We start from the raw sequence: 144,179 nt of genomic DNA, 5'->3' as shown, positions 1-144,179 counted from the left end.
AATAAATTCAAATAGAATGACAAAATTTGTACCATTGCTTGCAAAGTCTATGAGGTAAACTGTCAAATTGTGTGACACTATTGGGTTAAAAAGACTGAAGAAACAAACAAAATTAATATAACTACTAGATAAATCATGTAACCAAATGAAAATGTAAGAGGAAGTTCAAAACAAGTAATAATTTAATTTAGATTTTCTCTCCATGTCTATGAGCCAAATTTCCCCTTTTTTCTATTTCTTAATTTTTAGTAAGTTTTTATTGTCTTTTATTTAAACAAATGTAAAATGTTTAATGCAATTTTTTTCTATCTCTGGTTTCAAATGAATTAGAGCTGAGGAGGGAATAAGTTACCTATAAGCATGGGCTAAGCTGAGGTGGAGGCAGGCTCATTCCCCACACCCTGGGTCCTGTGGTGGCCTTCATTGGAGTCTTTGAAGGATATCTCAGATCCAAACTATAGCAATCATTTAATCCAAATCCCCCCTCCCCCTTCTCTCTCTCTCTCACACACACCAAACAAACAAACTAAAACTAAAAACAAAAACCCTGAGGCTCAAAGAGGTTAAGTAACTTGGCTGACACCAAACTGCAAATCAGAGGCTGGATCAGGCCACAAATATCAGTGTCAGTTTTGCCTTCCAATGTGGAGGTGAGCATAAGTGTGTGGTCTCCTGTAGGGGCCAGAAAAGGGCATTTGATCCCATGAAGTTGGGACTACAGGTGGCCGTGAACCTTCCAATGTGGGCATTGAAAGCCAAACCCATGTTCTCCAAAGAGAAACAGGTGTTCTTAACTGCTGAGCCAAAGAAATGGTAAGGACTTTTCATCTTTGGATCCTTGATGTGACCTCACTAAAAGGATCATGCCATCTTTTCCCACCCCACTCTGAGTGGACAGGGGCCAGCATTCCCCAACATCAGGAAGCCATGGACCCCAAGTGATAAGGGAAATTAAAAGAGGAGCATGGGATAATTAGTTGATTGGCAACTTGATTGTGTGACAGAATGCTTAGGGCATGACTGAGGCACTTTTGGGTATATCTATGAGTGTGTTTCCAGACAGGATTAACTGATAGAAACCCCACACTGAACATGGGCCGTGCTGTTTCCTGGGATAGAGGCAATGACTGAATAAAAAGGGGAAAGGGGCCTGTGGCCTAAACTTCTTCATCCATCTCCCTCTGCTTCCTGCTTCACCCAAAGGTGAGCAGGCTCCTTTTGCCATGCCTTACCCACTATGTTGGACTGTTGTCTTGCAAACTATGATCGAGGATAATCTACATCTTGTTGGGCATCTGGTCACAGCAATGAGAAAATTACCAAAACAGACCACAAGTTTGCAGGGGGATTAAAGGAAGACCTCCGGGAGCAGGGGACCTAGCAAGACAACATTCGGGGTTTGTGTCACCAGGTTTTAGCTTGAGTGTCTGCTTAATCCAGACTTGAGGATGTGCCCACATGGTCAGCACTAACTAGACTGGAAAAACGCAGAGTGAGGTCTACCTAATAAGCACAGCTAGCTATGAAACTAGATTCATTTAGGGAATAACTATTAAAAAGAACTCCACGGCACAGAAAACTCAGCTATAAACATAAATTGAAACTAAGCCAAGATTATTTGCTGTAACACAGGATCTACTTTGGGCTATGTTTAAACAACAAATTCCCCAGTGCCCTTAAAGCAGAATTTTTGCTGAAAGGGGGAAAAAAGCCATCAATTCCCATACAAAATTTAAGAAGAAATGATTAGGCAAAGTGAACTATGTCTCCAGACATTATGACATAGATTTTATTTTATATGAAATAATCAGAAACAGATGTGTGTCCTCCTCCACTTGCCTTGCTGATTCTATTCTCACATAGCCTAGATTTATAGGTTTCTAATTCTGAGCCACCCTTTTGTAACCTCCTGGCTCTAATCTCAACTGTGGAGGCCACTAATAGGCTGGGAAGAATGGGACCTTTGGGATGAGCTTCACCTCCACGTTGTGCCCAGATTGCTCACTGCCTGTTTGAGTTGGGCCACTTCCCCCACTAGACAGGTGCTTGTTCAGCTCCAAGCATGTGCTTAGTAGAGGTACAGACATGGGGGAGGGTAGTGATGGGAAGACACAGGGATTGTGTCAGGGAATGGATTCTAGTGTGAGGAACAGAAAGCGAACAAGTAAATGAACAAAACCTTTTCAGATTGCTCAAAGACCTGTACAAACGTAGAACATTTGAAAGAGGCTGACAAAAGATGCATGTTTCCTTGTGGGGCTTAGAAACAGTCCCCATGGAGAGGGAATCTATGAGCCAGAAGGAAGGAGCCAGCCCTGGGTCAGGGAAGTGTTTGTGCTCCATAAAGAGGGGATAGCAAGTGCAGAAGGCCTGGGGTGAGCTGAGCTTGGTGGGAAACAACCAGTGTGACTATTCTAAATGGAGATTCAAAGCTAGCATCCACAAACGAAACATTTGACATTTGTCTTTCTGGTCTGGGTTATGTCACTCTGGATGACTATTCCAGCCCCATCCATTCACTTGTGAACTTCATAATTCCATTTTTCTTAACAGTGGAATAATTACTATTCCATTATGTAAATGTTCCCCATTTTCATTATTCATTCGCCAGTTGATGGACATCTAGAGTGTTCCCACTTCAGGGCTCTTGTGACTAGGGTGCTAATGAATATAGATGAACAGGTATTTCTACCAGAAGATATGGAATCCTTTGGGTATATGACCAAGAGTGATATGACTGGATCCTGTGGTAGATCTAGTTCTAGCTTTCTGAAGATTCGCCACACTAACTTCCACTACTAACTAACCAACTACTTGGGAATTTTGTCTTACCCCAGTCAGAATGGGTATGATTTTAAAAAAAGAAGAAGAAGATAAATGATGGAGTGGATCTGGGGAAAAGTAACACTTGTTTCTTTTGTTTTTTGAAAGAAAATATCTGCCAAGTAGCTAAGTCCAAGTAACTATAATTCACTTACTTCTCAATAGTTCTCTCAAGCAAAAATGATGTTCGAATGAAAAGTGGGCTCCCAAGGCTGTAGCATCAGTGCCTTTCCTGAAGGTGGCTGTCACTGCCACAACAGTGCCTGTCCTGAGGGTGCCTGTGACACTCTGTGTGCAGCTGAAATGTTTATGTACCCGTATGTCTTCCATTTCATCCTACACCATGTTCCCAAGATACACACAAAGCACCTCAGCTTAACAAAATGGATAGTTTTTCTGCCTCCACCAGAAAAATGTGCACAGGAATCAGCCCCCCCCCCCCCCACTCCACTGCACACATAGCATAATGCAACGAAAAGAATGTGAGGGAAGAACACGTTTGCTTGGTCCCCCTAAATGATTCATGATGGGCATCGGCAGCTTTACCCACACTCATGCAATTGGGCCATTGACTCAAATACCAGCCAGTGAAAAGGGCAAGTAATGTTTCATTTTGCCAAGAAGTCATTTTACCTTACAGGTCTCTAAGATCACCTGAGAGGCATGCAGGGACACCAGAGGCCACACTTGTAAAGCTACTGCTTTGATAGTCAGCATCTTTTTCAGTGTATCAGGTCAGGTGGCACATCGACAGTGGCTGGCGGAGGACTGGGTACCACAACCTCCTCCTCTAATCTTATTGTTGTAAAAAGAAATGAAGAAACAGTGAGATTAGCCCAAGTCAGCCAGCAAGAGTGTGGTGGGGTCAGAGCTAACTCCCAGATGGCTGGAGCACTTTCTGACTCTCACAGTGAGGATATGAACCTCTGTTGATTTGTATCTTTTATCGAAACTTCTGAGACTGAGATGGCCCTGTAGCTCATTGGGTAGAGTGCTTGCCCAGCATGCAGAAAGCCCTGGGTTCCATGTCTAGCACCACATAAACTAGGCAGGGTGGCACATATTTATATCCTATTACTCAGGATGGGTGTGGCAGGAGTCAACACCTGTACCATACATTGCTGGTGGGCAACTGTCCTGAGACTGAGCTACATGGACCAATGCTCAACCTCACTTGATGTATCTTTCAGGGTGTCTGCAGAAGTGCAAGATGCCTTCATGACCTACACCGTGTATGATGACATCATCACCATTAAGCTCATCCAAGAAGCCTGTAAGGTTCTGGGTAAGTCCAAAAAGGCTTGTTTGGGTTTCTTAAGACTGTTATAGAAACAAAACGCCATAGTTGATTTTCCTCACAGTTGTTCTGCTGTGAACACGATACTGACAATGAAGTAGTAAATACTGACTTTGGGCTCCTTGGGGAAATACAGAGCTGTTCTGAGTCTCTAGTCACAATCTCTGAGAAGCAATCGATGTGTGATGTTGTTTATGCAGGCTTCTATTTAAACACACACACACACAGATACATACACGCACAGGTACACACATAGACACACACTGGCACACACAGACACGCCCCCATTCACACACAGACACATATCTACAGACACACACACACACACACACACACACACACACACACACACACACACACACAGAGACACATGATTCATTGACATTGGTTTAGCCATTAAGAGTACATAGTGTTCTTGCTAAGAAACCAAGTTCAGTCCCCACATTCACACTGGGGGCTCATAATCCCGGCTCTGGGGTTCTAATTCCAGTGTCCACATTGGGGCCACAATTCTTAACACCCTCTTTAGGCCCCCTTTTGTAATGAGCGCATGTGTATATAGCCACACAGCTATACACATATACACACAATTAAAAAATCTAAAGAAACCCGCTAAATTCACAACCAATTCCATTATGACATTATGTCTGAAAGAACGTAAATTATCTGTAAATCAGCACATCACAACTTTCTGGTGCTCAAAGAGAGCTCTTTGACAGTGCACTTTCATTTTAAGCAACAGAATCACCAACAAAAATCAGAAACATGTGAGCCTGGACTACGGTGGGGTTATGTATTCAGGAGAGCTGAGACAAGCACTTAGCACAGCGCCTTGTTTATCTTACCTAGGAACTTGGAAAGGAAGAGTTTATTTGTCTTACACACCCCAATCAGGGAGGCTTACTAGCTTGTTCCTAATGTTTTGCTCATGCTGCTTTCTTAAACAACCCAGGATCCTCTGCCCAGGAGTGACACTATCTACAGTAGGCTGGATCCTCCTCCCTCATCAGTCAGCAATCAAGAAAATGCCCCACAGACATACCCATAGGCTGATCTGATAGGGGCAATTTCTCAACTGAGGGGGCTCCCTTTTCAGAGACACTAGCATGTGTCAAGTTGAAGAAAGCCTGACCAGGACAGGATGTTGCAAAATTCTCATCACTCTTCTCAGGTCTTTTGATGACCTTGATGCCTCTAGGCTGAGTTTAGCTCTGCCTCTCTCAGCAGGTAGTAAAAGTAGCGAATATTGGGGCCAACATGGCCTCATAAACTGTGAGGTTGTAAACAATAGCAAATTGTTCTGCCATGGTACCGGGAAAGAGATTGAAAACCAAGTTACTGGTAGCACAGAACTGTGTCTGGAGACATAAGGGGAGAACACTTTCTCCTCTTTCAGTTTCTGGTAGCCCCAGGAGTTTGTGGCCTGTAGCAATGTAACTCCAGTCTCTGTCTTCAGATGGCCACCTCCTCTCTATGTCTTAATTTCTCTTTCTCATAAGGACACCACCAATAAGATTAGATTTAGGACCACTCCTAAATGACCCTCATTTATTACCTTAAGTAAGTCTGCGGCAACTCATTTTCTAAATAAGGTTAATATTCACAGGTTCCCTGTGGACGTGAGTTTTCAGGGTACCGTTCAACCTAGATGTCCCCCAAGTGATCTTTCCAATATAGGTAGCCTTAGATTTCCTACTTGGATTTTGTGAGTTTTACTTTTATCATCCACACGATCAATATGTTTGACCTTGATGTTGGTTTTGTCAGGTGTTGTGATACCTTTGAAAAGCGGTTCATAACTGCAACCACCACTGGATGTCTAGAAGCAACATTGAGAACCCCTTGTGCCGACTCCACCTGTGTTTATCTGGGAGTTATCAAAGTGTGGTGTAATATGCTGGTGGCCATCCTCTGCTCTGCCTGGATCGATTTGTCCATTTGCCTGCACATGGCAGGATTATGCTATGATCTTATGTGGAGTATCTCATGTGGACAGTCCCGCCTACATGGCACATACCTTGTTGCAGGATGATTTACAGCAGCAGGGGACTTTTTATTTTAATTACCTGTGTGCTCCACCTCCTGTCTCTGAGGAAGAGTACAGGACAAAAGAAAATTTTAGCTTTGCCTCTAATTTAAAGGTGTAAAGCAGCAAGGTGGTGGTGCACAGCTTTCATCTCAGCACTCAGGAAACAGAGGCAGGTAGATCTCAGACTTTGGTCTACAGAGCGAGTTTCAGGACAGTCAGGGCTACACAGAGAAACCCTGTCTGGAAAAGACAAAAATAAAGATGTAAAACAAGTTAATTAAGCAGCCACAATTTTCTAGTCATCAAAGAAAAAGAGCACCATCTCCCCTCTAGTTTTGTTTCAAGGTGTGAGGTAGTGCCTTTGAAAATATCCAGCACAGAACGACTCACAAAGAGTCCTTTCTCTCCTCTGTCCACACTGTGGGTCCTCACACTGTGGATCCCTGTGAGGATGCAAAGTGGCATGTAGAGTCATCTATGGGCAGAAACGTCGGCATCTGTGCCCAGTATCTGACTACCCACCAAGGACAGAATTGCCACAAGTGTCAGGTTATGTAAGTCTTGCTACTCAGAGCCTTCAAACTGGTTCCTGTATAGTCTCCACAAGGCTGGGCCTGTCACCAGCCAAGCCTGCATCTGGGAAGGACACATGGGACTCATACCTCACCTTGTATAACTGTTGGCTACTGAGAGATTCTGAGGGAGAGGCCACAGGGGAAGCCCACTAGGGTAGTTCAAAACCCACAGGAGGCCTGTGTGAAACTTGTAGGACACAAGACAAAACACAAAAATGCATGAATGTCAGGAAGGGACCCAGGAGGGTGGTTGACGAGTGTGGGAGGGAGATAAGAGGTGGGGGTGACAATAACCATATCACTGCGTCTCCATGGATAAATTTGTCAAGGAAAAAACACTAATAAGATTATTTTTTAAAAATCTTTCCCTAAAAACACAAGGTATATGAAAAACTTAAAGCAGACTTTGAACAAATATGAAATGAACCTTACAGATAAAGCCAGGCTGACAACATGAGCCCTGCACCTAGAACTGACTTGACTTGCACATGACAATTTGATTGGCATCCATATCGTCCCATGTTCATGAGCATCTCCTGGGCACAGATCCTTCTGGGGATCTGCATCCAGGAGAGGCTGACATCCTGTCAGGCCAAGAGAGGGAAGGATGTGTGTGTGTGAGGCCTGGTCCCCTTCTGTCCCTGTCAGCTCTGGGTCACCTGCTACACTGGTTCATCACACTGTCTGGTCTGTGTTGGAGTCACAGAGATACACAGGGACCTTTCTACATGGAGTCCCGGTTCAGGGCGGGTACTCTTTTCTGTGAGGCTGGGACACTCGGAACCTGACCTCTGGCCTCTGTTCTGCTTCCCATAGCTCCTTGCTTGACACACAACAGTAAGACTGTTCCTCTCCGCCACCTAGGATACACCTGCTAAGAAGAGTTTCTAGATTCTTGTCATTGTGTTGTTTATTTTAAGATGGGGGGTTGGTCTCACCCTGTTGCCCAGGCTGGCCTTGAACTTATGGTGATCCTCCTAGCTTAGCCTCTGAAGTACTAAGACTATAGGCATTATCTATCATGTCCAGCTTAGACATTGCTTCCTTAAGGGTTCTGGGAATAAGAGTGAGGGGAAACCCCCTAAAACATGGGAAAATGTCATAGCATGTCTTCTGTGTTAATCTAAAAACATGAAAGCTGTTTTATATACCTCCCTAATGCTGGGATTAAAGACATGTGATCCAAGTGCTGAGATCATCTTTGTGTGAGCTGTTTCTTTTAGGACTGGATCAATTTCATGTAGTCAGTGTGGGCTTCAACTAACAGAGATCTGTCTACCTCTTAATCCTGAGTCCTGGGATTAAAGGTATGTACCACCACTGCCTGACCTCTATAGCTTGAGGCTGGCTTTGCTCTCTGAATCCTCAGGCAAGCTTTAATAAATCATAAATAATATATCACCACAGAGTCCTTTGGCCAGTGGACAGTAAACTGTCTGCAATGTAGCTCATGGGCCAGATCCGGGCCCCTAACTCATTTTGTGAATAATGTTTTATTGAAGCACAGCCATGCCCATTTGCTTATATATTATCCATTTGTCTTTTGGGCTATATTGTTAGAATTGAGTCGTCCCAATGGAATCCATATGGGTTGTGACACTTAAGGCATGCCACAAGTTCCTTTTAGAGAAAAAGTCTGTCATTTCATAGTCTAGAGAATGGATTTCTGACAAATTGCTTGTTTTTGTTTTTGATGGTTAAAAAAAAATCTGATTTTAGCTAAGAGCTGCTGTGGATTGAATTGTGTCCTGACAAAATTCCTATCTTGAGGTGTTGTCCGCCATGACGATGGCTTTGGGATTTAGAAAATAACTAAGTTTAGATGTAAAGTGTCCCACTAAGAATTGACACCAGAGGCTCACCTGTCTCTTTTATCCTGTGAGGACAGAGCAGGAAATCAGCCATTCATGAGCCTGGAAGAGCTCTCACAGAAATCATCTTGAGCTGCACAGTCAAAAAATAAAGTTCTGTGGGTTAAAGGCATGCCTATGGCATGTTGATACAGGTGCCCTCCTGGATTAAAAACTCTAGCAAGTTTTCAGATATTCAGAAATGAATACTCTGGACATCTGTTCTCACCCTTGTGTATTTTTGAAACAATTCTGTAGCACACTCAGGCTGTGTCTTTGGTAATGATTTTGTTGCACACTCAGGCTGTGTATCTGGTAATGATGCTGTAGCACACTCAGGCTGTGTATCTGGTAATGATGTTATAGCACACTCAGGCTGTGTATCTGGTAATGATGCTGTAGCACACTCAGGCTGTGTATCTGGTAATGATGCTATAGCACACTCAGCCTGTGTATCTGGTAATGATGCCGTAGCACACTCAGCCTGTGTCTTTGGTAATGATGCTGTAGTATACTTTTAATATGGCAGCAGTTTCAATGGGGAGATGCAGTCACACATCTGTCTTGGTCCTGTTTCCAACCCAACTTACACATTTAGAGACAGCAACAAGTTTGTAGGCCCATGTGTGGACACTACCATGTCTTTTCCAACCCAAAGTCAGTCTCTACCACATGGTTTCGCTTTGACTCACTTCTACTATTAAAAATTTGGTTTCCTTGTTATCTCTAGAAAATTCATTGGTTTGTATTTCAAAAGAAAGATAAGTATGAAGGGTGCATTACACAGAATGTTAGAATCATAAAATCCCAATCCGTAGGGGCTGGGAAATAAAATGCTTTCTGTACAATGGTGAACGCTTGACTCTGGATCCCTAGGACCTGAGTAAAGGCTGGCATGGCCACATGAGGCTACAATACCAGTGGCGACTAAGATGTCTCATTCCAAGGACTCACTGACCAGTTTGACTGGCCTAACCAAGGATATTCAGGTTCACTGAGAGACCTCTGGCCTTAAGATGCTTGGATGCGCGCGCGCGCGCGCACACACACACACACACACACACACACACACACACACACACACACACACACACCTCTGTCTCCAAAACAAACCCAAGTGATTTGGAATCGTGATGCGGTGGGAAACTTGCAGCCTCTCTCTACTTGCACAACTGCCATGAGTTAGAGAGAGTGAGGCCCAGCCAGGACAGGCATTTTCACATTTAAGAAAATATGCTGGGCAGTTGAGACTGACTCCCTCCTTTGACAAAGAAAAAAGCATGTTTCATCACCACTAACCAGAGCTTTGCCTTCCAAGTGGCCTCTAGTGTGCCATCCGCCTGCCTTGATTATTGGAACTCTTCCATAACTCTCTGAACTGCATAACTCTGCTGTCTAATTAGAGTAGTTGGGAAGGGACCAGATGGCAGGTTAAGCAGGACAAGGAATCACTGCATAAGAGTAAGTGCCTACTTAGTGTATACATAGGTTATTAGTGACCTGAAGTAAAAACATGCAAAACAACGCCCACCAGTCACTTGGCACAGCTGTGCCTGTCTAGACATTGCCTGCTAAGAAAGCCAGAGTAAAATGCATTTAAAGTTAGCTATCAGCAAATGTCAACAGCCCTTCCCTGAACTCACTTCAAAATAAGAGTACCAATGCAAAACTTAAGATTAAGAATGGATAAAGCCAGAAGCCAGACATGCAGCCCAGGGTGCACAGCCAACAGGGTGCACAGCCTGAACTAGGGTCTCAATATCCCAAGACCAGTGAAGAATCTTTTAGGCTAGAGGAGACATATAGACTGCCCTGGTGTGCATTTAGGAGTCAAAGGTGGGCTGGCCTTTGGCTCTGTTTCTCCTCAGGATGAACCTAGTATCAATTCCTCTTTGGTAAAATAACAGTGACATATCCCTGATGTCAGAGACTGTCCAAGAGATGAATTCAAATAATGAAGCAAAGTTGGTACTTGGCAGACTACATCCTTTTCCCCCACCTTCACCATCACTCAGGAGCCACTTGTCCTGTGCTTGGGGTCCTGGTTAGTCTCGCAGTTCTACTTGCCAAGGGCAGAGGAGGAACAGGCAGGGATGTATCTTCCAGAATTAGCCCAACTTCTTCCTCCCTGCAGAGCTGTCCACCTGGGCTACCTTCAACTGCTTCTCAGCTGCTTCTTTTTTTCCATGCCCAAATAAATTTCCTGCCACATCTGTAAACCAGCCCTCCCCACAGAGTACATTTCAGTGTGCATAGCTGTGTCTCATTCTCCTGTGCACCAAACTCTTCCCCCACATTCTAGTCCAGGCCTGACCTAAATGACAGGGTTCCAGAAGAATATATTCTTTAAAAATGTTTTTATTAACTCTCTAAGAATTCCATGCCCCTATTCTTTCCCCCAACTCCAGACCTACCTTCACCTCCCTACCAATCCCCAGATTCATTTTCATGTGCTTTGTTTTTAAACCAAGCCATTAAACCCCATGTGTGCCACCCACATACTCCTGGGTGTGTGGCCATCCTCTGGAACATGGTGGAGCTACTAGGAGCCACAGGCCTAAAGAAGACTGATTCTTTCTCCTTCACAAACCATCAACTGTCCACAGTTCCTCAGTTGGGTTCAGGGACTAATAAACTCTTTTCCCTCTTCATCCTTGACCAGCTTGATTTGTGCTGGCAAGCACTTAATGGGCACAGCAGTCCTGTCATGTCCAGAAGGTGCTGTTTTGTCCTGGTCTTCCCCAAACTCTGGCTATCTTCCCAATAATCCTGAGCCTTGTCTATGGGAGAATGATACAGATGTCTAATTTTGGGCTTGAGCACTCTAATGACACTCTCCTGCACTTTGGTGAGTTATGAGTTTCTTTTAACCACTGTCCACTGAGAAACAAGACAGCTGATGCCTCACACTGTAAACAAAAGCTCTTGTCTTGAATGGAGACTTTTGCAAGTTGTAGAGCAAATCCCTGTCTTGTGGATCCCTACATGTTTCTCTGGGACATCCTTGGGGACATCTATAAATAATAGGTCCTGATGCCTCTATCTTGGATGATGAGGTGTGGGCATGGGTCAAGAGAAATCCAGTCCCAAGTCTGTCCTTTGTTGAGGAGTTGAAGTCCAGGTGGTAGTGGCTTCATTGTAGCTCTCACCCAGACTTCAGCAGGTGGCCTCTCTCCCCTAGCCCTGGACAGTCCACCTCTGCTTTTCAATTCCCACAGCTGTAACCCCACAAGAAGTAAATACTTCTGGGTAGCACAGAAGAGCTAAGCTTGTTAAGTCAGCTCTCCTAAGTTCATGCAGCATCCAAACTAAGATCCCCTTTAAAGACTCCACACCTCTCCAGGGAGGCCAAGCATAGATGCTTCATAGCAGCTATTTTCATGCTAACAAAGAAATCTTTCATCCTTATCTGGGCATGGTGGCACACACCTATAATCCAAGCACTCAGGAGGCAGAGGCAGGTGGATCTCTGTGAGTTTGAGGCCAGCCTGGTCTACAGAGCTAGTTCCAGAACAGCCAGAGCTGTTACACAGAGAAACCATGTCTTAAAAAGAAAAAAAAACAGAAATCTTTCATCCAAACCAAAACACTTTTTAATAGATATTTAATACATCCACAAAAGCAGAGGTACTCATAGACTGAAGTCTACGTGTCTTTTACCCAATTTCTCTAATTAAATGTTTTGCCAATCTTGTTTCATGTCCGGATCCCTCCACTGTTTTGGTTTTTTTTTGTTTTGTTTTTGCTGGAATGTCCCCCAAACAAGTCTCAGGTTTCCTATAATTTCAGCCATAAATATTTCAGCAAGGTAAAGATATTTTAAAATGTATTGACAACATTCTGACCATAGATAGGAAACCCCAAAGAGCATGGCTCTAGTCACATCCGACACATGTTCCTTGTGGTCTTCTTGCATATAATCTCCTCAGGTCTTTTCAGGGCTATCAGCTAAACTTTTCCACATTGACAAAATACAACCCAATTACAAGTTTATCAGAACAGTACCAAAAACATTTCATTTACATGCCTGCTCCCTCCCCACATGTGAACATCTCCACCCTTCTCTGAGCTTGGATCTGCATATCCTCTGGATTGCTAGCGAGTCACCATAAAAATGACCTCTTTGTCCCTAAGAATTCTCTTAGGAAAGTACAAGTATCAAATTCAGGAAGTGAGTGCTGAGACAGTTTGGTCATCTGTCCTGTAGACATTAACAAAAATATTTCAACTGACTTACAATGTCCTTAAAAAAAGAAGAAGAAAAGAAAATCTTTAAGAGTGTCCTGTTGTTTCATGCTTCTCTAGTCTGGAAGATTTCCAGTGTCTGTTACAGTTCATAACATGGATGTCTTCGCAAAAGTTGTCATCAGAAGCTTGGTAGTGTCCACTACTGGGTGATCATTAGTAGTTCTTCATAATGTCCTGCAGGCAATGCCTCCTGCCAGGGAGACTACAGAGTGATCTCTTGTCTTTCCCAGTTGGTTCTGCTAGGAGGAGCAGGTGTTCTGCATCCCTGCTGTGGGCGTGTGAACTTTGATCACTTGGTGAAGCTGGCATCTGCTAGGTTTCTCTACTCTAAAGCCACTGACTTCTCTATAATTAGGACCTCATGAGAAGCTGCTCTCAGATCATGCTGGTGTCTGGTAGCTTCTCAAACTCCCTCTTGTATGATTTTAGTTCTCATGGACACTGTGTCCTACGATCTCTGTAAATTGGTACTTGAGATTCTCTGTGTGTGTGTTATTCCTTTTCATTTATTATTTTAGACTCCCATGAGGAAAGATGTCGTCCCTTCCCTACTTTTCTGTTTATACCAATGTGGTCTTGATTCTCATTTTTAAAAACAGGTCACACTGCTTTCAGTATTTCTGTTGATGTTCAAATTCAAGACCTAACGAATGGAGGCAAGCCCCTGCCCCCACTGCCCATGGATGCCTTCTTGTCTCTACCATTCTTTTTTTTTTTTTCTTGAGACAGGGTTTCTCTGTGTAGCTTTGGAGCCTATCCTGTTGCAACCTGGGGATATTCTGTTTCTCAAAGAAGCTCTGCTTCTGTTCAGTAGAGGATAGCTTCTAAAAAAAATCCATAATCTGGACACTAGGTGAGCTAAGTGCTCCTATAGAGAGTCCTCTGTTAGACCCTCCCAGTGGGCAGACATGTACACACTATCTATCTATCTATCTATCTATCTATCTATCTATCTATCTATCTATCCATCCATCCATCATCTATCTCTCTATCCATCCATTATCTATCCTCAGTCGTTTAGCTATCTATATCCTATGATGGGTTCCATGGTCTTATGCCATATCTTTGTGTGTGTGTGTGTGTGTGTGTGTGTGTGTTGTGTGTGTGTACAGTGTATGTGAAAGTGTCTTGTCTATCATTTTTTATGTGTTTCTAATGTTTTACATTATTTATACTGTGTTGTGAACCTGCCATGGCTTGTGTGTAGGGGTCAGAGGACAACTTTGGGGAGTCTGTTTTTTTCTTCCACCATGCAGTCCTCACCAAACTCAGACGACCAGGTTGCAGTCAAGCACCTTTGCCCATTGAGCCTGTCTTGCCTAACCTATGCTTTCTTCCTTTTATACACTATTGTCTAATGAACCTGGAGCTAGACTGGTAGCTAGTAAGCCCCAGTGACTCCTGCCTCTGGCTTCCCACAATGCTAGCATTGCAGATGTACACAGGACCATAACATGCTTTTTACCTGGGTGCTGACATGAGAACTCAGGTCTCATGCTTACTCACAGAGCCTCTCTTCAGCCCATTATTATGGCACATTTGTCTAAACCAATGGTACAGTATTCATTCTTTTCTTCCTTTTTTCTGTAATTTTAGCCTTCTTCTTGGATCGTGAGAAACCTGGCTCTACTTATTGTCAATACCTTTGCTTATTCGTGCAGCTCTTGTGTGTTTAGAAAGTATTTTCAAAATTGCTAACACATTTATGAGATATCAAGGCCTTCAGATTACAGCCAGATATTTGCTTAACCGTATGTCTTTAGCCTTAGGACAAAGCAGTCTAAAGACTGTTTAAATGCTACTGGATTTTCTTAAGGATTAAAAAGAATTTTTAAAATCATGTTTATGTCTGTGTTTGGATATGTGCATGTGAGTGCTGGTGCCTAAGAGGCCAAAAGAGACATCAAATCCCTTAAAGCTGGTTCTGAGCCATTTGGCATGGGTACTGGCAACTAAACTCGGGTCCTCTGCAAGATCTGTACATGTCCTTAACCACTGAACCATCTCTGCCCAGATAGGTGAATTTTTTTCCCTGAGTAATTATGTTATCCAAATATTTCTATTGAAATATTATTCTGATGACTTCTTTGTTTCTTTCTTTGTGTATGTCTGCACCTCTCTATTTCTCCCTCTCCATCTCCTCTGTGTGTGTGTGTGTGTGTGTGTGTGTGTGTGTGTGTGTGTGTGTGTGTGTGATGTCCTTCTCTCCTTGTATTAGGGATTGAATCTAGATCATCTCACTTGTTAGGTAAGTGCTCTATTACTGAGTCATGTCCCCAGCCCTCTATCTTTTATTTTATGATAAGGTCTCATTAAGTTTCCTAGGGTGGCTTTGAACTAACTAATTTTATAGTTCAATTGAGCCCTGAACTGGTGATTCTCCTGCCTCAGTCCTCTGAATAGCTGAGATTATTTCCCGAATGTTAATTTGGTTTGGTTTTCTGCCTTGAAGCTCTCCTTTATCATTGTCTTACTTAGCGCAAGCAAGCACATGAATCAGTGACATGGTTCATAATTCTGCAGCTGTTCCTGGGGCTCTGCTCTCAGAAGTGCTAACCCTCCATCCTTCACAGCTTTTCTCTCTGCCCCATTCCCACCAAGGTCCCTTAGGTAGCCGGCTTCAACAGTCCCTGCTTTATACAGCTGGGGTTTACTTTTGTACAGATAAACAGAGAGATGCCTCCTTTTTATTCCCTCTCATGAACAAAAGATGTAAAAGTTCACATACTAGAGATTTTTCTTCGCACTGCTAAATAACATTTTAAAGCCGGCTTGTGTTTGGGGCTCTCTTCCTTTTCCCTCCCATTTTCCATATGTCCCTGGTGTCCTGTGAATCAGAGGGCTCTCAGGGTCCTCAATTCACAGAGGTGAAACTGAATAAAAAAAAAAAGTATGACAGCTGTTGATTTTAAAAAGAGGCCTTTGTCCCCCGTCAGGCAGGCATTCTGCACCAAGAGTCCCAGAAGCAGCTCGAGGCCAGCACAGATGGCAGCTCCCCACGCAAGCCCAGGCTGTGGTCTAAGGAAGTCAGCCTCAGATGGAAGTCCTTTTCTGTTGACAGTACTGGGTACCAGGAGACAAAGCAGCTGGGGCTGAATCAGCCAATACCGTGGGTTCCCCCTTCCTCAGGTTTGCAGCTCTAAGTCAAGTCAGACAGATGGTTCCCCGGGGAGAAGGGAGCCCTTCATGTTTCCTGGCAGGTAACAGGATGCACCTGCACAGAGCTCCTGGCTTCGGCTGCACAGCTGTTTCATCCTGCCTTGAATGGGTAGGATTCATGCAGCAGGGAGGGGTGGGGGAGAGCGGAAAGCCGCAGCCCCACACCTGTCTGCATGCTTCCTGGGCTGGGAATAGAATGTGTTTCAGTTCACTTAGGATTTAGCAGGTGGCTCCTGAATTCTGGCATAGACAAGCCTGTTGTCAGCTAGGAGGGACAAAAGAGACAATTCACGTAGGCCACGGCTTTCTTCCACCCTTCCATCCGGACCATTGCCTAGACTCAGAAGACCTGGCTAGCAGTTTTGGCAAACTATGTTTGATTTATCTATGCAAGCTCAGATTCCTATCTTCCCAGAAGTCTGGCTATAGACAGAGAGCTGTAAGGAATCTGTTGTTCTGGTGTGTGTGTGTGTGTGTGTGTGTTGTGTACACTCATACATGCACATGTTATTAAAGATTGAGTCTAACATGAGGTAGGGCCTAGGCCTGGCCCAGGATGATGTGGTAGACTTTGGGGAGTCCCTTTTGAAGGCCTTACCCTGCCTGGGGAGTAGAGGGGGGATGGCTAGGGGCAGGTGGGATGTTGGGGGGAGAGGTGGGAGAGGGAGAAGGGATTGACATCTGAAGCAAGCTTGTTCCTAATTTGAACTAATAAAATAAAAAAAAGATAATGGAAAATAAGTGTTTTTAATTTAAATAAAAATTAATTTAAAATATAAACATGAATAAATATGTAATATATTGCAATAAAAAAAAGATTGAGTCTAGGGGCTCATGTGTGTTAAGTGACTCCCTACTACTGAGCTGTATCTCCATCCTTCTTTTTATTTTCCAATTTGAGACAGGGTCTCACTAGATTGTCCAGGCGAGCCTTGAATTGAATCTGTAGCCCAGACATGCCAGAAGTTTGTGATCCTCCTGCCTCAGATTCCTGAGTATCTTATAGCTACATACAAGATTGTACCATAAGGCCTCACTGTCCTGGTCATCTTAAATGAGAGGAGCCTTGGAAGTAAGGACCACTTTGCCTGCCTGCCACTCTGTAGTACCCTGTACTGAAGTGCTTGGTGGGCAGAGAGCTTCTCACTGTGACGTCAGGTCCATCGGGGGAAGCAGTCTTTAAAGGATGCAGTCAGGAACTGTGACTCTGGTAGGACTTGCAGGGACTTTCTTCAGCCCCACCAGGAGTCAGAGCTCTACCCCAAGTGGAAGAATGGTCTCAGGGAGCTCCAGGCTGGCCACGGCAATGAGATCTTAGGTCCACAATGACAGTGAGGGCAGCCTTCGCCTTGTTTGGCTGTGGGATGTAGCACAGAGGACATGGAATTCATTAAGAGACACAGCAGCAAATCTGGCCTCTAGCTTGTTGCATTGATCTCCTAGACAATGAGAGACACACTAACAGGATCACCTATTCCAAGATCATAGCATGCTTGGAGAAGAATAATTGATTATTAAACATTGCAGGACCTCCAGACTACAGTTAAAAAATGCTCCCTGTCCCCACCATGCAGATGAGAAAACGGAAGACATGGGCCATGCCCCCACCTCATACTGTAGATTTACCTCAGGGATTTGTCATCACTTAGTTTGTATTTAGCAACAAACAAACAAACAAAGTAGAACTCAGTTGTTGCCTACACGAATTCCCTGATCTTTAGAAAGATGGAAATGCAGCATGACGGGAGAGCACAGTTAGTTTCGCCTGGAGATTGGCAGGGGAATCATTATGGAGCATTTCATATGAAAACAACCATGAAGGGAGACAGAGACCTGGTGAAGCTGAGAGAGAAAGGTGTCAACATCTCAGGTTTCTGCTCTCATCTTTTGAGTGAATTTTGGGCAAAATCACTTTGCATTTCAGTGTTAGTTCTGAGAGTCAGCCTTCAATTCCACAGCCGGCTCTTGTGTGAAGGTGTGCATGGTGGTGGGAGAGATTGGAGGGAGCGACTGAGCTCCACCCTGCCCTGAGTTAACCTGGATCTGGGCACAGGATCAGTGGTCAAGGGAGTCCACCAGCTCTACAGTTCTTCTCTCTTCAATCACTGGGAAGATCTGTCTTAGATGTTACTGAAAAGAGTGAGAGAGCTTGGGAGGGACTCATGGTTAACCAGAACTGCTCCTAGCTCTTTATGATGCCTTGTGACATTGAGGTGATTCCTGATGTGTCACTGATATGACGGTGAAAGACTAGACAATAACTGTCACAGCAGCATGACTTGAGTCCTTCGGATATGGATAAAAACTACTCACGGGATAACAACACCTTCTAGGGATCTTACTGGGGTTCATATTCTACAGATGTATCCATGGAAGCCATTCTGAAGCTCTTTGGAGAATACTTCTTCAAGTTCTGTAAGATGTCTGGCTATGACAGGATGCTGCGGACACTGGGAGGAAATCTCACAGAGTTTATTGAAAACCTAGATGCCCTCCACAGTTACCTGGCATTGTCTTATCAGGTAAGGCCATCTGGGCTTTGTCTTCGTGGTCCTGAGAAGTTAAAAAAAAAAAAAGAAAGCTCCCCCCACCCCCACCCCTCCCTGGAGTCCCCAGCAGAGGAGCTGCACAATTCATGGCCTCCGGCATTAGTGGGCCCAGTAGCTCTCTAGGAGGACAACAGGGGGATAAATACCCACTGGCTTCCTTTATAAATGGGTCAACAAAAAATCAGACTTCTAGGCTTGTGGTTGGGGGTGGGGTACTTCAGAAGGTTGGACACAGACTTGGAAGAAACAGGGAAGTCAAACCCAATGGGAACAAGGGCTGGAAAACAGGTTGGGGTGGATTTTCACTCTCCAGGTCTCTTGGCCTGGGTGGAGCTGATAATAGGGTATGCAGCCAGATTAGGCCTGTGCAAGTATCAGAGGGAAAAGCTTGGCAGGGCCAGAACTGGGAGCCATCCAACACTGATTAACCCATTGGGGTGATGGACTGGGGTGTTAGAAAACTAAATTCCCAACTGGGGTATGTCCTTCTGGAGTTCATGCCTTGATAGAGTTTATTGAAAATTAAAATGCCTAGATTTTCTTATTATACATCAAAATGCCTTATTGTAAAGATGTGTTATTCAGCCATAGCATAAATAATAATTTATTAACTGTATAAAACAGTTTATTTACTTATTCTCTCATACATTACATTCCAACTCCAGTTTCCCCTCCTTTCACTCCTCCCAGCTCTTCCCTTCCTCTCCCCACCCCTCCAGATCCACTCTTCCTCCATTTTCCTTCAAAATACAGCAGGCCTCCCAAGGACATCCACTGAACATGGCATCACAAGTTACAATAAGACTAGGCACAAACCCTCATATCAAGGCTAGACAAGGTAATCCAGTAAGAGGAAAAGGGTCCTGGGGCAGGCAAAAGACTCAGAGATTCTCCTACTCCCACTGTTAGGAGTCCCACAAGAACACCAAACTATACAACCATAACATATATGCAAAGGACCTAGCTCAGACCCATACAGGATCTGTGAATGTCACGACAGTCTCTGTGAGCCCCTAGGAGCCTCACTTAGTTGATTCAAACATTGTATTTTTATGGATCTTTATAACTGACCAAGATCTTTCATTAATTTCTATATTTTGTATTCATAAGCACTCTTGGAGGGTGGTCATAAGGATACGATGGGACTGTGCTCACTAAGGTGCCCCCTCAACTGTTATGATGGTAAAGGGGGACATGCTTTTGTTCGTCTTCCAGATCAAGACAGTATAAAAGCATTGTGTGTGTGTGTGTGTGTGTGTGTGTGTGTGTGTGTGTGTGAGAGAGAGAGAGAGAGAGAGAGAGAGAGAGAGAGAGAGAGAGAGAGAAAGAGAGGGGTATATGTGTTTGTATGTGTGGTGTGTGTGTGTGTGTGTGTGTGTGTGTGTGTGCGTGTGTGTGTATGTGTTTGTGTGTATTTTGTGTGTTGTGTGTATGCACTGGGGCATCAGCCTGTGGAGATCAGATAACCTCAGGTGTCAGTTCCCACTTTCCATTTTGATTGACACAAGGCCTCTTGTGCTTTACAGTTGCATAGGCCAGCTAGCTGGACCTGGATTATCCTGTCTTGTCCTCTCATGTTGCCATAGGAATCCTGGGATTACTATAACAAGAGCACTCCTGGTTTTAAGAGGATTTTAGGGATTTGAACTCAGGTCCTCATACTTTCACAGCAAGGTTTTTTTTTTTTTTTTTTCATTGAGTTATCAGCTCCTAAATAGTTTTTGAGTGCCTATGATGTAAGCGCTTTTTAAAGAGGCATGTGACACAGACAAAAATAGAAACCAAGTATCCCACCTCACTGTGATATGTAGATCAAAAGAGGCAAATAAAGGTCTGTAGCGTTAGAGTAGACACATAAAAGGCATTTTGTAAGCAATCACTTCTCCTTGCACTTCCTTCTCTCTGTTCAACTGAGATGTCTAGTTCCAACATCATAAGAGCTTACATGGCAACAGTGGTCAAATTGCTTCACCAAAGTACACCTAGGAGGGTGTGAATAGTTAGACCCTATCCTCCTAACCCCACATGGGCACATACATACACCACATATAACACACACAAAGAGAGATGTAAACACACATTCATACCAACATCACATATACTGTTGTTGTGTGGCAAAACCTTTCCTGGGGAGATGCAACACATGTCTACTTAGCCCAGGTTGGGAGCCCATGACAGAACAAAGCATGGGTACCAACAAAGTTCGACTTGGTGAACCAATGAGTTTTATCAGGGTTTCTTATAGGAGCTGAAATAACACACAGACCGACACATCACCAAAGCCCACCCCAGCATGGGTGACAGCTCACAAAGGTTAGGAATCTGGAACACACTGCACAGACTGCAGGAACCTCAAAAGGTGGATTATGTCCCTCCCAAGTGACTCAGTTATTCTAAACCTCTTCCAGGCAGCTGGGCTGGACACAGTCTTCTTTGTAGTAGGACTTGTCTGAGAATGACCTTCAGCCATCTTTATGGCTTACTCTGGTAGGGAGGAGCCTAGTGAGTCTGGTCAGTTTCAGGAACTTCCTAAAGCTATTTTGAGTTGTTTACTTACTGGCTTAAAAAGCTTCCCTGAAGGATGGAATCTTTCAATATGGGAGGAAACATAATCTACATACACCAATATACTTTTAGAAATAAAAAACAAGTATTTGAAATTCAAGAAGAAACCCATTTTCTCTAGTAGCCCTGCACAGTGAAGGACTGTAGTCCCTTTGCTGAGAGCCTTCGACTTCTCCCCTAGTTTAGACCAAAGCCCAGTGTCTTGGGTGCTGAATTGCTGCTGAAAAAGCAGTAGGGGACCACCCCCTGCCCAGCCCCGTTCACTCCTTCAGAGAACCTCCCAGTGACCTTTTCCTCACCTATCCTAAGAGGGTGGTGTTGGTGCTGAAGTTTCTACAGTTATTTCTGGACAAATAATGTTTCTTTTTGTATGTTCTTGAGGGTTTTAGTTTTCAAGTGGAACTAACGCTCAGAACAAAAATGAGTTGATTATTTCCAGTTGTGAGGTCTCTGAGCCACTAGTCTTCCCAAGTGAAAAGGCTCACATGGCTTGGTCATAGGCCAAGTATGGTGACAAACAACCCTTGAGGGTATATAAGAGCAGCATGGCATGGTGCTAAGGATCATGGAGGCTTAGCAATAATTTTCTCATTAATCTCCCATTTAACTTGCCTGGGTGAGGCCCAGTTGCCAAATGGAATAGGAGGGGCCAGGGGACAGGGTATGCTTCCTCAACAGGAGCTGAAATGGTGGTGTTATGTGACTGGAGAGATGATGGGGACATAGTTCTATGTGTGTGACTGTATAAATACTGTTGTAGTTCTGTGTGTATAGTAAAGGATGCATACTATTGTTCTGTGTGTGCTAATGGGTACATACTATTGCTTCACACCACTTTAAAAATAGTAGTTTATGTGGGTCATGATTGTGTGTGTGTGTGTGTGTGTGTGTGTGTGTGTGTGTGTGTGTGTATGTGTGTGTGTGTGTGTAGGTTCACATATGTGTAAAAGTGCACATAAAAATGGATTGTAGAGTAGACATTTGGCTATTGTTCCTCAAGTGCCATATAATTTGGGGTCTCCTATATTTGTTTGTTTGTTTGTTTATTTGAGATGGAGTTTTCTATTGGCCTGGAACTTTTCTAGTAGGCTATGCTGGCAGGCCAGAAAATCCCAGGGATTTGCCTGGCTCTGGCTCTGAATGATTTCGTTACATAGGGTCTTGTTTTGGCATGGTGGCTATTTTACCAACTGTGCCATTTCCCTAGTGTCTAGTTGTGATTTTCTATTCTCAAATTATAACCTACGATTATTATCAGTATTAATAAAACAATGGCCCCAAACAAAAAAAATAGTAGTTTATGACACAGCTAAATCATTCTTGAGCATATACCCCAGGACTCTAAATCATCTAGAGAGATATTTACATATCCATGTTTATTGTTGTACTATGCAAACAGTCAAGACATGGAACCAGCCTAGATGCCCATCAATGGACAAAGAAAGTAGGTACATATATACAGCTGAGTTTTTTGCAGCTGTATAGAAAAATAACATCATGACATTTTTAGGAAAATGAATGCAACTGGAAATGATTATGTTAAGTGAAATAAGCCAGACTCAGAAAGACAAATACTATGTGTTTTCTCCCATTTGTATACTTGGATTTAAAATTACACACATACAGACCATGTGTGGTGGTGTGCTTCTTTAATCTCAGCGTTCAAGAGGCAGAGGTAGGAGGATTTCTGTGAGTTTGAGATCAGCCTGATCTATACCATGAATACTTGACCAGCCTTGGTTACACAGTGAGACTCTGCCTCAAAAATAAAATTTACGAGGAGGGGCTGGAGAGATGTCACAGTGATTAAGGAAGCATACTGCTCTTTCAGAGGATCTGGGCTCACTTCCCTGCACTGACATGGCAGCTCACAACCATCTGTAACTCTAATTCCAGAGGATCAAATACCCTTTCTGACCTCCACAGGCACCAGGCACACATGTGGTGCACACACACACACAAAAACAAACAAACAAACAAACAAAAAACAAAAAAAACCACTCATACACGTAAAGCAAACGTTAGTAACAAATAATTTTAAATTATGTATGTGTGCACATGCACACACACACACATATATTAATGTGTATATGTGTCAGCATCACGGGCTAGAAAGGGGATCATGAGAGGAACAAGAGATCTTAAGGGAGGTGGGAAGTCGAGCTGATGGACTACATGTAACAATTAATTAAGGGTATAAATGAGGTAGAAAGGGAGCCAGCTGAAGGGAGTGTAGGGCCAGTCTGGGAGGGGACTGAATAAGAATAAAACATGGTATATAAAGATGCTATGGTTAAACTCATTCTTTTGTATGTTAACCTAGAAAAATAAAAATGATTATGAGCCTATAAAATCATAACATAAACAATGCGTTTTCCCTGTTGGGGAAATGTGCTTTGTCTATTCGTTAGGAAATGAACGCACCATCCTTTCGCGTAGAGGGAGGAGCTGACGGGGCAATGCTTCTCCATTACTACTCGGACAGAAGCGGCCTGTGCCACATTGTACCAGGTAGGAAAGGGATCAGCCCATCCCAGAGCTCTCTCGGGTGGCTAGACACCCGCTGTGAGGCGGGCACGCCATCTTATAGTGCCCAGCTTCTTTGCCATTACCTTGAGGATCTGGAGATTTTTAGAATAATTTCCCGAATACCAGAAGAAGGTATGATCTTTACCACTCTGCACAGTTGTTGGCATAGCTGTGATAATTCTGTGCAGATTTTGTATCTATTGAATCTTTTAAAGAATTCAGCGATGTAGAAAAGTCTTGGTATTTAGTCTGCTTTTGTTGTTTTACTTTGCACCCGGGGCCTCCTGTACTCGAAGGGCACACACTCCTCCATGGAAGTACATCTCCTGCCCTAAAACCCAGCATCGGCAGGTGGCTGTTTCATGCCATTCTCCCCTTAACCGCCCCCACCGCTGAGTCGGTAGCTGTTGCTGACCCTTTGCTAATGGAGATACTGTGGTGGGCAGCTTCATGTTTGCTTTCTTCATATTGCATATTTCACTCCCAGGAAGATTCCCAGAACAATAGCTTTGAACACATGAGCTTTAATGTATTTCCAGTGAATTTTTCTTCCACTTACAGAGTTTGTCTAATAAGTTAGATGTCTTCCTGGAATGAAAACATGAATAAATGTTGAAGCAGAAACTATATGACAGGGACACATTTAGCATTCAGACCCTCAAAACTTAAATTTGTGCATACTCCTCCCCCTGAGCCATCATAGGATGCCTATCATGAGGCGAGACACGGGTGTAGTGAACTGAAGAAAAACCACGAAGTTGTACAACTGGGTGTGTTAGTGATGCTTGGCAGTGTGCTGCCTTCTGCTATTCCTCACCCGCAGGTGTCATTCTGCTGCAGGTATCATTGAAGCTGTGGCCAAGGACTTTTTTGACACTGATGTGGCCATGAGTATCCTTGACATGAATGAAGAGGTGGAGAGGACAGGGAAAAAAGAACACGTCGTGTTTCTGGTTGTGCAGAAGGCTCGCAGACAGATGAGAAGGACAAAGGCAAACAGGCCACTGGACACTAAGGACATTCAGACAGATGAAGAGGTACTGGATTTGCTGTGTCTTCAGAGAGCATAGTTTCCCCAGGACAGGCTACCTGTTCTGGAACAGTCCATGCAAACAACACAAATAATTGGTCCTTGAGCAGTGAAATTGAAGGCAAGCTTTCCCAGGCCTGGTCTTATTGACACCATTGACCAGATTATTCTGGGTTGTGATGGACTGCACTTTGTAGGATCCTTCACCACACCACACATCTCTATCTATCCAATGTGACTAGAACCTTGCCCTTTAGTTGTGGCAATCAAAATTGTTTCCAGGCATCACCAATGTCCCTAGACTAGAGGTGGGAGTAAAAATCACTTCTAGTGAGAGCCAGAAATCAATGTTAAATTAATGTAGACTTTCTAGGTTGGGCCTTAACCTGTAGAAATGTTCACATATAAAATTGTTAAAGTTGGATATAGGGATACTGAGGCAGGAGGATTGCTATGAGTTTGGGGCCAGTCTGGGATGAAGAATAAGAACCCTCTCTTAAAACCTCAACAACAACAACAAACTAAGACAAAGAATTTGAAGTTGGAATTTGGTACCTTCCTTTGCAATCCTCTTGCAATGAGTGAACTTTTTAGGACCTTAGCGCCCACTTAGCAGGTGGAACCAGTTATAGTTTCAGTGTGCAATCAAGAGCCCATCCTTGACCACCACAGCTGCCACACATTAGGTGATCATTGGCAGTTTAGATGCCACACGTGTTAGATTAAAATCTCTCTGAATCCATGTAGACTGTTCAAACACACAGTTAGGATGGTGATTGCTGGAGTTGTGTCTTAGAATGTGCAAAGCTTTTCAGGGCCCACTCACAAGAGTATCCAACCCTAGGAAGCATGCTGTGGGTTCTTTAAACGTGATAGAGATTTTCTTTATTTTTGGTGCGCTTGCTTAGGATCACAGATGAATGACAGCCACCAATAAACCAGTAGCTTCTGAGTTTGTTATCTCACATCCGAGAAGACGGAAACTGGGATAAGGGGAAAACAGAATGAACACGGGTTTATTGACGAAACATGAGAAAGAGCCCCTCCAATTGTGGAGGGGCTCCATGAGAGAAGTACTGACAGGATGCCTGCCTACTAGATCTTATGGTGGGAACTGGATGGATGCTGGGATTATCTTTATTGGGCCTGGTCATTTTTAAATGCATCAACCAATCTGAAACAGTAAGGAGTCTATAACCCTCTGCACAATCCCTTGGCGCAAGCTGAGAGTGACTCACCAGTCTAGGGGAGGGTTATGTGTGCTGTGTGATCAGCTCACAAGAGCCGTGCATTTATTGACTAGGGAGAGCCATCTCCTGTCTCAAGCGGCTGCTCATTCTGTGTGATCACATCTCCCCCTGGGAAACATTTCTTGTCATAGTTAACTAGCCCACGGCTGTGCCTCTTTGGTTGCTACAATTCTTTTGCTGCATAAAGGGACACTGTGGTGAGCATCCCTCTGCCTGCTTTCACTGTATTTTTAGTCTCAAACACTTAGGAAATCACGACCCTCTAAGCATTCCCCAGAGATCTTGTAAAAATATCTTGCTTCCTTTGATAGAGAAATGGCTTGAGGATTAACTAACAGGTACACCTTGGAGCTCCAGGCTCTTGATAGAATTGATCTTGCAAGCCTGCACACTGTCCCTCAGGCCACCAACACTCGTCAGTACACAAATATGGGGCCAGCAACAGCTGTCAGGGCTTGTTCTTCTCCAGTCCTGTGACCAGGTGCCTGTGTTTCCTTTCCTGTCCCTCTGTAGGCTCTCAAGACAACGCTCCTTAGGATGAAGGAGCAAGACTTGAGCAGCTCTGTTTGCCCTGGGGGGAAATCTCACTGGGATGTGAGGGCATCAGTTATGTTTGGGAAAGGTAAGTGTGATGTTCTCCTGGACCCAGCTTTTAGATAAGAACAACTGCCCTGCTGGCAGGGGAAGAGCCCTGATACACAAATAGGGCAAAGCTCCCTATGATTTAGAGGCCTTTGATTCCCTTGGAGCTTGGATTTGGCATTTGTGGTTTTTAACTTTAAAAATCGGTCTCTAACTTGTCATACAGCAGTTCTTTTGTTGGTGCTGGGTAGCATGGAGACGCCATCATCTCTGTAATCAGGAAAGCCACTGTCTTGGACTCAGTCCCAGGAGGTGACCGTGAAGAGGAGGCTGGGCACAGATGTCCCAGGCACAGTGAATTCTTCATCCCTTCTGGACCCAGGCCTTGTTTACTGGGGTGTGTTTCTGGACTGGTAATCTGTGGTTAACCACAGCCAGCCAGCAGAGGGCAAGAATCAAGAAAGTACATTTCTGTCTCTGTCCTTGAGGAGCTGTGACATGGGACAATGCTGTTCAGCTTTCCATTCACAAGACTCAACACATTGGGTCTTTGGGTACTGAGTTAGTCTGGCTCCCAGCACCTGACACTCAGATGGGAGTCAGAGCCCTGACCCAGTGGAAGAAGGGAGCTAGATGCTCCTTGTCATGGCCTGGTAGGTCAAATGACAGGCATTTGGGAGAGGGTCTGCAGGGCTCAAAGAGCTGCATTCTGAGTCCTTCAAGCTGTGGCAAACACAATTGACATCCTTTGTCCGGGAGATTTTCATATCAAAAAGGCTCCATTGAGGATCTGCACCCCCTGCCAAATAGACTGTTGGTTAAATTTTCACATGCCACCCTAAACTGTCAGTCTAAAAAGCTCCATGGCAAATGTCCCTGATGCCGGGCTGGGCACACACTCACTCCTCTGCTGGCTCATTGTCTGCTTGTCACCATTTCAATGCCAGTTCTGTTTTCATGGTGAGACATACTCAATTGGCCCAGAAACTAACTCTTCAGCAGCGGGCAGAAACTTGGCAGGGGGCAGGAGGGCTTCTCAACCTGGTCACAAATTTTCTGTTTGTTTTAATTTGGAGGATAATTGCTGTGGCCATCTGGAGATGCTGAGAGAGCCTGTGTTAAGGAGTGGGAATCACACTTTGCTTGTGACACACTTAAGATTCTAACCCTGTCTAAGTGGCTCTGTGAGGGCCTCTCACTAGGGCTTTCTTTCTGTGTGTCTAGGGCCCCTCAGGAACACATTCCAGCCTGTCTATCCAGAGAGACTATGGGTTCAAGAGGAGGTGTTCTGCAATGCATTTCCTTTCCACCTTGTTTTTGATGAAACAGTAAGAGCTCCGTTCCCTCAGAAGCTTTGGCTTGGGGCTAAGACGGGGATAGGGAGCTCAATTCGTTTTGCTTGGTAAGGATTTAGATCCCTGAGTCCCCGGGGCTTAAGAGACTAGACTTTGCCCTGGAGGGTCCACTGACTTCATTTCATGTTCTAGACTCTTCTGAAACGCATGCTTGTCTTTGGGTAAATATAGCAAGGAAGTTGAATAAATGGGAAGGAAGTGAATAAATGGGAAAGTTTATGATCAGAAAGAAAGGCTAGAGGAAGACTTCAAACTTCACTCCAGAAAGGGGCATTGGAATACACCCTGTAGCCATGGTCCTACATGTGACCTGCTAACCACTGCAGGCACAGCTCATTCTCAACCCCATCCTGTTTCACTTCCTGCATCTTAGTAGCACTCCCTGCTGTGTTCTGTGGGGGCGGGGGCTGTGAGCACCACCATTTAAATTTGATTGCTGTCGGTTTCCCAGGATAAAATAACTTTCAGCTGGAGCTTGGGTACGATGGCACACATCTATAATCACAGCACTCAGGAGGCTGAGGCAAGAGTTAAGTTCAAGGTCAGCCTGAGCAGCATAGAGAAACACCTCAAAAACAAAAACAGATGTAGATAGAGATGACACGGACATGTGAACTGAGTTGATTTTTCTTATTCACTTAAAGGGCACAGAGGCAAGATGAATTTAGACACAAATATCTGTTAAAATGGTCAGCCATTATAATTTCCTCTCGTGTTTACTGGAATTCATATACATGTCACCTGGCAGCTGACTGCTCAGCATGAACTCTATAACCTGAGTATAGTATCTGCCTTCAGAGATGTGACAGCATCATGACAGTAAATAAACAACCATAAGTGGAAACAGAATTACAAGCCAATGAATGCCAACATTTTCCCAATGCCACAGCATTATTGCTACTCATGCCACTGTTTCCAACCCAATCTGCTCTAACTCCTCCCTTCCCTTTCAGCTTTTGGGTATAGAATAACAAATGGAATGGTACGTGAAGTTGATTTCTGTAGCTTACCTGAGTTCTTACGGTTAGAAAGGCTCCCGGACACTGTACTGGGATCAGACATGGGATGTTAAGGTTCCCATTTCATTCTCCATCTTTGCATTGTCTGGAGAGAGCAGAGAAACATTGCCCCAATCCCAGGATGAACTGGTGACAGGTCCAGAATTTTGCTAGTTTGTGACAGGGGCAGGGGTGATGTGAGGGATGGAGAGAGATAGCACAGAGTGACTAGTGGCCATGTTGAGAGCCTTAATGCCTCTTGGCAGTCAGAATATGCTTTTGGGTAGCCCCGTGCTATTTCATTCCTCTTCCGACATCAGCTGCAGATTTGACTATTTAAGAAAATAATAGTTTTGTTATGTTTACTCCATTACTGACCCTCCTTCTCCCTAGTGTGTCACAAAGCAAAGCCCAAATGTCATATCTAAAGGGAAGTCAATGGTGCAAGTTGCTTTCTGATCCCCAGACAGCCTTGTGTTCTCTGTGGATAGCTAAGGGTCAAGCAAGCTGGAGTGAATATTCAGAAGTATGTCCCCGGACTCCTAACCCAGAAGTTTGGCATGAATGAGTATTTCTCCATTGTCCACCCTCAAGTTACCTTCAGCATCTCCAGCATCTGCAAGTTCATTAACAGTCAATTTGTCTTGAAGACACGGAGAGAAATGATGCCTAAAGCATGGAAGAGCCAGCCAACACTCAAGCTCCGAGGTTAGAGCCCATGCCTTTCCCTTCTGCCTGTTAGAGCAGCAAGAATGGGAGGGCAGCTTTTCAACTTCCCCCAAGCCAGCAAAGGGACTACATTGAGAACAAGGTCTTTTTGTTTCTCTGTTTGTTTTTTTATTTTCTGATATTTTTACTTGGCCTGATCAGTAAGTAACATTTTATATCTTCAATCATTTCTGGTTTAGACATAAAAAGACTATATATACCTATAAGCATACTATATAGAAATACATATAAATTCCAACACTATATGCTTTGAGTTTCTGTTTAAGTTGATGCTGGCCGTGAACTTGCTATAAACTGCCTTTATTATGTTGAAGTATGTCCCTTGGATCCCTAGTCTCTCCAGGACTTTTATCATTAAAGGATGTTGGATTTTTTCAAAGGCCTTTTCTGTGTTGAATCAGATTATAATGTGGTTTTTGCTTTTCAGTATGTTATATGGTGAGTTACATTTATTGATTTGTACATGTTGAATCATCCCTGCATCTCTGGGATGAAACCAACTTGATCATGGTAGATATATTTTTGACATGTTTAGGGGTTTAATCTGCAAGTGTTTTATTAAGAAAATTTGCATCTATATTCTTAAGGGAAATTAGCCCATAATATATGTTGACTCTTTGTGAGGCTTTGCTTTTAGGTATTAGTGACCTTGCAAAAAGAATTAATAAAAATGTTCCTTCAGTTTCTATTTTGTGGAATAATTTGAGGGGTATTGGTGTTAATTCTTCTGTGATGATCTCATAGATCCATGAATCCATCTAGCCCTGTGCTTTTGTTGTTGTTGGGAGACTTGTAGTGGCTGCTTCTTTTTCACTAGGGCTTAATTCACAGACTTTTAAATTGCGTATTTGATCTTGTTTTGATTTTGGTAGGTCACATATCTAAAAAGATTTGTCCATTTCTAGGTGGAATACAGATTTTAAAATATGTCATTATGATTCTCTGAATTTCCTCAATGTCTATTATAGTTCCTTCTTTTTGCATCTAATTTTGTTAATTTGGAGCTTTTTTCTCTGTCTTTTATTTAATTTGGATAAAGGCTTGTCAATCTTGTCTTTTTTTTTCCACAAAGGACCAAGTCTTTATTTAATTTTTTCTATTTTTAACTGTTTCTATTCCATTGGCTTCAGTTCTGAATTTGGTTTTTTGTTTGTTTTTTGGTTTCGGTTTTTTGCATCTACTATTTGTGTGTTGTTTCTTCTTGTTCTGGAGCTTTCAGATGCATCACTAAGTTAGTAATATGAGATCTCTCCAATTTTTTATTTAACTATTTTATGTACATTGGTATGAAAGTGTCAGATCCCCTGGAACTGAAGTTACAGATAGCTGTAAGTTGCAATGTAAGTGCTGAGAATTGAACCCAGGTCTTCTGGAAGAGCAGCCAATGCTCTTCATCCCTGAGCCATCTCCCTAGCCGGAGTTCTCTCTGATTTTTTGAAGTATGCACTTAATGCTATGAATTTGTAGATAGAAATTGTATAAATTTGGCTTTATTATAGAATTTTTTCTTTATCTGTCTACTGAGATTGATAGTTTTGCTGGGTATAGTAGTCTGGGCTGCCATCTATGGTCTCTCAGAGTTTGTAGAACAGTCCCTTGTGGCTTTCAGAGTCTCCATTGAGAAATTGGTTTTTATTTTAATGGGCCTGCCTTTAAATGCTACTTAGTATTTTTCCCTTTCAACTTTTAATATTCTTTATCTGTTTTGTACATTTGTTGTTTTGATTATTATATGTCATGGCAAATTTCTTTTCTTGTCCTATCTATTTGGTGTTCTGTATACTTCTTGTACATTGATAGGCACATCTTTCATTAGATTAGAGAAATTCTCTTCTATGATTTTGTTAAATATATTTCCTGTGCTTTTGACATGGGTTTATTTTCCCTCCTCTCCCCCTGTTATTCTCTTATCCATAAATTTGGTCTTTGCATAATGAACCAGCCTTCCTGGATGATTTGTGTCTGGATGTTTTTAGATTTAACATTTTCTTTGGCTGAGCTGTCTGTTTCTTCTACCTTGTCTTTAATAGCCAAAATACTCTCTTTCATGTCTTGCACTCTGTTGGTGATGCTTACCTCTGAAGTTTTTGTTGGACATCTTAAGTTTTTCATTCCAGTTTTATTTCAGTTGAGTTTTTCCCCCGTGATTCTATTTCTTTGTCAAATACTACTTTTATGTCTTAAGTTGTTTTCATTATTTCATTCCCCTCTTTGTTTGTGTTTTCATGAACTTCATTGAGGGATTTATTTATATCCTATCTAAGGCTCTTGATCATGTTAATAATTTCTATTTTGAAGTCCTTGGCTTCTGCTTGAGCTATACTACATTTCTCAGAACCTATTGCAATAAGGTTACTGACTTCTAATGGAGGAATAGTTTTTGCGTTTTTGTGCAGGGATCTAGGCATCTAGAAGTATTACATTTTGAGGTGTTTCTTGGTGTTGATATTGGTCTTGTCTTTGTTGTGGGGGTGTTCCATTCTTTGGTTGCTGTTGCTCTTTCTGTATCCCAGGCAAGTGTGGTGGCTATGGTCCCTGATAGATAGTTTTCGCAGGTCAGTGGGTGATAAACAGTCTAAGAGGAAAGGCTGGAACAGACCACAGAAAGTTCTAAGGGGACAGGGTGGGTACCAAGAGATGGAGTTCTCAGGGAATGAAGATGATGTGGGAGAAGGGGATCTTGCAAGGAGGATTCAGTAGAAGAAAGAATAACTCTAAAATTAATGTGGTTTTTTTTTTTTTTTTTTTTTTTAGGAACTTCAACATTTTTTAAAGTTGCTATAATATTTTACCTTCCTAGTAATAAGGCACGAAGATTTAAATTTTTCCACATACAAATACTTATTACATTCTATGTGTTTAAAAATAACAGCCACTGGACGGTGGTGGAACACGCTTTTAATTCTAGCACTTGCGAGGCAGAGGCAGGCAGATCTCTGTGAGTTCGAGGCCAGCCTGGTGGTCTACAGTGCGAGTGCCAGGATAGGCTCCAAAGCTACACAGAGAAACCCTGTCTCTAAAAACAAAACAAAAGAAAAGCAAAAAACAAAAAACAGCAAACCTAATGACTGAGAATTATCTTGTGGTTTTGATTTATTTGTATTTTTCTAGTGACTGGTGACTTTAAGTATTTCCTCAACTTCCTTCCTTCCTTTCTCTCTTTCTTTCTTTTTGACATTACATCTTTAAACTCATGATGATCCTCCTGCCTCTTCCTTTCAAGTTCTGAGATTACAGGCATATATCAGTACCATCACTTCTAGGCCATTTCTTCACGTATTTGCTAAAATGGTTACTGTGTGTGTGAGAGAGGTGGGTCTTTATCTAGTCATTAACTCCTTAAGAGAGAAATGATTTACACATATGTTCTCTTATCCTATGGGTTGCCCCTGGTTTATTGTTTGTGCTCTTTGATGCTAGAATTTTTAAATTTTAATGTAGTCTAATTCATCTATATTTTTCTTTCTGGCCATGTTCTTGGTGTCACCGCCACAAAATCATTGATATGACCAAAGCCATTTTCCTCTGTTTTCTTCTAAGTATTTCATATTTTTGCTATTATCCTTAGGCTTTCAACCAGTGTGAGTACATTTTTGTACCTGCTGTGAGGGACACCTTGAGCTGCCCGTTAGACTGATGATCATTCTGTATATATGTTAAACACATATATAAATTGAGCTGAGGAAAAATCCTCAGGAAAAGATATTCTGAAAGCTCAAGTTAATTGTAAAGTATAGTGATAAGAGACATAGTTATCTGAAAGGGTCTGACTCAGATAGTAAGACTCAAATAGTATGTAAAAGTAAAAAGGGTTTATTATAGCAGCATATGTAGGGTTATTCACTTGTACAAAATGACAACCCCGAGAGGAGCATGTAAGCTCCTTTTAAGCACTGATAAGGGGAGTTTCAGGGACAGTTAGGTAATCTCATGTATAACTGGTTAAGCAAGCAGCAGTTATATTAGTATCCTTTTTATTGACTGAGATTTAGTCTTATCAGCTTTGGTTGTATTTGCTCAAGCTTGGGTAAGTCCGGACATGTCTCAGAAGGGGGCTGCTGGATTTGTCTTTGAAACACTGTGGAGCTGACCTGACTTAGACCTGTGTTTATTTTCTCCTTTGTCCTGAATGCAAGGATATTTTGGATAAATGGCCTTTTGTGGGAAAGACACCTGTTTTTCCCTTCCCAGAGAACTGAAACCCCTAAACTCAGTTGGGAGAGTTTAACCCTCATAGCCAGATGAAGACCTGAACTCTGCCTTGCATTTGGAAACATTTTAAAAGGTCTCTTGTGGATACTATTTGAGGTTTGAATGGCAAGACTAGAAGTGTGTCAAAGAATGGATCATGGTTTAGAGAAATTGAGTCTGGCGGGTCGGGATGGTTATTGCTGGGGTGCAGGTGAGGTTTAGGTGTGAAATTAGTTTAGGCAGGAGTCCGGGGGTGAGAGTCAGAACAAACTCACAGTATAACAAGTCAGGACATGGTTATTAGATGTTATGAGACAATATTTAGGACAATTACTACCATTCTTGCTTGGGAATTGTTAAGGAATGTATGATGAACTGAGAAAAGACAAACTAAAATCCCTGAGGGCAAGAATTTAGTCAGTTCACATCACCACGTATTCTGATGCCTAAAGTGTGCCAGGTCAATGGTTGGTACTTAATACTTAAGTGACAAAAGAATCCATGATAGAGAGCATTTGTAGAGATGATGGAAAGTGAGATGCAGACATCCACAAACAAGCATCTAACGGGGAGCAGAGGAAACAACTAACATGGCTGCCATATCATCATGGAGTGCGATTGGGAAACGAGTATCAAGAGCTTAAAGAAGTAGCATATTTTTGTCTAAGCAATACCATATGCATGAGTGTATCCTTTAACAAAACAGCCACAGATATACATAAAGAAGTGTCAAGCTTGTTCATAGCAATATTGTTTATAGAAAGATACACTAGACATAATGTAATCAATGCTGGCTTATAATTTAAATAAAACACCACAACCAATATAGCCAGCAAAAGTTGTGCTCTGTATATCTGTACTAAATACTGCAGGGAAATATATTTTATTTGAGAAATTCAAATTGCAAATTGATACCAGATAGTCCTTCTTTGGGGAATACAGAATATTAAGAGTCATTATATGTCTGAAGTATTATTTTCAATGATTTTCACTATTTTCTTGTGCTTATAGTCCCTCTTTGAGTAATACAGATTATTAAGAATCAATATGTATCTGCAATATGATTATTATAGATGACATTCACTCTTCTCTTATGCTTTTTCCTTTTCTCTAATGAATGGGCACTGCTTTTATGATACATTAATAATCATATATATTCTTGAAGAAACACACAGTTTGAGCCTGGGAAACAAGATCTCTTAGGAGACTCAGATTTATTGTCATTGTGGTATAGGACACAGCTGGATAATGTTAAAAGAAAAAACCCAGACATGTGTGGTGGCTCATATCTATAATACAAGCACTTGGGAGGTTGAGACAGGGGGATTGCCATGAGTGAAAGACCAGCCTAGGCTACAGAGTGATATCCTGACATAATAAATAAATAAATAAATAAATAAATAAATAAATGGGCTGGAGGGATAACTCAGAGGCTAAGAGCACTTTGTCTTACAGAGGACCTGAGTTCAGTTCCCAGTACACACATCAGATGGTCCACAACTGGCTGTAGCTCTAGTTCCAGGGCATCTAACACATCAACACTCAAGTTGGGAACACAAACACACATACCTACATGCAAATAAAAAAATTTAAAGAAATAAACATACACACACACACACAGAGAGAGAGAGAGAGAGAGAGACAGTGAGACAGAGAGAGAGAGGCAGAGAGAGAGAGAGAGGGAAAGGGAGAGAGAGAGAGAGAGAGAGAGAGAGAGAGAGAGAGAGAGAGATAGAGAGACTGAGACAGACACAGAGAGAGAACCTGAACTCAAAGTCTTAGACAACACAACAGTTAAGAAAGTAAGAAAAGGGGAGAAGGTGGACACAGACCAAAGAAAAACTTCAAATAAGTAGGGCAAGTCCAGAGAGAAATCAGTGGTAGAAAGCCTCAGGAAGCAACATTTCCCATGGGAAGGTTAGGTTGACACCTAAGACAGTAGAAGAACAAAGAAAAGAGAAGACGTAGCAGCTGGTGTTGGCACCTCAAGCTCAGACAGAACCACAGACACAGAAGAGTCGCTGTGCACAGAGTGGCAGATGAGTGAGTGGAGACAGCAATATAGATGCTTCTTATGACACATGGCTGAGAAGAAGAGAGCAGGCTGTGCAGAGGCCAAAGGGCATGTGGTGATGCTTGCCTCTTGTTCCATGTTGGACGTTCTATGTAATCACATCCCTCCCTGTGATGGACAGGCCAGATGATCTGGATGGACTCTCTGCAGTGCATGATCTTCATGTGTTCTCCAAAGCTCCGCAGCCTGCAAGAGCTGGAAGAGAGCAAGCTGCATCTTTCTGACATCGCTCCCCACGATACCACCAGGGATCTCATCCTCCTCAACCAGCAGAGGCTGGCAGAGATGGAGCTGTCCCGCCAGCTGGAGATGAAGAAGGAGGAGTTGCGCATCCTCTCCAAGCACCTGGCCATCGAAAAGAAGAAGACAGAGACTTTGCTGTATGCCATGCTGCCTGAACACGTGGCCAACCAGCTCAAGGAGGGCAAAAAGGTGGCTGCAGGTAAGGTACCCTTCTTTCTACAGTGACCTTGGAGTATAGGGAGGATCACGCTCATGCTAAGGGGTGTGGACTTTGAACCTAGGCAGATCTGGGCTTGGAGCTTGATTTACGGCTTTATCATTTAGAAGTGGTGTCACCTTGGGCTAAGTGGTTAACCCTCATCTCTTTCATTTCTCTTCTCTATACTGAAGATAATAAAAATAACCGAGTGGACTGTGGATTATTTCCAGAGCAGGAGAAGGATAAGGAGGCTCTGGGGGTAGTGATGATTCTGGGTTCTTATAGAAAATGAAAGTGTTTGTTATTTTATAGAGAGTGAGGATTGTCTGAAGTGTGTGTGTGTGTGTGTGTGTGTGTGTGTGTGGTGGATGGGCATGTGTGCATGGTGGTACATGTGTCTGTATACATGGAGGTCAGAGATCACTGTCTCTTTCTAGTTCTTTCCATCTTATTCCTTTGAGACATGGCCTCTCGCTGATACTAGAGCTATGCTAGAGGCCAGCATGCCTCAGAAATCTTCTAGTATCTACCCCTCACCACACTCAGGTATTTGGACAGCTGTTTATGTTTTTTTTATGTGGGTGTTGGGTTTGAACTTGGGTCCCTATGCCCTCACAGTAATCAGTCTCTCAGCCATCTCCTCCTAGCTATCTCCCTACTCCCAAATGCATTTTCCTTATAGCAGAGGTGGCATGACCAGTTTAACATATGCCAGTTTGGTTGTGATGCAGTGAAGAAGAGGAGGGAAGGCTTGGAGCCCATCACACAGCAGCTGAACTCTCACACATATGCAACACACACACACACACACACACACACACACACACACACACACACACACACACACACACACACACCAGAAAGAAGATCAGGGCCTGAGGCAATGGCAGTCATCATGTCAGTTTAGAAATGTTGAGAGCGTCAGATATCTGCAGGACTTGTAGGCAGACCTGAAGGGAAGAGTGCTAGCATAGAACTATACAGGTCTAGAATCTGTTGAACTGTGGGTGATAGCTAATCATAGGCTCTGTGTATGATGTAGGATTATCTGGTTAGTTTTTGTCAAGGTTGACATAAGCCAGAGTCACCTGGGATGAAAGAACCTCAGCTGAGGAATTGTTTCCATCAGATTGGCTTGTAGCGTGCCTGAGGTGTTATTTCTTGGTTGATGGAGGGTGGCCTAGCTCACTGTGGGTGGTGCCACCTCTGAACATGTGGCCCTAGGTTGTGTCAGAAAGTTTGCTTGGAAGTGAATCTGGAGGCAAGCAGGTAAACAGTGTTCATCCATGGTCTCTGCTTCAGTTCCTGCCCACCTTTCCTCAGTGATAGATGGCTAACTGGGAATTGTAAGAGGAAACAACCCTTTTCTTCCCACATTGGTTTTAGTTGGTGTTTCATGACAGCAAAAGGGAAGCAAACCAAGACTATAAGGTAAGAGGAGAAGATGATAGGGAATAACTAACATTTAAGAATGAGTAAACCAGACAAAGACATAAAGCAAAATGAACTCAGTGCTATTTTTAGAGTTGTTTTGTCTCACGTTGCTTTCTTTGGACTTTTTTGTTTTTAACCCTATTGGTCTTTTGCTTATATAATATGGTTTCTAATTTTGTGTTTTTATGAGTGTATGACTGTGTCACTGTGTATGTTTCCTGGGCTTTTTCTTTGTTTTTTAAAATAAGTTTGTTTGTTTTGTTTTATTCTGGTTCATTTGCTTTTCATTTGTGTTCTAAAGAAGGCGTGGAGTTGGATGGGGGTGGGAAGGATCTGGGAGGAGACGAGGGAGGGGAAACTGTGATCAGTGTGTATTGTATGAAAAAACTTACTTTCAATGTAAGAAATGGCCATAATGAACAAGAAAAAAATTAAAATATAAACAAGGCTGATACCGGAAGCACAGATGGTAGAGTCACAAGAAGGGAGGTCAGTGCCAGACGGATAAACAGTCCAGGAGGCACCCCACTATGTCCCAGGTTTCAGCACTCACTTAGTCAATATACATTTACTAAGAATCTGCCCGTGCCAAGGCCTGTTCTATATGTTAGCATGCAGCAGATATCAGTACTGATAGTCTCCCACCTTCGTTCTTACTGAAATGAAAAGTGCATCAGGCGGAGAGACAGCAGGTGTGCAGGCTCTGAGGCAGGAGGCTGGAGTAACCCCAAGAAAGACAGCATGGCTGGATTAGAGCATGCCAAAGGGAGTCCTGGAGACAAAAGGTCAGAGGAGGCATGGACAGAGCAGGGTCCCATTTGTAGGGTAAGCTAAAGATTAAAAAGTGAGTATTTGCAAGACTGTTGTCTGCCATGTAGAAATCAGTGTAATTGGGGACCATGGTAGAAGAGGGAAAGAAATAGGAGAATGTGGGAGCTATGCCATTCTACCAGGACAGACTCTTCCAGAACCTATGCTGGCGTTTCTGTAGTTCAGGTTTTGCTTTTGGACCAAAGGAACCGTTTCGCTCAACCCACAGCACTTGCCACTTCTCAATGAGTAAGCATTTGCTTGCTCACTCCCGCCCCCGCCGCTAGCTGGGGAGCTGCTTAAGGCCCGGAGCTCCTGCTGCATATTTCATGCAATATGATTCCTGTGGAATGATGACTATCTCACAGCAGGGACTCAACGTATGCACTCATATCTGCTTACTAGATGAGGAGCAGTGGATGACATCAGCGCCTTTCCCCCAGCATGCAGGCAGCCTTGGTCTTCAAAAGGCACCGGATTAAAAATTCATAGAATTATGATTTGGTATCCTTGGTGACTACTGACATCATTTCTGTTGCAGGAGAATTTGAAACGTGTACAATCCTTTTCAGTGATGTGGTGACATTTACCAACATCTGTGCCGCCTGTGAACCTATCCAAATAGTGAATATGCTCAATGCCATGTACTCCAAGTTTGACAGGCTAACCAATGTTCACGAGGTCTACAAAGTAAGTGTGTGTGTGTGTTGGGGGTGTGTGGCCTGCTTCTGGAATCAGGCCAGGAAGAAAGTACTTGAACCTGTCTTCCTTTACTGCATCTGCACCAGTCTGAAAAGGAGAGGTTCACAGGGAATGAGAAGTGCTTAGGAATCCTTTTAGAATACCCATGCTCAGATGGTGCTTTGGTACCCAGGAGCAGCAATTACCACTTCCCCAGGCATCAGTCTCCTGCTCAGCAGTGTTTCAGTCACATATTTCGTTATCTAATACAGGACATCATATGGCTACCCAGTAACTTCAACTTCTCTGGGACTCATTTTCACTAAAAGCAGAAAGGAGGCTAGGGGTATGGCTCAGAGATAAGGTGTTTGCCTAGCTATGTGAGACCCTGAGTTCCATCCCTGATACCAAAAGAAAAACAAAACAAAATCAGAAAGACCTCTTGGTTGTCTTGTGTTCATTTTTTTATGTTCCTTCCTGCTCTCATTTTCTCAGCAAAGAATCAGTAGCTTTAAAAGCTCTTGTTGTCAAAGTATGGAAAACGGCAGGCATATGTAGGTGTTTGGTTGAAGGAAACTCAAAACACTTTTTTTTTTCTTTTTCTTTTTTCCCCTGGCAGGTGGAAACAATAGGTGACGCTTACATGGTGGTAGGCGGAATACCAGTGCCTGTTGAGAGCCATGCCCAGAGAGTTGCTAATTTTGCCTTGGGGATGAGAATTTCTGCAGAAGAAGTGATGAATCCTGTCACTGGAGAGCCCATCCAGGTAGGGAGGGAACAAAGCAGCGCTTCTCTTGAGACCAAATATAACACCCAAGTGTAAAGCTTTAGTCAGCTTGGGTCAGGTTTGGGCTATGCTACACCATGTACATTGCATCATCCATCAATGTTTATGCTCCATGGCAGGAAAGCTATGAAGAAGACTCAGCTTTCTTGGGCTCCAGAGCAGGCTGTTTGCTCTTGAGATTTCCCTGTGACTCCTGGATACTCCTCTTCTTTGTAATAGGACAGTGCTGAGTGTACCTCATTCATGATTCCGGCTTTTTTGTTCAGGCATCACTGCAGGTGGCTTGGCTTAACTGAGCAACCAGAGAGTCCTGCTTGGGGAAATGAATGCCCAGCATGTTCCTGATAGCTCAGAGCTCTACTGAGGCGTGTACCATTACTGATATGAATGGGGCACTGGAGAATCAACCTTGGACAATTTGGGGAAGTTTGGGTTTGGTAAAAATTAAAGATGTATTTATTTGATAACACAAGGTAGCACTTACACCTTTAGGTATTTTACCTGGAAGGAATGAAAACATGTTCACAAATGTGTCTTTACATACTGTTTATAGCTGCCATACTTATCATAGCTCTAAACTGGGAATAACCTAAGCACCCACAAAGAGGAGAATGGATGAATGAATCATGATGCATTCTTCCTAGGGCAATAAAAATTATGACTATGGATATACAGGACACTGTGAAGGAATCTGAAAACAATACATTGTATGAATGAAACAAGCATTCTGATTTCATTCATGTGATGTCCTAGAAGGGCAAATTAATATTTGCTATAAGGAAGAAATCAATAATCTCTTCTGGACAGAGGGTGAGGTTGTGGAACCTTTCCTAAGAGGCTTGATTAAATATTCATCTCATGTGGGGCACCAGCAACAAACCAAATAAACAACTGAGTCTAAGATGAGCTTCGTGAACCAGTGAGATTACTGGGGTTACTTACAGGGTCCTCAAATGCAGCTGGAGCACTAAGAAGCCCAGCTCTGCATTAGTGACAGCTCATGGGGGCCACCTTCCAGAATCCGACCCCAGGCAGCTCCTGCAAAAACAGTTTCCCTTCCCTGCAGAGTTTACCACCTTTGTGTGGGGGGTGCCTTTTGAACCTCAGCACTTCTTGAGGTTCACCATCTTTTTATGCTGCTTTAGCTTTCTCACACTTGGGATTTTCCTGTCTCCCCCAGAAAGCAATGCTGTAACCCTCCATGCTGCAGGTTGGGGGAAATTAACTAGAAAAGGGCACAAGATAAGTTTGCAGAGTAATGGGCTATTCTACATTTCATTTGTGATGGTGGTCACAGTGACATGTGCACTTGTCAAGCCTCACAGAGCAAACTACTTTAATAGGCATATTTTCATTTTAGCTAAACCAGGCCTTTAAAGCAAAGGCAAGAATAGTCAATATCCTCTTTTCAGTGACATTCTCTCTGTACAGATTAGAGTGGGAATCCACACTGGACCAGTCTTAGCAGGAGTTGTGGGAGACAAGATGCCCCGGTACTGCCTGTTTGGTGACACTGTAAACACAGCCTCAAGGATGGAAAGTCACGGGCTTCCCGACAAAGTACATCTGAGCCCCACAGCCTACAGGTTGGCCATCCGTTTACCCCTATCTTCGTTGTCCTTCCAGCTTCCCTAAGCTATCTTACTGCCCAGCAGCTTGGGGAAGGACAGGAAAAGAAGCTTTTGTTTCTTCCCCTGTGCTTTACTGACTTACAGTCAGTAAATAGTGTGGGGCTTCTACCATAATTTGTCTTTTCCTGTAACCCCCAGGCCAAATCCAATCCGTCACTTGTTTTTCCAAATAGTTTTATTGGGACAAGACTGTGAGACTTAGAAGAAAAAAAATTTTGTTTGTGGTACCCAAAACAGAAGCTAGAATTCAGCAGTGAAGTCCCTATGACATCAGGCACACACTTTTATTTACACATTATGTATAGCTGATGTCTCTGTGAGTGGCAGAGTCAGGCAATCATGACAGCAGAGACTGTGGCTCACAATGCCTGGAACATCCTCTCCCTGATCTTTCACAGAAAAATCTTGTTGGCTTGCTCTAGTAAAGGAAGAAAGAGAATTCATAGTTGGTTTTGAAGTAGAACAAATATAAAGATGCCCACCAAAACGGCACTATTTCCCGAGTGGTTAGGAAAGGCCCCACTCAGGTTGGGTTCCTTCATATTGGTTAGCTCTTTCGCTGTTAAACTGCTCCATGAATAAAAAGCCACTGCCACTCTTATTTACATGAAACCCAATTTTAAAAATTCCAGTGAGGTTTTGCTGTTGGTTTGTTGTTGTTTTTAATTTTCCTGTTTTCTAAAGAAAGAGAGAAGTCATAGAGTTGGATGGGTGGGGAGGATTTTGTAGGAGATGAGGGAGGAGAACACTTGATTAGAATATATTGTAGAAAAAATATTTTCAATAAAAGAAGAACAAAGGAAAAAATCTGATATTGAGTCTTGCCTCAGCTCTGAGAAGGCCAGGAAGAACTGTGTGAGGTTCAGACTCCCACAGTAACCATTCTACCCTCCTACCAGTAGAATCAGACTGTGGGATATGGGAGGTTGAGAGGGGTCCATATTCAGAAAGGAAAGCTTTATGGAGATGCCCGAGCTGAATCTTGAACAAGGATTTAGACAAAACTAGGGTGCTAGGGAATAAAGACCAAGCAGTAGGGGTAGAAGCAAGGTGTGGGGGTCCCCTATGGCCACTCCCAGCCCACTCGGAACAATGGTCCATCATGCCTCCCTCCTTCCCCATTGAGTCCCTCCCCAAGTCCTCCTAATGGGCTCTCGATGTCACTCCAGATCCTCCCTCCTCTGCTGTGGGTCCAGGACTTGTCTTGATATTTGGCACTTTTGGTTTTCCTCTATATAGAGCCCTGGAAAACAAAGGATTTGAAATTGTCAAGAGAGGTGAGATTGAAGTGAAAGGGAAAGGAAAAATGACCACATACTTTCTGATCCAGAACCTGAATGCCACCAAGGATGAAATCATGGGACGATCTACAGCTCTCACCCATCAGAAGGGTAAGCAAAGTCACAAGACTTGTCCTCAGTGTCAGGTGTTCCTCACTGAGCTCTTCAAAGGTGTCTAACGTGGTCCTTGGGTCAGACAGGTAGCATCCCACCCTCCAGGATGCTGCTACCATCCAGGCAATGGAAACCTACAATGACCAGCTCAGCAATCTTTCTCTGGACACTCACATCCTGGGGCAAGGTCTCACCTGCATCAGTTTCCATGGTGCTTGTCTATCCAAGAGAAGAGTTTTCCCATAGATGCTTCTATGCTAGGAAATTACTCTGAGTGCTTCCCATGCTGGCTGCAGTTCAGTTGAGCATCCCTGGGAGAAGAGCTTGGTTTAGACTGTTTTCTAGGAGGAGACACTGAGATGGAAGGGTCTAACAAAACAAACAAACAAACAAACAAACAAAAACTACAAAAAAAAAAATCCCGGCTTAAATCACTGGGACCAACACTAGTAGTTGTTTGGGGCCCCATTTTTAGGCTCTGTGCCTTCCCACCAACATTGCCCTCCCCTTTCATCATGCCGTTCTCATAGTACAGAGAATATTTTTGCCTTTCTTCTTTGTTGTTGTGTTTGAATAGAGTGAAGTGAATGGAACAGGGGGTGTGAGGCTGTGTCATGGTGGGAGGCACAAGGGCAGGGCAGAAGCCTTCCGGGGGATGGCCCAGCTTAAACTCTGCACAGGTCTGTGCCACTCATCTGCAGAGGCCCCTAGTGCTTTCCTGAAAGAAACTGGGGTATGTTTACTTAGGTATGTAAGCAACTGCCTTTCGATATTGATTAAAAAGTTTCCTTTCTAGCTCTCTCTGCTGGCAGGCTCTTCGGGCACATCACTTCCTCTGGGCAAAGACCAGCTTCCTCCCTGAGCCCCTTGGTTAGGTAGCATCAAGCAGATAGAGAACACATCCCTGTGCAGGGTCCCCTAATGGGATCCATCTCTTCTTTTTTCACACACTGCCCTTACATGGTCTCTTCCCTCCCAGCAGTCTTGAATTGCCTGCCATAAACCCTCTCTTAGGCTCTAGGTCAAGGCATTTCTGTCTCTTGGGTTGCTTCAAGGTCTATGAAGTACAGTGTTAAGGCCTCTGAAAATCTTGGAGCTCTCAGGAGACATCTAGGATTCATAAGGGACATGGTAACCTCGGGGGCCTGGGCATTTTTTCCTAGTGATCATTGCCATCTGCTTACAGTTAGATTCTCAAAGCCAGTTATGGAAGACAGGACTGTATGACTATTATTCTTCCCAAGACCATTTCTTTCTTCACGTTTCCATGGTACACACATGCTGATTTGGAAGGTGGGGGGTGCTAAGGAGGGTGGTGGTGGACGATTTTCAGGTAGCTCTAAGGTGTGTGCAATCCAACCCCCTTGAGGTTCAGAGCCAGGAAAGAACAATCCAGAGTGGAAAATGAACCAGAAGGCAAATAGCCTGTCACCTATCCTTCTGCCAAAGCCGGTTAATAACTCACTGGGCAAATTAGACAGAGGTCCAGGAGTTCAGCCAGCTATATGCCTCATGCTGACTACCAGAATGGGCAAAGCTTCTGTTAGGGTCAGGCTGAAGTGGGAAAAGGCTTGCAGAGGGTCAAGGTTGAAGCCAAGTGAGACCTTCCATGTTTTATTATCTGTCTAAGTGGTAGGGCACTCTCAGAGCCCTGCCCCCAATACCTAGCAGTGGTCCAAATCCAACTTCTATTCCCCAAGGCAACAGCATTTCCCCCAAATCAATGCTATTGTCCTTGCAGACACTACAGCACCACACCGAACCCCCCACAACTGGCAGTATAATGCACACAACTACACAACGGATGTCTGTCCAATGGGAGTGCATCATCTATAGCCATCGTTGCCATTTCTGTCAGTTTATTTCCAAATGTTTTTGTGCTGCTTCTAGTATTGGGTTATGTGGTTTGTCTAACCAAAGATTATTTCTTTATTAGTTCATATTTGAGAAGAGACACCTATTTTTTAAACCAGAAAATTTCATAAACCAAAAGAAAAAAAGAACTCCCCTGAGATTCATCACCCAGAGAGAGACTATTGTTTTAAAAATTGGGGTGGGGGGTGCATCTTCTCAGAGTTGTGTGCATAAAGGTATATGTGTGTATGCTTTCTCTTAGAAAATGGGAGCATTACATACACACATATATGTATCTTTTACTGCTTTGTACTTTGCTTTAGAGCTTGCAATAATTTTTTTACTCAGTTTTCATTTTATATTTTATGTGTATAGGTATTTTGCCTGCATGTATGTTTGTGCACCATGCGTGTACAGTGCCTATGGAGGCTGTAATAGGATGTCAGGTCCCCTGGGAGTGGAGTTAGAGTGACGTGAACTGCCATATGGGTTCTGGGAATTGACGCGTGCTCCTCTGGAAAGACACATGTTGCTCTTAACTGCTGAGCCATCTCTTCAGCCCCTGCAATAGATTTTAAAATTAAGTATGGAAATTCAACCGAAGGACAGCGTGCTTGACAGGGCACCTTAATTCCCATATGACTTGTGTGGTTACATACCCAAGCTCACATTTCTATACTAGCAAAAGGAAGTCCCAGTGGTCATGTGTCTCTGCATATCTACAGTATAACTTCAGTGACCTTGACGTTTTTAAAAATCATGAGGTTTCCTCTAAAATCTTCAGGAAAGATTAAGTTCATTCAATTTAGGTTTTTCTTTAGTTTATCTCAGGTGTGTGGATACAATTAATCCATAGAAGACAAACCTTATAATGAATCAGGAAAGGTAACTAATCAGAATGTTATGTTGTGCGTTCGAACACATATGCATGTGTGTGTGTTTGTGCTCTCGTGTGTGTGTGTGTGTGTGTGTGTGTGTGTGTGTGTGTGTGTGTGTGTGTGTTAGTGGAAGCCAAAGGCTGAAGTTCCCCCCTTATTTTTTGAGAAAAGGTCTCTCACTGAACCTGGAGTTCACTGGGTGGCTAGTGAATCTGCCTCTCTCCCCTTCCTCCCCGCCTAATCCCCGTCCAGTTTTGGGGTTACAGGTGTATGCCTCCTTGGCAGTCTTTTATGTGGATGCTGGGGATTGGCAAGCTCCTTGCTGACTGAGTCATCTTCTAGGCTCTCTTGCAGCATTATGCATCTGTGAATTTAGAAGACAGCAGAATGCAGATGAGGTCCAGACGGCTTTGGTTGACAGAATTCAGTTACTATTTAGTGCTGATAGTGGCAGAGAACCTGGAGACAGGTAGCCAGGTATGTTTTGGCTTTAAATGTATATGTGTGTGGTATGCTTGCCTGTGTACGTGTGTTCACCTGTGTGTGTGTGTGTGTGTGTGTGTGTGTGTGTGTGTGTGTGTGTGTGTGTGTTTGTGTGTGTTGTAGGCTGAGGCTGGCATCAGTGTCTTTATTTTAAACTGGGTAGGATCTCTCATGAAATGTGAAGCTAGGTGTCTTCCTTCTATGTGGCTTGTGGGGATTTGAATTCTAGTCCTTACACTTAAGCAACGTTCCCCCACTGAGCCATCTTCTAAACCCCAAGCATTTTCAATAGAAAACAAACAGACAAAACACTGAGTTTGTGTTCTGCATTTCTGCTTTGTGATACTAGCATAAAAGTGAATCCAAACCCTTTGAGACACACTCTCTAATTCAATGTGCACAGTCCATCTCTGAGAAATTTAATCACTTTTAAAATTATAATAATTATCAGATTTCCAAGAAACCTAGTAGTGTAATAAACTCCATAATTAAAAATGAAAAAATAAAGGATTTTTAAGAAGATTACAATTAGCAAAACAAAAGAAAAAACAACCCTAATACTTGAATAGATAACAGTGGCTGGCTGGACACGATTCAGTATTTGCTTTTAGGTATGATGAGTGATGGCAGAGAGGGGAAAGGATAGATTGTCAGACGAACCCTTAACTAGTGGAATCTATACTTAGCCACTCCACTTGGACCACGCTCTATAAGAATACCATATTTGAAAAAAAATGTGTACATTTGAGAGTTCTATGGACCTTGATTCCTTGTTCCTTTTAGACCCATTTTAAATTCTGCACACAACTTGTCTACTTGAGTTGCCCCAGGCCGGCTCTGCCTGTCCAGATCTCCTTCTTTGCTTCTGGGTCTGAGGACACAAGACTGGAGACAGGTCCAGAAGCCCCACTCACCTCGTAGTCAGTAAATACTTTATCAAACAGGGCTTGTGATAGTCTGGTCCTGCAGGAAACTGCCTAATGCTCTTCAGATCTTAAAGAGAAACTGATCATGAGGCAGATTTGTGGAGGACCCTGAGGCACTACCAGCCCCACCCTGCGCCACAGAAGCCGACTCACGAATTTGGGGAGGGAGAGCAGATTTGATTGACTGCTTTCAAGGATTCTAGATATATGTGAGCCTCTATCCAACACAGGAGCCTTTCTAAACTTAAGTGTGTCTGGAACAATGATTACCATAGGGAAGAAAATGGACATGACATGTGACCAAATTCTCAGATGCTGCAGGGTGGGCAGGCAGCGGGGTAAGGACAGCCTCTGCCAGCTAGCATCCAATAGCCAGAGTTCTCTAACCCCACTCCCTCTTCCTCTCCTGGCTCACATCCCAGAGGCAGCTGTGTTGCTGAACCTGCTCTCTGGCCTCCCACAGGTAGACAAATTGGCTATTAGGATTTTTCTCTCCATGTGGGGCATTGCGTTAATCACTTGATATAAGTCATCAATTTACTTTAATTATTAGTTTCTCCCATTTTAGAGATGAGGAATCATGAGACCCAGAGAGTAAGTAACATGGCAGTCACAGGCAAGCAGTGCCACACACTCCAGTGCATGGCACCAGGTCTAAACCTCATCTCCTGTGGCCTTGCTGTTCAGGGCACATAGACAGTGACATGCTAACAAAGGCATGTGAGTTGTGCAGAGGTAGAGATTTGTGGTGACATTGTAGTACAGCATAGCAGAACAAAACTACAGAGAGGAGTGGGGGGTGTGGGTGTGTCTTTGCAACTGGGAAGATCTTATTGTAAGGAGTGGCCACATTGTGTTTCCAGGAACCTGGCTCCAACAGGGCACCCTTGCAGAGAAAGCAGCCCGAAGCTTTATCCACTGACACTTCTGTCTTGTTTCAGTTTCTGATGAAGCCACACCTGCTGGGAGCCCTGTGGCAGGACAAGACTCCACGGATGTCATCAATGGCCAGCCATCACCAGATCCAACCAAGACAAGTTTCCATGCTAGTGACCCTGTACCATCTGTCTTCTGTGTTGTATTGTAATCAAGAGAAAAAGTGAACCCATGGGATTCATTTCTTTTAATCAATGGCAGCAAGGACAGTTAACTTAGGATAATTTGGAAGTTCAAATTGTTTTCAATTGCATATCTTTTTCAGCATCCCTTTGAGAATAAAAGGATAGAAATCAAGCACAAGCCTGTGAGGTTTCGAAAATGCTTTGTAGTCATGGATCATTGCCAGCCTTCAACTAACTTGGGCTGTATTTGTTCTACATGGTGACTTTGCCTGTGGGTCTCTTTCTGTTTGCTTGCTTTTAGCTCCATAGCTTCCCAATCCTTGCTTCTGGACAGGTGCCCTAGGGTCCAATTTCACAGGACACCCTGACCTTGGGCTCCAGTATGCCACTTAACTGGTAGTGGGAGGACAAAAGAAGAGAAGTTGGAGTAAAGAGACCCAGACTCTGAAGTTTATAAGTTACCCACAAAGACAGCTGGACTGCACTGTGGGATAAAAGGAAGCCATTTTCCTTTCCATACTCTCCATATATCACCCTAGAGCTGCCATTTGTTCTATTAAACACTGCTACTTTCCTATTGCTTTGCTAAAACACCATGACCAAGGTGACTTGCAGAAGGGAGGGTTTGTTTGGGGCTTAGGGCACCAGAGAGGTAAGAGACCATCACCATCACATGGGGACGGAGGGCCATTCTCATCCAAACCGACACACTCGAGAAGCTATGCCAGGCTGATAAAATGCTCACAGGGCCCGTCATACCTCAAATGCACATTTATTTGGTCTGGAATCATCTGTGAATTGAGGCCCCAGAGCCCAGGAACAGTGTATGAACTCTTACTGAACCAATTAGCTCATGGAATGTCTACACCCTGGCACGTACCTGTGCATGCTGTGTTCCCATGAAGTATCTGGTGGTCTACCTCATGGCTACCAGCAGACCTGGGCTGTCCCTCCAATAAAAGACTTGCTCATAAACAGTGAATGTTTGCTTGGGGGACAGCATGACACTAGGTAGAGCCTTTCCCAGAGCAGGACATTCCAGGGACCAGCCCTCTACAGCTACAGCTTGGCAGGCTCATTTTACCCCATAATCCTGCCTTGGTCCAGTTCCTCTTAGCTTTTTCCACTTCAGGGCACCTGTCCCAGGCATGGCCTATCCAGATGGTGGCAGATGGCTGGTCCTCAGACTGATGACTGACAGACTCATTGGCCTCTAGCCACAGAGGGAGGGGACAGTTTCCTAAATAAGAAGTTGAATACACTCGCTACTGCCCTGTCTCAGGGGCGCAGAGCTCAAACCTGGGCTTCTAAGAGCCACACCACTCCTGCTCCTGCTGTCCCACATACTATTGCAATCCTGGATGGTGGAGGCAGAGTTCTCGGGCACCGAGGAGGAGAGGGTAGTCTGCTGGGGCCCTTGTCTGCTGCTTTCTCCTCCACAACCCTCTGTGCCCAGTTGATGCCAATTCCTGATGATGCTCCATTCAGGCTTGGTGTCTTATCCGTCTCCTGGGCTAAGACTTATTCATTCTTCACAGATGTCTGGCTCTCCCCTGTCCCTTCTTAGTGTCTTTCTTTCACTTCCAACTTTCCTTCAGCTCAAGTTGTGCGAGAACGAAAAAGAGCAACTCGCTGTTTGCCTGGCAGAGGGGTGAGGTCATGTCGTCCCCAGAGAGTGGGTGTATGCACTAGCCTGGAGACTAAGAAAGCAAGCATAGGAGCTTGCTCTCTGCAGAGGACCATCTGGCTTCGACAGACTCATGCTTAATCTGTAGCTTTCTTTTTCTTTATTCTTTTTGGTTTCTTCCCCAGGAGCACTTCATCTGCAGCTGTAAATTCAGACATGGCCCCTACGAAGGCAAATGTTCATTTGGGGAACATGCTTATTCTGTCCACTCCCATCCCTCTTGTAGGTGTCAGGAAGCCATTGTTAGCCATGGCGGGTCTCTGCGGCTTCAATGTCAGAGCTGCACTTTCAAATGGAAATCAGGCAATTATGTGCCACATAGAGAACCTGACAGATGCAGAGGTTTTACACAACTGGCCCTGCTGCGCGACAAAAGCACCTGGTGCTCCCCGAGGGACCATTAAATACATAGAATCTGTTTTGAGGGCAGAGAAAAGTTCAAGAATAATTAACTGTGTGATGAGCATTCATAGATTCGGTGGCTGTTTAATTTGCAAACGTGATAATGATATGTCAACCAACTGCCTGAGTCATGCTTTAAGGTGGCATGAGAAAAATCCGACTCCATGCGTATTGAAACAGAGGCCCGAGGCGCTGCTCTGGACGTCTGCATGGTGCAGTTCGAAAAGTTTTGGAGGATTTTGAATCATTGTATTTCCCTTCAGGGGGCTTTCACGTGATGTGACTCTCTTCTTTCTCTCTGTCTCTGTCTCTGTCTCTCTCTGTGCGCGGGCGTGCATGCGCGCGCGCGCGCGCACACACACACACACACACACACACACACACACACGACATACCCATAAAACAAATAAAAATCAAAACAAATACAAAAACCAGGAAGAAAAAGAAAAAAAGCAACCCTCTCCCCCCCACACACTCACAACACACACACCATATGGTGTGGGCATGGACCTGCTCTGGAGTATGGTTGATGCCCAGTGAAACTCCACTGGAGAAAACTGATTTTTCTTCTTTGTCAGTGGATATCAGCACCACACTCCTTATCTTTGTAACTAAAACAGCAAATTTCATTGAGATTGCAAAGATATTTCTAGTAGTCCTTGTTTTAAACTCTTTCCTGAATATTTGTCCTAATTTATTTTCTCCTACTTTTATTTATGCTATGAACTTTTAGTATCAACTTTTTGCATTTCAAATATCCTGGTAGTGTCTTTTAATTGGTATTAGAGAAATACACCTAAAATTCCCATTCAAAACCTTGGTTCCTAAAGGAAATGCCTGCTATGCTGAGATGTGATGACAAATACTCAGTTTAACATACACTCAATCTGCCTTCATGGTGAGAGATCACCGAGAGCCAACCCAAGCTAGTTCAAATATAAAGGAACTGAAATAAGAAAAACATTCAGGAAAGGGAAATAGTAGATAAACCATCAAAGAGCAGATGAAAAGAGTAAAGAATATTTAACTGCATACATGATTTAAGGGTTTGCCAAAAAGTGTTTTTCTGTTGCCATGGAGACATGACTTTTATCACTGTAGATCTGGTAAGTGTGTGTGCTTTACTCTAGTGTGTGTCTGTGTGTACTTTTCTCTAAAGTGTGTATGTGTGTCTGTGTGTGTGTGTGCTTTTCTTTCGAGTGTATGTGCATGCATGAGTTTATGTGCACGTGAATGCACGTGTGTGTGTGTGTGTGTGTGTGTGTGTGTGTGTGTGTGTGTTCATGTGTGCTTGTTGCATAGCAGGGGTCTGGAGATCAGAAGGCATCTTGCAGTAGTTGGTTCTCTCCTTCTATCAAGTGGTTTCAAGGAATCCAACTCAAGTAGTCAGGCTTGCTGATTTTCACTAAGCTACCTTACTAGCCTGTTTCAAAAAAAAAGAAGGAAGGACGGAGGGTTAGGGAGGATTGAAGGAAAGAAAGAAAACCTAACCTTATATAAGAGATTTCCCACAGGTTAATTAATTTAATTGGGTGTGGCACTGTAATGAGATTACACGTGTGCACCGAGGAGGTTGTGGCAAGAGGACAGTTTTAGTGAGAATAAGTGAGGTGCTCATATCCAGGCTTCTGGATACACATCTGTGATTTTAGAGCCTGGATGCCAGAGTTAGCGCCAGGTGCTTGGTGATAGTACCACCTCTGAATACCTGCTTTGTCAGAATATCTTACCTGGCTTGCTTCTGTCTCAAAGAATGTTAAAGATAAAGTTTGTTACAGAATCTGCAAGGCGTGCAAGTAGACTGTGAAGGAACTTCTTGTGGCTTTTAAAGTCCTTGAGACAGTGCTATCTCAGATAGGCAGGCATGAGCTCTCCTATGAATTCTTGGCTCCAATTTTGTCTGGGTCTGACAAGAAAGGTTTTGTCTCATCATCAGCAAGTTTTACAACCTTGTCACCTTTGCTTTCCACAAGCAAGTTGGTGTGGAAGAGCTCTTGCTGCTCTGGTCCATACTTTGTCTCTACTGGTGTCAACGTGGATGTAGACCCAGCTCCTTACCTCCCGTGTTGTAGGCTGTTGCTATTGACATGGTCTGACTTCTGCAGCCAGATGTCTGTCCTTCCTTCCTCTTTTACGATGCTATCCTGTTTTGTGTAGCCACTGCTTCTGTTTGTTGTTTGTGTTTTTATTTTCTAGTTTTGTTGAAATAAAATTGAGAATTTTTTTTTAAAGACTTCCTCTCATTGTGAGTCATTTCAAGGTAGGAAAAAAGTAAAGACTTTCCAAGGCAAGAGAAACAGTGAGCTGGTCACACAGTCTGCTGGATACTTCCTAGCTCTGTGTAAGGAAGAATCGAGGACATAAAGACTTTAAACTTCTCATAGGAGTTGCTAGACAGCTAAAGGGGATGATGCTTAAAGTGCATGGTCATACAGACTTTGAAGATCTCCATGGAAGGCCTCACCCTCCCTGGGGAGCAGAAAGGGGATGAGATTAGGGGGTTGGTGGGGGGGTAGGGAAGGAGGGGAGAGAGAGGCAACTGGGATTGACATGTAAAACAAGATTGTTTCTAATTTGAATAAAAATGTATTTAAAAAGTGTGTGGTCATAAAGATACAGTAAAGTGTTAGAGAAGGTTTTCGGCATTGAAGGCATTGTCTTGCTTATCACTTGTGCCAACTCTTTTTTTTTTTTTTTCAGATTTGTTTTTTGTATTTGAATTAGAAACAAGATTGTTTTACATGTCAATCCCAGTTCCCTCTCCCTTTCTACCAACCCCCCCAACTAAAACCCTACCTATCACATATCCTTTCTGCTCCCCAGGGAGGGTGAGGCCTTCCATAGGGTGTCATCAGAGTCCATCGTATCCTTTGGGATAGGGCCTAGGCCCACCCCCGTGGGTCTTGGCTCAGGGAGTATTCCTGTATGTGGAATGGGCTCCCAAAGTCCACACCTATGCTAGGAATAAGTACTGAACTACCACAAGAGGTCCCTTAGATGTCCGAGGTCTCTGCACATCATTTTTCCATGGAGGAGTTTGGCCACAGGATCCTAAACAACGTTCACACAGTAGATAATTGGGAGCTGAGCTCATAGAGATGGATCACTAGTGGTGTGGTTTAAGCTTAGGGTGCCTGGCTTGGAGAAAACCTGGGGCCTTTAGATACATAGAGGAGAACTAGCTTGCCTTAAGAAATGACAGCATGGCTGGCTGTGTGTTAAGAACTTTATATATGCCAATATCACTGGGAGACAAATACATTATCAGTTCTTCAAACGAGGCTGTAATAGGTAAAACTTATTCAAGATGGCAGAGTCAGAATTAAAATCCTGGCCTCTCTGGGTGTGAGTATTGGATTCTTTCATTGACAACCATATAGAAGTGTGCAGGCCTATCTCATCTGAAATCCATGGCAGTCTTACCAGATACTACTGGTCTCTGTCCCCCTGATTGCTATGCCATCTTCAGGGTAATATTTTAAACCAAGACTTTTTAATAACCCATAGTACTGACTTAGTCCCCAGTCATGACTCTATCTCACAAAAATGAATCCACTCCTCTACTCATCCATGGTGACCGAATCCAGGCTGTGAGACTTGCGCTCAGAACAGCACTCTGAAAACCACACTCCAGGTGGGAAGTGTTCATTTATTGAAACATGAAGACAATAGTTCCAGGAAACTAGTCGTTGAAGGCCCAAGGAATCCATACCCAGACATCCCTTCTAAACAAAGATCCACATTAGGCATGGTGGCAGCTATCTTCACTCTCGGCTCTTTGAAGGCTGAGGCAAAGACTACCCTATAAAGCCTAGCTTGGGCTACTTGGCAAGTCTTGACCAAACAAAAGCAAGAACAACAACCACAAAATAGAACAAAGCAAGCAAGGAAACAAAAACTCATTGGTTCTTGTTCAATCTTGAAAAGAGGTTGGGTTTTGGCCATTCGTTGATGGCTCACTTGTGAAACTGGTACAGGAGCCTTATGTTTAGAAATAGCAAAATACTCTTCCCAAGAATCATTGCTGGGAAGTTCTTTTGTCTTCAGATTTTCTTGGTCTTATAACTCTGTTAGCAGAGAGAAGTGGGCACAATAGGAGCCTTCCTGAAACTTTGAGATAGCAGCATTTGTGTTGAGAGCACTAATTGAGAGTTGGGCAGCAAAGGGACTGGGTTGCATTAGGTCATTAGTCACCCTTGTCCCTGTTAAGAGTGGAAAGCAATGTGTGGGTTTAAAGGTGACACACCTTTCTTCACACTTGGGTAAAAGAAATTTCCTGGCTTGGAACCTGCCTTGCCTAGACCTGTCCAACGTCAAGGTCCCCAGACAGTTGCCAGCCTGCCAGACTGAGTACCTGTTGGCAAGTTAGCTAACTATTGTTCCAATCAAAACTGGAATTGGAGCTTTAAATGTGTGCTTAGGCTATAGCACCAGGCAGAGAAAATGTTAAAAGTATCCAGAGAGTGTATAATCCAAAAACTCAGGCTGTCTGCCTCCTGAATTCCTGTTGTTTCCAAAGCTGGGGGAACAGTAAGTAGACTGTACTACAGGCCAATGTGTGCCCTGACATAGGTGTCACTGCCCTCCCCAGTGAGTCCCATTCATTCCAGATAGGCCCACCTTCTCCATAGGGGATCCTGCCTACCCCTGTCAACTTTGTGTTGCCTTGTTTTGGACTTTACTGTTGTGTTGGGAGGCTAAATTTCCATCCATGTTGCCTGGCTCCAAGACGGCTTACATAGTCTTACTTCACTCAATTGTCACTGCCAAGCTGCCAAGCACACAGTCCATTCCCAGAGCAGCCATGCTGGGTGCTACATAGCAGAGAGATCACAGCTCTGTCAATTAGTCCTTGACGATCTATCTCACACTCCACTGTTTTGTTCAGAGAACTGTGAGAAGACAGTGAACAGAGGGAAGAGAGCTTCACCTGTTGAATAAATTAACTCCACACCACGAGAATGCCGAGTGTGCATTGCCAGGGTAGCACAGACAACATGGACGTTGAGCCCTTGTTAAAATGCCCCTTTCTGAGTAGGTGTGCTCTGCATGGCTTTGAGGTCACCTGCTTGTGCTAGTTACCCCAATCTTCCTAAGCTGTTGACACAAGTGTGCCTGCCCGCCCTACTGGCTGTGAGCTAGGAAACCAGAAACCTTCAAGAATTGTTTTGAAAATCAAAGGACTGGAGATCTATCTTAGTAAGCAAGGGCTTTATGTGCAAGCCTCGGGACCTGAGTTCAGAATCCCAGCAGAAAAGCCACATGTGGCAGTGTGTGGTGTAACCCAGTGCTGGAGGTGAGAGATGGATCCATTCCAAGGGCTCACCAGATACCTAGGTGAGCCCAAAGGTTGAACTCTAAGTAAAGGGAGATGTTCTGCCTAAACAAACAAACAAACAAACAAACAAACAAAAAACTAAAGCAGAGAAAGGATTGAGGGCAATATTACAATGTTGACCACTGACCTTCACTTGTGCCTGAGTGGGTGAGTGCACACACCAGTGTTCCAGGCATGTGCACACACACACATATTACAAATAAACTTGTGCTGTTGGAAGTGTGGATCTTGTGAAGTCTGTCAGAAGTGGGTGTGGAGGAGGGAAGAGAGAATAGAGGTAGTGTGAGGGGATGCATGGGAACACCCCCCTACATAATTGAAGCATGGCTAGGCCTGGGGTCTCAGCTATGATTTCTTGAAGTTTCACAAACGGCTATATGACCACTATTGAAGCACAGATTCTGTTCCTTACTCAGCTGTCACTCTCTGTGACCAAAGTGGACAACCATAGGAACAGATGGTGGGGAAGGTGGTGACAGCAGCCCACTGTAGTCTTTATACCCAAGTTGCTGGCTCATGTCTCCCTACAGTCACTCCTGGTACAGGAGCTCCATCTTTATGAGAAAAACCTTCTGATGGGCTTGGCTGTGTGGGGTTCCCAGAACTACTTTTAGTTTGCTTTTCTCAGAAGCATGAGTTCTTATGTAAGTCAATAGAACACAGTTGTAAACTGTAATAGCTCTGGATCTTCTGAGTGTCCCACTGGGTGGACATGGCCCTGGCTCTCTCAGTCCTTTCCATTTTATTTTCAGACTGGATGTCACATATAGGCAAGGTTTTAGGGCTACATGGGTATAGAGGGTCACCAAGATATTCTCATGACTATCTGCTGTAACAACTCAAAGGATTTGTTCCTTTAGAGGTATAGATTTATTCCATGGTGTGCTGGATGCAAGTCCCAACCAGGGGACAGATATAGGCAGAGTTTGGGGCAGTTTCAGAAGTTTAGCCCATTATCATTATGGTGAGAAACATGGAGACACACAAGCAGACATGGTATTGGAAAAGTAGCTGAGAGCTACATACTGATCTGCAGACGAGAGAGAGAGAGAGAGAGAGAGAGAGAGAGAGAGAGAGAGAGAGAGAGACAGAGAGAGAGACAGAGAGAGAGACAGAGAGAGAGACAGAGAGACAGAGAGAGACAGAGACAGAGAGACAGAGAGAGAGACAGACACAGAGAGAGACAGAGACAGAGACAGAGACAGAGACAGAGAGACTGGGCTTTACATGGACTTTTGAATCCTCAAAGCCCAATCAGTGACACACTTCGTCCAACAAGGCCTTCCAATCCTATCAAAGAATTCTACTGCCTGGCAACTAAGCATTCAAATACATGAGTCTATGCAGGCCATTGCCATTTAAACCACCACACTTATGTTCCCAAGTCCACAACCCAACAATGCTGCAACAATTAGTGACCACCACTGTAAGGCCTATAACTGCTGTGTCAATCTGTAGTTCTGGGTTAGTCTCTCTCTGGAGCACTAGCTCAGCTGAGTCACCTAGTCCATTTTAGTTAGGGTTTCTATTGCTGTGAGAGACAACATGACCACGTCAAATCTTATAAAGGAAAACATTTAATGGGCTGGCTTACAGTTCAGAGATTTAGTGCATTATCATCATGGCAGGACTTGGTGGAGTGCAGGCAGACATGGTGCTGGAGCTTAGAATCCTGCATGTTGATCAGCAGGCAACAGGAAGTGAACTGTGACACTGGCTGTGGCTTCAGCATATGAGATCCCAAAGCCCACCTCCACAGGGACACACTTCCTCCAAGATCACACCTACTCCAACAAGGCCACACCTCTAAATAGTGCCACTCCCTCTGGGGGCCATTTTCTTTCAAACCACCACATAGTCTAATGAACCAAATGCTTTACCTCTCCCAGTGCAGCTTGGTTTCTTGAGAGCCTGATTTCCCATAACATCAGTGATATTGAAGTTTCACACATTTTCTGTAGTGTAACAAATCCTACAAACTATGAGATCAAGTGCAATAGGATTACGCACTTTTATTTGCTTCCAGAAGTGATCCAGATTACTTCAAAATCACTCACGGTGTAGAAACTATGCCTCCTGACTCACCCCCATGAATCTCCTTGGAGCAAGCCAGAAGAAGCACTGGGAGCAGAGACCCTAAAGCTATTTCGTTACTATCTGCTGGGATAGTAACTGCTGACAGAAAAGGTGAGCACTACTTCCTGGGCTCTCCTGGGCTGGTTGTGTTTCTCTACTATGTTTTGTAGACAGGAGCAGTGGCTCTCAGCCTAACTGTGACATGAGCGGAGACAGCTAAGATTCCTTCTAAAGCTCTGAGAAAATCTCAGCACAAAATTAATCCCAGCCTCCACCTGCATGTTGACACAAACTAAGCCAATGCTACATTCTTGACTGAGGAAGAGGGCCAAGGAATCACACCCAGGGCCTCTGGAGACTGTTAAAGGTGCAGGGCTAGAAGGCCAGCTATTTGGTTTCTGATAGCATTTGTTAGGTACACACTTGAGTGGGAAGCACAAAACATTAAGTATGTGTCACATGGTTCTCCAAGTAACTTACTAAATGAGACACGACTCAAAATAAAAATTCTGAGAGAGACATTTCCAGGAACCAAAGCCATGAGCAAACCAACAGAAATTTTCAGCTGTTTTGATATGAGTTATATGTGTTTATGTAGAACATTTCCAAAAGAGGGGGAAAGTAAGAGAGGGAGAAATACTACTTAGTTGTTCGATATAAAAAAAATAAAATTTCTCTCTAATCATTTTCCTTCCAATTTATACTCCCCCTGCTCAATTACTTCTATTAAATGTGTTACATGGGCTGGGGAATTGGCTCTGTGAGAGAAGTGCTAGCCACTCAAGCCTCAGGACCTGAGTGTGGATTCCCAGAATCCCTGTAAAAGCTGGACACAGCAGGCAAATAAATGGGAAACAGGAGACAGAAGGTTGGAGCCAGTTAGTTTGGCCTACATAGCAATGGACATGACTCAGACTTGGTAAAAAGGTGAGAACAAGCACTGAAAGCTGTCCTCTGGCTCCCACACATGCACCAGGATTCACACCTGCAAAAGAGTATGCACACAGACACGCACACATAGACTCACCCCCGTGCGCACACACACACACACACACACACACACACACACACACACACACACACACACGCACAGACACACACCACCACTACAAGAAGTCCTAGAGTGAAGCTGAATCTTTGCTCATGTAGATCATTCTCCCTAAATCGATGTTGCTAACAGTGGGTGTTGCTGGGAAGCAAAGGGAATGCGGTGTCCACTTCTGAAGCCATTTCTACATGGACCTCTAGAAGCTGGACCCATTCATAGTCTCAGCCACAGGGCTCTCTGCCTCCCACACTGCAGCTCTGAGCATGACTGTTTCCTGGAAGTCCTCCGCAGTTTGGCAGAGTGGGAGGAGTCTTTACTTGTCCCCTCTGACTCATCCTCTGATGTGCAACAGGTGCATAGCCAGCACCATGGGGTGTCACCATCGCCCTCGGGCAAGTGGGCCATGCAACCAAGGAGCCACCTCTCTCCTGGTGGCAGTGAGTGTGGAGGGGAAGAGCCAGCTTATGGTGTCAAGCTCCAGATCGGCTGATCAAATCCAGTTTATCCATTAGGTTTTTCTGAAGGATAACAAGATAGGATTTGGTTCTTAGATAAAGTGCTGGTGTGAACTGCCTGGAAATCAACTGTGCAAACAGCAACTCTAGAGCTGCTAGCTAAAAGATGACAGCAGCTTGATGCTGATGACTAAGACAAGGACCTGTATAGGAAGAAGACTTTAGTCAGCCAGGGTCCTGGGTGGCAACAGTAGGGGGTGGGGACTACTCTTGCTCTAGCTACCCATTTGTGGGAATGCACATGAATTTCTTGTATAAAAACATTAAATAGGGTCATTGTGAAGCGCCAGGTCTTTAAAGTTCAGAAACCAGTGGGGTGTGAACTCGTGGCACAGCCATGAATGGATTTCTAGGGATGTCTTTTGCATCATCAGTACCCAGTGATAGGTGAGAGAATAAGAAAGTGAGAGGGAGAAGGCTACAGAGGCAGAGGGTAAGAAGTATGGTTGGTAGGTAGAGCTTGTGGTAGAAACAATCACGACAGGCTACTTACCATCTGGGCCAGCATCACACTTCTGGGATCATGGGGACTACCTGGAAGGCTCCCATGATAAGTCTTGGGAGGAAAGAGAGAACAGTAGGGCCTGCCTGAGCTGAGGGCTTGATGGGAATCACTTGCTTAAGGACACAAAGCTGACTACAGCACCACACTATTGGTGGCGGGTGCCTTGAGCTACACCCCCAGCCTTTCACGTTGACTTTGTAGAGTTGGATTTGGAGAGGCAGATTCACTTCTCAGTCACGGAGGCACTGACAGCCTCTTAGGGTTCAGGGTCATTTCTATGTTGGGAAGAAGGCAAACAGAAATGAGACTGCTGGAGAATGAGAATCAACTTGGCTGAGGGAGTCAGAACTCAGAATTATTCCCTGAAGAGGTTGGGGTGGGGAGCAGTGCTGTGAGAACAAGGGAGGCCAGCTGAGCCGCAGCCAGTCAGCCCTGCTGTATGCCCAGTGGAAGAGTCATTTGAACTTCAGACATTACTGCCCCAAACCAGAATTCTCCACTGAACTTTTTGTGACAGTCATTTCCAACTCTCTCTGTCTCTCTGTCTGTCTCTCTGTCTGTCTCTCTGTCTGTCTCTCTGTCTCTCTGTCTGTCTCTCTGTCTCTCTCTCTCTCTCTGTCTCTCTCTCTCTCTCTCCCCCCGCCTCTCTCCCTTTCTTTCCTGGTTCTAACAATAACACTCACACTGGACAAATCTTTGAAAAAGAAGCCATGATTATAACTCTAAGAAATTGTAAAATGCACATATGTGAGCATCATTATTGCATTAGAAGCTGCCAAGCTGGTAAGAAGTAAAGAAGTATTTAAAAGGTCGAAACTTGGTTCGCCAGAGTCTGTAGTGTGAACACATGTGCTTATATCAACCACGCAGGTGCTCTCAAAAGTGGGAAGTCAGCCAAGCCAGGCAGGAGGAATAACTTTTCACAGGAAGCCTCCTCTGGACATTTTGAAATCTCAGGCACTAGCCTGGGAAGATATGAACTCTTCTGCCGACTGCGCTGGGGTGGAGGGTGAGGTAGTGGCCCTCCTCAGATCCACACTCTGGGGTAGCTTGAACTCCAGCATAGAACACCTTGCCGAGATGTCCCAGGAGAAATGGCCGTGGCTGATCTAAGGAACACTGCATTCACCACTGGTCCCTGCACAGACACCTCGGGTGCCTGGTGGTTTTCCTGAAGGTGCAGTAAACATCTTAGCTCTTTGTAGCATCTGAAGTTGCACAGGAAGCAGCTAAGGCTTGCACAGGGCTGTATCACTTGTCATTTGCCCCCTTTTCGTCTTTGTGTTGGCATCTAGAGAGGAGAAGAAGAGGGTCACCTGAAAACCCAAACATCATTAACAGAACAGAAAAGCTTGGCTGGGAGCTTGGATACTGAGAAGTAACAGTGGTGTTTCCTTGGAGATCCCCCCCTCCCAGCTTGACCATCTCATCTTGAGATAAAGCCAGTCAGCTATGAAGATATTCTCCCTCCAGTGTCAACTACAAATGAATTTCTAAAACACAATACAATATTCCTATCACTAGTGGAATTGATACCACCACTGTGGGAAAAGAAGAGGAAACACAAGAAATGCAGGCAAACATGACTCTAAAATGAGTAATTCCTAAGTGATTTCAGCTTTGCTTTTCTTACTCCCTTTTCCCTTTAAAAAAATATTTTTCAAGTATGAGCCTTACATACACCTGGCTGTCTAGCAAAATAGATAGGCATAGACTTGCAGGGAGAAGTAGCAGTCACTAATATACCTAAAGAATGTAACTGTGCATGTGTAACAGCTGTAAACTGGCATCTCACTGAGTGGAAGACTACCAAGAATTTATTTCGAAGCTATGTTACACATGGCCGTGTAACATAAAGGTAGCAAGGCTTTCCTTCACTTCTCCCCTCTCCAGAACTCTGTTCTGTCCCCACTTGGCTATTTCCATAGTCCCCCACCACCTGATAGGCTGTTTGCCTGCCCACCCTGAAATGGAAACTTCCCCGGGGCATTTTTTTTTTTTGTCTGCCACACTGTCTGCTTCGTATTTGGTACCCAGAACCATGTTTGACACACAGTAGGTACTCAAACATGTCCTTAAGGAGTAATAGAATCTAAGTTTGTTCCTTAGTTAACTTTGTAAAAACTTTCAACACTCTTGATTTTATATGTCTATGAAGAGCTCTGATTCTTAATGCCTTCTGCCCTTTCCTTTTGATTAACAAATTAACACTTCTTAACAAAGTACAGTAAATCCTAGAAAGCTGACAGTACATCTGTTACACGAAACTTTATAGTCCAGCTTGGGGCTGCTGAGGAAAAACTGACCTGTAGAACTTATTAAGGACAAAGCTAGAAGATAAAGCAGAATATGTTCACTTTTTCATTTCTTATTTTCTATTATTAAAAATTTGTAACTTCATTATTTAAAAAAAGCTACTTTAGGATAAATGGCTATTGTGTAGCTATTCCTCTGAACTGAAACAAGTCTGTTGCATGATATCTTGTCTGTGTTCTGACCAATAAAGCATGCCTGGAGATCAGAGGGCAGAGACAGTTAACCACAGAGCCAGGCAGTGGTGGCACACATCTTTGATCCCAGCACATGGGAGGCTCATGCCTTTAATCCCAGTAACAGGGAGGTGCTGACAGGAATATAAGTCGGTTGGAGACAGGATCTCCCACTCAGTTTGAGGACTCATAGAGGTAAGAACTCTCTAGTGGCTGCTGTGCTGCTACTCTGATCTTTCAGTTTTCACCCTCGATATCTGACTCTGGGTTTCTATTATTAAGACTAATTAGGATCTCCCTTCACACGTTTTTCTGGAGGAGAGTTTAAAAAGACTCAGGAAGCAAACAAAACTCACAAATCTCAGGAAGTCCCTAAAATTTAGAAGATTCACAAGGCAACGGGAAAAGTTACAGAAACTATTGCTATAGTTGCTACTGCTGGGGTGAAGGACCTGCATTTTTCCAGGGAGCTCCAGAATGCAGCTGTTTTGAGTGGTCACTCATGTTGGGTGGGCTGTTTCATGATGTAGCTGCCTTCGAGTCATCCGTGGTCCTGTAAGGACTCCCCCACTCACAGTTCTGTAAGTAAGCCCTAAAACTCACTGCTTTACAAGGCTATCCATGAGTAGAGTCATCTTTAGCTTGTTGGTGGAGCCCTGTCTAGTGTGAATTGCTAGTATCTCCTCAGAGAAAGCCACGCAACAATGGCTGTGCTGGATTGTTTTATTTATTTATGTTTTCCTGTCAGCTTACCACATGCTGGGGCTATCTGGGAAGAAGCAACTTCAATTTTCTCTTCAGAGTGGTCAGTAGGCAAGTCTGTGGGAATTTTTTTGATTAATGGTTGATGTGGGAAAACCCAGCCCACTGAGGCTTGTGCTACCCCTGGGAAAGTGGTCCTGGGGTGTATAAGGAAGCAGGCTGAGTAAGCCACAGAGTGAAAGCCAGTAAGCACTTGTGGTCTTTATTTCTGTTACAGCCTTGAGTTCCTGCCCTGACTTCTTTTTAGGATGGACTAGAAGCTGTAAGATGAAATAAACTTTCCTCAAGTTGCTCTTGGTCCTGCTGTTCATCGAAGTAATAGAAAATGAGTGGCACAGTGGCTATAAGCTTTTCAGAGAATGGTGTAAGAACCTTAAGGAAGCCAGAAGAAAAAGCTTGCATTTCCAAAAAGGAAGAATGTAAGTCCTGCTACAGACAGTCTGTATCGCCTCACTTTGGGCACCTGTAAAACAGGGGCAGTATCTCTCTTTGGATGGTTGTAAAGATTAATTTGAAAAATAGTGTGTAATTGCTATGGAAACTGTAGAGTCCTACTACACATAGCTAGGAAACCTTTGGTCCAGTCTGATACCCCAAAGAGTACATAAATCTGAGGAGTGTGTAAATCTCAGTACATAAGAAGGTATAAAAATGGAATCCTTCCAATGATTCAGACAAATCAGGTCTTGCAAGCGTTTGAGGGAATGTCCTTCTGCTGTGTCCCCAGAGCTGCACGTTGCTTTCAGAAAAGGTTTTGTAGCAGGGTATGCTCACAATGTGTTTTTAGGTTAGTGCTGGGGGAAGGAAGGTTTGGGGAAAAACATGGTATAAGATGTCTAGTCAAGCTGGGCCATCTTTACAAATAGAGGAAGACAGTCAATCCCTAAGCTGTAAGAAGGGGCTATCTTTTGTGCTGGGTGAGCAGACACTATCTGAGATACAGCAGCAGCCTGGGGAAGGGATGTTGGGTGGGGTGGAGAGTCTGGAGTCAGAGGCACTAAGGTCACATTCTGCTGTTATTTATTAGCTGTGTGACCTTGGGCAAACAAGGTGACCCTGCCCCTTCAACTGTAAAATGGAAGAAATGATGGTGATTCCCAGGATGCACTGCAGCAAACTGCACAACAGAGGTTGATGGAAAAGAACAGTTCCCCTGGACATTAGCCTTTTACCTATGGAGAATTGCCTGTGAGTTTAGGGCCATAATGTAAACCTCAAAAGATGAATGAATCTCATGGCACACACCTATAATCCCGGCACCCAGAAAGTGGAGGCAGAGGAATGAGGAGTTCAAGGCTAGCCTTGGCTACGTGGTCAGTTTGAGGACAACCTGGGCAACAAAAGACCCTGTCTCAAACAGCAAAGACAAGTAAGAAGATGAAAGAGCTGGGGGAAATTTGATTTGTGATAAGACTGGACATAAAAGGAAAGAGTCTTGGCTAGCTACCAAGTACCACTCCTTTAACAGTCTCTCGTTGATGTGCTGAACATCTCACTACTGTATACATTCTGCCTAGGACCATGCAGTGCACAGATCCTGCTCCTGAGAGAGGGCCTCCACAGGGCAAAGCAGTGAGCATCATTAAGGCAAGACAGAAGAATAGGAAACAGCAACCCAAATGAGAAAGGAAAACAGCCATAGCTCTCTGGATCCTGTTTGAGCCTCTCATGGGCTGCAAGTCAAGAATTTAACACGGCTAGCCAAAACCCAACAAAAAACACATGAAGACTACCTACACAGAGGCCCACACAGAGTCCCATTTCTGAGGGATTTTTCAAACAAGAATGTTAATGCGACCAACACACCATGGCTAAGGTCTTTGCACTCTGATGGTATTTGTAAAGTGTTAAGTTCTTACAGGTGTAAAAACGTTCATGAATAAAAATCACCAACCACATTTACAAACAAAAGAGGCACCGGGGCTTCTCTGTGACCCAAACATAGTAAGAGTTCCTGTGACTTTTCTTGGATGTTTTTATTTTCACAGTACTAACTTCAGTAAACCTGTACAATGTACCCCCAAAACATACAGTTTATGAGTTTGATTCCCAGCACCCACACAAAAACCTGGGTGTGGTGACCAATCGATCTTAAAGTCTTCTTCCCCAAATGAAAGACATTTCTAAGTTAAAAACTGAACATAACAAAACATTCTACTTAATCTTTTGAAACATATAGATTACATCATTTGGTCAATGCAACTCAAGACATCACACACACACACACACACACACACACACACACACACACACACACATTACTGTGATCCTTAAGTAGTCTTTCTTGCTGTCAACACCTACGTTTAAATGTAAGCACATCTGTATTTTCCTTAACAACTAACTTATTCTGCAACTCTTTTCATCAGTCCACATTTCTTTTTTTTAACTTTTCAAGGAAATTTTATTACCATGATTGTTTTATTTTTTAAATTAGAAACAAGCTTGTTTTACATGTCAATCCCAGTTCCCTCTCCCTCCCTTCCTCCTCTGCACCCCACTAATCCCCTATCGCATCCCCTTTCTGCTCCCCAGGGAGGGTGAAGTCTTCCATGGGGGATCTTCAAAGTCTGTCACATCATTTGGAGCAGGGCCTAGGCCCTCCCCCGTGTGTCTAGGCTGAGAGAGTATCCCCTCTATGTGGAATGGGCTCCCAAAGTCCATTCATATGCTAGGGATAAATACTAATCTACTACCAGAGGCCCCATAGATTGCTGAGGCCTCCTCACTGGCACCCCACATTCAGGGGGTCTGGATCAGTCCTATGCTGGTTTCTCAGCTATCAGTCTGGGGACCATGAGCAACCCCTTGTTCAGGTCAGTTGTTTCTATGGGTTTCACCAGCCTGGTCTTGACCCCTTTGCTCATCACTCCTCCCTCTCTACAACTGGATTCCAGGAGTTCAGTTCAGTGTTTAGCTGTGGGTGTCTGCTTTTGCTTCCATCAGCTACTGGACGAAGGCTCTAGGATGGCATATAAGGTAGTCATCAATCTCATTATAGGGGAAGGGCATTAAGGCAGCCTCTCCACTATTGCTTAGATTGTTAGTTGGTGTCAAACTTGTATATCTCTGGACATTTCCCTTGTGCCAGATTTCTCTTTAAACCTATAATGGCTCCCTCTATTATGGTATATCTTTTCTTGCTCTCCTCTATTCTTCCCCCGACTCAACCTTCCTGCTCTCATGTCCTCCTCTCCCCTCTTCTCCCCTTTTCTTTTTCCTAGTTCCCTCTCCCCTTCCTGCCATGCTCCCTCCCAATTTGTTCAGGCGATCTTGTCCCTTTCCCCTTCTCTGGGGGAATCAGTCCACATTTCTACCCTGGCTATATCTGGGTAAAGATTTCTGGAAACAATTCCCTGGGCTTCAAGACTGAGCTATTCCTCCTGCTGCAGCTAACATCATCTACCTAACTCCTATGGCACCTTTTTGTGCAACTTTAGTTGCTGTGGGGCTTAAAGGAGTTATTAATGCCCCCACATAGACCAGTGCCAAATGCAAAAGGTATCCAGTGTCTGCTAGGACTCATGTCAGTAGTTCCATGGATAACCCCACAAGAGATGGAATAGTAGCACAGCCTCAGGGCATCTAAAAAAATCGAGGAGCATTCTGCAAAATAACCAACTACTGTTCTCAAATGGTTCAGTGCCAAGGACCTTGAAAGATAAAAGAAACACTAAGGGAATCCTGCAAATTAAAAAATGCCAAGACAGGGAACCTCAACAATACAAGATTCATGAAACAGATTCTGGAACAGGAAATATTAGAGAAGTAAAACTCCCATAAGGTCACAGATTAACAGACTAATACCCAATATCATTATAAACACCCTGGTTTTGATCCCTGCAGCATGGCTATGCAAAGGGTACACATAGGACAAGAGTACAGATGAACTTTCCTTACTAATTTTGAGTTTTCCCTATAAATCAAAAACCATTCAAAAAGAAAAAAAGGCTGGTATGTAGTTCAGTGATAGAGTACTTGCCTAGCATGCTCAAGGGCCCAGGTTTAATTCCTAGCACCATAAAAATAAGTTAGCACAAGTACAATATATTTGCAAACTAAAAGAGTGAGAGAGAGAGAGAGAGAGAGAGAGAGAGAGAGAGAGAGAGAGAGAAGCAGAAACCAGCCCAGAAATGACAAAGGCAGCGGAGCTGGCAGACAAGGATGTTTGAAGTATTGGGACTATAACATAAACACAGTGGGGATGGGAAGACACAAGAACCAAAGGATGACTAGAGATGACAATTACAGTATTTGATAAGTAGCACTAATGTTAATGGCTGACGGAATGCTACAAACCAGAGTACAACTGAAACCACAGAGGAGCTGTCAAAATAGAAAAGGAATGACAAGAAAACAGAAACTCGGTGTCAAGATGACAGTCAAGTGGCCTAGCAGACATGGAGTCCCAAAGTCTGAGAGTATGTCGAGCAAAGGAAACAGCAGAGAAATATTTAAAAACAACTGCCCAGAGATCTCTACACTTAAGGACAATTATAAACCAAAATTCAAGGTACTTCAGCAAATAAGTCAACACCCAGAAGCCATGTGAACAGTCAGCTTGCTGCAACTACACAGAAACAAACTCTAACGGGAAGGAGAAGGAGCACCCTGCAGGTGTCCTCTGACTGCCAAGTCATGTGACAATGATTCTGAGGGGATAAAAGGAACTGATAAACTACCTGGGCTAATGAGGAAAGGAAAAATTATGCAAATGATCAATATCAGACACGCAAAAGGGCAAATCCCAGCAGATGCACAAGAGGAAGGAGGCTTGAAAGAGGAACCACCTGAGTAAAGGAAAGACATCCACCGGAACAGAGGGAAGCAAGAGAGGGCTATGGGTAGATACAAGCAAAACACATTATATAGTAACATATAGTGGTAGTGTTTATAAGTAACATATTCTAAAAAACTTGAAAAAAAAACCGGACAAATTACTAAATCTAGCACAAGAAAAAGGAGAAAACTGGAATAGCACTATGAAAATTAAAATTAAAGACTTTTCCAGAAATTCCTGGCCTAACAGTCACTGGTGAATTTTAACACATAAGGGAGAAATAAACATCTTCCCAAATTCCTTCTGAAGACAAGTTATTAGAAGGTGTTTCTTGGGCTCTTCCAGAGTACTGGGGTTTGATTCACAACATCCATATGGTAACTCCTGTTCCAGGGAATCAAGATGCCCTCTTCTGACCTCTGCAGGTACTGTATGTAATTGGTGCAGACACACATGCAGTCAACACTCAAACACACACCAATAAATAAATGAATTATTTAAAAAATTATAAAGGTGTTTTCAGTTCCTTTTAAGACCATGTGTTGTGTGTTGTGTAGCTGTTCTTTTCTTTTTTTCTATTTCTTGTTGTTTCAACTTGACACAAGCTACTCTCATCTGAGAAGAGGAAACTTCAATTGAGAAAATGTCTCCATCAGATTGACCTACAGGCAAGTCTATGGGCACTGTCTTGATTAATGATTGATGTGGAAGGACTCAACTTGCTGTGGGTGGTGCTGTGGGTGGCTCAACTTGCTTGGGCAGTGGTCCTGGGTTCTATAAAAAAGCAAATTGAGCAATCCAGGAGGAACAAGCCAATGAGCAGCACTGCTCAAGCCTCTGCTTTAGTTCCTGTGTCCAGATTCATGCCCTACCATCCCTGGATGCCTGGAAATGTAAGCCAGGTGAAACCTTTCCTCCCCAAGTTGCTTTTGGTCATGGTGTCTTTATTACAGCAATAAAAGGCAAACTAAGACTGGCCAGTTTTATACTGTTACCCAAACCAGACAAAAGCATTATATGGAGGCCGGCAGTGGTGGCGCACCCCTTTAATCCCAGTACTCTAGAGGCAGAGGCAGGCGGATCTCTGTGAGCTCGAGACCAGCCTGGCCTACAAGAGCTAGTTCCATCCAGGACAGCCTCCAACGCCACAGAGAAACCCTGTCTCAAAAAAACAAAAAACAAAAAACAAAAAAAACAACAAAAAACCCCCAAAAACCCAATAATAAAAAACAAACAAACAAAAACAAACAAACAAACAAAAAAACAAACCAAAAAGCATTATATGGAAGGATAACTACTGGCTGATATCCCTCATGAACAGGGCTATAAAAATCTGTAACAATACATCAGAAAGACCCAGTACTGTATTTGAAAATAAACACAATACAATCAGCCTTATCCTAGGAATGAAGAGGCTTTAACTCATTCAACCATCGTAACTCTGATATTAAAATATTTTTGTTAAAATAATTTTATGATCCTCTCAATAGATACAAAAAATTATTTGGTAAAATTGAACGTTTGTTAACACCTTAACATATGTTAAAAGCTTAAAACACTAGAAATAGAAGAAAGCTGCTTCACCTAATGGAGGAATCTAAAGACCAATGCACATCAGTAGGTACTGCCTTAGGCAGACTGATCCGAGTATGCTCGGAAGTGTGTATACAAACACTGCACACAGATTTAGTCATTTCCTAGATTTAGACACTGAACGGCAACATTCCATAACAGTGAGTTCACCTACTATCTAGACTGTGCTCTGGAATTCCTTGCAGAAAGGCTGATTTAGATGATGCAGGCAAAGCACAAGAACCTGTCCTTCCTATCTGACTGCTAGAAAAAGAAACTATGATAGCAGCATACTTAATAGATAGAAAGGCCATGCCAGAGGCAGCCAGTAAGGTACCTACAGTACCTACAGTGTAAGCATGAGGACCCAAGCTCAGATTCCCAGTCCATGAAAAAGCCAGGTGTGAATGCAAACATCTGTAATCCTAGCACTGGAGGTGGGAAGGGAGCTCACTGTTCAGCCAGCCCAACCATACCAATGAGCTTCAAGTTTAGTGGGAGTCCTTGCTTGAGAGGGTAAGTCAGAGATGGACAGAGTATCTGATACCAACTTCAGGCCTCCACACTCTTACAGACCTGTGCAGCAAACAGCTCTCTCTCTCTCTCTCCTCTTTCTGTCTCTGTCTCTGTCTCTGTCTCTCTCTCTCACACACACACACACAATACTAGAGCAAGATTGATGGGTCTCCCACTGTTTCTTTTGGAACAAATGAGCATCAGAATTAATAGTATAACTCATTGGATAGATGGGACAATCTTTCCCAATATAAATTCATAGATGAAAAAATGGGAAAAGGTAAAGTTCTTTAAAGAAAGTAAATATAGAGAATGTAAGTTAAAAAAAAGAAAACCAATAGTAGAGCCTAAAACTAGTATTTGTGACATTTTATGTGGAACAGATATGTATAAAGTCCAGGGATATTTACCAGCAACTTATCAATCATAATGATAGTTGATAATAATTTACAGTGGAAAGCTTTTGGCTGTTACCCCAAGTAACTGAAGAAAAAGAACAAATCTCTATACGATGACAATTGGTTAATAAATGTGAAAATGTTCAACATCATTATTAATCAAGATAATGTTAGGGGGCTGGAGAGATGGTTCAGTGGTTAAGAGCAATGACTTCTCTTCCAGAGGACCCAGGTTCAATTCCCAGTACCCACATGGTAGCTCACAACTGTCTATAACTCCAAGACCTTCACATAGACACACATGCAGGCAAAGCACAAATGCAAATAAAATAAATAAATTCATTAAAAAAGATGTGTAGTTAAAATCATTCCAAGGGCTGGGAAGATGGCTTAGTGGTTAAAGTACTTGAGTTCAAATCCCAGAACCAACGTGGGGCCAGGAACAGTAGCAAATGCCTATAAACCTGTGCTTTGCTGAGCAAGGCGGGATGAAGAGACAGAAAATCCCCAGAAGTTCACAAGCCAGAATGAACAACAAAGATCCTGTCTCAAACAGGGGAAAGAGGACCAGCATACACCTGAGGTTTCCTCTGACCGACATATGTGTGCTGAGGCATATTTGTGTTTGCACTCACATATACACACATCATACACACACACACACACACACACACACACAATTTAAAACCCATAGTAAGATGGTTTTTACTTAACCTAAGAATCCATACACACTGCTTGTTAACCTTTTTGTGAAATGTGTTTCCACAAACATATATATTTTTTCCACAAATATATATATGAAAACTTATTTAACCAGTAAGCCTACATTTCAAAAACTATTTTCTTTTTGTTATCCCCATCAAAAACTATTTTCAAGAAGTAATATAAGATCAAATATTTACATCTACTAGAACACGCAAATATCAAAGATTTAGAAAATAAAAAGGGTTTTAAAGTATCTTTTAAAATTAAATTATAATTGCATAATTTCCCCTTCCCTTTCTTCTCCCCAACCCCTCCCATATATCCCTCCTGGTTCTTTCTCAAATTCACAACCACTTTTTTTTTTCCACAACCACTTTTTCTTTAATTTTCTTTAATATGTACACATATGCACTGATGGGGAAAGTACTTCCGTGTATGTTTATCTTTTTGTTTGTTTGTTTTTTGAGACAGGGTTTCTCTGTGTAGCTTTGGAGCCTATCCTGGTACTCACTCTGGAGACCAGGCTGGCTTCGAACTCACAGAGATCCGCCTGCCTCTGCCTCCCGAGTGCTGGGATTAAAGGCGTGTGCCACCAACGCCCAGCTCCGTGTATGTTTATTTTATTGATAAATAAAGTTCTGTTTGGCCAATGAGACAGCAAGTTAGACAGGACTAGGAGTCTAAGAGGATTCTGGGAAATGTAGTAGAGAAGTGGTGATCCAGGCAGGAAGTGACATAACAAGGAGACTCATATTTAAGCAAGGAGAAACAGGAAGTATCCCTTTTCCCCTTCGCCTCCTCCAACAGTGGGATGTGAGCCACCAGCAAGAGAGGGCACCAGCGAAAGGCATCCTCTATAAGATAAGTCTTATATATAGATTTGTAATAATTAAGACTAAGCTAGCAGATGAGAAGTCCTAGGCATTGGTCAAGCAGCTTTGTACCAAATATGTCTCTGTATTATTTTGCCCATTCACTCGGTGGGCAGAACTCAGGTGGCTGGCGGGGACGGCCCAACTGGTAGGGCTCCGGTGGCTTTGGAGGCAAGATTTATCATAACAATGCACATTCCTAAATATACAAATACAACATGCTCAATCCTTATAATGTTACTTGAATGTCTGTTTTCATGGCTGACCACTTAACATCTAAGAATCAATTGGTGTGCTCTTCCTGGAAAAGACTATTTTTCCAGCTCTCTGCATTCCTTAGTTGCCTGTAGTTCATTGTCTAAGGCTGAGAACCTCTTTACTCCTTCCACAATATCATGTCTATTGGTGTTGCCCCATGTGGAGTTTGTTTAGGCAGCCATGGTGGTGAGACTTCATGGGTAAAGCTCCCCCGTCATTTCTAGGAGACACTCTCACAGCAGAATCCTGTTCTTCCTGCTCTTAAAATCTTTCTACCCTTTTCCTGATGACCCCTGAGCCTTAGGTGCAGGAGTTTTATAGGAAAATGGTTACTGAATGATTAAATATCCAAATAATTGAAAGTTATACTGTAATTTAAAATAGACATCCATTTATTTATTTTTGGCAGTACTGGAGACCAAAACCAGGACTGCAAGCATGAAAGGTAAGTGCCCCACCGCCTCCCCTGAGCTCCACTTCAGGCTTTGACCAGCCTGTTTATGAATATCCAGGAGGCTGGGAGAATGCTCACAAAATGACATTGTAAAAAAGCAACAAGATTACTATTAGAGTTCTTGAAAATATTTTTTATTCTAAGACAAGTATCTAGCTGTGTCTGCATAAGAGAAAGGTGAGAGACTGCAATTTTGTTTTATTTCTATACTTTTTTAAAAACAAAGAGCAGGAATTAATACAAACAAAAATACAACTAATTATAAGATTTACCAAAATGTACAGTTTTGTTGTCCAGCTCATTTCAGTTGAAGCCATGCACGAGGGAGCGGAGACTAGCTGGCCATCACTCAAAGCTTCCTGAGCAAGCGGTGACTCTGAAACTCTGTCCACTTGATGACTTTTCATTATGGCAAACATTCCAGAGGCCCCAGTCGGTAACTCACACAATCACTTTCCCATAGTTTGTTAGACACAAAGTCAAACCCCATCGAGTTACTGGCAGGATCTGAAAACCACTTCTCCTGTTTTTCAGAGGAGTGACTAAGGGTCAGGATGGCAGTGGCAAGCAGAGGAAAGACAGAACAAGCAAGAGGCAAACTTCTCTTTCTGCTTCATTAGATTTTATTCTCATTGTTTCAAATCTTTCCAGCTTTTTTATTTTTTGCACCAAAAAAGGCATCAATACTTTTCATTCCACTCTTGTCAACTTTAGCCAAAGCCTTCTGAGCTGCAGTCATTTTGCTATTTTTCTGTTAATAAAAATAAGAGAGATTTGCAATATTTATAAATCACCATACAAGTAAATCGCACAAGCAAGTCTGGATTCACCAGTGGGGACATGCGTGGTGGAGTGAAAACAAGCCTATTACCTACTCAGGATCCAGACTTCTGAGGAAAACCTGCCTCACTCTGAGGAGTTGGAATGCTCCAAGGGTGGTTCCCTCCAGGCATCATTTTGAGGGTGAATTAAATGTAATGATACAGACAATGAAGGCAATGGGGGCAACTGCTGGGGAATTACAGCCTGTGTTCTTCACCCAATGATGAATAATCCACACTCTGATTTTGTTTGTGCTCTACAGAAAGTCAAGGGCAGTGCTGTTATATTCAAAAGATGGCCTGCAAGGAACCTAGCTGTCCCATTGTCCAACGGGCTGACTCCACATCATTCTGCCCTGGAAATTTCCATCTGGTCCTAGTCACTAACCCTCTCCAGTGCCATGGTGGGGTGTGACCACTGAAATTGGAACTTCTTCTGCTACCAAAGCCCAAGAAATAAAATTGAGAAAAAAAATTAAACAATATAAGGACTATATACTGCTAAACTCTAAGTGGGAGATAAACTTGTCTTGGGATGGGTGAGCATGAAGAAAAAAGGGAAAAAAGTAAAAAAGATATGCAAATTATATACTTAGCTTCAGAAAAAAATGTATAACTGTTTAAATCAAGCAAAAAAGCTACAAATACACTGGGAATTTTCTTGTGCCTTGCATGTGTCATGAAAAGAGTTACTAGCCTTAATTCAGAGTAAATTCTCATAGATCTACAGAAAAGCATTAGTGTTACAACACAGAAACAGGCAAGAGTCACAATTGATAGTCTATGTAAATACAAAGAACCAGCAAGCGACCCGGAAAACAGACTTTTCTAGTTAAGAAAATGTCTTATCTGTCAAGCAAAATGTCAAAAGTAAAAGAAACACTTGGTGCAGGCATGGACACAGAACACTTGCAGGCAGCGTCTGGGAGTTATAGCATTTCTGGAAAGCATTTTAGCTGTCTATTTGAATCGCCTGAAAAGGCTGGTGTTCTCTGAGCTGGGTCTTCTAAACTGTGGGCAATGAAGTGGTCAGAGCAGAGGACTAAATAAGATCGCCTCCCTTTCACCAAAGTAAACCAGCCTATCAATAACCTCAATGTGCAAACACTGGAACTGGTAAAATCATATGACTGTGGGCCAGCACCAGTGTAGCCAGGGAAGTTTAATGGCACACACTCTCGTAACAACACTAAGTGAAAGCGCAGAACCCAGGTAATAAATGCAGCACGTTACTTATGATGCATGCATAAGATAAAACTCAGCAAGAAACGTCACTGGGTAGGCATCTGCCGTGTGAACGCTGAATGGTGGAACTCGTGCATTTGTTATTTACTATAATTTCTGGGCCCCTTCTTGGCAATAGCAGTGAAAAGCAATTCCTGGAGAAGTTGAAACTAAAGCCATTTCTGCATGCCCAAAGCTTTTCTTAGATTTGCGAAATGTATTAATCTAATGCAGTCACTATCTGAACAACTGTGAATGAATTATGATATCCTTGGAAATGTGAGGCTGCCGGGCCTGCAGAGCGCGCCAGTACTCCTGGACACACATACCTTGCCAGTCTTCAAGTCTTTAGTGTTAAACTTAGTGTAATCTTCTTTTGCTTCTACAGGTTCATCTGATACCTTTAGTTTCTGCAATGTTAGAGCAGCAAAGCAGTGTCAGACACCATCATCTCACCTCCACTAACAGCAAACAAATAGACCCCTGGGACCCAGAGGACTCCAACAAGTTCACAATTCACACACTCCTTTACATTTTGACAAGAACTTCAGGGACAAAGCCACTTGTCTCTTCAGAGAAGCAGCCTTGGTGAAGATGGGCCACACCTGAGTAGGTACACGACTTGTCTCCCTCAGGCCTTCAGTGATATAAACCCACCTTGTATGCATCCGGCATTGTGGGCTTCTAGGTGGTTCCAGACTGCAAGCGCAGTTGAGGGGCCAAATAAAAGGCCTAGAAGTTGGAGACAAAAATCCCCCTAAGGACCCTACTGCCAGGTGGTTCACTGTTCAGCCCCATCCTGCTCTAATGTCCACTACCAAACACAGCCAGCATGACTCTGTCACCAGGACCTTTGCACAGAGGAAGCCTTGCCTTTTCTGTTCTGTCCAGCTTCCACATTCATCCATACAATACCCTTGCCCATCAAGCAGCCAGAGGACAGGGATCCTAGACAAACACTCCAGGTGGTAGCAGAGGATGAGGAGTTAGAGCTCAAAATAAATAAATGAATGAATGGATGAACAAATAAATAATAAAAACTAATTCGAATACATTTGTTTATTTACTTGTGTGTGTGCTTGAGTAGGTGCATGCCACAACACATGTACGAAAGAGAAAGGACAACTTGAAGAACTTGGCTCTCTGCTTTAACCACATAGATCCCAGAGATCAAACGCAGAAGATCAGGATTGGCAGCAAGCATCTTTGTCCTCTGAGCCACCTTGCGGCCCTTGCCTCTAGTTTTTAATGATCTTTTTTTAAATGACCTATGTACATGTGTGTATGTGTGTATTAATCTTGGTTTTCACAGACATTCTGTGTTCATTAGGCCCAGTGCAGCTAAGTCAAACCTTCACATATTTTTACCATTCACAAAATCCCTTCGCACCTACTCATACTATGCATGTGAGAATTCTGTGACCTGGGCTGTGCCTTAATATCAGGTGACTATAGTGGAAAGAAAGTCACACCAGTCTTCTCAGAGAAAGCAGAGCTGAGTGGATGGCCTTGTGCTGTGCAGAGAGCAGACTGCAGGGTGATCACATCTGGATTTGCACACACTTTATAAGCTCTTTGTGGAAATACCAGATATGTACATGCCAGCAGCAGTGCCCTTGAGAAATGCAGCCTTATCCCTGCTTTCTTCATACTCTGCATTTGCTGGATGAAGAACTGGCAGAGCTGTTGTTCACAGCCCCCAGGACACACAAGAAGACACAGGGAATTTCTGAAATTCCTTGCCATAAGAAACAGAAAGAGGAAGGTTTTCTTGGCCACAGAGCAATCTCTAGCAAAGGAATTGCCAACAGCAAAGGTTGGCTTACTGTACAATAATGACCTACCAGCACAAAGTAAATGGATGCATGCCAGGTGTGGTGGCGCATGCCTACAATCCCAGCACTTAGGAGGCTGAGGCAAGTGGACGGCCATGAGTTCAAGGTCAACCTGGGCTACAGAGTGAGTTGCAGTCCAGCTTGAAATACTGAATGACACTCAAAAGATACAATGAAAAAAGAATACACCTTCCCATCCAGGAGGATGTGGAGGGACACATGAACTAGACAGGCTTTCAGCCAGGACAGCAGAGCTGACAGCCAGCAATATGAAGGTCGAACATAAAGTCATAAAGATGTTGTGTCCCTTCTCTACGGCAAGTATTTAGGAGGGTGCCCAGGTGCTCAGAGACCCGGCAGAAACTGGGAACAGGTCAGAGATGACTCAAGAGTAGTACTGTCCTTAGCCTTGACCAAAGAGGCTTCTCTTTGGAGCAATCGGAGTGAAGGCAAAGAGAACAAATGGCTTATTGAGTGCTCACCCTTAAATGGGCCCCCTACATTCCTGTATGGCTCAAAGAACACCACTGAAAAGAAGGCAAACAATGTAAACGCTAGACCACTGCGAGGAAGGCCATGAACCACTGTCTTACAAGCATGACTGTGGCCCTCATGAATTCACAAAGGTTGCACTTGCCTGCAAAAGGGATGGGAAAGACACAGCCAGGAAACTAAAGGCAACTGCAGGCTTTGAAGAGAAAGGAAGTTATTGCCTTTGGGTGATATGGCAACTGTTAAGTTACTCAGATTCCAGAGGATAGCTCCACATCCATGCCCACATGGGGGCCCTGGTTAAACCCTGTGGGCCCCAAAGCAAAACCAAAACCAAATTAAAAAAAACATGAGAGTGGGGTGGGAATTGGTGGAAAGAGGAGGAATTTGTAGCAGTGGGGGTTGGGTGAAGCTGAAAGGGTGGAGGGAGTGCCAGCAGAATGCATATATATATATATATATATATATATATATATATATATATATATATGCATGAAATTGTCAAAGAATAAATTAATTTTAAATGTATCACAGAGAGATGGCATTATAAAGCACTTGGACCTGCCTCACTTCACTGAAAAGTCAAATAAAGAAATCTGCTGTTCATTGTTGGTACATAGGACAAGGAAACCACAATACAAAAGTTCAGTATGTAGGAAGAGGGAAGCTGCTTTAAAAGCTCACACCCACATGAGAAAACAGTTAAAGTGTTTATTAAAGGAGACCAGGAAAAGAAGAGGAAGAGAAGGTGTGGAAGGGAAGAAAAATGAAGGGAGGGGGAAGTGGGGGGAGGGGAGGGGAGAGGAAGGGAGGGGAAGAGAAGGATGAAAAGTGGAGGGGGCAGCGAAGGAAGGGAAGCAGTGTCTTCTGCATGTGACTAGTTTCAATGCTAATTCTGCTATATACACTGGGAAATAAGGGGATATGGCATTTCCTGTTATTTCGATATTTAAAAGTCTGGATCATTATGGACTGGCAGTTGCTTCAGAAGAAATGACAAGTGGGCCAGAAAGAAACACAAAAGAATGTGACCAAGCAGGTATATTCTAGGAAGAGAAAGAAGCAGTGTACCCTAGACCAACAGTCCCTAGTCTCCAAGCCAAGTAACCGTATTCAGCTCTGCAAGTTGACAGTGACAAATCAAAAACCTAACAGGTGGGAAGCTGGGCCTCAGCAAAGGCAGACATAAGACCAAGGGATGGGGTGGGGTGGAGGAGACACCAAATACAGACTCCTGAAAGCAAGCACTCATGTCTTTATAAAAACCAGTCAACTTCTGGGCACAAATAGGAAGATCAGAGACAGTCTGTACTGTTTAAATACTTTTTTAACTGGTTTTTTTTTTTTTTTTGGTTTTTCAAGACAGGATTTCTCTGGGTAGCCCTGGCTGTCCTGGAACTCAATCTGTAGATCAGGATGACTGGAACTCAAAGATCTGCCTGCCTCTACTTCTGAGTTCTGGGATTAAAGATGTTAATTAAAGGTGGGATTAATACCCAGCTTCAGCCTGTGCTGTTTAAACTACACTATATCATCTAGTACAGTGTGCTCGGAACCCCAGAATTCCTAGGACACACGGAGGAGTAAAAGGCAACAGCCTAGGGCTGAGCCTGAGGTTGAGGAGCATAAGATCTAAACATTCCGGCAAACTAAGGCTCACAGGCCAAACCCAGCCAATGCCGGCTTTTATGAAAGATGTTCTTTTGAACCAGACTTAATGTGTGCCATTAAGTGGCTGTGTTCTCACTAAGTACCAGGGCTGAGCCGTCTCATCACTCACTGTCTGCTCAGGAAACCCAGAGCACTGTCTGCTTCAGTCTTCTCACTGACTAAAGCACTGGTTCTCAACCTGTGGGTCACAACCCCTTTGGGAGTCAAAGGACCTTTGCACAGGGGTCACCTAAAACCATCAGAAGAAACCTATTTCCATTACAATTTATAACAGTAGCAAAATTACAGTCATGAAGTAGCAATGTAAACAATTTCATGGTTGGGGTTCACAACAATATGAGGAACTGTATTATAGGGTCACAGCATTAGGAAGGTCTAAAGTCACTGTTTCAGTCTTATCACTGTTGACTCTAAGGTCACTGCCTTTTACAGAAAAATTGCTGACCTTGGATCTTAATAAAAAATTATAAAACCACAAATTAGTTAAATTTTGGAAATTAAAAAAACAAACAGAAAACTGGAATGGAGAAGATGGAGAAGGATGAACTAAAGAAATATATTACTTGTTATGATCAGAACACACTATGTAGATATATGACATTTCCTGAAGACTAAAAAATTATGTATACATATTAAATTATACATATATGTGTGTGTGTAAAGGCTACTGATTCAACAGAGTTAGTGCACAGTGGGCTAAAGTAGCTGACAGACAGGTATGGCAGGACATGGCTATAACCCCAGTGCTTTCAGGTGCAGGTACAGGACTGTGAGGTCCTGGCCAGCCTGAGCTGTATATAGAGATGCTGCCTCAAAAATAAGTAAGTGGCCAGGCGTTGGTGGCACACGCCTTTAATCCCAGCACTCGGGAGGCAGAGGTAGGCAGATCTCTGTGAGTTCAAGGCCAGCCTGGTCTCCAGAGGGAGTGCCAGGATAGGCATCAAAGCTACACAGAGAAACCCTGTCTCGAAAAACCAAAAAAAACGTTAAGTGGGAAAATGAAATTAAAATACTTTTTTTTTTTTAAAAAAAAGGAGGAAATATCAGGTGTGGTGGGAGGTGGATGTCTGAAAACAACAACAACAATGGGGAAAGAAAAGGAAGAAATACTTTATTCCAAAAGGTATCAACGGTGAAAACTGGTCTGGAAAGATGAATCAGTTGTTAAGAGCACTGGTTGCTCTTAGAGAGGACTTCCGTTCAGTACCCAGCACCCAAATGGCAGCTCACACCCATTTATAACTCTGGACTATGCAAGCACTGCACACATGTTACGCTTACACACATGAAGGCTAAATACTTACATATAAGATAAAAAATAAATCTTGTTTTAAAAATATGAGAACTTTTGTAGATCTCTGTCTAATACTATTTTTTTATGGGAGTGAAAAATGTCTCTGGATGACTAGACCAGTAGTTCTCAACCTGTGGGTGGTGACCCCTTTCCGGGGGTTGAATAACCTTTTCACAGGGGTTGGATATCAGATATCCTGCATATCAGACAATTACAATATGATTCACAACAGTAGCACAATTAAAGTTAGGAAGTAGCAACCAAAATAGCCACATGGTTAGGGGTCACCACAACACGAGGAACTAGAATGAAAGCTGCAACATTAGGAAGGTTGAGAACCACTGCTTTAGACAATCAAGGTGTGTGCTTGTTCTCATCTTGGAGTAGCACATAGGGATCTAAGATTTGGCCAGAAATGGGAGGGAGGCCACAGTTGTGACTAGGTGTCGCCAACACCCGGCTTCTCCATCTGGATCCAGGAAATGAACATAAGCTATGGAAGAGTCACAGTGGCAATTCTGAGACTATCCTGAAAAGGGAAAGGCATCCCCAAAAGGCTGGAGAGATGAATGCTTGCCAAGCTAATATGAGAACTGAAGTTTTGTCTCCAGAATCCACAGAGCAAAGCGATTTAGTGATCATGCTTATAATCCTAGCACTTCGGAGACAGAGACAGGCAGATCCCCTGGGTGTGATGGCCAGGCTGGCCCTACTTGAGCTCTAGGCCAGTAAGAAACAATAGGAAAACAAGGTTGATGGTACTTCCTGAAGAACAGTGTCTGAGACTGTCTCCTGGCCTTCACAGGCATGTGTGCATATGTGAATGTACACCCACAACCACATACATGAAAATTCGTGTGCACACACACACACACACACATCCTTATATACTCCTGAACATAGACATACAAAGGGTTCCTATTAACAGAGGACAATCACACAGAAATACTCTCAGGAAAGTGCCCAGGTCATCCTTTTTTCAAAGGATTCTTTGTGTTAGAAAAATCATGCTTGTGCCCCTTTGTGCCAATGACAATTAAATTTGGCAAAATGACTTCCAGTTATATGTAGTCAGTGCAAGAATATTTCAGCCAGCATGGCTGTAGACACCTTGTAATCCCAGACTTGGGAGACCGAGGCAGAAGGACTGAGTTCAAGGCCAGCCTGAGCCACATATTGAGACCCCCATCTCAAGGGGCAATAAATAAATAAACAATTTAATTTTATGTCTGTAAAGATTTATTTTATTTTTATTTATGTGCACATGTGTGATTGCAAAGGTGTGTACATTGTGCATTGAGGCCAAAGAGGATATGGAACTCCCTGGAGCCCTGGAGCCAGTTATAGGTGGTTGTAAGCCACCTATCATGGGTGCTGGGAACCAACTCTGGTTCTCTGCAGAAGGAGCAAACACTCACGGCTGTTGAGTCAGCTTTCTAGCCCTGATCTCTATATGTTAACAGAAATGTCCTTGCTAAAACCAACCAGGAAAAATCTACAAACTAAAATAGTCATACAATTCGGAGTTCAAGTTATACCATGTCATGCAAGATAGATTTTTTTTTTCCTTTTAAAATAGAATAGAAAAGGCTGAAGTGATGGTTAAAAGCACAATAGTTTTCTAAGTCCCTAAAGATATCTTGGTCATGGTTTCTTACCTTTGATGGAGGGTTTGGAATTGAAGATGGAGGTTCTGGAAGCCTAAGGAAGTTAAAAATAAGCACCATTGTCAAGGGGTGTCTCACAGACAACAGAGAAGCTGCAGTGAGCCTTATTTGATGGAGGGACCCGACCTTCACACACTGTCCTGCTCACCTCAGTGAAGAGGGTGGTTTTGCTGAGTGAGTGAGATCTTGCCCCTGTGTCCTCACACTAGCTAACACACACATGAATCCTCTTTGCTGCAGTGAGTTGCTCGGTTTTCACCTCCACGATTGCATTTTGGCAGAGGAGCATTTTATTTCTTTATAAATGACATAATGACTTTTCTTTTCTTTTCTTTCTTTCTTTTTTTCAACTGGTTTTTTAATTTGAATTAGAAACAGGATTGATTTACATGACAATCCCAGTTCCCTTCTCCCACCAGTCCTCCCCATGACTTTTCTTTAAAAGTGAAAAGTACTGTTACTGTTGGGGAAAGTCACATGAACATCATTGTTTCTCTATCAAAGAGTAGTTTAGTTTGCATTACCTTTCAATCAAAATATTTAACCCAAATTCAGTGTAAAGGAAAAAAAATCAGCCCAAATAATGGAGAGGAAACATAGGCTTCTATCAAGACAAGCAGCTTGGCAATCCAGAGAAACATCAAGCAGAGGGACTGTCAGGAAAAGAAGCTGTCCACAGCCGTAACTGGTAAAACCCAGCTTCCACTACAGTTTTTTGAAGCAGGTGTGGTGGGTAGTTTTTACTGTCAAACTGACACAACCTGGAATCACCCAGGAAGAGGGAGCCTCAACTAAAGAACTGCCTTAAACAGACTGAGTGGCCTGTGGGTCTGTCTGTGAGGTACTGTCTTGATAGATGAGGGAGGGCCCTGCCCACTGTGGGCAGCACCATGCCCATCAGGGGCGGCCCCAGGCTGTATAAGAAAGCTACATAAGCAAGATAATAAGCTGTGTCTCTTATTATCATGGTTTCTGCTCCAGGTTCCTGCCCAGGTTTCCCTTGTAGATGGACTGTAACTTGTAGATCAAAAGAATCCCTTCCTTCCCCAGGTTGCTTTGCTTAGTGTTTTATCACAACAGCAGAAAGAAAACTAGAACAGTAAGACCTATGGAATTTGCTGTAAGTAGCAACTATATTATCACCTATTACACAATAAAGAAGAAAAAGGACTTAATTAAGTTCAGGAAAAGCTATTAAATCATCACATATGCAAAATTTTAATACCAACTACTAATATTTTGAAAATTAACAAGAAAAAAATCTTTAAAATACGTTAAAGATCTTCATAAAGGAAGGCTACAAATCACGTCATCCTGAAGACTGACCACTCCCTTCATGACACCATTCTGCAGTGACCTGAACACTTGGCACCATGAAGGTACTTGCTGAAGATCCTATAACTGCAATCTCTCTTAAAATGACCACAAAGAACCAAATTAACTGCCATAAGGGATAAAATTTTAACACGAGTTATTTTCTAAAACTGTACAAAGCTATAATTTTAACCCTGAACTTAAGTTGCTACAATCAGTTTCTACCAAATCAAATCATTCTGTTTAATGTCCATTAAAAATCACTTACGGTTCACATAGTGTGACACAGCCCAAGGATAACGTCTTATCACAACCTGACATGCCATGTCATCGAGCGACTCACTGTCAGTAATAAGCACAAAGGAGCTTATTAATCATTCTGGAGATGAATGACACTTACTTCAAGGACTTAGATAAGTCATCACTTAATTCTTTAGGGATGTAATCAGAGATCAGACCATGGGCATAGCGAACGTAATCCTCTGAAAGAAACAGAATGGGAATGAAAAAAAAAATTAGTAATCATTATAGTGGTGTGTTGTGGAATATTAGTTTAAAATGTGTTACATTCCTTTATGCTGTAGACCATTTGTTAATGATACAAAGAGGTGTTGCATTCTTTTTTGTTGCATTTGTTAAACTCTGTAAAGCTGTGTTACTTTGTCTGCCTAAACCACTTGATTGGGCTAATAAAGAGCTGAACTGCCAACAGCAAGGCAGGAGAAAGGATAGGTGGGGCTGGCAAGCAGAGAGAATAAATAGGAGAAAAGTGAGGGGGGGGAGAGTGAGGTGTGAGAAAAGAAAGAGAGGAGAACAACAGGGGCCAACCACCCAACCACACAGCCAGTGACAGAGTGAAAAGGAAAGAAAAGTATATAGACTAAAGTATATAGACTAAAAAGTAGATAGACTAAAAAGCCCAGAGGCAAAACGCAGTTAAAGAGAACAGGATAATTTAAGTTAGAAAAGATGGCTAGAAACAAGTTAAGGCCAGGCATTCATAAGTAAGAATAAGTCTCCATGTATTTATTTGGGAGCTGGGTGGTGGGCCCCCAAAGTGTAAAACACAACTAACTATAGTGGTTTGAGTCAAACTGATCCAGGTTCAAATTCTTGTTCTAGTGGCTTTGGAAATTCACCTGAACTCTAGTTTCAGTTTCTGCATTGGTAAAACAGGGACATTAAGACCTACCTGTCAGTAAAGGTGAAATACAACGGATGAGATCTAATATGGGATGCTGCCATAGGTGCGACTGCACAGTGGATGGACCTAAATAACCCTTTACAAATCAAAGACTCAGGCCAGCTTTCTTAGTTGAAGTTCCAAATACAAAAAAAAATTACAAACCAGTTTTAACAACAGCAAGAACTATTTGCATCTCTTTTTTATGGCTACATTTTTGTAAGCTTGCTTCAATAAAGACGAAAGCTAATTACTGAACAGGAATGAGTATGCTCTATTCTATAAAACAAAATAAGTAAAATCATTTACATGATTTGTCTCTCCTAGGTATTTGCTTTGTAAGAACTCATTTTATACACACACACACACACACACCCCAGGAAGAACAACTGACTCAGCAGAATGTAGAATTGCAGTGTCTGCCTAACATGCTTAAGACTGTAGGTTCAGTTCTTAGAATGGATAGAAGGAAGGAAGGGAAGAAAAGATGGAAATATAAAACAAAAAAAATTTTTTTGCAAAGTGAATTAATTTTCTCTAGAAATACCAAGAGCTCTCTCAGGATAGGTGAGATACTGGGACTGTAAGGGACCCTGAGGCAGGATGATGGTCAGGCCAAAGGCAAAGGCTAAAGGGCATGTAGTCTCACTGAGAACCTCCATGGGCATTCCTCTGGCTTCACTATTTGCTAGCTAGGAATTTGGCACAGCCTTGCCTTTTATGACAGGTCTGGTATGCCTGTCACACTACAAACACTCGGTAAAGGGTAACAAGACTGCTACGAATCACTATCACCATTAGTATAAAATACTATTCACTAAACAAATGATTCAAGCCACAGTTAAGTGACTGGCAACACCTGAGGCTGGAAACTTGTCAGTGTCTGAGATCAGAGGAACCCCTGCCCGCATGGGAGAACAGGAAGCTTCTACAGTTTGAAACCCTCGGAGAGCAGACACAGGTTAATTCTGGGGCAACCCTTTGCTTACCTTCCTTGTCCTTGGAAACCTGATCACCAGAGAAATATGCAGATGACTGTACCCGGGCTCCAACATTGACATTATTGGCTTTCAATGCTGCCACAGTTTGGCTGACCTAGAAGGTAAATGCAGGGATGTACTTTCAACTTAACTTTGTAATGCCACAGCTTTCCAGATGGCTTACAGTCCACTTGAAATCCAGGAAATATTTAAGCATCTACAACTGTCTTTGCCAGCTGTGGTGTTTTGAATAAGAATGACCCTCATAGGCTCACATATTTGAATGCTTAGTCACCAAGGAGTGAAAGGAACTCTTTGAAAGAATTAGGAGGCATGGCCTTGTTGGATTAGGCATGGCCTTGCTGGAGGAAGTAAGGTTTCAAAAGCCCAGGCTGGGTCCAGTCTCTGCTTCTCTCTGCCTAAGACCAGGGTGTATCTCTCAGCTACTATTCCAGCACCATCCACCCTGCTATGAGGATACTGGACTAAACCTCTGAAACTATAAGCAATACCCCATTAAATAAGTTCTTTTACAAGAGCTGCCTTGGCCATGTCTCTTCACAGCAATACAACAGTGACTGAGACACCAGCAGTCAGAAAATGAGATGGCTGAACAGCTAAAGAGAGGTGGGGCCGCAGTACTGAATGGTATCAACACGTGGCTTTCTAAGACCCACACAGCATGGTGGGAGGTGCTTCGAGAATGGAGAGAAACCCCAGAATGGAGAGAAAGCCCAATTATGTGAGTAACATCCAACCACAAGAGCTCCTGGCATTCAGGGACAGGACCTGGGATCTCTACAGGTATTTTTCTGGATGTTCAGGATGGTTGTGGATCTGGTCTTATTGTCTAGTCTGCAAGGCCACACACCTTTTTCACCAGCCACTTCAGGGTCTTCTCTGTGCTATACTTGTAGTACTTCTTGCTGTTTACTTCTGCATTGAATTAAGAGGAAAAAATAAGAACCTCAGTATAATGAATTAATCTAACAACAGTCATAAATTTATAAAGCAACTACATACACAAATCAGTAACTTCAAGCTATTACATAGTGATCTGTATTATTCAAAACCCAAAGACAGAAACCTGAGAACATATATGAGATAGTACATAAATAAATAAATAAAATAAAATCCCAAGCAGAGTTTGGGTGCCTCAGACATCAACCACCATTAAGTGAGCAGACGTTTAAGAAATCCTCGATTCATACAAACAACTCAGAAGAAACGAAAATGCAGTCAACTAACATGCTAAGCAATCTTGTTTTTCTGAACAACTCACTCACTCCAATGTTTTCAATAAAACACAAGGTTTGAAATGGGAATCAAAGTAAAGCAGGCATCCAGGAAATTCACTGTATACATTCAGGGTAAACATCTTAGTATCTACTCAATGCTTCCCTGGTTTGATTAGTGAAGCCCAAAGGCAGATAAATCTGTTTCCTGATGTAGTTCAATATACTCATAGCTAGTTCAGGAGGACTGAGATTCATGGTGACCTCAGCGTGGTCCCTGACAGGGATGAGAGTCCACTCTTGTAAATGATACTGCCTCTTTCCATCACGCACCTAGCATTACACACAGGGTCATTAAACCAGGACCTCCCTCCATTAACACTTTCGTTATCGGGCTCTCTCCTCCCCGCACCCCCAACCAGGCCTTCTCTACAGTCCTGTAGCACTCATGTTTATGAGTACTGGAAAGCGTATAAGACTCCATGGGAGACACACAGAATGAGTCTTCCTCCCCTCCCTCTGGGCCTTGAGAAATGGAAACTTCTTTTCTAGGGTGGTTTATTATAAGTCTATTAAATGATCCTGACCCTCAGTCTCTCCTCCCCTGTGTAGCATGTGGGTGACAACATGCAGGGCCAGATGCAGCAGGATAGGAAGGGGTCACCCTACATGGTCATCTCTGAGGATGTTACTGGAAGCACAAGCAGGACATTCTGTCACGTGTCTAAGAACTCTTGCTCTTCTAGGGCTAGTACTGCCTGCACACATGGCCCACTGCAGTACAAAGCTGTTAGACTGAACTGCACTCTTCTTAAGTCCATCTCTTACCCTCCTATTGTCCTTAAGACATTAGCTTATTGGCTGCAGGATGTCCTGGCCTTGGTGGTGAATGGCTCCTATCTAAATAACATTAGACTTGGGCCCAGGTGAGTTTACACTCATCCAGAAGGCTAGGTGATACATGAAGCTATGAAGAGCCTGAAGGCCAAGTAGTACTTTCAGCTACAGAGTGTCTTTAGGATTAAGAGAAGTAATTGCTATTTTCCCTTTATACATGATAATAAAAGTCTTCTGCCATTGTCCCCACCTTTGGTTGGTTACTTAATAGAATGTATGAATAAACAGAGGCGCATTCAGAATGGATTGAAACTGCCCTCCTGACACTATCCTATGTCTGGGTCTTTCCTTTAACATCTATAGCTAGCCTTCCTTCATCCACACTCCTCCACTCAGGAACGGACTTGGGGCTGCCAAGCTAGTCCTGACCGAAGCCCCACAAACACCAGTCAGTAACACACAGGAGTCAGACACTGTGAGCATTCAGCCACCCAATGAAGGCACATTGTTTAGTGACTTGTGAGGAATTCACTATCTAAGAGAGTTCCAAAAAAACCTCAGTACTCAAGTCTCTCCTGAAAGATTCACCTCTGCTGCTCACTTCTTTTGCCCTGATCTCCAAATATCCTGGAAGAACCCCCACTTCCTGAGCCCCTTGAGGTGGAGTCAGACTGAGCTGCCTGTCTGGGTTTCCAAGCACCTAGCTCTTGTCCTGTTATCACCTTGGGCTGTGACATCACTCGCAGAATATAAAGGAGGGGATACCTTAAGGGACTCTTGTGAGCACAAAGGGAGGTAACACACAAATTACAATACTGTGCCTGCCACACACAAAATGGGGGGGGGGGATGATGACAAAGACATTTGTAAACACTAACAGCAGGAACTAACAAGTACTTTACATATACTTCTTCCTTGATGGTCAGAATGAATCTCAAATGAAAATGATTTTAGGGCTCTTTCTTTTCTTTTTTTCTCTTCTTTCTTTCTTTCTTTCTTTCTTTCTTTCTTTTTTTTTTTTTTTTTTCCTGAGACAGGGTTTCTCTGTGTAGCTCTGACTCTCTTAGAAACTCTGTAAACCAAACTGGCCTTGAATTCACAGAGATCCACCTGCCATCATACCCAGCTAAGGTATAAAGGTGTGTGCCATCATACCCAGCTAAGAAGAGAATCTCAATAATGAGGGATTATCCAGATCAGGTTATCTTGTAGGTGTGTCTTGAAGGATTCTTTTAACTGTACTGATTAGGGTGGGAAGGCCTGCTCACTGTGGGTGGCACCATTCCTGAGTTGTGTAAGAGTAGACAAAGCCAGCTGAGAACCAGCACATACACAGGGCCGGTGAATTTGCTGCTCTGCTCTTGACCATGGATGTAACATGACCACGTGACCAGTTTCAAGCTTTGGCCACTCTGGCTGCTCTGCTATGATGGACTGTAACCCAGAACTGTCAACCAAAATAAACCATTTCTTTCCCAAGTTACTTCTCTCAGGGCATTTTTATCACAACCATGTCAGACCAAACTAAAACATGCTCCTCCACCACTAAAGTTCCCCAGTTCTCCCATCCTTCCCAGCTCAGGTGGCCAATGAGCACCTAGTAGATTCCTTTCTGCTTTATTCTAGGTCAGTGGTTCTCAACCGTCCAGATATTGCAACTCTTTAAGACAGTTCCTCATGTTGTGCTGACCCCCAACCACAAAATTCTTTCATTGCTACTTCATAACTAATTTTGCTGTTATGAATTAATACTATCAATATCTGATATACAGGATATCTGCTATGTGACCCCCCAGGGGGTCTTGACCCACAGTTTGAGAACTGCTATTCTACAGCATCATAGAAATGGATCATACAGAGTGTGTTCAACAGTTTCTGAGAGATGTATGCCTGCTGCTGTCTGCGGAAGCTCCCTCCTTAGGACTGTGGCGCAGTCCTGTTTAGAGACTACATTTCTGACCCATCTAAGACAGCCATTGATTTGCTCTACTTCTGGGCTATTTTGGGAGTAGTTGCTACTTAAAACAAAACAAAAGAGAGGCTGCACCCGCACTCAAGCTTACTGACATACATTTTAATATGCCTAGATAAAAAGAATTAGGAGTAGAACTCCTGAGGCATATAAAACTGTCAAGTGGTCATAACTGTGTCTCTAAAAAACAAAAAACCACTACTATTTACTAGATGAAATACAGAACACACTTTTTTATAGAGGTGCTTCTGTGCCTAAGAAATACTGGAGTTCCTCAAGATCACACAGGTTTTGTCCTTTCTCCTCTAGAAGGTCAATCATTTTTACTTTTGCATTTATTTCAACAAGCTACTCTGAGTTACTTTTTTGACAATGTCCATTACTTTCATATGAATATTGGATTAAAAAATCCCTTCTCACACTGAACCTTCACAATACGTGACTACATACACAAAGCTGCTATCTGTAAGTGGCTGCATCGAAACACCTTGCTTATTGAACGTCCTACTTTCTCATAGGTAGGTCCCTCTGGGTTTTTACACACACAACAATACTGTCTATGCAGAAAGGCAGTTTTATGGTGGTCCTCAACTGACTGCCTTCTCTCTCTTTCTCATGTTACTGAGTCTTCTTCTAAGCCTTCTGCCAAGATGAAAACAGAGATATCCTTGTCTGAGGTGGTCTAAAGGAGAAAGTGTATTCAGTCTCTGACAAAGGTGATGATGTAAGGCGTCTGCCACAGATGTCTGTATCAGAGTGAGAAAGCTCACCTCAAATGTATTTTGTGAGTGAATTTTGTTAATTTTATCTGTATTTACTGACATGATCACAATTTTTCTTTTATAATACACAAATTGGGAATTATTCTAACTTTCTAATGCTCAGTAGACTTTGTATTCCTGTTTTTTGTTGTTGTTGTTGTTTTTATATTGTTACTTCTTCAGTCTGTGATGGCCAAAGATGTTAGTTTAATTTGTTTTTATAACAACTTTGATTTTGTATTGGGGCCATTTCTGATCTCACTAAATTTTAGTTTCATGAATTTCCTTCCTCATGTACTTGCTGAAAACGTCTGAGCAAATAGTCTTGTTCTGAGTATTATTTCTTCCTTAAAGTAAAATATAATTTACCATGAAGATAGCTAGGCTTTTTTATCTATAAAGTTTTTGTTGAGGGGTGAGAACTACACTTAAACTAGAGCACAGGACCCATGCATTTTTCACAGTTACAGGTACTCTGTGGCCTATGTGAATATTTTAACATCATGAATTTTGAAGTTAAATATTCCCAGGACAAGATATGCACTATGTTCCATAATGTTCTACAAGACCCAATGGATAAACCAGAGCTAATTTTGAAATTTATAAATTTTGAAGAACAAGTTGCATTAAAATATTCACATAGGCCACAGAGTACCTGTAACTGTGAAAAATGCATGGGTCCTGTGCTCTAGTTTAAGTGTAGTTCTCACCCCTCAACAAAGAAACTTGTTCTACAGCAGACCTGTGGCTATCATAGAAAGCTACAACTGATAAAAATGCAGAGAACAAGTATGGGGTCCTCAATTGATATGTTCACAATATAACCCCTATACCAGAGGTTCAGGGGACATCCCAGAAGAGGGATAGGAAGACTGTAACAGTCAGAGGACCAGGACATCTGTGCAAAATATCTTCTATCTATGACAGGGAACTGCACCCATGAAATCTTAGTTGTCTAAACTTGGCCTGAAAATGACACCAGAATTGACATTCCAGCATGGATGGTGAAATCACACAAGGCCCCACAAAGATAGAGCTGCAGGCAATTAACAACTGCTCAAAGAGGGAGAATCAGTCCAGACTACTCCAGGTACAAGTCCCCTGAGAGGCTATGCACTCCCTCAATACAGATACATGAGCACCACCAAATGCCTCAACAGGTTATATTAATTTATGTACATACGCCTCTCTCTCTCTCTCTCTCTCTGTGTGTGTGTGTGTGTGTGTGTGTGTGTGTGTGTGTGTGTAACAATAATGTAAATGGGAGTTATATTGGTCTAAATAATAAAAACCCAGAGTCAGATATAGAGGAAAATGCTGAGAGATCAAAGAGAAGGAATAGCAAGCCACAGCCACACCTTACCTCCTTAGCATCTCAGTAGACAAGAGAGCCAGTTCCTGTTTCTGCCCACTTATATTCTCTCTCTGCCCAGCCATCTCACTTCCTGTCTGTCTGTACAGACCTCCAGACCTCTATGATAAGCTGGTGGCAAGCTCCATTCTCTGATCTTCAGACAGGTTTTGTTTGTACAAGCAAGATATCACCATACAATAATAATTAAAAGAAGAAGAGGTCATGAATTTGGAGGGGAACACAGCAATTGCAGGTGGGGAGGGTGGGATGGAGATGATGTGCACATATGAAAATCTCAAAAAAAAAAAAAAAAAGACTGAAAGAAAAAAGAACAACAAACCTCATGCATATCTATCCTAAACTTAATACTTGTGAATTGGTGAGTTAGACAATATGTGTATATGGTAGAAAGGTTTATTCCCTTTATGCATCTGGTGCTTCTAAAACCAGCTTCAAGCATCTGGAAAGATTGAGTTTACAAAATAAAGGTTAAAAAAGGCTAAAACAGTAATTTTATGATTAAATAACATGTTTAGTAATTTGGTAATCTGTGTGAAAACCTGAATTTCCCCCAATGACTTATTGAACAAATTGCCTAGAGCACATTTTTATTTCTACTTTCTCAAGGTTTCCTACAACCATGAAGCTTGCAGAGGGCTGGAGAGATGGCTCAGAGGTTAAGAGCACCGACTGCTCTTCCAGAGGTCCTGAGTTCAATTCCTAGCACATGGTGGCTCCCAACCATCCGTTATGAGATCTGGTGCCCTCTTCTGGTGTGCAGATATACATGGAAGCAGAATGTTGTATACATAATAAATAAATAAAATTTAAAAAAAAAAAAAAAAGAAGAAGAAGCTTGCAGAACCTCTTCCCCAGCCTCTTGGGTTATAATCTTGGCGATTGCACTAGTCAATTTCCCTTACCTGCCTGTTAATTACATGCCCAGCTCTGGCTTGTACTATGAAAAAAATGTCTCAGTCAAGGCCAAGTTCATGACCTGCTTTAGTCCTTTCCTGTGTCTCACTAATTGTGAGCCTCTTTGCCCAGAAACATGCTGAGACCCTGAGTCAGTGACTGGATGAGAACACTAGCTTCTGGTTCTCATGAACTGCTAAATAAGAGTACCAGTGCTCCTCAAAGTACTGTGTAAGACCCAGAGCAGGAACAACCAAACTTGTTTCATGAAGTCAGTACCCCAATATCCAAACTGAATAGGGGTGAAACAACAAAATGAAAATTACCAACCAGTAATGAGTATGGATCTAACAATTCTCGATAAAGCACTTGAGAACTCAATTCAACAAACAGCACAATAAACAGATCATTCATGACCAAGTTAGCTTCATTCCAGATTCCAGCTTTGTTAAAGATATGCAAATCAGTAAGTTTAATAACAACATTTAAATAGACCCAAGAACAGAAATCACATGATCATCTCAATAGATGAAAAAGGGCCTTTAACGAGCCCAACATCTTTTTATGGAGAAGAAATACGACTACAGAGAAGGAATATATTCCAGCACAGCAAAGGCCATGCATGGCAGGCACAGCCAACATTATACTAAATGAGGAAACCTCAAATTATTTCCTCTAAAACTGTGAATGAGGTACGGGTGTTGGTGCTTTCCATTCTTATTCATTATATTGCATGAGTCTCAAAGTTCATGATACACTTGAATGAAACTGTCTTTATGAAGCCCATCACTATATGCACCAACATGCACATCGCTCATTTCCTTTCAAAACACCTGTGACTAGTACCATAAGCATGATCTTCACTCCCCAGCCTGCTCCTCTGCTCCACATTCCATCTCCTGGATACCATAGTGCATGTCTTCTGGGCTAGGTTGCGGCTCCAGCCCAGAGTCGCTGGACTCCCTCCTACACGTGAGCACCACTGCATCACCAGATTCCGATGGTTCTACGTCAAAACAGTTATTTCCCTCTAGCTCCATCTCCCAAGCTCAGGCTCCCTTGTGCTTCCTTTTCAAAGACTGTGTGACTTCTCGGCCTTTCCAGAATGTACTCCATCTCTCAAATCTCCCTGGTGAAAGCCTCACAGGTCCACATGACCACAGCCTGATTCCGAAGGCTTGTGCGCCATACCTTTCTCCTCTGTCACATGCCGAAGTGACTTCTCAAGCTCAGGAAATCTCAGCAACAAGACGCAATCTGGAAACAGGTCGTCCACTACCACCTGATCCAAGGGCTGATACTTTCCCTGAAAGGGATATCTGAGTCAGTCAGGTCACAAATAGTCAGGTCAATGAGCTTTTCCACAAAGAACAGAGAACAACGGACCATTCCACAGGAAATCTTCACATTAGCATCTGAGCTCCCACTTCCACCGAGGGGCTTCTAAACCGGGATAGCAAGGGCCAGCCCTGAGCTCCTCTTGTGAAGAGGGGCTTCTAAACATCAAGGGTACAGCCACTGTGGGAAACAGAAGATCCCAGGAAAACAGAGACAGGACTGAAAAGATGGTTCAGCTATTCCATATGAAAGAGAGCCAGCTGAGGTCACAGAGCAGAAGTCCCCACTGTCACACAGGCCTAGAATAAGCCCAGACAGACCAAACCCAAAATGTATTATCTGCTTCCCTGTCTTCACTCCAGGACTGAAGAAAAACAAACAAACAAACAAACAAATACAAAAACAAAAAAAAAACAAAAAGACCCCTACTCCAAAAAGAAAAATTCCCAAAGTGAACCCATTCCTCTGGGAGCCATCAGCTGAGGCTTCCAAATTAGACAGGAATAAAGAAAAAGGCAATGATGGCGTAAATACAGAGACACAAGCAGGCTAAAACACACCCAGACAGACAAGCTGGCACAGCTGTCAAGGGTGAGCCATGCAGATGGTCCCAGATGTAGTTTCTCTTAGCTTTCCTAATGGCAGAGGGAAAGCGTGTCTGATGAAGACATTCTCCTGATTTGGGAGCCAGGCTTAGGAACGGATTCGCTGTATGTCCAGGTCCCACCTCTGTTTCTCTGTTTCTGTGACCAAACTTCTAAAGGCAGACGTGTGACTGATCGATTTTCTCTGGTTTTCAAGGTGAATCCTCTTCTTTCTTTCACAGTACATGTGATAACTTGTTATATTTTTCCATTTGGCTAAGAGGCAAGAAATGCCCGGTTGAAATGGTCTTCCACCTAACCCAGGCTCCCCAGTGTTATAGTCTCTAGGTTTCTACTTTAAAGGTTTGTCTTCCATGATCAACCAGTATTTCTATACTTAGTTGCTTTAAACAGTACTGACATGTATGGTACCACAGTCATGATAGAAGTTTTATTATTGCTATTGTATTCTTACTTTCTTTGCTACATGTACATAAAAAAGTAAAATAAAAATCTGTTTTAAATATAGGCAATAAGAGTGGTTAAAGGTTGTGATTTAAAAAGAACAGGTCGAATTAAAAAATGGGGACAATATTTTAATGACTAAATTAGATATGACCCCATCTAAAATGTAGGGAAGAAATAATAGACACCAATGTGTTTACACTTCCAGGACTGAAGAAAAGCACAGTGGCTCTGGTGAACACCACTCTGCTTCACTCTGCATCTGTACCTTGAATTTACCACACAGCATCTCAAGGGGCTCCTGGAAGGTCAGGCTGAGGAGCACTAAAACTGGGTCTTGTGAGTGCCTAGTACCTTTCTCCCTGTTAATTTAAAACACCACACTTGTGACCCACCTGAAGTTTTTAAATCCATCTCCGAATCCTCCTACAGCTTCCTGGCAATAACTAGAACCATCTCTATGGCTTAGAGACATGAGGCACAATAGCCTCACTGTTGTGTGCCCCAATATATTGGCTATCATGGCAGTTTTTCAGATAAAAGTGAGTCAGCTGCGAGGCAGGACTCCACTAATATACTATAAAAGGAGAGAAGGAAGTATATAAAGGGAAAGCAGGAATAAAAGCTTTGGGTGAGTTTTATGATTTTCAGTATTTACAACAACTTAAAATCAACCAACCCATAAAATAAAGTTTTGAGAGTTTGATTTAAAGACCAAATAAAATCAACTGTAATCATTTACTTTATATGCAAATATGAGAGTCCAAGAAATATAGATTGCCCTAAGCAGTTTAGGCAACACTCATTCAAGTAGTGAGCTCAAAGATTTTCAAGTTGACTGATAGACTCTTGAGTACCCCTAATTCCTCTTTAAGGGGTCCCCAAGCTCAAATCTACATTCATAATAATTCTAAGAGGCTACCTGCACTTGCATCAGGTTGACATGATACTGGTAACTGAAACAACGTTGGGCATAACTGAGCTCCTTAGCTGGAGTTAAGGCAGTGCCACCAAAGCACCTGAGGACACACTGTATTCTTGCAGTTTTGAGACTGCCAATTTCCCTTAAGAAAGCCTTGCTTGGTGGGGCTAGAGAGAAGGCTCGGAGATCAAGAACATTTACTAATCTTTCGGGGGACCTAGCACCTACATGGTAGCTAACAGTTGCCTGTAGCTCCAGTTCTCAGAGCTGTGAGGCTCTCTTCTGGCCTCCATGATGAGTACCAGGCATACATATTGTAAATATGTGCAGTCACTCACACATACACATAAATCTCTTTAAAACAAACAACAACAATAACAAATGCAAAAAACCAGTGAAACAAACAAAAGACTATATTCTTGCTCAAGTAGTCAAATCAATGAATTTTACTTAGATCTCCATCTTGAATGCAGTTATCCCTACTGTGTGAGGAATGCGCTTATCCAGTTACTGCCTTGTACCTCAAGGCACAGACATCATCAGGGAAGGCCCCAAGAGATGGAGTGCTGAGAGAAATGCGTGCTTTTGCTCTGGATGCTCAAGTCCCAGCCATACTTAGCTTCCCCATTAGCTTTTACTAGGCATACTCCAGCTTACCTATTTCTCAGACATTCACATAAAAAGGGAAATCTCCTGGCCAAATTCTTAGCATTCCCATTTAAGCACTTAGTGGTAAAAAGTTTTCACTGCTAGTCATGGTTTCCATTGAGGTACAGAGTGGCATGCTAAGCTACTGAGGTCACAGAGACCTAGTAGCAAACCCGATCACCATTAAGGTGCTGCTTCCTGGGGGAGGGCACAGTGCTCTGACCCACACTGGTGACACATATTCTAATAACTGAAGCACACTGTGAAGAGGAGAATCTTCTGCCCCTCCCTGCAATCACCCCAGTGGGAAGCTCACCTCTTTGCCAGCCTTTATGAGGTAGTGAAGGAGCAGAAACAGAGGATCCATGGGTGTTGCAAAGTGGAGAAGCCCCCCTGCAGACAAAAAAGAACAAAGAAGTGTACGTCTTCCAAGGACCACCTGGCTACTTCATCTCTCAGGGTGAGCTGTATGTGAAGCCCCACATTCATTCTTGTACATGCCTGTGACACCTGCCCATCTGGCAGCACGTGCAACAGCTTGTGCTTCCCATCAGGCAAACTCACAAGTTGAGAAATACCTTGGTTTAAATGCTTCCATTTCCTGGAGTTAGATTCCTCATGTCTGACTGCCCTTAGACTGCCTTTTCTAATCTAGACTTTCAAGAGGCACACATGCCATGAGCTTTTTCTCCAAACAGCTTCAAATGTTGGAAATCACCTCTGACTTTTCATTTTGACTATGGAATCATTTTCTATACGCCTCACTGGCGAGCGTAGAGGTGTGTGGAAACATGGAGAACTGTGAGCTGGAGAGCTCAGGAAGCTGTGTCAGCCAGTCTGTAAAACTACGGACTCCACTACCTCCCAGGGTGGAGCCCTGGGAAAGCCCAGAATGCTCTGGAGCAGAGCTTCTACTGGGCATGAGGTTACTAACTGCAAATGATGAGGAAGGCTCCCTGTGTAGTCCACCACCCCAGATGATGCCCTGCCTGAGGAGACAGAGTGATCGGCAGTCCTATACCAGCCAATGAAAACTCTGCCCTCCGAACAGAGTTCTGCCTCTTTCCTCTCTTAGTCCCAAAGCACCCCTTTCCACACACTTGCACCAGGAAAGGTGTGATCATTAAGGAAACTATAAGCAGTTCTCTTGCCTCTATCCAACCTTTTACTTTTGGTTTCAGGAAAGACATGTGCTTGCTTTTAATATCTAACACAGCAATCTATTTATAGATGTTAAGAAACCTAAGCCTACATTGTGTCTGTGTTTGTAGTAAGCAAATAATTAAGGAGACAATTTTATGGCGCTGTTTGACTATTCTGAAAAGTACAAGTTCAGCAAACAACCTATCAGAAGTTCTAAGCTCATTTTACACGATGCATCCATTATCTGCAGGAATGAGTGTTATTCTTTTGTTTAAATTAAAGATAAAGAAGAAAGGGGGTACATATTAACCAGTTTATTATAGGCCCGGCAGAGTAGGGAGACTAAGAGAGAAGAGGAACATGGTTAATGGCTGACCGCCATGGCCAGTCACCATAGAGAGAGAGAGAAGAGAAACAGACAGAGAAGAGGAGAAGAGTAGAGAGAAGAGTAGAGAGAGCGTAAATGGGCAGGGTCTGTCTTTTAAAAGGGTCCTCTGCACCTGCGTGCAGACTTAGTTCCCATGGAACCCTGAGCTGACCAGGGTACTGCCTGTTCTGCCAGGTAACAGGGGCAGGCCAGCATAATGACTGAACCTTTCAATGAGGACCAAGTTCCTGGGATGAATAACAATCTCCTGGTAGTCATGACTACTCTTTCTTTTAAGGAATACATTTAAAACAAAATTGTTCCTTAAAAGTCTATGACAAAGAGTGGTCTATGAGCCAGACTCACTCATTGTTTCCCTACGTTTTCCAGTCTCCATCTGACTGGCATGCTGCAGCTATCAGACAATACTGGCTCGAAGTGTGCCACACCAGAAGCTGGAGCGCTCGCTCATGCACTGCCTAAGGATTAGGCTCGGCTACAACAATGGAGGGGACAGTGTACTTCCACCTCCCAAGCTACACAAACTACACTTCATTAAAAAAAAAATCTGTGTGTGTGTGTGTGTGTGTCTGTGTGTCTGTGTGTGTGTGTGTGTCTGTGTGTACTTGGATGCAGGTGCCCATAGAGACCCAAGAGGGCATCAGATCCCCTGGAGGGGGTGGGACCATGGGTCTCTCTCTCTCTCTCTCTCTCTCTCTCTCTCTCTCTCTCTCTCTCTCTCTCTCCCTCCCTCCCTCCCTCCCTCCTTCCCTCTCTGGTTCCTGGCTAGGAAGTGAGTGACTTGGTCACATGGTGCCACCATGATGTATTACCTCAAAACCATCTCTTCTAATGGGTTGACAGTCTAGGATATGTGTCTATCATATGACAATGACAGGAAAGTTGGCTGATAGAGGTAAATAGTTACATGAGAAACCACTTCTTTAAAAAGTTGTTACATTCTAGTATGCTTTAGAAACTGTATTAGTTTGCTCAAGGTAATAATATGTTAAAAATTCCTCTAAAGGAAATGTTTCCAATCAACTCAACCTGCACTCCACAGCACTTAGGCCATCTAGCCCTGCCAGAGGATGTGTTGGTGTTTTAGGAGCTAAATCAGAATTGTCAGTTTAACATATGACAACATGACTTAGCTTCACTTGATCCAAACCCTTCCAGATACACAGACAAGCTCCTCACTCACACACTTCTAACCAGGAGGATGAACCCATACACCCACATGAGATGTGGAATATGTTTAGTTAATGGTAGGAAGAAAATTATTATATATATATATATATATATATATATATATATAATATACACACACATATGTATGTACATACACATATCTGTCACTTACCTGATTGAACTGATTGATTTATAAACCATGAATGGTGTTTTTCCTTGAAAACTTTTATTTCAAACAGCTGCTGAAGACACATATCAAATAAGTAAATGGCTCCGTCCCCTGCAACACAGATGTGTTCAGTATTCACTTTTCTCACAGACATATGTACATCAAAAGTCTGTCCCAAGTTCTGAGGAATGCTCCCAGCAGGAACCTCAACATATGGAGTTATGCTCTACACTCATAGACTCCAAGGAACACTTAGGGGTATCAGGCACAAACATCCAGTTTCCAGCTTCATAATCCTCACTAAACTTAAACTACAAAAGTGAAAGGCACAAGTCATTTACCTTGACTATTACATAGCCTCCTAACTACCAAATCCTAATGGCTGCAACAGATGTGTGAGCTAGGGCCTGCATCTGTCCCTATGCCAGCATGTAACTCTCTATACACAGGAATAAAAACAAGAACCAAGCCCTCAGACGCCACTGGGCACTCTACTGAGAAAGGGAAGGACACTCCTCAAGCCTTGGTCAAACGGATGGAATTTTCCATTTTATTCTTTTAAAGGGGGGAGAGGAGGGCTAGAGGCTCAGGGGTAAAGCACTTGCCTAGCATGTGCCAGGTCCAGGGTTCAATTCTCAGCAAATCAGATGGGTGGGGCCAGCAGGGGTGAAGTCTGTGCATATCTGAGGTTTTTACCCCTAACTCGGGTCCAGGGTCAGTCCTCAGTAACCTGGCTCTATTCGGTGAGAAAAAAACGGGAGAGAAGGGATGCATATCCGATATTTTATCCTCAACTCATCAAATCTTTTTCTAACCACAGAGCAACCTCTGAAATCTCTGGAATCACATGCCTAGTGTGACACTGGAGACATTACCTAACCCTCATTATGGCTCAGCTTGCTCATCTGGATACTGGAAAATACTGACCACCTCAGAGGGCTTTTATGAGGACTGAACAAAAGAAAAAACCCATACATTTCCTAGAGCACTACCCAGGACACATGAAGTACTTGACTTAGTCCTTTCCTCTCCACCAAGAGTGAAGATAAAACACCCATGCCTCATCTGTGCACATCTAAATGAAACTGGAGTTGTGAGGAAGCCACTTTCTCTTGCTAAGTGTGTTAGAACGGACTGCCACCTAAAGCCTCTGAATTCCTCATCTAAACTCCGCCTGTTCCAGCGTGGCTCAACAACCCTGCCTGTTCCAATGTGGCTCAATAACTCTGCCAGTTCCAGCGTGGCTCAACAGGTGTATTGAATTTCACTTGGAGGAAAGACACTAAAGGTGGTGGGGTGTTTGTTTTTGTTCTGTTTTACTCTCATTATTTACACATCTTTCCAACAAAACACTACCGATGGGCTTTCCTCATTCACTAGGCACTGACCATCACCAGGCATGCCCTGATATATAGGCACCAGGTGCTTACCCAAGCCCTTACAAATTGTAGAAGGGAAATCCAGTGTCACCTCATAGCTAAGTGTATTTTAATACTTTTACCCCAAAATTAGAAAACAAAACAAAATGTGCTGAATATAAAATTAACTTATCTTTCAATAAAACATAAAGCTCTCCAATATACAGCGATTTTAATAAAAAAAAAACCATCATGTAACAGGGGCTGGAGTGAAAGAAAGAACAGCTAAAATATGAAACCAAACAAAATCATGACATGCCCAAGATGGCCTTCTGTGTTTGCACTCAGGTTGTTTATTTTACTGTGCAACACAAAATGAATATAAACACACGCTAGTGTTGGGTAAGCACGCAAAGAAAAGCTGGCATAAGAAAACCAAGGAAATCAATCCATTCCCAGAGAGAACTCAAAAACGCTAATTTTCTATGTAGCCACATTTCTAATGATTCAGCATTCTGTGGAGGAGAAGTATAAAAAAGATCTTCTTTGCAGTGTTCATTGTGATTTATCTTGGAAAATTAATCAGATTGATTTTCCACCACAGGGTGCTGTGAACTTTTAAGTTAATTCAAAATGACACACAGACAAGTAAGCCCTCCACATACACGGAGCACGGTGCTGGAAACAGTCAATGGTGAGAGGACCCCAAGAATCGAGACCCACCTGAGCGCGGGTTGGCCAGTTTTACAAACAGGAGACCACTCTTCATCTTCTTCGAGGCATCTTTTAAATATTCTGAAAAGAAATAGAGAATCTGAGAGATTAAATTCAGTTTCACTTTGAGGATGGACTGTGCATTCACTTTCCCCTGTTCTCCTTTTTTTATTTATGCGATAGTTCTTTCTAAAAGGTTTAATTGCTCATTTATGAGCTGTGTGATCCTTGGTAACAACGGCTGTTTCCCAGGGAAGCTACAGAGGATTTGAGGTAGGTTTAGTTTAGCTCTAGGGGAAGGGATAAGGACATGCTCTAGAGTCAGAAGTAAGCTTCCTCATCTTGGTCAACCATCTTCTCTCCAGTCTCAATCTCCTTTTAGAAGACGGTGATGACAGTATATACTTTTTAAAACTTAAACTAAGTAGCCAAAGGCACTTAGCATAAAATAAATCATAGCTATTACTATGAAGGACATTTTTAATAAACATTAACTAGACCCCTAGTTTTCATTTCTGACACCATTAGTTAATCATATCCCTTGCTCATCTTCTCAGTGGGGTTTTTCATCTTTTTCTTTTTTTAAAAAAAAAACTATTTTATGAGTAGCCTTTATACAATAAAAATAGTAACTGTATTTTAGCTCTATTTGTTTCTAATTACCTTTTTGCCATAAAAAGATATAAATCTGTGTAATCTTATTTGTCATTACTTTGAGTATAAAATATGGGAAAGAAATCCAACTTTAATTTTTTAATGGGTTGTCCATCTGTATCAAAGCCCCCAGAATAAGCCCATAATGAACATCTTTATACTAAACATTTAAATTCATTTGTGGTCTGTCTGTAGACATTCTACTTTGATCCACTAATCTGTGTCTGTCTCAGTGTCAGCACTTCAAGACTTAATTATAACAGATTTACTTTAATCTGTAGGAAGCAAGTGTCTGCAGTGTTTCTCTATAGTATCTGACTGTCAAAGTTTTAATTACATGGATTAAAACATGCAGACCAAGATGACACCTTCAATAGACTGAGCAGCACAGTCAAACTCACACAGACACCAAAGGAACCTGGGGCTCTAGGCAGTCAAGGGGCACAGCCCATCTACCCAGGAGCACCCCAAGAAGGCAGTCAAGGGGGCACAGCCTGTCTACACAGGAGTGCCCCAGGAGGGTGGTCAATGGGCATAGCCCATCTATACAAAAGCTCCCTGGGAGGCCTTGGTGAGGAGCTGAGCTTATTCTCTTTGCTCTGCCTCAGTTCCATATGCACACAGATACTTCAGGCAGGTTGAGAAATTGGCTTTCCATAAACAGAACAGAATCCATAACCAAGAAAAATCTCATTTTAAGATTTCTACTTTCAATTAAGACAGAGTAACGTGAATACAACAAATCACCATGCAAAGCAAGAATCCACCCTTCTAAAGACACTGACCACTAGCCATGCAGAAAAGCAGGCTCACTGCGCTGGCTTATTTCCAGAGGGTTTCCAGGGCCTGGTGCAGAGGAGCAAGGCAAAGCCTGGCTGAATTGTGGCTGGTGTGATAGAGTGAAGAGCTCCAAAGACAAGAGTGATGGAGACCACAGTGAAGAAGGCTGTGTGTGTGCAGGGAGTGGAGCCTCTCTGAGTCTTCATCCGGAAACTGCTCTTCACTTCCACATGAACATGACAGACTCCATGAGACTCAGAGAGTAGAACTCACACCCATTTCCCCAGGTAGAACACTCAACAGGCACTGCCTCAGGAAGAGGCAGCGATTGCTCCTGACTGACACTGCTCAGATCTTGTCGTATTAATTAAAAAGCAACAGCGAAAGATCAGACTCTTCTTGCCATGTAACATATTTTCAAGTCCAAAAACATTTAAGCATACAGAAATATTCATCACCCCAAAAGGCAAATTGATGAGAGGTGGGGAAAAGGTCAGTGCAAGAGAGATTGGTACTATACATGAAACACTAAAACTAAAGGAAAAGGCACAGAAGCAAACCTCATACACAAAATATTAGAGGGACAGAAGACTTTTTAATGATCTAAACTGGGATACTATGGGGGAAAAAAAAAACAACAGAGAACTAACGGCAAACGATAAATGAACCTGAATATTCATTTGGTAACAAAACACTGTAAAAACACAGAAAATTTTAAAAAGGAAATCTGATCTATTGGACAGCTTCAACACCCCCCCCTGCCGTGTGTGTGTGTGTGTGTGTGTGTGTGTGTGTGTGTGTGTGTGTGTGTGCGCGCGCGCGCGCGCGTGATGGAAGCTTTCAAATGAGGAGAATTGAGAAGATAAACGTATCTGAAAAGCACATATGAAATGCTTCCAATCTGAGGAAAGCCATAAACTCACACATTCAGGAAGCTCAGTGATCTCAGAGTACACAAAGAAGAAAAAAACCAACATAATCAATAGTTCAAACCCAATAATAAAAAGAAAACTCTTAAAAGCAACCACAGTATGTACAGAGAAGCAAGACAAAGGAAGATGTGAAAACAATGCAAGCCAGAAGACAATCCAGAAACATCCGTAATGCAAAACGGCACAACCACAGAGAAACCACCACCTTTGGGAAAGGAGGAATGTGGAAAACTTCAGGCATACAAGAGCTGAAAGAAGTAATCAGTAACACACGCGCATCGCAAGGAAGGCCGAGGGAGATCCTGCAGGCAGAAGGAGCATAAGGCCAGATGCAGGACTCTGAACAGGAGAGCATGTAGCTAAAAGGCAGAGTTATTTGTATTATTTTAACCTCTTTAAGGATTATTGGCTGCTTGTTAAAATAACTCATAGTAGTGTTCACATCATATGTACACAGAAAATATATGACAACAGTTTAAGTCCAGAAGAGAAGGAATGTAAGGATACTACCTAGTGAGTTTCTGTGCCACATGTGAAGTGATAAACAGTACTTGGCGGTAGACTGGGCCAATTAAATACATATACAAGAAACTCTACGGCAGTCACTAAAATTATGAAACAAACAAACAAAAAACTGTTATAAGACAATAAAGTAGATGAAACTAAATTATGAAAGATCCTCAGCCCAAAAGAGGGCAAAACACACAAAGAACACATGTGATAAACAGGAAACAGCAGGACAGCAGGTTCAACCCCGCTACTCTGATGATCACATCCACATGTCAAGGTTCTGAACGCCCCAATGATAAGCAGCAACTCAGACGGAATTAAAAGGCAAGAGGAAAATGCATACTGCCCACAAGAACATAAAGACAGTAGAATGAAGTAAACAGAAGCAGATGCTAAGAGTTTACCAAGGCACTTGAGGATACCGTGTAACCATAAGAAGGCATTACATCACTAAATGCTTCCTCACCAAACACAGCTGCAGAACACACAAAGTACTCATAGACAGGACCTTCTAGACACCTCACCCTGGCAGCCACTAACCTGTCCCCCAATTCCATAAGTCTGTTTAAAGGATACATAAACAGAATGGTACAGGTTCAACCTCAGAACCCCATTAGGACTCAATCTGGAATGACACATCTAGACTGAAGTGTAAATTAGAAGGTTCGATCCTGTTAGAAGTTTCTAAAACACCAAAGTAAGTTGTCCCCCACCCCTAGCAAGCACTACTCATCTCCCTACTCATCTCCCCGAGTCTCAAGGCACAGGACAGCTGACAGCCTTCCCCACACAGCTTCCTCATTCCTCACGATGGCAGACCTTTCAACGTGGACTTGAGGAATTATTTTGACCACTTCCTTTTATTACGAGAAAACTGTATGGAGTGATGGAGTGTTTGTCTTCCAGCTTCCCCATTCCTTCAGAGCCCCAAATAATAAGAATTTGAAATGCCAAGTCAAAAAGACGTTTCTAGCCGGGCGTTGGTGGCGCACGCCTTTAATCCCAGCACTCAGGAGGCAGAGGCAGGCGGATCTCTGTGAGTTTGAGGCCAGCCTGGTCTCCAGAGCGAGTGCCAGCATAGGCTCCAAAGCTACACAGAGAAACCCTGTCTCGAAAAACCAAAAAACAAAAGACGTTTCTAGAAACTCTCCAAAAGAAGCAGTGCTTGTTTCTTTTCTACAAAGAGCAGCCAGTGAGAAGGTTGTCAACAGTCTAAACCGCTATGCTATAAGGATGTCTGCAGCTAAACAGCACAACCAAGTAAATAATCAGTGTGCCATGCTGAAAATGTCAACATTCCCCAAAACATACAAAAGCAGACAAATGAAGATGTCCTTTTAGTGTGGAAAATCATATTTCCTCACAAAACCACTTGCTGCTGGAATGAACCAACTCAAAACAGATTAAAGTGTTCAAATAGGAAACTGCTAGAAGAAATACTTGTGTTTTGGTCTGATCAAGACTTTTTTGGGATCTAATTCCAAAAGTATAGACAGCAAGGCCAAGATAGCAGGTGTGATTACATCACCACAAGAGCTTCTCCACAGCAATCAGAAAGCAAAGCGATCTGTAGCGATATTAACTGCTATGCACCCCAAGAGAATTCAGTTAGATGCTGCTGATATAAAACGGAGGGCTTTTGTATGCAGCAGGTTTCAAAGATAAATATATTTCCTCTAAGTATGAAAAAAATAAGTAACTTTTTATTTTTTTTTATTTTATTATTATTTTTTTTTTGCCTATGAGAAACCCTGACAACAACAAATTCACAATGACAAATGCCACCAGGATCTAGCCACCTTGGCTCTCTTTAGCATCCTGAAATATTGCAAAGGGACAGAATCAAGTGCCAAGCTGGCCTCCCCTAAATGCCTCCTCGTTGATAGATTCCAGGCAGGCACAGCAGGATGAAAAGCAGCCATCCAATCCTGAGCTGCCCTCACCCTCAGCCATTCTTGTTCATTTTTTTTGCTGCTATTTCATGTGCTGTTTCAGGCTGGGAAAATCAGACAAACAAAACTCCTATGCCCACAGAAGCTTTATTCCAATACACCCCTATCCCTTGTATATTTCTCTGCCCCTGCCCACCAATCCCTCTGGTCCCTTACCCCTTTATCATCTAGTCCCCACAGGGCAAAGGGAAGGATCCCACCAGCTGCAACTTGGCAGCCCTGGTATAGAACTGCATTATCCAAAGGCAATGAGGAATATCTACATATGCAACTTAAATTTTCCTAGAAGCCACCTTAAGCATAGGCAAAATAAATTTTAATGATATATATTATCTACCCCAACTTACTCAAAATACTTTCATACCACTACACCAGACAAAAATGTCACATGAAGTATGTTGCCACAATGTCGTCTGTGGGCCTTTTACCAGATGGAAACAGTTCCCTGTTTTAAAACTGCTGAAGACAGTGATACAAAAGGGTGTTAGACTTTCTCAAACACTCTTCCTGTGGCTGAATCTTTGTGTCTAGCTCTTACTCCATCAGCAGGACATACTCCAGTTTGACTTAAGACTTTTGTTTCAGAATGAATCCCACTTGCTCATACATATTTCTCTTTGTTGGTCTGTTTGTTTAATTCTCTGGGATTTATTTGCTAGTTGTTTAGGATTTTTGCATTTATGCATAAACTATAAGCTGGCTTCTGATTTTCAGGGTAACACTAACCCCACAGATTGAGCTGCATACTATGCCTTCTTTTCCCGTTTTTTTTTTTTTTTTCTTTTTTTTAAGGTCTTTGCAGGAGCAATCTTAATTTTCAATGGCTACTAGAATTCTCCAGGCAAGTAGTTGTAAGTTGGACTTTTCTGTGAAAACAGACTAATTCAACCTCTTTACTGTGACCACTTTTTTGAGCTGATTTTGTAATTTCTCTATCCAGGAATGTGTCCTCATCCGAAATACCTACCCCATTCCTTTTCCACTTCTGTAACAGCAGCAAAGTCGCCACTTTCTCTCTGGACTTCAGGAGTTTAGTCTCCTTTTCCTCTTGGTCAGTTTGGCGGAAGATGTACTGATTGTTTTTCAAAAGGAGTCAACTTTGGCTTTGGTGATCCTTCTGGTGTCTGACTATGTGTTTCCTTCTTTTCTGTGCTCAAGTTTACTCCGTGTTCTGCTCTGCCCTGGGGCGAGTGCACAAGGTGATGGTGGAAGAGGTCCCAAGGCCTTTCTAGTTTAATCTCTTAATGTGCAGCTCCACAGCTCCAAATCTTACTGTCTTAGCACTGTCACAGGCAGTTCCTAAGTCTCCATGTTTTATTTTCTTGCCTCTCGGTAGTATTTTCTAGTTTCCCTCTTTTTTCTGTGATCCGTTGGTTATTAGGGCTGTGTTGTTTAATTTCCACATATTTGTGAATCATCCAAATTTCCTTCTGTAATTGTTACTTCCATATTCATTTCACTGCTTTTGTGCAAATTATTTGGTATATTTTCGGTTATTTGAAATGTTGCTGAGAGCCTGTGTGTTAGGTCAGGTAGATTTACAGTGCTGGTTAGGTATTGGCTGGGGGATGCTGAAAGATCCTCTTGATTGTTTGGTCCCTTATAAAAGTGATGTCTGTGTGTTCTTTAAAATTCTATTCTACTTGGTGAGGTTTCACATTTATGCTGTCATTATACAGGCAGTCTGCTTCCGTTCTTACAATAAATTCCCAAGCTCTGACTAAAGCCTTTGTAGAATAAACTCAACACCTCAACCTCCTCTAAGGCAGTCTCACCAACTACTTTCCTCACATTCCGGCCATACTTCCCTGTTAATGCACATATTACATTTTAAAATAACTGAACATTATAAGTTAGATAAAATATAATAAATATGGCAATTCCGGAAATTGCTTGCCCTCCCCTAACTTGTAGGAATTGTTGCTGGTTTTCAGTCACTTCAGTGACTTTCCTGGGCTAATTCTGTGTGTCTATATTGTCTGTGGCCAGCTACAATGCCTCTGTTCAGTCACCTTAGTGAATAGCACTTGGATTCAGGAAGTCTTTGCTAAGGGGCTCTGTGTGTGGTGGGGCAGACATTCCAACTACTGCCTTCACTTTTATTTACTGCTTTCCCAGGGCATTACATGACACACTGGGGCACTCCCAGGCTTTTCCGGGGCCAGCATATAGTCTTCAATATGTGTGTGGCTTTCTCATTCCCTATGAACAAATCAGAATCCTCCAAAGCCCCATATGCACACCTGGTTCTCTACACATTCCATTTAAGGTTTGGGCCAGGTTACTGTTCACCAGACTGGTACAGCCCTCTCAGACAAATACCCTAAGGAATAGGACTTCTCCCAGAGAACAAGCTCTGGACACCAAGTCATGTCAGATAACACTGCCTTGAAAGGGGATTTTTCCAGGAAGCCACAAGACAGGTCAACTAGGGACAATGTTCTCGAGTGGGATTGCTTTTTTTCTTTTTTGGCTTCAAACGAAGTCTGAAGTCTGGTCTGTCCCTTCCTCAAGGCTGCTTACTGGGGGATGGGAACAGTTCCAGCTTTCTAAGAAGACTCAGCTGGAAGCTCCTGAAAAGGTTTCTGCTGTCTTCTCTGGTGTCTTCATGGCTTCCAGGAGGCTGGCTCTTCCTGCATCTGGAGCCCAGGCATGAAAAAGAACTGTATGGTTGTCATGACCTTATGTCCCTTAGTCTCACCTAGTATTCCACAGAGATAATTACTCTGCCTGTAGACTAAAGGCTCTACCACACTTAAAGAGTTTGTTTAAATCTGGAAAAGCCTGGATCATCTGGTGGGCTGGTTCTCTGCCTATCAGACTTGGAAGCTCCTGTTTTCCCTTACACTTCTCTTTTACTTGTATCCAGAAGTGGTGAAAAACATAATTATAAAGGAATTAATTAAGAAAGAGTAGAAGTTCACATTTACCCTAAAGGACCCACTCTTAGTGCAGTAGGAAATGATGAGAAAAGGAACTCTTATCATCTCCAGCGATGTCAGCTAGGTCCAGGGGACCTGGACTCATCAATATCCATTGTCAATCTCAGGCCTGCTCATTACCAAGTAGTGTGAAGCCTTCCTGCGCCTCAGTTGTTCAACTATAAAATGGGCATGACAATTCATTTAGAGGTGTTTTTCAGGCTGACATGCATTTGAAAGAGCCCAGAACACAAAATAATTACTCAGTTTAGAGTTAGTCTGCTTCCATCAACTCAGTCACAGGGATACAAAGGGAATAAAAAAAACAAACAAACTATAGTTAAGACTCACAACTTCCAGTTCAAAGTCTAACAGTCTAGAAAAGGTTAAGTTAGAACCAGTTGTCTTGTTGATCCGTGTAAAAAGGAAGGAAGTGTAAACTACTGGGGAGAGCTTCTTGCACACAAAGCATTCTCGGTAAATCCAGTGTGCGTTCTTCAGCTTTAGAAAAACCTCAATAAGAAAAAGCAAAAGCAAGTTTTGATACTTCAAAAGTCTAACTTCATTTTTATAGAAAATCTCTTCATATGAAACACCTCCCAACAAGATCAGACAGAACAGATGTAGACGCTGGCTTTGCCGAGCACTTCAGATGCAGGAAGAGTTCAATGACACTCCTGATGTCCTGTTCTGCCACTCTGCTCCTTATGTCTGAGTCTCCAGCATTTTGCTCTGGTGCTTGAACTTTAAAGAAAACACACCACTGACAGGAAAACAACTGTACCCAATGAATGTAAATAAGTAAATAAATAATGGTAGTATGTGTTGGTCATCTTTGGTCCTACCAGGCACAGTGTGGTCCTCTGCATAAGTTACATAACGTCACCTCTACAACATTTCTGTGAAGGAGGTATTCTACTTCTGGCATGAGAGTCACAGTGCTAAGTCAAATGTGGGTCACAATGTAATTTAGGAAAGTGCTGCAGCAGGGCAACATTTTTAGACCACAATTTAAGTTCCTCCATAATTGAAAAATTAAAAACTCACAAACTGTAGCTTGATTCTCCTATGACGTGTCAAGTTGTCTGTCCCCCATTGTCCTGTCACCCCACACACTTGCTGAAGGGACATCTAATAAGCTTGCCAAGCCAACCCGTAGACTAATACCAGGAAGCCCCAGAGGAGGAGGAAGGGGAGTCAGGAAAGCCAAAAAGAAATGAGACAAGACCAAATAAAACTAGAAAGATGACAGAAGTTTATTATGTGATGTAAGAAACATCTAAAAACATCTAAAGTCAACTTCCATTGATGGTATGAAAACTGATCTATTAGGAATTACATTCTCATCTACAGAAACTCTAAGTTATCTGAGATGTCTGAAGGGCACATGGCAGGTATTAACACAGATGTCAGAACTCTGTAATAAAGGGCATGCAAGACAAACCAGCGTGGTGTTCAAGTTCCTTGCAGCTTTCAAGATGCTAACTTTAAAAATAACTATATTCCTTCCCTTCCAAGATGTCAGCACCACCATCATCAAAGTCTAGTTTATGTTCCTGGCTTTGAAGCTCTGTTTCTTCATAGGCTAATCAAAAGGGGGGGAGGTTACACACTAGGAGGTACACCCATGGTGGCTTTCTCTGAATAAAACTTTCTGTGAAGCTTTGGAGACAAAAATAAAACTACCTTCCACTAAGATCATGGCAAACAAAGGCTACGATTTTTCAAGACTGTCCCTGCCTACCAGCAACCATGCTTCTAGGAATAGCCTGTCAAGGGAGAGGAAATTGGAAAAAAATAAATAAAATCAAGTCCACAGTTGGCTTGGAATCATAAAGACCAGCAACATACACAGTAGGGACTTGAGCTATCTGGGAAACAGGACAGTTCTGGAGGAGGACATGGGGCAGATCTGATTAAAGTATCTGATACCAAGTGGGGCTGGTTCTAGAAGAGACATGCTCTGGTCATCAAACAGAGCAGAGGGAATCCATGCCACAACTGGTCCTCTGGCTTCTCTTGTGATGCTGCATTGTCACCAGGTAGGCAGAAGAATGGCCTTAGGGCAAAGCATAGGTCCCGGAGAAGAGCTTGAGAGAGGTGACAGTCTGTGCCACCAAACTCTGCTATTTGTTGGAGAGATGGTCTGACTTTTGAGTCTTGGTTTCCTAGTATGTAAGGAGGCCATGAAAAGGCCTTATTTTAACTGCTGCACAAGGTCACCATAAAGATCAAATACAGAAACATACATAAAGGTGTGCTGAAAGGTATAAGGGCTAGAAGATACAAAGACAGGAGAAGGTTTTCTAAAAATGATGTAATCCTTGAGAAGATGAAGGTAAATAAAATTAGCTCTTCGGGGCCACACATTCTTCACAGATTAAAAAATATTGAGGTAGAAAAACATGCAGCTCGGCCAGGTGGTGGAGGTCCACGCCTTTAATCCCAGGACTCGGAAGGCAGAGGCAGGCGGATATCTGTGAGTTTGAGACCAGCTGTCTACAATAGCTAGTTCCAGGACAGCCTCCAAAGCCTCAGAGAAACCCTGTCTAGAAAAATCAAAATCAAAAAAACAAAGAAAGAAAGAAAGAAAGAAAGAAAGAAAGAAAGAAAGAAAGAAAGCAAAACCTGCAGCTCTATTGAGTGTGGGGGTTTGTTTCCTTGTCACTATTACCTAGACAGTACAATATAAAATGAAGTTACATACCCTTTATACTTCATTGTGTATTACAAATAATCAAGAGATGATTTAAGGTATATGGGTGGATTGTGTAGGTTATGCAAATGCATATAGGACTTGAGTATCCATGGAGTTTGGCATCAATAGAGCTTCTGGAACCAACACTCTCCCACCTATCCTGAGGGACAACTTACTGCTACAATCCCAGTTTCCATACAAATATCCTATGGCATCCTTCCACGACAAAGAAGACTACCCCTAATGATCACTACAAAACGACTTGGGCAGGCCAAGCCCAAGGTCGTTAGGGTGGCAATGCTTTTGGAGACACTGGTGACAGTGGCTGCTTCTGGTGCTATCTGTACAGCAACCTTCCTGCTAGGAGAGCACCCCCCCACCCCGACCCCGTACCCTTAAGTCTACCTCTCCCACTGAGTATCCCAGGGGCACCATCTCCTAGCTGCTGCTATGGGTGGTGGGAGGCTGGGTCACAGGGACCCTTTGGGGGTGATCAGAAGACTGTCTTAGAAAGTGACAAGATGGCATTCCCTTGCTGCTCCACTTTGGGAAGGGGTCTGTTTCTGACTAGGGGTGGAGTTGGTTTAAGAGGACATTATTGATGTTCAGGGAGGTGGAGACCCAAGGTTACCTGTTGCTACAACACCCTAGGCCTGCTTGTCCTCTTGTGCTCCACACAGCTGGCTGCCACAACACACAGCTGGCCCCACCTAGGAAAACATGAAGCTGCCCAGGAGTCCCCAGAGAAGCTCACTTCAAGCTCTTCAACCTACAACCCCAGAGGTTCTGCAGCCACAGAGGAAAGCAAAAGTTTCCATACAAGGCATGCTTGGATCATTTAGACTAGATCCTGTTCATGCCAAGTGCACAGAGGGAAGTGTGCAGGGGGCTGACCTAAAAAATTCAACATGCTGTGATGGCTCTCAGAACACCCCAGCTTGCTCATCATGCCCATCTAAGTTCGGCGAACTTTCACCTTTCTTGCAGAGACTTGTTTTTCAATCTATCCAGTTAAACATAATCCACCCCAAATATGTACTGTCTTCTGTGTGAAACATCCTTGTTTAACACAAATGCCTCCTTATCATGTGCCATAATCGTCCTTGCCAGCTTCGTTCATCTCACTGTATTATCAAATAGAAGAGAGAACGCCAGCCAGCTCCCAGCTCCTTGATAAAGCAGCAGGGCTGTCATTCTCTGTTCTGTGCACAGTGAGCACCACAGGGCCTCTCCCACAATCCCGGGGGCTCTGAGTTTTACTGTTACTGTGAATAAGGAGAAAGTGTAAAAAACGAAATAAAGACAAATGGAAAAAGGAGAAAACGGTGCAATTCATTTTGCAATACACAAGAAAGGATTGGAAAGCTATCTTCAAAGTCATTTCTGGATGAAAGAATCACAGACAGTGAATTCTCGTCTTATTCTGCTTTGTAATGCTAAAATGTCCATACTGGGTATATACTATTATTCTTATTTTTATGTTATTTTTTTAAACAGTGAAAAAAGTATAACTGAATAAAAAGCTGAGATTAAAGAGCAAAAAATCAACAAACTCAAGTTTGAAAACAATGAAGTAGCCAGGCATGGTGGAATACTTGGGAGAGACAGAATTGCCATGAGCTCCAGGCCAGCCTGGGCTATAGTGTGAGACCTTGTGTCCACAACTACCCCACCAAAAAACAAAATAAATAATTAAGTGGGCAATCCCACAGAATCTTAACAAACCTAGGCCTTTGTGAGAGTCTGCTTTAGCACCAGCCAATGGCTTCAGGGACGGGAATGGGCTGGGCACCCTTGTGACTTCTCCACAGGCCTGGTCCCTTTAAACTTCAGCACAAGGTAACCAAAAAAAGCTTAAAGTGACATGCTGCTCAGAGGCACCCTCTGAAGCTGCAGCCAATATCAATGCTGACAAGCTAATGGCTACTGAGGGAGAACACGCCTAGATTTCCCTCAGCTTCTAACTTGTGTAGGAATTTAACACATACTTATTTATACAAAAACAATAATCACATGAGTCACTGGTAGAAGAGGTCCCACTAATAGGAAGGGCCCAGTGAGAAGGCTTCCGTGCAGAGGTGGCCTTGAAGCTGGGTTTCAAGAATTTTCCAAACAGAGAAAGTAGAGACAGGATTGCAGGCAGAAAAAAAACCCACCAGCATTCAAAGAAAGAAAAGTTGGGCTGGAGCAAGTAACTTGGCTTTGTGGGAAATAAAGTTGAGCCTTGAAGCCAGAGCAGAATCTGGCACAAGAGCAAAGACAGTGTTAGTTAGGGAAGACACAGCAGGAAGAAATGAAACTGAGATGTTTTGGGGTGATTATCAAAACCCCACTCTGTCCCTGGCCCTGCTGAAGGTGGACAAGACAAGCAGGGAACATTAACACCAGCCCACCACTAATTAGCCCACAAGACAGGCTCTGCTCTCCCACTGTAGAAATGAGGAAGAGAGACCTGCAAAGGGCAGCAATTTGTCCAAGGACACAGAACTGACAGAGCTCACGAACCAGCTTGCAGGTGTTTTTCATTACAGCCAGGATTCAGCACTGACTGAGCTGTTTCCTACCATCCCAGGTAAAGCTCTATGGTGTGGCAAACCTTTGCCGTTCCTAGGATGCTGTTCAAACTTTCAAATTTACTTTCTTTATGACTTTTTATTCTGCCCTGGGGGATAAAGCTGTAGGAGCCATAAGTTGTTACTTGTTCCACATCTTTTGGAACCATCACTGAGAGGACAAGATTACACCGACAGATTACCAACTGGCAACTGATCGATTCCATCCATCATTTCAGAACGTGCTCAGCAGCCTGGAGCAGATCCAGCCGCCATCTGAGAAAGGTCAGCAGGGCCCCACCAAGAAATGCTGTATAAAGACAACGCCAGATCTGTGTGGAAAATGTTAAACACACTCCATGCTGGACAACCCAGAAACTGCCTACAGGGACTGGTGAACCATCATCCAAGAAGCCACGCTGAATTATTCAGAGGCTGTCTCAAGGCCACACTTGGATTGGCCAGGCTCTCTCCCACCTGCCAAAGGAAGGGCGGCTTTCAACCCACAAGGGTCGTTTGTAAACACAAACATGTATGCACACAAGGGGAAAAAGCCCCCTTCTACTTTTCTCCTGAGGTTAACCGTGTGCCAACCCTTAGGTAAGAGGAAAAAGCCGTGTTTCCTAGGATCACTAACAAAGCCTAAAACAGCAATTCTTTTGCCTTGTATTTCATACTTTTCTTTCTTTCTTGCCCCCAAACTCCAATAAAGATGTGTTTCTTTGGTTTTATAAGGTCATTAATCAGAAATAATGTTAATATAAAGTCCTTCCATCATTAAACAGGAAAATTAGCTCTCCCTTCTATATCTGACTTTTTAATCTTTTAATGAGAACATAGCTCTAAAACATGATTTTTTACAATAATTTCAATTCTTGTTTTGTATTTAGAGATCACCTGCAGTCATCACCCCAGCTAAAAAGCTACTGTATATGAATGTCCAGGATGGCAGGCCTGGGTTTCCCTAAAGGCCACCTGTCCTTTAGTCTCCAGGATAACTGGCAGTCACCTATGATACCCGAGGAAAAGATGTACAAAGATGTTTCCTTTGGAAGCTATGTAGTACCTCTTAATATGAACTTTTGTAAAATAAAAGGGCATAGCATTGATAATAAATGGGTCCAGAATTGAAGATCTGTGCTGAAGCCAGTTTGATCTGGGGACTTCCTCACTCAGGAGGCTGATTAAGGACACTTTTCCTCTACGTGAACCCACATATTGAGAACTACATTATTCCCACTCTCCTTCTACTGTCGTAGAACACTAGAGTTTCCCGGTGTGTGGACACTTCCTGAAAGGTCTTCCCTTACAGTCACAGGCAGTCTCCTGCCCACTCCACAGTCATGATGTGTTCTTGAATGACTCTCACACCTGACCTGGCTCAGTAGAACTGACAAGTACACAAAAGCTTGACTAAAGGGACCAACTATTTAAAAAATATGACTCATCATTTACCTTCTTGGGAGGGGGCAGGAAAAAAAGGGATGGAAACTTGTAACATATTCCAAAAGTAAAGATGTTAATGGCTTTAGAGTCACTGAACAGCCATCCGTGTAGTATCTCCAGGCTCCATGAGAAGCATTACACTCATCCCAGACGCAAGGAGGTTTTACCTTGCAGCAACATCCCACCTGCCTACGAAAGTAAATCCACCCTCCATGGTCCAACTTTCATTTATCTAGATTCTCAACTTAGCAAAGCAGAATTGTGAGCTACAGGAAAAATGACCTGCAACCAACTTTTAAATATAATCTCCACAACTATTCCAGGCACCTCGAATGTAAATTGAGTGCTGGGAGAGTACCATCACAAGATTAGGTGGCTAAGCCCTGGATGCATACAACCCTCTGCTCACTTTCAGAACAGTGAGTTCTCAAACAGTGCAGACCACTTGTGCCAAAAACCCCATCAACTTTTATATGATACTTATTTTTTTTTATAAAGGGTCCAGCTTCACTGTAGCACTTGGTCTAAGATTTATAATCTCTTGCTTTTGAATCCATAGCTACGTGGGATGACTCTTAGAAACAACAGTGTGAAGATGGCCCTCATCCTGGATTCTGCCATGCATTTCGTGACTATAGAAAATCTAGTCCATCACTAGTGAAACCTCAGGCATGGGTAGCCACAGTCTAGCTTTCCGGGTGCAGTGCTCACTGCAGTAGTTCCAGGGGGTGTCCCCAGACCAGCCAGACCAGCAGCAGTACTGCCTGGGAATTTAATAGACAAGCACATTCTTGGGTCTCAGCCCAGGACCTACTGAATCAGAACATTCACAGATGGCATCTCACTCCCAGGAGGCAAATGCCCTTACATTTGAGGGCAGTCACCACAGCAGCTACCAAACGTGTTTGCACACTTAGAGCCTGCAGGTAGCACTAAAGGCCATCTGGAAGAACAGAAGACAGGAAGCTCAAGTTTTACATTTCAGAACCCCCAACCCCTGCCACTGACCACACTGTACGATCAGCCTGCTGAGTAAAAAGGTGAGAGGAGCCTCAGCTTTCAACAGAAGCCAGGTTGTAATGCTCCCCACCGCCACCACCACCCCAACCCCATCATGTTGAGGGATACACTCAATACTTGACTCTTTTCATTGTTGTGCTTGATACGATTATGGCACACTTTAAGAATGAAGTCAATGACAATTAAAACAGCCAACAAAACAGAAAACTCAAATTATGACTAGCTACTGTGTGTATCAACGTAGTATCAACATACTTGATTGCAAAAGAATGAGGCCCCTACTCTGAAAATCGAATTATACAGATGTAACAGAAGTGTGAAAGGAGGATCCCTCACCCCCAATTAAAACAAGGTATCCAGCTAGCCCTCTGAAGGACCACCAAAACCAGCTGTTTTACCATCCAAACACTTGGAATAAGGGTATGGCTTAACTGGAACTCTTCATGGGCCGATGGAGTCAGCATGAATCAGTAACAACCACTTCAGAAAACCATTTTGCAATACTAAAGCTGAACCCACAAGCACCTATGAATAGCTACCACTCCTGGGTAAAGACACTCTAAAGATAAGAGTGTCAAGGTCCATCAAGAGCTTTAAAAGAATAATCTCAGAAGTGTTAACTCCTCGTAGTTGCAAACCAGAAACACCTAATGTTATCCATCCTCAGTAGGGTAGCATTATGCATACAACAAACTAGAAGCAGGAAAACAAAAAACAAAAAAACAAAAAAAAAAACATGGTACATACAGCAAGGATGGATCTGGCAGAAATGATACTAAGGAAGACAGATGCAAAAGGCATAGGAGTCCAATCAGGCACAACTAATTTGATGACAGAACACACCTGGGATTCACGACAGGTTATTATGAACCGCTAGCTGACCTGTGGCACACTGCATTCAGTGGGGTGAGCCGCATACTCAAAATCCATGTTTAACCCTTTACAAATGAGAGGGGCTATGTATGCAAAAGATGTACGCGTCTGGTTGCTATGTTACAACTGTAAAAATCTACATCTCCGGGTACCTGTACCCTGATAAAGTACATTTGCTGTAAAAAATGTTCTGTGTTTGCTGAGCTAAAACCCAAAAGTAAAGTGAGTTTTCCTCTTTTCCCATGTTGTAGCATCAAATGTATCACCTATAAAACGGCAGACCGTTTTTTAGCTTGCATTCCCTAGCCCAAATTTATTTCATATGCCATTTAATACGCCCCTTCTCAGGTGGCACCGACTGTCCACTGTCCCAGGCCCCAACATGTCCTGATAGCTGATCACCATCTACAGGAATACCGAAGGGCCTGGTTCTGGGGTTTGGACTGTCACTGTGTCCTGGAATTGCTTTAAACCACGCTCGGCTTAACCCGACGCAGCTTCTCTAAAGCCGCCAAGCAAAATCTCTGGTTGGAATGCAGCAAGATTCTAGACACTGAGGACCCGGTAACACCCAGGGGCAGCGGAGTCCCGGAGCCACGGCTGCCCTCTGCAGCCAGGGTAGCTAAACCCGCAGCAACACTCCAGGGAACCCGCGCGTTCTCTCACTCCGCTTCCGTGTTTGGAGTTCCCGCCTGGCGGGACACGTGACCAGGATATGCAGCAAAGTGTGCGGCGCCGAATCCCGGCCCGCACTCGCAGGACCTCGCGGACCGGTGCTGACCCAGGCAAAAGCCTCGCGCCGCCGCCACCCTGAGCGCTCCCGGCCCACGCACCGCCCGCGTTTACCTGGAAGTAGGAACACGAGTTGCCGGGGAGCCAAGTCCCCGCGGTCTCGGCCCGCGGCCATGTCTCGCGCCGCCGGAAGTGGCACCGAGGGGCCCGCCAGCCCGGGCCACCAGCGTACCTCCGTTTCCGGGCCCGCCCGCTCCGCTTCCTCTTTCTCTTTGAATTCTGCGCGGGCGCTGGTGTCACAGAGACTTGGAGCCTCCGCGGCTCTCACACCCCCAGCTTGCGGGGGCTGCTTATATGTGTATTTCACACATTGAGGTTCCTAATGCATGCGAGCAGTCTTCCAATTGGGTTTGGGACAATTTGATGATTATGATAATTTTTTAAAGATAAAATCCAAAATATGTATAAAACATGGAGTTCAACATACAAACTTGTTTAGGAGAATTTTTATATTAGAAACAAGAGTTAGTGTTGAGTTGGCTTGATTTGGATTTGACACTTGGTCTCACCATATGCCCGAGACTGGCCTTGAAACTACGTAGCCCTGGCTAGCGTTGAACTCTGGATCAAGGATCTCTCAGGTGCTGGAATGACAAGGGTCTGTGGTTTACTTCCAAACCATAATTTATCATCAGGAGGAAAAATGGTTGTCCTGTTTTTATTTTATTGCCCACTGCTCACCTAGTGACAATAGAAAAAGCTATTCAGCCTTGACTAAGGAGATGGAAAGAGCATCCATTTCAAAGGGCCAGCTTCCCAGCAGGGACAGTAGCTTGTCCTGAACAATTCTTTCAGGCAGAATGTGCCCTATGTTCTTTCTTATCTAATCTAATGGATATATATAATATATATATATATATATATATATATATATATATCTTTTGAGAAAGGACATAGACAGCCAGAAGTTGCTCTGGATCTCAAGACAAAATTCTGAGATTCCCATCAGACACAAACCTCTTAAAAATACCCACCTCTAACCAGACTATTCTAAGACCATGAGAAAAATAAGACCAAGCAGGAACATTGCATGATTTTGTCAGAAAAAAAGGAAAGTCAGAGTGCCATTTGTGCAATGTCAAAACTCCAGCAGTTGGCTACATGAGAACTGCTGCTGCTTTACCTAGTACAGCTAGTCTCCCTGGCTGTGGCTAAAAGTCACAGAGATAGGGCAGGATAAAAAGACAGAAGAGGACACTAAAGGGGAAGGGGACCCCCAGGGACCTGCTTTACTTTTCATGCTGGCTGAGAATAAAGAATATTGACTCAATTGGACCATAAGGTGGCTGAACTGGCAAAGGTGTTATAGAATTAATATGCCTTCCTAGGGAGAAATCACTGCACACTGAGAGGTTAATAAAGGAAAAGCTCTTTAGTAATATTGCATGTCTGGCTCTGGTTAATGCTCAAAGAGGAGCTGGCCTCTAGTAGAAGATGTTGCTACTCAGGCTTATGTATTTCATATAGGCTGTCATCCATAAATCTCTTTTGGGTCCTGGCTCCAGGTTACACCGAACAGTTTAAACAGAAACAAGGAGACTGCAAGTCTGGTCACTTGGGCAGATGGGAGATTTACACTGCAAAGAGACTGCCAGAATTAGTTAAGTACAACAGTGTGGTTCTTGCCCACCTGGCAGAACAATGCTTTTCCTGATGAGAGCACAGAGAACTTCATGGCAGACCAGGACATAATGATGGTTGTGACCCTGTGCTCCCTGGAGCATGTCCAGAGGCATGTTTTTTGATACAGGATAGGTCTAATGGCTAGTTGTAAGTCTAGGTTGTCTCCTTTTCTTATGAGAATGGAGACTAATTGGAAATGAACAAGCATTAGCAAAAACTTCCTCGGCAATCCTGAACTTCAATTGTGTTACAGAATTTTCTTTCCCACGGCTTCTAACAATTCTTGTTAGTGCACTACTGTAGCACAAATAATAAAAATTCAGAGACACATATTGGGGTTCCAGCTGAAGAGCAGAGAAACAAAGCAGCCGAGCCACCAGAAAGCTCTTACCTCTACCAAGACTGGGGGATCCTGTTCTCCCAATGGGGAGAGACTAATTGCCAGTGACTGGAAACTCTACCAAGACTGGGGAGTTGTTATCCTCAACATAGCTGGAGACAATTGCTCCAATCTGAGACCCTGCTCCTATTTTATATACCTGTCCAGTGCTGGGATTAAAGGCATGAGCTCTGTTTATCTTTTAGACTGATTCACTCTCATGTAGCCCAGGGTGGCCTTGAAATCTCAGAGGTCCATCTGCCTCTGTCTCCTGAGTCCTGAGACTAAAGGTGTGTGCCACCACAGCCCAGCTTCTATGGCTATGACTAGCTTTGCATTCTAGTCTTTTTTAGATCATAAACAATATATCACTACCCACTACTTACCTCCCGGTAATATTAGAGGCAGTGCTCCTTTAACTAAATTCTACTTTTCTGTAACTTAGTATTTCCCAGGCAATTTTATTAGTTAATACTTTATAGCATCAATTTTATTACTTTGACTTTCTCCTGAGTTCAACAACAGAAGCCAAGTGATAGAACAGTAATGAACTGACTCCTAAAAGTTTTCCTCTGACCTCCAGACATGTGCTGTGGCACGGGCATGTGCTAAAGATGAACCAATTTTCCAGTAATGTGAGTGTCTTAGCCAGTGTTTTGCTTAATAGCAAAACTAAAAAGATGTTATTTAAAGTGAAAATGGTGACACTTCTTCAGGACAGGAGTCAGTCTCTTGTTGAGAGTTCTGTGATTTATACTGATGACTAAAGACCCACATCCCTGAAAACTTTATCTCCTTCATCAGATACCTCTAATATAATTCAGCTAGTAAGAAGGTTTTTTAAAACACATGTGTGTGTTTCATATGTGTGAGTACATGTGAGTGCAAGTGTGCATGTACATAGTGTGTTTACATGTAAAGACCCACTGTTGGCATTAAGTGTGTTCCTCAGTTGCTCTGCACTTTATTTATTTGATAAAGGTCTTACTCAACCCAAGACTCACTGATTCCAGCTAGTCTCGTGAGCCAGCTTGCTCTGAGGGCCCCCTCACTTTGCCTTTGAAGCTCTAGCTGTACAAGTGGTTGCTAACAATGCCCAGTTTTCTATATGTGTTCTGGGATCGGAACTGTGGTCCGTGTGTTTGTATGATAAGCATTTTATCCACTGTGCCATTTCCCAGCATAAGGATTATTCTTTTTTTAAAAAAAGATTTATTTATTTTATGTATATGAGTGTTCTATCTGCATGTATGCCTTTATGACAGAAGAGGGCATCAGATGCCATCGTAGATGGCTGTGAGACACCATGTAGTTGCTGGGAATTGAACTCAGAACCTCTGGAAGAGCAGCCAGTGCTCTTAATTGCTGCGCCATCTCTTCAGCCCAATGGCATTATTCTTTAAATGCTTGCAATTTCTCTGCTTTAAATATAGGCATGAAGCATGATTTTTAAAATATCCTTGTCAAATTTCCAGCCAAAGCAGATAGGGCTTGCTTATTTATTATAATGATCAGATCAGAAGTGAATAATTTGTTACAAATGAAACATTTTTTGGAGTTGGGAAGATTTTTTTAAATTGTGAAAGGATTGCCCCTGTATTTATGACCACAATATTAGTCACTAAACTTTGGCAGTGATTGACTAAGTTGTCTAAAAAAATAACTAAGAGGGCTGAAGAGAAGGATCAGTTGGTAAAGTGCTTGCCATGCAAGCTTGGGGATCTGAATTCAGCCCCCAGCATAAATGGAAAAGCAGAATGAAGTGCTGGAACCTTTATTCACATTGCTGTAGGTGGCACCTAGACGGGAGAATCTCTGGAGCTTGCTCCCAGATAATCAGGACAAATTGGTGAGCTCCAGGTTCATTGAGAGACCCTGTCTTAAAAACTCTGGTAGAAAGTGAGAGAGAAAGACCCTTGACATTGACCTTTGGACTCTACATGTGGACATGAACCCTTGCAATACACCCATGTTCATCCACTGTTACGATAAATCTTTCAGCCAAAGCTGCCGAGCCCTACCGCCACGTGAGCATTCTCCGCCAGCCGCCCAAATTCTTCCTGCCTCATGGATGAACAAAATAATACAGAGACATATTAGGTACAATGCTGCTAGGACAATGACTAGGATTCTTCCTCTGTTAGCTCAGTCTTAATTATCATAAATCTATATATTTTACAAGACTTATCTTATCGGATGCCTTATTGCGGTCCCTCCTTGCTGGTGGATCACATTGCGCTGCTGGAAGAGCAAGGGGAAAAAAGGGACCCTTTCTATTTCTCCTTGCTCAATATGAGTCTCCTTGTTATGTCACTTCTGGCCTGGATCACCACTTCTCTACTGCATTTCCCAGAATCCTCTTTGACTCCTAGTCCTGTCTAACTTGCTGCTATTGGCCAAACAGAACTTTACTTAACAATCAATAAGATAAACATACACAGTACATTCCACGTACAAGCACACACCAAAAATATGGAACTTGTGGACAGGAACTCTATTTCTGTTTTAAACTGTAATGAGGTTTCAGAAAGCATGAGCAAGATTGAGAGTTGAACATTATGTTAAACCTTACCATTGAATATATGTTCAAAATGCTCAGTTTGTTATGCATGGGCTTGTAGAAAGGAAGAGCACCATAACCTTGAGAATAAAAGAAAAAACATTAATTTCAGGTTTCAGATCATTCTAACAGTTTGTAAAATAATGCACAGACTAAGGCAAAGCTATGTGAGGCAGTAGATATCTAGCTAGTCCTCACTGGATTCTTTGTTTGTAAAAGCTTTGTTCATGTGCTGTTTATACGACATCACTCTAGGTGAAGTTGTTCTTTATGAAATTATTTTTGACATCAGATGTGTATTCTATGATCCAACATACAGATGGTGTTCATATAGTAATTGTAACAGGCTTCAGACCTTAGTTTCAGTAGGCCCCAAGACTTTAGCACAACTGCATCCATGATGGAAGTACTACCCAGGCTGTAAAACTCAGCCTGCAGACTGTACCACCTGCCAAAATGAAATCAAAGACCTTGTTGGGGACCAAAACTTATCGATTATAAAATATCAGGGGTCCAAACCTCCAGGAGCCTGAATCTCCCATTGTCTTTCAGATGCTGGCTAAATTGCTGCCTGCTGGCTTGGCCTCAGTGGAGAATATATCCTAGTTTGCATAAGAACAGACCTAGGCCCCAGGTGTTCCAGCACCTATTCAGAGAACTTGCTTACTGTGCCTAGAGTCTGTTTAGGTGCCTCTTAAATTAAAGAATTATTTGATATCAGCTATATACATGATAGTAGATGCCTTCTGCAAGCACCCTCACTGTTGGAAAGCTATTTAGGAGGACTCTAGAATAAACCAGAGACTCCAGTTTCCAGCATGGACTGAGAGCCCTCCTGAAATGGCAAGAAGCATGTGTCTGGTCTTTATCACCCTTGGGTAATCCCATCAGAAGGACATATGTTTGTCTTGTTGGTTGACAAATAAAGTACTGTGGGCCAGTAGGAAAGCAAGATAGGTGGGACTAGAAGTCAAGGAGGATTCTGGGAAATGTAGTAAAAGAAGTCTTGTGCTACAGACAGAAAGTGACATAGCAGGCAGACTCATATATAAGCAGGGACAAACAGGAAGTTGCTCTCTTCCTTTTCCTCCTGCTCTCTGCTCTGGAGCCACTATGTGATCTGCCAGCAAAAGAGGGAGCTTACCGCTGGTGTCCTCTGTAAGATAAGTTTAATGATTATGGTTGATAATTAAGACTGAGCTAGCATATAAGAAATCCTAGTCAATTGGCCAGCAACATTGTAAACTAATATAAGACTCCGTGTGTTATTTTGGGAGGCCACGTGGCAGGGGGACTTGGGCTTTGGAGGAAAAATTTATCATTACAGTCTTCTCTGGTGAATATTCCACAATAGTAGCAATGCACAATAGTAACACAATTTCTACCATTTCCCCAGAAATAATTTCTCTATTAATAATTTTATTCCAGACCAGTGGCTACTTCATATATGCCCTGTATAGCATATGTGCCCTGTATAGCAATTGATACAAATTTAAGGATATATTTGCTATACTGTATTATGTTTCTATTTCTTGTTTAAGATATTGCAGCTCATTTAAAATGTAATGTAAAGTTTTAGTCCTTGAAAGCTATTTAGGGAAATAGATGCAGGTTAATAGTTAGTTTTCTATAACAAACTTATAGTCATGCTAGGTATGTTTTCAAGGTCATGCAGATATACATTATAGATAGATAGGTAATCTTCAAACACTTCAAAGACCTTCAGAATATGGTATCTAAATGTTATAATAACATTAGGCTTTTCATGACAGTGAGACATGTCTGCTACTGACATCACCAATCTACTTAATAAAAGGACGATGGGCATCAAAGAACCTCCATATTGAGTTTGCTTTTTGTAGTAAAAGCTAGCCATTTAGGCAAGAAACTTCCCTTGCTTAAACTGCTGACAGTATGCTGTCCAAACTGGAAAAACAGGACATACAAAAAAGGTGATTGCTGAACTTTGCCAAGACAAGGTAGGACAGTACTTCAAGATTCCTACTTTACAGAAAAGTCTGTCAGATATTCTAGGCCTGTAGGCCCAAGATGGATGCCCCAATATTGGAGGGGAACCTTGGAGCAACTGTCCAGGCAGCCAAATCTCTGTCATTTCTATAGTTTTGGAAGTTGCTTTCTAGCACTTCTTGTTTACTCAAGTAATATTTTATTCTTCTTGAGTCTCTGATGGGGATTGAAGACTAGATAGTTATAGTTCTACAGTTTTCCTTGTTACCATTTTTTTTAAAAAAAAACCTTACATAGAGGTGTAAAGTTTATAAGTTTGAGAAACAAAAGTTTAAGTTGTTTATCTAAGAACATGTTTTAAGTTCTAAAAATATTTTTAGGATGGTAATACAATTCATCACAAAGTTACATACAAAATTTTGGACTAGGACTAAGATAGGATAGACAATGAGTATTTTCTCTAAATTTGCTAAATGCCAATGGACATTGGCACTGGACATTGTAAATGTAATTCTTACCTGATAATTGTTCTTATTGTATATAATTTTACTATGTTACAGCTAAACCTTTCTTTTTTGTTTAGACAAAAGGGGGAAGTGTTGTGGAATATTCCTTTATACTGTGTAAAGATATGTCACTGTAATTGATTTAATAAAAAGATAAATGGCCAATAGCTAGGCAGGAGGTATAGCTGGGACTTCTGAACAGAGAGACCTCTGGGAAGAGGGAAGGGAGAATTGCCAGACAGAGAGGAAGCAGGATGGTTGGTACAGAGTAGAGGTAACCAAGCCACATGAAAGAACATAGATTAAAACATATGACTTAATTTAAGTTCTAAAATTATTTAGGAATAAACCTAAGTGAAGGCTGAATTTTCATAATTATTAATAAGTCTCCATGTCATTTTTTGTGAGCTGGCAGCCCCAAAGAAAAGTTTGACTACAGACTTCTATTGAGTTAACTGTAGCTCCCACTCAACTTTGTAAAGCCAGATAAAGAACAGACCCCAGAAAAGGCATGTGCAGTGTGGACTGCGAGCTCTACTGAAGCCATTTTAAATAAATGTTAAATGTAAATCTGTCTTTCTTAAAGGATATGACAGTGGGGCTGGAGAGATGTTGCAGCAGTTATGAGCACTTTCTTACTGGAGTTTGGTTCCCAGAACCAACATTGTGTAGATTACAACTGCCTGTAAAGATCGCCCTGGGGATCCAATACCCACTTGTAGCCTCTGCAGGCACCCACACCCACCCACAGACAGACAGACAGACACACACACACACACACACACACACACACACACACAGAGAGAGAGAGAGAGAGAGAGAGAGAGAGAGAGAGAGAGAGATGGAGAGAGAGAGCGGTACCTAAATGCCTTGAACTTCAATTTATTCTTTTTATATTTTGGAATTATTTTAATCTTTCAGGTTTCTTTTCTTTATTCTACACTAACAAAACAGACTAATTTGATACACAGCTTAATAATGAGTTGAGACTTTTGGTTTCCAAGTAGTGACAAAAGATCATTTTAGATTATTCCCCAGATAACATAGGAGCATCTCTGTCAGCCTACTGCATACTTAGGCTGAAAACCATTTTATGGATAATGATTTTAAACAGGAAACCCCATTAGGATACTAATCAAAGTCCAATGTATGTACAAGATACTTCTCCTTCATGACTACTGTCATGGTGTAAAACTATTGTGGGGCTGGGTAGCCAGTGAGAATGTGAAACACATGAAATTGGGGTACATCATTTCTGAAAGGCAGCAGAGATTTCACTCTAACTGAACAGGTTTGATGTTCCCATAAATATGTTCCCAAATGGTAAATTTGCTAATAGATTCTTTCATTACCCTTATATCAATCTTTATGTATATTTGTTTAAAAAAAAGAGTACAAATCTGGAGCTGAATTTCTAATGTTTTGAGAGATTTTACAAATGATTTGCATGAGTGAATATACATCTGAACACTGTTTTAAACTGGCCTTTAAAAACTCCACATTTTCTAATAGATTATAGTTTTGAGTATGTTTTCTTTTTTTCTACTAAAAAAAAGGTCTTTAGGTGAATTCACATGTCAGAACATACTGGAGCCTCCCTCTTACTTTCCACATAACAGTGACCATCCTCTTCCAGGCCACACGTTGGCACCCACTGTTGTGGCTGAAGAAGATGTTTTTGAAGTGGGTAGCTTGAAGGAAGGGAAGGAGGGACACTTGGGGACATGCAAAGCAGGGTTTAGTATTTCTAGCCTGTATTGCAGTGCTTTGCACATAATCAAAGCTAAGTAGAGGTTTTTGTTTGTTTGTTTGTTTTTTTTTTGGTTTTTTTTTTTTTTGAGACAGGGTTTCTCTGTGGCTTTGGAGGCTGTCCTGGAACTAGCTCTTGTAGACCAGGCTGGCCTCAAACCCACAGAGATCCGCCTGCCTCTGCCTCCCGAGTGCTGGGATTAAAGGCGTGCGCCACCACTGCCCGATTGTTTGTTTGTTTTAAATGCCCAAATTTCTGAATATCTAGAACAATGATTACTGTAAAATGCAAAGAGAAAAACTATTGCTGATTATGAATTATGTATGTTGGATTATAAAGATCAACATACATATGCTGAGCCCTTAAAATCCAACCTTTGATGTACAAATAATGTTAAACTACCAAGCATTTGGTCAAGAGCGGCTTAGTGGTACAGGCCCATAACCACAACTCTGTGGGAGAAGGAAGCAGGAGGTTCATGACTTCAGGCCCTGCTTGCCCTACAGGGTGAGTTCTCCCACAGGTACATGATTGACCTGATATTTAGGGAAAGGATATGAACACCCCAAAATGGTATGTATTGTAACATATGTGACATGCTACTTAGTTTTTTGTCAACTGGACACAAGCTGGAGTTATCTAGGAGGAGGGAGCCACTGAAAGAATTGTCTCCATTAGAATGGCCTGTGGGCAAGTCTGTGGGTCATTTTCTTGATTAATGATTGATGTGGGAGGGCTCAGCCCATTGTGTGTGGTGCCATTCCCTGGACAGGTAGTCCTGAGTTCTGTAGAAGGCAGGCTGAGGAAGCCATGAGTAGAAATCCAGTAAGCAATGATTCTCCTTTGGCCTCAGCTTCAGTTCCTGCATGCAGGATCCTGCCTTGAGTTCCTGCCCTGACTTCTGTCAGTGATGGAATGTGATCTTGGAGGTGTAAGCTAAATAAACCCTTTTCTTCCTCAGCTGGTTTTGGTCAGCATCTTATCACATTAGTAGAAAGAAAACTAAGACATGGGACATATAATCTATATATATATATATATATATACACACACACACATATGTGTGTGTGTGTGTGTGTGTGTGTGCTTGTAGATAAATATATTATACAACATATATATTTCCTAATTGACCAGCATGACCTAGCTCCCAAATAGTAGTCATTATTCTTCAAGAGTGGGACAGGGTGTGTTACAAAGGCAATGTCATCTATATATATGGTGTCTTAATTAAAAAATAAAAATTAAAACAAGCATCACAGAATTTCTTAGTAGTTTCTGTCTGTTTGGAGATTTAAAGTGCTGGCTTCCTTGTAGTCAGCACTACAGAAGGCCATGCATTTTAAAATCAAGGCCAGTTTTAAAACACAGCCAGCCATATCCTTAACATGTAAAAACCGACAAAGCTGGTAAATGCATTTTTAACAACAGTTTTATGGTGTGGAAACAGCTTTCCGCAGAGAACATCCTGGTTCTGGTTTTCATGGAAAAACAAGATAAAGGGAACAGACTTGAGCTTCAGCCAGGGACATTTCGATTAGACATCAGGAATAACTTCATCTATCTGCAAGACACCAGACTGCCTGGGGATTTTGAGCATAAGAGTGAATAGAAGTAGCTTTGGTCCTATCAGTCTTGTAAGTGGAAAGGATCATCCATGTCCTATATCTTATGAAGAGCTTAGCTGTTCTCCTCAGAACCCACAGCAAGGCAGAGAGGACAGTGCAGATGAGAACGAGGAAGCTTAGTGCTCCCTAGTCAAGAGCCTGTCCTACTGTAAAGAGCAGTTGGTACCCTAGCAGGACCAGCAGAAAGGCTCAGGATATAGGGATCACATATATTCCAGTGCCCTCTCTCCATCAGTTGATAAGCATCTGTAGGCAAGCTTTCAAGACCTGTAGTGTGTAAGGTACTCTATAGACCAAATATAAAAAAGACATCATTGCTTATTCTATGTGAGAAGATATATAAAAATAAAGTACAACAGAGCACTGTCATGAACCCCCTGTTGAGGTACAGGAACAGGGCTGGGTATGTCTCAAAAGAGGAGGGATTTATAGGCGACTATAGGGTGGGGAGATTTGAACAGTGAGCGGAGGGTTGAGAGGGTCCTGCTGGTGTTGGCTCTATGGAGTGAAACCCAAGCAGGGAGGTTTATGAATAGCAGAGAATGTGTCACATGGAGAATGTGTGAGTGAGCAGGGAGGTGATAAAGGAATAACTGGTCGTGTGTGGTCTCAGAATTCTTTGAAACTCAGCCAGTGATGTCTGGATTTGAGGATGAAGGGAAAAGGAACCATGTGTGCTTTGGGGTATACTGAAAATCCTCTTATAGATTTGTTTGGCAGCAGTCCCCATAAGGAAGTTCAGGCATTTCATAATGACTTGGTATATAATAAAAGATTAGCCTGTCCTTCCAGCTTTTATTTATCAAAATGTGATGGTTAATCCAGTGTTCTTACATCCTACCCAGGTATTTTAGAGAACACTGAAGAAATGATGACTAGGTGTAATATAATAGGATGGCCTCCTCCTCATCAGACAGCCGTGCTGACCTTGATCTTCACTCTTAAACCCTTTCCTAGGCTTTGATCTTCTTTGGTGTTTTTACCGCAAGAGTAACAGCTGCAATGAGAAATGCCAGCGCCCCTGAATTCTTAGCTGTGGAATCGCTCATGGCTTTGTTTCAAGCACCTAACATAATGCTTGTAACAGGCCCATGAGCCATAGGGAAGAGGGTGGAGCACAGGGTGCTGTTTCCATGCACCTGGGCAACAGGCCCAGCAGAACTCATAGCCCTTACCTATCTCTGTCTCTAGACTGCTGTGTCCTTAGGTTTCATTTTAAAAGAGAGGGGTTAAACGGGATAAACTGGCATCCTAGGGTAATTTAGATCCCCTGTGGCCACCAAAAAGGAAAAATTTAGTTGCCTGAAGATAAGTGACTAAACAAGTTCTACCAGTTGAGCTCACTTGGGACCAATCACACTGGAGAAGTGGGGCTGCACACACAACGCCCCATGTAGTCCTTAGAGTTGCTGTGTCCAGTGCCTACGGAGCATGGGTGGATTTGACGAATTCAGTCCCTGGAGTACAAATTGCTCATCAGACCTCTTAACTCACTAGTTTCAACTCCAAAGTAAGTTGTGAGGACATGGACTCCCACAAGCAGCTTGGTCCTATCCTAAAGGGAGTTCTCCTCATGCTCACAGTGTGGCTGCAGTGGCAGGAGGATGCTGTGCCTCTTAGTGGACATAGAAGCATGAAATACAAGTCTTCCTTTATGGTCTATCAGTGTCATCTCAAATTACACGCCCACCCTTGGCCTAATCTCAGTGGATGCGACTACCTTTGCCTTGAGCAAAGCACATTTTCTTCCAGGGAAGCTGGTGGAGACAACTGCTCCGGAATTATGGGAAATAGAAGCAGACATCTGAAATGTTTCGTTCTTTGGTGGCAGGCATTGCTGCGGTACTGATCTTACATCTGGGCTGGGGAGAGAAGGAGATGAATGAAAGTTCAAGAACTAGATTTTGAGTTCACTTCCCAGCACCCACATGGCAGCTCATAACTCCAATTCCAAGGGATCCAACACCCTATCGTGGTTTCCAAGGGTACCTGCCTGGCATGTATGCAGTACACATACATACATATGTATACACAGAAACACACACAAAATGGAATAAGTTTTTTTGTTGTTGTTGTTTTTTGCTTTTTGTTTTGTTTTTTGAGACAGGGTTTCTCTGTGTAGCTTTGGAGCCTATCCTGGCACTTGCTCTGTAGACCAGGCTGACTTTGAACTCACAGAGATCCACCTGTCTCTGCCTCCCAGGTGCTGGGATTAAAGGCGTGCGACACCACTGCCCGGCTTTTTTTTTTTTTTTGTAGTTGGATAGACCTCTGGAGACTAAAGTATTTTCCCTTGGTTTTTGGTATTCTAATATGCCCATTTAAATGCAAATAGAACCAATTTCTCAAAACAGTGATTTTGAACCATAGAAAAGCTCACTCATTTTTCCCTGCCCAGTCACTTTTTTCATGTTAATGCCAGCTTACTCTTGGCTCTTTTCTTAGTAATACTTATGCCTTCTGTGCACAGCCTTCCTCTCTCAAAGCATTCACTTTGCATGTAAACAGGGAGCTTGGCTTCACCCCCCCCCCATTTATACCCACATAATAGTAGTTTCACGATAAAGAACACAACATGAAATCTCATCTTCAGGGTTATTAGGCATCTCATGTGCATTTTGACCTTTTTGTCTTTTAACTGTGAATCTGACTCACATGAAACACCCTATTTCTGCTCCACAGGGGGTTAGAATGTTAAGTGTAGATTCATGTCTGTAAGGCGTTTTAAAGTTAACAGTCTGTTGCTTGGATTTAATGGAAGCCCCTCCAAAGCAGGCTGCTCATTTCCCCTGTCAAATTCAGTTTACAGAACACCACAGATGTGATGAGTCTGAGAGGGGTCTGGAACACAGTGAAAATCAGAAGATGCCCACCTGGCAGTGTTGAGTTTTGAAGACACCTGTCCCATTTCAGGTCTCCACAGCCTGTAAGCATCGGTTTCTTTGTTTTGTTTTGTTTTTTTGTAGAAGAGAATTTCGTGTTGGTGCTCTCTGGGAGTTTTCCTTCATTGACTGTTTTCCTAACATGGGGGATTTCTCGGTACCTATCACACTAAAGCTTCAGCACCAGCACTAGCAAGCTAGAGACCCTTGGAGAGTTGGGATTCAAGTGGTCTAGTAGGGTCTGAAAGCGGTTCTGCAATGTGAAGTGATTCCACCAGCAAGGGTTAGATCAGATTCACTCTGACGCCTCAAGGTTCTGTTCTCTGTTTGAACACTCCTTGCTGCCACCCTTTAACAGAGAGATCAATGACCCCAGGGCCCTCAGTGTTCCCTTGGAGCCTCTAACTCGCCACTGATCCATCTGGGAAGCCCCACTACTGTCTGTCTGTCTTTCCAAACCCTGCCCATTCAAAGAGTCTCCAGACGAAGGAAAGGCAGCAAAAACCCAGTTCAAAATTCTTGGCAACTATTGCAACTTCCTCCACTGTTGCCACCAGCTGCCCAAGTTCCCGCCTATGTGCTCAGCTTTTGATCATACTTGGGCACAAACCTAGCTGGTGGTGGACGTGTAACCACCCCTTGCCTACAATCTATAAAACTTTCTTGCCCAACCTGGTGAGAGACTTCTCTGGGTTCGATCTCTGGAACCAGAGAACCTGCCCCGGAGTTGCTTTGCTCAAATATACCTGTTGTTACACTTTTTCAATTTGGCTTGATCTGGCTTACTGCACTGGTGGAGAAATTTATTGGTGTGGGGGCAGAAATCCTATAACTATGGTCGTCTCCTTAATATAATTAAGATTTTCATAGGCTCTTCATCCACTCTTCTGTTGTCATAAATCATACCCCCTCTCTCTCTCTCTCTCTCTCTCTCTCTCTCTCTCTCTCTCTCTCTCTCTCTCTCACACACACACACACACACACACACACACACTCCTAGTGATACTATCTCACTGTGTAGCCAAGATTGGCCTTAAATTTGAAGCCTGTCTTGGTGGAGTGTGTAGGAGGTGCCACCCCACACAGCTGACTTTTCTGCATTCATGAGCCTACTCCATTCACTACTTGATTTCTGTTCTCTGCTTAGTTAGTGGTTCAAAGCTGTATCTCTTGTGAATCCTCATTCCTCTAACTCCCCTTTTCTTCGATGTCCCTCCTGCCTTCTGTCATTTCCTGTATCTGCTTTTGCTTTATTTTCTTTCATTTATTTTATAATGTGAACATTTTCTCTGATACTCTCAAGTGTCCCAAGGACACCACTTAGAGATTCAACATCTTCTTCTTCTGATGTTTTATTTACTTATTTTTAATAAAAAAAGAATTACATTGACAAGGATGAAGAAAGGGAAAACCTTGTATGTATACTGAAACTGTAGATTGTGCAGACACTGTGGAAAGCAGTATGGAAATTCTTAAGGGAAAGTACAAATCGAACCTTCATAAAACACAGCATCTCTTTTTCTAGGCATAGGCCCAAAGGAAGTGAATATGCCATTCTACAAGGTCATCTGCACTCCTATGTCCATAGCTGCATTGCTCCTGATGGCTCAGGTATAGAAACAGCTTACAAAGCCACTGATAAATAGATGTCATTGAGTTCTCTTAAATCCTGCCCTGTCTCCCAAGTGAGGAGACTGGGAGCATGAACCACCACACTCAGCCCTTAAAAAAATCTAAACTTAAAAACCAAAAATTTCAGACTATGCATTTTCTTCAGTTCTATAGTTTTAATTTTAATGAAACTTAATGGATTGAATGAGATGTTGGGATACTGTAGAATTAGGAAAGCATGCTTGTACCCTCACATAAATCTATATAGACTTTTGGCCCAGGGATAGAAGCCTTACCTGGCATGTAAGAGGCTCTGAGTTCAGTTCTAACTCCAGCCCAATTAAGAAGTATTCTAGCTGTCTTCTTGTCCCTTCCTTCCTTCCTTCCTTCCTTCCTTCCTTCCTTCCTTCCTTCCTTTCTTCCTTCCTTCCTTTTTTCCTTCCTTCTTTTCATTCTTTTAATATTGAAAATAGATTATTCTCTCAAATAATACATCTGGAATACATTTTCCCCTCCCTCCAACTCCTCCCAGCTCCCTGATCCATTCCCTTTCTTGCTCCTTTTAGAAAAGATCAGTCCTCCAAGAGATGACAACCAAACATGACAAAACAAAATACAATAAGAAAAGGTAAAAGCCCTCACACCCAGGCTAGACAAGGCAACCCAACAGGAGGAAAAGACTCCCAAGAGCAGGCAAAAGAGTCAAAGATATACCCGCTCCCACAGTTAGAAGTCCCATAACACCAAGCAACAGCCATAACATATACACAGAGTACATGGTGCAGACCCCACACTTTATTTATTTTATAATGTGAGCCCATATGTGCCCTGCTTAGTTGATTCAGTGGACTGTGTACTCCTGGTTTTGTCCATCCCCTCTGACTCCTTACAATCTTTCTGCCTGCTCTTCTGGGGGATTCCCCTGGCTCTGAGGGGAGGGGCCAGATTGATATAGGGATCCAACTTCTAAAGGTGAGAACTAGAAGACTGGGAACTGCTTCAGAGAGCAGTGACCCTGGGTGCTGTTACTACGTTAGAACATAATACTGGTATAATCCGCATTTGTTCTTGGGCATGGATACTCATATTTAGCCTCATGTTATACTGTTTCATATGCTGGAAATCAAACCACAGTCCTTTGGAAGAGCAGCCAGTGCTCTTAATGGCTAAGCCATCTCTCCAGCCCCTGTTAAGTGGACCGATGCTTTCACGTTGATGATAGCACCAATTTATCAATGTACAAGGGTTATTTTGTCTCTTACTTTGAATATGACACCATGAAGAGATGACTTATTGAAACAAAGTAGTGTGAAGCCAGAGGGTGGAAAGGAACTGTTAATCCCACCAGGCAAGAATAAGAATACCAAAACAATTTTGAGCCGAATTTGAAGCAAGCTTGATTTTATTGGGGTGGAACCAAGAGCTGACCATTGCCTGCCTCCTAACGTGCTAAAGAGAGCAGACCTAAATCCATTTGTCAGGCCCTCTTTAAGGAGTAAAATCACAAGTAGTTGCAAAGCAGGTTTACAGAAGAGAGACAATGAGACAATAAGGAAATAAAGAAAAATCTCAAAAATAAAACCACCATGGGGTTGCTATGTGATTAGAGAAGGTGTGTGTGTGGGGGTCAGGGAGGGTCAGGGTATTGTCAAAAAAATGAGTCAAGGTCATGTGTTAGGGCAGGACAGGCTCCAGGGAACAGACTTTAACACAGAAACTCTACTTTTTCAGTCAATGGAAACTTATTTTTAACAATACAGCACAATTGGCTCTGGCTCCTCCAAGCATTTAATGAAGCACACTGGAAGTTTGCTGGCTAAGGGTCATCAACACTTGAGTCTAATTGCTTGGAGGTAACTATGGTCCTGTGAATCTGTACTGAGAAAGCCAAGTGTGAGGCCTTCTGTGGGTTCTGTGACTCTTGTGATTCCATTCTGCTGACATTATGGTTCACAGATGCAGTGCTCTCAACATTTTATTTCCTTGAATGTGGAACTCTAAGTTCTAATATTCCAAAGCACTGCCAAATCCCACAAGACTGAGAACCACCAACCTGGCTTTCTACAAAGACAGTTATTAATAGGTTTTCTCTCTCTCCCTTCCTTCATTCATTTCTCCACCAAAGAAGTAAGTCAGATCAAGTGGAATCGAGAAAGCACAATAAGCATATTAAGCAAAGGAACTCCCAGGCAGGTTCTCTGGTCCCAGAGGTTGAGGCTGGAGAAGTTGAACCCCCCAAGTAAAGCAGAGAGATTTTATAGGTTGTAGGTGAGGGGTGATGATGTGTCTGCCACAAGCTGGGTTTGTGCCCAAGTATGGTCAAAAGCTGAACACTTAGGTGGGGACTTGGACAGTTGGCAACTTCAGGGGAGGAATCTGCAATAGTTGCCAAGAATTCAGAACGGGGCTTTTTGTCACTTTTTCTTTGTCTAGAGACTCTCTGAGTGGACGGGGTTTGGAGAAAGAGACAGGGACAGGGCTTTCTGGATTGTGCAGGGGTATTTTGCAAACTTCCCAAATCATCCTATTTTGAAAATTCTCAAGTGCCCTCAAAGCCAAGAAAATAGTATTATGAACCTCACCTATATAATGTTTAAGTTTAGTGTCGTTTTTCTTTTGTGCTTGTAGTTTTGTTTTGCTACTGTGCTAACACATAGGAGGAACAGATTTAGGAAGAAAGGTTCATTTCAACCTTGTTCTCAGAGGTTTTCAGCCCGTGACTGACAGCTGTCTTTGTCTTTACACCTGTGACAAAACAGGAACCTCAGGGAGGAAGTACTGTCAGAGGAAAGCTATCACCTTCAGGCAGGGACCCAGGGACATAGATTTGTAACACCCATCAAAGAAATGTCCCAATGACTCACTTTGCCAAAGTCGTTTACCATAGCTATGCAACCTCCAAATAGCTTATTTCCATTTTGAATCCATCAATGAATTGAGCCATTGATAAAGGCTGGGCTTTCATTCAAGGTTCATTCACTTCCCCCAAGAAACAACTCCGGCTAGACAAGGTGGGGCACACCTTTAAGCCCCAACAGCCGGGAGCAGAGGCATGTCAATCTTTGTGAATTCATACCTATTGTGATCTACATACAAGTTTCAGGCCAACCAGGGCTACAAAATGAGTTCCTGTCTCGAAATAGACAACAATAAAACAAAGCATCTCAGAACACTGCTTTCACCCAGACCAAGCCTTCAAAAATGTTCATGGGAATACTTTAGTTCCAAACAATGACACAATCCTGGTATTTTTTAATAAGTATTTCACGTAACTGACTTGAAATTTTATTTAGGTGTGATGCTAAACTGTTAGGCTCCCTTTTGCAGAAACAATTATGAACATTTGTACATTTGCAGAGGGATTTTCAGGCAGTTAATGGGACACTAGGACCCAGCACTTAAGCCTTAGCCATACTTTTCTGCCTTGTGTAGTCTCTTTTGCATCACTGTTGTTTCAGCCACACTCACTTCAACAATATAGAAATCTAAAAGATAAATATGTATTTGTGTCTGTAGTTGGACTTTTCTTTGAGCCACCAGCTCATAAATAATGACATGGAGACTTACTATTAATTATGAAAATTCAGCCAATAGCTTAGGCTTGTTTCTAACTAGCCCTTATAACTTAATTTCTATTAATTTACTTTCTGCCTGGTGGCCTATTAACTTGTCTCCATAGTGCCCATCCTGCTTGCTCTGTACCCCCTAGAGTCTCTACATTCTTCTTCCCAGTATCCTCTCTGCCCTGAAAATCCTTCCTAGCTATTGACTGTTCAGCTTTTTATTAAACCAGTCAAAGTGACACATTTCACAGTGCACAAAAAGGTTGTTCCTCGACAGATGTCTTATACATATTTTGTGTGTATGTGTATGTACACGTGTGTGGGTAGAAGTGTGTGTACCATAGCATGTGGTGGGCAGGGAAGCTTTGGAGGTGGATCTCTCATTCCATCTTGTTTGAATCAGGGTCTCAGTGTTTCACCATTGCATCTGTCAGGCTAATGAGCCATAGTTTTCTCAAGGTTCTTCTGTCTCCTCCTACTGTCTCCCTGAAGAAGCTCTGGGATCACAGATGTGCACTACTGTGTCGAGCATCAGTGTGGATTTTAGGGATCCAAACTCAGGTGTCAGGCTATCACAGCTATAGCTTTACCCACAGGACCAATTCCCCAGCATAAGATAAAGATTTAGAAACACCCCCAAGTCCACATCTACAATTTTATCTATTACTCAATCCATGTTCAATCACTCTGATTTTCTCACGTATAGATATTTTAATAATTCTGATGAATCCACAGGATAGGATCAGTATGCTGTGTTTCATGTATAAAAGTTCCTATTTCTATCTCTTTCTTATCCTTTGTTGATTATATATTCATCAGCTCCATTAGTTCAATAGCTCATTGCTGTCTTTACTAGGAACACCCACCAATGGCTGCCTGGGGAAGAACAGCTAGAGGAAGACCCAGCCTTTTACTCAGTAGGGTGACTCTAGGGGGAGTTCACAGCTCCAGAGCTGACAAGACTCTGGTCTGAGGCACCTTATAAACTGTGCTGTGGTTCCATGTCTCCCTCTGTCCATCATGCTGCCATCTCCCCAGTAAACTTTCCCTGTGCTATCCAGGTAATGGCATTTTATAATGTTCTTTTGACATATGCCACATAAAAAGCTGTTCACCATGGTAACATACATTCAGGGCATTTTTATTTATTTGTGAGATGGGGGTTTCACAATAGCCCAGGCTGGCTTTGAGTCTGCAATATTTCTCCCTCAAGCCTCCAGATGATGGAATAACACAGTTGTACCACCATACCCAGCAGATGCTCTCATTCTTGCATCTGTAAAGTCTTCCAGACTGTTGGAGAATCATACTTGATGTGCCTCTTCAAAGATAATGTGAAGTGGTCAGAACATTTTTCAGGTACTTGTTCAGTTACTAACGTGCTGCGCTGAGTCCTAGTACCTGTTTCCTTTCACATACAATGGGAAGCTTCCCCTTGGGTTAGTACCTAGAAGTGGAGCACACTCAGATGCAGGTCATGTGGTCAACTGGATTCCATACTAAATTGTTTTCCAGTGTGGTTATAGAAGTTTGTTAAGTTTGTTCTCCAACCAGTGATTTTTTTTATTAATTTTACTTCTTCTTCTTCTTCTTCTTCTTCTTCTTCTTCTTCTTCTTCTTCTTCTTCTTCTTCTTCTTCTTCTTCTTCTCCTCCTCCTCCTCCTCCTCCTCTCTCCTCTCTCCTCTTTCTCCTCTCTCTCTCTCTCTCTCTCTCTCTCTCTCTCTCTCTCTCTGTGTGTGTGTGTGTGTGTGTGTGTGTGTGTGTGTGTATGTGTGTGTCTGTGTGAAATGAATACCAGAGAAGACATCAGATCCATGGATCTGGGAAGTGGCCTGATGGAAGTGCTGGGCACCAAAATGCAATCTTCTATAAGATCAGCAAGTCCTTATAATCAAGCAGTGTTTCCTACACCACAACCAGCCATTTTTAAAAGATCTCTCCCCACACTGTCAGCTACATTCTGTGTTGCTGGTCTGAAAAAAATGATTAGTTACTGATTAGTGTTGTTTCAGGGAGAAGACTGAAGTCATGAAGAGAAAGATAAAGCATGAGTACAAAGTAAGGACAATACAGTGCAATGGTCTCTTTTCCTAGAATCAATTCCATCCCAACCCCCTTTTCCTGTGCATGTGGTGGGGGAAGGGGCTAGCAAGCAATCTGTAAAGATCGACTCTATGAGAACTTCACCAAGTCTTCCTTGATGATTTCAGCAATGTTGGGAGCTCTCTTCCCCCGTTATAGAGTGCCTTGCTCAGGGCAAAACTAATTATTTATTTTCCATTGAATTCCTCTATTTATTTGTTTGCCACTACTTTGACCACTAAGCTGTAATCCCTTTGTGAATAGACACACTTTTTTCTTCATCTGTATATACCTAGGTCCAAGCATGACATGACCAACATCAGTGCTGACTGAACGGATATTGTTGAAGACATTTACACATTTAAAGTTATCTTTGTCTAATACTTCCATCCAGAGAAGACCTATCTACTACAGCAGTTTATTGGGAACTTCCCTCCTAACCACAGTCAGGTATAAGGTTTTGATTAGTTAATTTATATGACACCCACTCATAAATTCCATAATCTATGTATGGAAATGCTTGCATGTAGGATTGTATTTTGCACATACCAAGCAGGTAGCAAGGAGTTCTGCCTGCAGCCAGCTTTAGGTCAAATGATTGTGGTCAAGTCATTACACCTGTAATGTCTTCTGGCGCCTCTAATTACCTCTTCAAGTTCCCCTCAGGTTAAATGTAGCCAGCTGCCTGTTTTGTAACTAAATCCTTTGGAACACAGCTGGCCAGTCCCCTGCTTCTATGGCAGCTTTCATTCTGCTATAGTAAAGTCAAGTAATTGTCACACAAAAGATTGTGTAGTGAGCAAAGCCTACACTGTAATCTAAACCCTCTGAGAAAGTTTGCTAGTTTTTGTTGCAGTTGATAAGCTGAAATTATACCAGTGAAAACGATTTCATGTCTTATGTTAGATGAACAGCATAGTCCTTTGGTTTAAGCTATTAATATTATTATCAAATTCTTTTAAACATGAAATGCATTTTTCAGCTTCAGTTGGTTAAATAAAAGAAGTAAATACTACAACAGTTCAGTATGCATGGCTTTCAGAATAGCTCCTGGATCAGTTAGGCCCTGTCATATACACGGTCCTCTTAAAATTATAGATGAAGACTCATTTCTGTTAAATTCTGTTAGATTGCTTATTGAGAGTTAATATCTACTTAAAATCTGTGGCCAGTGGGAAAAAAATTATACACAGAGAGGAGTGTAATTCCCTTACAAGATGGAGGTTCCAGGGTCTACACGTGCACAGGGGAGTTCAGTCCATGGTTCTCTACGAGCATCTCTGACTTTGCTGAGCAAGGTCTAGAAGCTGAGGCAGTGAGACATCTCCCTGACAGCTGTGTATCTGTGCATAATGCAGAAGTGATGTTTGTTTCAATGGAGATCTGAAATAAATGATTCCTAATACTTTGGCTCCTAAAATGGTTGTTTCAATTGTTAGACTGTGATGGAGTGACATGTGTATCCTGAAACTTGGTGCTCTGAGAAGACCACCAGAGTGCAGGCTTTGGCTTGTATCTCTGGATCCCAAAATAGTCCCCAGGATGCAGTAGGCTTGGACTGTTTGCTGAGTAAGTGTGGTGGTTTAAATAGGAATGGCCTCCATAGGCTCATGCATTTGAATTCTTGGTCCTTAAGGAGTGGTGCTATTTGATAGGGATCAGGAGGTGTGGCTTTGTTGGAGCAGTAGTGGTCTTGTTGGAGGAAGTGTGTATCTGGAGGTAGGATTTGGAGTTTCAGAAGCCTGCACCAGGCCCAGTGGATCTCTCTCTTCCTGTTGCCAATGGACCCGCATGTAGAAGTCTCAACTACCTCTCTTGCACCATGTCTGACATGCCTGTCACCATGCTTCCTGCCATGATAATAATGAACTAAAGCTCTGTAATTTGAAATGATACCTTGTTGTTTAAATGATATGTTGTTTAATGATATGTTGTTTAAAAACATCCATATGATAATGTCAAATCATCTCTAGAAGGGAGGTAAGAGAAAATGAAGCAGCAGATATATTTGAGATTAAAAAAAATAGCCAAGGAATTTTCAAAATATTGGAAGGCAGTAAAGCTCACAGTTACTAAATTCAGTGACTACTTTCCACTGATTGGTGGAAAGAAGACACAGTAGGCACATCACCATCCAACTGCTGCAAGCCAAAGGTTAAGGTAAAACCATGGAAGTATTTCAAGACAGATGTGCGTTTCATTCAGAATGGGATGGAGTGAACTTGAACAGTGTTATTTATGGAGTAGATTGAAAAAGTCAGATATGTAATTAGACACAGCTCCACAAATTAGAAGTTTAAAAATGTGTGTGTGTGTGTGTGTGTGTGTGTGTGTGTGTGAGAGAGAGAGAGAGAGAGAGAGAGAGAGAGGAGGAGGAGGAGAGACAGAGAGTAGAGGTGGAGAAAGAATGAGTGGTTATATGTCTACCTATTGATGGTTATATGTCTGTCTACCTATTGATGGTTATATGTCTACCTATTGATGGTTATATGTCTACCTATTGATGGTTATATGTCTACCTATTGATGGTTATATGTCTACCTATTGATGGTTATATGTCTACCTATTGATGGTTATATGTCTACCTATTGATGATTTTAAGTAATTGATGCATTTGAGGTTCTTTATAATAGATGATCAATAATTTTCACAGATTTTGGTTTCTTCTTAAAATACATTTAATAGAAAAAAACTAATTATATTTTTTTGCTTTTTCTGAGACAGGGACTCATATAACTTGGGCTGGACTTGAACTTGTTATATAACTGAAGCTGACATTGAATACTGATCTTCCTGTCTCCATTTCCCCAACACTGGAATTGCAGGTGTGCACCACCATGCCGAGTGATGTTTGTTTTTTAAAGAACAAAATTGAAGGACTAAGAATTTTCATTTTCTGAAGATCTCATATTGAACAAAGGGGAAGGTGACTTTTAGTCTATTTTTGTCTTTTTTTGTATCTCTTATTAGAGCAATTGGCAGAATAACCTAAACCATTCCCCTAATCATTTTTACTAACTGCCCTAACTATTTCTATCTTTTAGGCTAACTCAGAACATCCAATTAAATCATAGATCTTACTAACCATCATTGCTCTTATAAAAATCATCTTCATTATGATCTGCAAATAAATTGCCCAATGCGGAGGGGGATTTTCCCCCCAAAACAACCACACTCTACTAGACACAGTGGGATCCTTTTGTATAGTAATCACGTCATGCCAACTACAGCAGGAATAGGGCAGCAGCAAGCAGAAGTAATCACAGAAAGAATAAGGGGCATCCTGCAATCAATCTTCTGGGGGCTCTGTCTCTCCAGGATGTGCACAGAATAGCCTTGTTATCATTGGGCTGTGTTCCATAAGCTCTATCTGCAGCTCCTCTGACATGGCCACTGGCACTAAGATTATGTGACTTCAAGGCTGAATTATAAAAGGTCTCAGTAATCAAGGCCATTTGCTATTGACATAAAAATGGAGAGATACTAATATGGACCCTGAATTCAGGCAACAAAGGTTCAGTAATAGACCCTCACACATGTGGACAACTGGTTTTCAACAGAACAAGTGGCTGTCAATATGTTCGGTTTTGGGGTTCAGAGTTGCTTAATATAAGCTACCTAAAAGCATATTTCATATGAAAGAACTGTAAAACTTCCAGATGAAACACAGGAGGGAATTTTCATTATCAGGAGTTAGGCTAGGATTTCTGAAATGTAATAATGAAAGTATAAACCTTCAAATGAAAATAAGGTAAACTGAATTATGTCAAAATTTAAAACTATTGCTCCTGAAGAGACACTATTAAGAGAATGAAAGCCATAGGCCATGAGAAAGTATCTCTAACTTGTGTATTTGATAAGGAATATACAGGTATCTATAACATGTACAAATAACTTTCAAAACTTACTAGTATGAAGAATTTAAAACTTAGGGGAAAAATTTTAACACTTTACCAAAGAAAATATACAGACAGCAAGCTAGATGAAATCGGCAGCTAATGTCATCAATCATTAGAAGAATGCAAATCACTGCCCTTGGGAGATGGTGCTCCACATCCATCAAAATGGATAAAGTTAAAAAATGTCCAGGTGTTGGGGCAAAGCAGGAGATGTACACCTCTTGTACACACACACTGCTGTTGGTAATAGAAAATGACAAAATGACCTAGTCACTTGAGCTAATTTTTGTAACCTTATTTCTTTAGGAAGTGAACATACCCGATAATCACTTCACCCTGGGAAGGAGCCATACACACTAGATCATAAGCTGCCTGTTATTCTGAGTGTGTCTGGGGAGTTAGCTTGAGTGGGTAAAGCACAGGGCCCTCTTCCGCATGGAGAGCCCATCCTTTAGAAGTCTGACTAGAATAAAAACCAGTGAAGAAACAGCCCTCTCTCTCTCTCTCTCTCCCTCCCCCCCCTCTCTCTCTCCAGTCTGTAAGCTGGATACCAGCTTTTTCTTGTTTTCAGCTTCTAACTTGATTGTAGTTCACACTATTGTTTCTCCTGGGTCTTCTCATGCTCCATCATTACACATTTACTTTTAGTAAAATTACTAGAAGGAAGGAGACATAAACACACACACACACACACACACACACACACACACGTATATATAAATATGTCTTCTTCCATCCTATTGGTTCTGTTCTTCGGAGAACATGGACTTATATACTCCTATATGTTTACCCAAGAAAATGAAAATACGTGTCTACTTTTACACAGATGATTATAGTAGTTCTACAGTAACAGTAAAGAACTAGAAGTGACTCAAGGGTGTCAACAGGACAGGCATGATGATATATGATATATATATATTATCAAGCAAGGAAAAAATAATTATTTATGCACACAAAGGTCTGGATTTTCAAAATATTCATGGAATGAAAGAAGCCGCATACAAAGGCCTGTTTTTTGTGCAACTCCATTTGTGTGGCATTAGAACAAAAGCAAATTAATCTGCACTAATAAAATGCTGCCTAACCATGGGAGCACTGGGTATGCACAGCCTTCCCTGGGAGATGATAAGGCTCAGTGCTTGGATCATTCTGGAGGTTTAATGGGGTTGTAATCTAGCAAGCTATAGTGCACACTTTAAATAGATATAGAATGTGATAGCCTTAGTCAGTTGACCTTCAATGAGAAAATAGATATGTCTTCATACAAATGCAAATGTGTAATGCATATGCAAACAACACAGAGAAAACGCACAGCTGGTTCTGTATAGGGAAGTAGACCTGGGATTTTACTATTATATTGCATATAGTCTCAGAACTTAAAAAAAGACTTTCTTCCACCCAGAGCCATGTTGGTGCCTTGGCTTAAGCTGCTGCCAAGGGCCGTGTATGGGGTTCATGGTCTAGCTGCAGCTGGGGTCTGTGTTGATATCTGTGGCCAGTGGTACCTCAGGAAGTCTTAGGAATCATGCAAAATGAAACCAGAAGGCTATCATCCTGC

General features: G+C 42.7%; 2 protein-coding genes across 4 annotated transcripts in view; one reads left to right on the top strand and one right to left on the bottom strand.

Annotated features, from left to right (window-relative positions):
- Positions 1-48,381, top strand: part of LOC100752832 (guanylate cyclase soluble subunit beta-2) — a 49,584-nt gene extending 1,203 nt beyond the window's left edge. The window contains exons 3-15 of the mRNA XM_035453103.1: positions 4,014-4,108; positions 18,343-18,503; positions 23,507-23,606; positions 24,465-24,661; positions 26,418-26,526; positions 27,711-27,814; positions 29,331-29,547; positions 35,955-36,275; positions 39,061-39,209; positions 39,820-39,966; positions 41,419-41,573; positions 42,858-43,009; positions 48,095-48,381. Of these exons, the coding sequence (XP_035308994.1) occupies positions 4,014-4,108; positions 18,343-18,503; positions 23,507-23,606; positions 24,465-24,661; positions 26,418-26,526; positions 27,711-27,814; positions 29,331-29,547; positions 35,955-36,275; positions 39,061-39,209; positions 39,820-39,966; positions 41,419-41,573; positions 42,858-43,009; positions 48,095-48,240 (2,053 nt within the window). The 3' untranslated portion in view covers positions 48,241-48,381. The remainder of the gene's footprint in view (positions 1-4,013; positions 4,109-18,342; positions 18,504-23,506; positions 23,607-24,464; positions 24,662-26,417; positions 26,527-27,710; positions 27,815-29,330; positions 29,548-35,954; positions 36,276-39,060; positions 39,210-39,819; positions 39,967-41,418; positions 41,574-42,857; positions 43,010-48,094) is intronic.
- An 8,849-nt stretch (positions 48,382-57,230) lies between these two features.
- Rnaseh2b (ribonuclease H2 subunit B) lies at positions 57,231-118,343 on the bottom strand. Of its 3 annotated transcripts, none has more exons than XM_035452777.1 (11): positions 118,227-118,343; positions 101,052-101,123; positions 98,974-99,081; positions 96,417-96,493; positions 93,335-93,449; positions 85,941-86,005; positions 85,079-85,184; positions 83,307-83,388; positions 81,584-81,626; positions 74,963-75,043; positions 57,231-61,076 (listed from the first exon to the last, which is right to left on the bottom strand). In XM_035452777.1, the coding sequence occupies exons 1-11, from the start codon at positions 118,285-118,287 to the stop codon at positions 61,044-61,046; spliced, it is 843 nt and encodes a 280-aa protein (XP_035308668.1). In that variant the 5' UTR covers positions 118,288-118,343; the 3' UTR covers positions 57,231-61,043. The 3 variants fall into 3 exon arrangements, with proteins under 3 accessions (XP_035308668.1, XP_027246171.1, XP_027246170.1); XM_027390369.2 differs by lacking the exon at positions 57,231-61,076 and adding an exon at positions 72,706-73,339; XM_027390370.2 differs by lacking the exon at positions 74,963-75,043.
- Positions 118,344-144,179: the final 25,836 nt, after the last annotated feature.

Source organism: Cricetulus griseus (assembly GCF_003668045.3).
Source record: "Cricetulus griseus strain 17A/GY chromosome 1 unlocalized genomic scaffold, alternate assembly CriGri-PICRH-1.0 chr1_1, whole genome shotgun sequence".
In the NCBI taxonomy this organism is placed as follows: Eukaryota; Metazoa; Chordata; class Mammalia; order Rodentia; family Cricetidae; genus Cricetulus; species Cricetulus griseus.
Note: the sequence above shows the minus strand (reverse complement) of the source record. Positions and strands in the feature narration are given on the sequence as shown.

Coding starts and splice junctions, on each gene's coding strand:
- Rnaseh2b (XM_027390369.2), bottom strand. CDS start 118,287: ATGGCCGCGGGCCGAGACCGCGGGGACTTGGCTCCCCGGCAACTCGTG. Junction 96,494..98,973: donor AAATCAATCAGTTCAATCAG/GTAAGTGACAGA, acceptor TTTTGTCTGCAG/GGGGGCTTCTCCACTTTGCA. Junction 75,044..81,583: donor TTCCAAACCCTCCATCAAAG/GTAAGAAACCAT, acceptor CTAACATTGCAG/AAACTAAAGGTATCAGATGA.